General features: G+C 43.1%; 1 protein-coding gene across 1 annotated transcript; it reads right to left on the bottom strand.

Annotated features, from left to right (window-relative positions):
- Positions 1-37,914: 37,914 nt before the first annotated feature.
- On the bottom strand, positions 37,915-124,133 carry LOC144774085 (extracellular calcium-sensing receptor-like). Its single transcript, XM_078659112.1, has 6 exons — positions 124,068-124,133; positions 119,551-120,080; positions 117,198-117,324; positions 83,242-83,469; positions 44,485-44,608; positions 37,915-38,837 (listed from the first exon to the last, which is right to left on the bottom strand). The coding sequence occupies exons 1-6, from the start codon at positions 124,131-124,133 to the stop codon at positions 37,915-37,917; spliced, it is 1,998 nt and encodes a 665-aa protein (XP_078515238.1).
- Between the last annotated feature and the right edge of the window lie 20,046 nt (positions 124,134-144,179).

The raw sequence follows: 144,179 nt of genomic DNA, 5'->3' as shown, positions 1-144,179 counted from the left end.
TTGCCTGGCTTACTAAATATAGAGCTATGAAACAGAGCACAAATCACTGCATTGAGTTACTCTGCACTGGGAAGGTGGATGTGTTCCCACTCAATCAATCAATCAATAATCCCTTATTCGGTATTTACAAAATACCATAAAAGTGCATGTTTATACAGTTAAAAAACAGTTAAAATACAATTCATGAACATCATCTGCCCACAATAGAGTTAATTGGAAACAAATTCGTTCAGCACAACTCTCGTATGTTCCTTAGCCTTAGGGCAACCTTAATAAAATTCATAATACAAAACAACGTTCGAGGATCATTAGTCCCCTTTGTAAGAATAATAAAGCGACCTTGGCATGTCTAAACTTGGCCTGTTTTAAAATACCTACTAAAAAACTGTGCCTGGGTAATGCATAGAATGGACATAATAGTACAAAATGAAGGGTATCCTGCGGAGACCGATTGTCGCAGCCTCAGGAACCCTTCTTCTCAACAGTTAAAGTAAAACCTGGCGGATCAGCCAGTAGGTGATGTAAAAGGTTGAGCCTAAAACGGGTAATTAAAAATCTATCCTGCGCATTAAACATAAGAGCAAGGTAAGGTTCCATGCCCTCCCCTGTCCTTACCATACTATGAGCGCAGACTGTGGGTTTGCCTCCTTCCACTGCTACTCTACGTGAGGCTACCAGGTTCAGAAAAGTTCTCTTAACTCTGGATTTATCTTGAGGGATAATTTCCAGTGGATTTATAAAAAGGTCCTTACAGCCAATTTCCTCAAGAGTAGTCATCACATACTTTAACCTTGGGATACTCATTCCTTTGTCCCTATCGAGGCAATCACTGATGATTTGTCTACTCAGGTCTGCCTCCGTATTGGTCCAACTTTTTAGGCAAGCCATAAGGGGTCTGACCTTTACCAAATCCTCAATGTATACCCTAATCAGTTCCTCATGAATGATATGGACGGGTATGCTTTGTGGGGTTTTAAGCACCTTTCTCAGATATTTGTTCTCCTCCATCTGTAACTGGCGAACATTTGCAAAACCCCAAACTTCAGACCCGTAGACCACTTTTGAACAACATATTGAACTATACAGGTTCATTATTTGTTCCGGTGACCACCGGCCCAGCCTGCGCCCCTAGTTCATTATAGTACCGGTCGAGGCCACTAAGGTTGTACACCGCTCTTCAATTAAAGCTTTAAAATTTACAAGCCCATCAAATAGCAGACCGAGATAGGAAAAGGTCTGTACCTGCCCTATTTTGTGTGCGCCTATTTTGTAGGTAAACTTCTTGCAAGGTTTGGTTCCCACCAACATAACATAGGACTTCGTCAGGTTAGCCGAAAATAATCTAGGGTATCCATGAAGCTAACAAACCTGTCTATCAGGCACTGAAGTCCCTTCGGGGTGCAGGCTAAAAGTACTGCATCGTTTGCGTACAGCAGAACTGGAACAGGTTGTGTACCTACTCTTGGGGAATCCATTTTTAGTTTACCTAACGCCTGGTGTAGATTGTTGATGTATAAGGAGAACAAAAAAGGGGCCAGGAAACATCCCTGTCTGACCCCGCTAGTACAGGGAAAAGGTGCCGTGGAGCCCCCCTCCAGATTGAAACGCACTTTAGCGGAGGTATTCCAGTGCAGAGCTCTCTGTTCATTAGTGCCCACAGTTTCGCTCGGTTAACGTGGTCAAAACCTGCAGTAAGGTCCATGAACCCTAAATATACTGCTTTGATACTGGCTATAGTATATTTAGCCACCAGTAAATAAAGGTTCAGACACTGGTCCGTCGTCGACCTCCCTGCCGTAAACCCATACTGGGTATCAGTGATAATTTGGTGTTCATCGGCCCAGTCCATAAGGCGCGTTAGGACCACTCGGCCCAGGACTTTGGCTATCACATCAATCAGAGATATAGGTCGATAACACTGAGGGTTATCCCTGTTCCCTTTTTTAAAAATGGGAACTATGTTGCCGATGACCATGAACGCGGAAGGCTGGTTGCGACAGCTGCGTTTATCACCCGTGTAAGGATAGGGGCCCACAGCTCCACGTTACTTAAATAAAGGTCTGGTGGGATACCATCTGGTCCCGGCACTTTATTTCGTGTTAGGCCCTGAATACCCACTACGATTTCCTCCAACGTGAATTCTATCGAGGAAACCCACTGGCAACCCTTCCCGACATCCTGACTATTCTCCTCTGTATGGTTATACAAACCTTTAAAATTGTCGTACCATTGTGCTGGCAGGATAGTTGTACCGATTTCTGGGGTATTAGTGTCCTGGAAACACGGGTTATTTATTATTTTCCAGAACGCGGTCATGTCCCTTCTGTCTGCTGCATCCCTTAAATCTTCCCAGGCTTGTGATTGACGGGAGGTCTTTCTGCCTTTTAATCGCCTTTTTATATGCAGTTCTACACTGCGCAATTCTTAACTTATCCCGTGGAAGGGTTTTCAGGCAAATTTTTAAATCTTTCTGTGCCCGCGAGCAATCTTTATCAAACTATCTGGGGGTAATATTTGTCCTCCCATGCGTAGTGGTCTTTAATAGCCCATCTATTAGGTGCACCTTTGCCTCAAATGTCTTTACCACGGCAGGCCCCTCCACGGAGAGGTCTAGGCACTCCCCAATCGATTCTTTCCCTCTGTCCATTAGGCATTTATAAAAGGCGTCCCCATCGACTTAAGACCATCTGAGATGTCTACCCTGGTCCATTACCTTCTCGATACTGCCTGCCACCACCCCTCTCCTTTCTCTTCTGGGGGGCAGGTTTGTTATCTCAAGAACTAGTGGGTTGTGGTCACTGAATACACTCCACGCAATCTTGACCCCTCTTATCCAGTCCTTAAATAGTCTAGAGACCACGACATAATCTATGAAAGAGCTGCACCCTCTCCCCTTAAAGGTTGGGTTAACCCCTCCTTCCCTTCCAATAACGACCAAATCAATGGTTTGTTCAAGGGTGTGCCTTTTCAGGACCCTACCTAATTCAATCCCCTCAGTTGTATGCTCAAAATGCAGGCCATCCTCCAACGGGCAGCGGGACCAATCTCCATTGATAGGTGATAGGTTAGGGCACAAGTGGCAATTGAAATCACCCGCTATTACTACAAACGGGGCCACCGCCCCTTCCGCTTAGCTATCTCTGCACTTAATCTGTTGCCTAATTCACCTATTGTGAATCCATTCCCCTTAGCTGCTACGGCGTTATACAAATTAACCAGTATCACATTTAGCCCATTTGTGTGGAACCCAAGAGCCTGCATATTGTTTGTGGGCCAGTTTAAATTGGTCCGCACACCCTCCGTCTGCAAGTCCATGAATATAAATAGTCCTCCCATGGCTCTCCCCGAGGCTGATTGCTGTGCAGGCACAGAAAAGCACTTGTAACCCGCTAGGTGAAAGGGACTGCAATCTACCACCCAGGTTTCCTGCAAACAGATTACCTGGAACCCGGTGATATACTGCCTCTATTCCTGATTATCAAATGTAGCTGACAAACCAGCTATGTTCCACTAAACAAGTTTGAGCCACCCCTGAATTTGTCTCTTTATTGGATGAGGTGTGACTGGGATTTTTTCAGTTATCCTTTCACCATTTAAGTCATCATTAAACCTGGATAGGTTGTGTTGGCTCACTGGCGGCTGGGGAGGCAGATAAATCTGGTCCAACCCCAGTGCATCCTCTATCCCTGTTAGCCTGGCCAGGAAGCCCAGAAGAGTTTCCTAAAACATGAAAAGCTACAGTAGAATCAACAAGACTCCTAGCAGGGTATTCCAATGTTAGAACGACCCCCTCTAATGTTGGTAGATTCAAAATGTCACTCTGATGCCTCGTCTGAAGACCCCCTCCTAGATTATCCTCATAGCTAGTGGACACATTCAATGCGGAATGAGGAGGTAGGGATGCAGGCTGGGGAGTATTAAGGGAACATCCCTCTTTCTGTAGGAGGTTTCTGGAAAAATCTCTATTGCTCTTCAGTCAATCAAGCTCCTCTAGGGACATCAGGGGATCAAATCTATTCCTCAGACTCAGAGCATCCTGGTTTCCGGAAAAACACCTGGCATTGGGTGGCAGGGACCCATCCCATCATTGGGGCTATCGATTCTTCCTTGGTGTACGGGGCCTTGGGCGTGACTCAGAGTTCCCATCAGATAAAAATAACCCAAGGGCAAAGGTCTTATATTTCTTAATTGGTTAACAAACCCCCATCTTATTATGTGGTCAACTACTCTGCGGTCCCTAAAACTGACTACCACACAGTCACCAGTGATGTCCTTGTGCCTGTTCCCCAACCAACTCACCCTCCGGACAAACAGAATTTCCCCATGTTCATGCCCTGCAAGCGGCCTATTCATATTCAGCCAGTATGTAATTTTGTTTTTTAGTTCAACATAGGATTCTGTACGGTCTGGCTTCAGCTCTGGTACGCCGTGAGTATAACTACATATGGAGATGCCTCTGGGGGTAAATTTATACAGGGTAATTGGATGATGTTCGCCTTGGAGGGTGGCCCTCTTGGTTGGCACAGCGATGGAGGTTCTGGAATAGTCTGCTTATGGGTTAGGACTTGCAGGATAACTGTTGGCACGGCGGTGATTGCTTCATCTATACTCGGGGTGCTACTATTGGAGGCACTACTAGTGTATGAATATTGGAGGATTCGAGGCCGTGTTGGACCCATGGTGGCGGTTGTTTGCACATCTGGGTGTCTGCTAGCTTGTACTATGGGCAAGTTCGCGGAAGTAGTCTCGGGGACATTAGGGTTAACAACTTTGGGAGAAGGCAAAGTGCCGCCCAAACCGCCCCCCCTTATTTTCAATAGAGTTACCACTTTATCTAACCGGCTCACGATTAGTTTCATTTGCGTGTTAAATAGGTGCTCAAAATGGCTTGCAGATCAATGATTAGTTGGGACGCCTAACTAGGGAGTGCTTGCGATTGTGGCACATGCCCAGTGTTTTCCCCTGCTTCCACACTAGTTGCTTCAGTCAGGACAGGAATAATTTTGCCCTTCTTTTTCCTGGGTTTGCTAAGGCTGGCCCCCTTTTTCTTGGGGCTAGGTGCCTTACCCCCAGCTTTGGGTATCTCAAGATTACTATTATTCACCATCTGGGCACAAGGGATCTCAGTGGCTGGTGACGCTAGTAAATTATGTGGGGAGTTAACAGTAACATGGGTCTCGGGCTCTTGGGACAAGGAGGTGAGATCAATTTGCGGTGTTAGCGATAAGCGCCTTTCGGTGCACTTGATTTCACTAGAAACTGCACCAAGAGCTTTTCTCAGCATTCTATCAATTGTAGTGGGCTGTACAGATGTGGGGGGAGAATTCCCTTTTGTTTGATCGCAGAACGAGAGTTAGGTGGGGTATTATGACCCGATTTAGATGACCTTGTTTGCACGGAACTAGCCATTGTGTTGAAGATCTACAAGGTACGATAACTAAAAAACAAACACAACCAAAATACAACTCCAAACCACAATGACAGTCTGTGTGACGGATCACAATCACCCCAACTGGCCAATTTACCAAGCAGCCCGATTCCACCCCCCTATTTATACCTGGAACAAAAGTTTTGATGTAGTGGCCCAGTCCAGTCACTCATGGTCAAGGTCGCCACCTCTTCTCTAGTCGGCCACGAGTGCCAATCTCGCCATCAGTGTTGCAAAAGCTGTTCTCAGAGGGGGGGGCCAGCCCAGCCTCTTCCGGCCCATGACAGGCACAGACGGACCTGCCCTTGGACCGGGATTTGCCCGGCGTGCGCCCCGCGTGCGGGAGAGACTGGTTTCCTAAATCCTCCTTGTGGCGTAGTAGGCGGGGTTTCCGGTAGGCGCTGCGCTCCGCGGGTTCCTGGGGCAAGTAGTCCCGATGATCTCGAGCCCCTGCGGACAAAGTGAAGCATCTCCCGCGAAGCTGGAGGCGCGAACAGCCTTTAAAGAGCCTGGAGCTGGAAAGAGCTGGAGGGAAGGACTGTCGGTAGGCACTGCGCCCCGCTGGTTCCTGGGGCGTGTAGTCCCGGTGATCTCGAGCTCCATAAAGTGAAGCGTCTCCTTCAAAGCAGGAGGCGTGAACAGCCTTTAAAGTACCTGGAGCTGGAAAGAGCTGGAGGGAGGGACTGTCGGTAGACGCTGTGCCCCTCTGGTTCCTGGGGCGAGTAGTCCCCGTGATCTCGAGCCCCTGCTGACAAAGTGAAGCGTCTCCCATGGATTTCAGCTCATTCACAGATTTACCATCTCTGGTAGATTTAGTAATGCAGCAAAAACATACTCCTCACCCGGTGACGCATTAGGAGGAGAAATATCTTTATTTCTCCTAGTTTCTTCTTTTTTTTATATGTGCTGCATCCTGCAACACACTTAGAAAGAGTACTATGCCTCGCAGGCACAAAAAGAATCCTGCATGCAAATCAGGTGCCACACATTTGCAGAGGAAGGAATGAGGAGGAATAAATACATTTCTCCTTGTTGCGCCTCCCCAGGGAAGGCGTATCTTTTTGGCGCATTCCTAGGTTTACCAATGCTAATGAATGTGTGAATGCATCAAAATCCATGGGAGTTGCGTGGGAACACCCATGAAAAAAAAAAACATGGAACGCCTTCCCAGGGCACAGCGATTTGAGCTGAGTTACTTTACTTCAGATTTATGGAGCCACTGTGGGCCATGCAAAGTGAGTTTTCGCTGCTTCATAAATCTCACTTAAGGTTTATGTTGTACATGTACTACATTGCGTACTGCAAATAAAATGCAAACAGCCATAAATATGGTCCAAGGGTCTAGGGATGCCATGGCCACCAACAGGGTTGATGTTAACCCCTATGTTTGTTAGGTTGGTTCTTCCAAACAGCATGTTTTCCAACTTGGAATACATACCACTCATTCACAAAAGCAAGCCACATCCCTTGATTTTCCCAATTAAAATGCTTCCATTTCAAAATACAAAGGTAATGCAATTAATACTTTGAAATGTCTTTCCTGCCAGTGAACTTTATTTTGTTTTGTCACTATGGATCAACAGGTGTGCTGGGCACAGGCAAAGTAAATATCTGTGCAGGGGAGGGGTCTATCGTACGGGAAAAGAGTGCAGAAGGTGCAGTAGTTCCATAACAACTGCTGGCTTTGTGTGTTGGTTAGTGACATCCACTGCAGCAAAGAGAAAGGAATAGAAAACCTTGAGGTTAGGAGTTAAACAAGTATCATTAAAGTAATGACTTACAATATGAACGTGCTGGTGGCAGAAGAGTGAAGAATGCCCCTGAGGGTCTTAGAGGAAGCTTTATTTGTACATATCTGACACATCACCTACATTGAGTCAGACATGTATCATTAAAGTAATGGCACCCAAAGTGAAAGTGCCGAGGGCAGCAGCTGGGAGGCATCCTTTTGTGTGCAAACCTGTCAAATCACCCGCAATAAATCAAACAGGTTGTGTTGTCCTATCCAGCCGTGTAGCATGCAAATGATCATGCAACACATGGAGTTTTGTAATGCACTTCTTGATTCTTCAGAGTGCAACCATTAACTAATCTACGTGTTGCGTCACAAAATATATTACCCACACCAAGACACACCCAAATGATTACTTTATTCTTCAATGAGTCAAGACAAGAAAGGTCCTGCTACACATATTTGCAAAACACAACATATAAAGAACTAATATTACACATATACATCATAGTTTCTCAATGAGTTGTCTACGTGCTTGAACCAGTCTTCCAGACCTAGTCCTGTGAGGTTGATGAAGCGGAGGAGCAGTTTGTACTTAGGCATTGCGATGCAGAAGTTAGTATAGGAGGTGAGCTCTCCAGACTTTCAAGTGGTTAAGTCTCACTTCTGACATCTGGAGCTGATGAACATCGAGGTAGATATATAAAGTGTGACAAATATCTTGCGATGGACTTTCTGCGATATAGAGAGATCACCATATGTCCTTCGTTTGTCACAACCCTCAGGGGTTCAGCATCAAATGGAGCACCAGATTTCCATTTTTTGTTTTTGCTTGACCAGAACCGGGTCACCTTCCTTGAAAACCATGTCCCAAGCACATCAGCATTTATCAGCAGAGGCCTACATTCTGGACTTGTGCAAGGAATCTGTTGTACAGATCTCATCAACATCTGTTAATCTATGAGTGATCAATTGCGGCAATTTGGTTCCCATGGCTCTCCTAAACATCAAGGAGGCAGTGCTTTCACCTGTAGTGGAATAGTGAGTTGATCTGTAAGCATGAAGGGCTGAACATAAAACAGATTTGAGATCACTTCCTTTTAGAGCAGCTTGCTGAACTACTCTTTTTTAGGGTTCCCATGAAGCACTCGACAATGCCTTTGGCCAGAGGACAGAAAGGGATACTTTACTGATGTGTGAAAATTATGTTAATGAGAAACTCTTTAAACTCTCAGGTGTTGAAAGGTGGTGCATTGTCAGACTTACGAATGGAGGGGACACCCCACATTGCTGAAATGGTATTTAATATCCCAAGGACTTTGTTGTGTGTTGTTGGTGACAGGTCTTTCCCCAACTACCATTATCAACTGCATCATCTCCCACATATGTCTAGGGAGATCAGAAATAACCAATGGACGTGTTGTTTTAAGGAGACAAGCAGTTGCACAAATGACAGGCTTTCAATTCTCTTTCTACTTTTTCGTCAAGGCAATGAAACCACACTAGGTCTTGAAGAGCTATCTTTGTGGTGACAATGTCATGATGACCTTCATGGGCTAGTTCAGTGACTTGTTGTCACAGACTCTCTGGAATTACAATTCTAGAACTTGTAACATAATGCCTTATTGTGTGACAGAAAGTTCCTCATTAACGTTTTTGAACTATTGGTATTCAGAGTCATTGTAAGCAGTTTAGTGTGTTTCTTCTACGATTGCTGGGTAATAATGTCTCATTCGGTATTCACAGAAGTTAGGAGTCCTAACTTTAGGACTCCTAAATGCCTTCTGTGAAAAACGAAAGTCTTAAAGTTAGGCCTTTTTTCAGTTTAGGAGTAGTAAAGTTAGGACTCCTAACTTTAGGACACCTAAACTGAGGAAAAAAACACTAACTTTAAGATATTCGGTATTCACAGAAGGCATTTAGGAGTTCTAAAGTTATGACTCCTAACTTTACTGCTCCTAAACTGAGAAGGCATTCAGGAGTCCTAAAGTTAGGACTCCGAACTTCTGTAAAAACCGAAATGAGTAATGCCTTCTGTGACTACCAAAATGAATAAGTGCCTTCTGTGAATACCAAAATGCTAGTAAGTTTAGGATTTTGTCTTAAGTTAGTTCTGTGAATCAGGCCTGTAGAGAAGACACAGATCTTGATCTGTATGTGTAGCAGCAAGAATTTGCTCCACTGAAAGAACTGCAGGTATGCTTGACTTAACTATGAAGTTAACATAGACCTCAGCCGTTTTAGATATTGTACTGTGACACTGTACTGGCATGAGTGAAAAGTAGTCAGCAAGATTTTTATCTTTCCCTGGTCTATGCACAATAGTGTAATTATATTCTTGCAATTGGAACCCCCTCCTTTTGATACAAAGGGGAATCTTGGCTTTCAGATTCCCAAAAATAGTGAGTAAAGCTTGGTGGCCAGTGACAAGGGTGAACTGTTTCCGTATAGAAGCACATGGTAGTATTCACAAGTCCAAACCACAGCTAGACTTTCTTTCTCAGGTTGAGGAAAAGTATGTTCGGTCTGCAACAGACTCTGGCTCACATAAGCCAAAATGTGCCTACGAGCATTGTCGTGTCTACTGTGCTGGTCAAGGATTGCACCCAACCCCACTAGGCTGGCATCTATTAAAATCTAAGTATGATATATTGGCTCAAAATATTCAGTTTCAGTAGCGTTCTCAATTGCATGTTTGATTTCCTTAAAGCTTCTGTCACATTCCGGCTACCTCTTGAACACAGCATTCTCTTTTGCCAAGTCTCTTAATGAGGCACTGACTGTGCCAACATCACGAATATAGCTGGAACAATAACTGCTCATGCCAAGAAGTATCACTGCATGGTCACAGCTTGTAGTGGAGAATGAAAAGTCCATGTAATTTAGCCGGAACTGGAATCATTTCCTTTTCAGGGAAAATATGGCAAAAGGATTTACGTTTTTTTTGTGTAACTCACACGCTTCTGCTTTCAAAGTGAGACCGGCATCAGCCAGCAAGCAGCATACTTGTGTAAGGGCATTGTCATGTTCTTTGCGAATGGCCCCAAATACCAGTATATCTGAGTTAATTTATTGTTTGATTAATTAAAATCATTACAATTGTTTGAAACATTATAAATAGTCAATATCATAAAAAGACCATGAACTAAAATGCCGTACAGTGTAAATATGAAACTGAGTTCAGTATGAAAAAGATAAAAAAACAAATGTAGTTTTTCTTATCCAATAGCTCATCCCAGACATAGAGATATGGAAGAAAGAAACCTCTGGAAAGTGCAGTGTACCTAATGCTGAGCAGGTAGAATGGTATTACCTTATCCAAAGGATGAATGCAGATGGCAATCTGGTACCGCTAGCTTATGACCATTCATTCCTTACCAACAAAACATGTGGAAATCATTTGATGACAAATTGCACATAGGCTTAAGTGTATACTATTAGGAATTTCTTATCCGTCGCTTAGATGACGGAAACGTTTTACAGCTGGCCTTGTTTTAAATGTAAAGTGTCAAGTATAATGTTAGACTTGGCCTTTTCAGCAGGTTCTCCCCCGGACATTTTGCCTCTTGCCCTCCTGTTTTTAACCCTGTTTTTGCTACTTTTATGTCTCTATGCACTCTCTCACTTCTGTTCAATAAAGTGTAAGTGCTCCTTTTGTAAATTGTGTTATGGATTGGTGTTTCCATGATTGGCATATTTGATTTACTAGTAAGTCACTAGTTAAGTGCACTGAGTGTGCCACGGCCTGTCAACCAAATGCTGCTACTGTTTCCGCAGCACTGGATGTGCCACCCACCAAATCATCCCTGAAAAGGGGTCTCAGACCTGCCACTGCAATGTCTGCATGCAGTTTGTAACTGCCATGTCAACCTGGCAAATGCACCCACTTGCCAGGCCCCAATCTTCCCTTTTCTTACCTGTAAGTCACCCCTCTGGTAGGCCCAAAGTATCCCTGTGGGCAGGGTGCTGTGTATGTTAAAGGTAGAACATGTACTGGTGTGTGTGACATGTCCTGGTGGTGAATTACAGTGTATTTCATTTTTTACCACTGCAAGACTATTTGTCCCTTAGGATAGAATGGGAGTTTGCTTATAACATCTTATAGGCATATCTTCCCATTGGGATAAGATAGAGAAATGGAGTTTGGTATGCCTGGACTCAGAATGTCAAAATGCATCTTTTAGTAAAGATGATTTTTATGTTCTGTGCTTGAAAATGCCACTTTTAGAAATGTAGGTATTTTCTTGCTTAGTCATCCTGCATGCTTTTGCTGGATTGTGGATTGACTATCTGGTCTTGGAGTGATAGGGCCTGGGGATGTTCATTCACTGTATACACCCACTGGGGGTGGGAGGGTCGAGGTGTGTCCTGCCTTTTTCAGGGATGGGCTGAATAGACCTGGGCTGCATTTAGAGTAGTAGGAGGAAATTTCATTGCACTTGAATGGGCCTGATCCACGTTACGCAATGCTGTCTCCACCTCCTGCTGGGAAGCAGGCCAGAGAGGACAGACCTGGTTTGGACTGAGCCCAGAGTCTGTCGGCCTGAGAGAACAAATAAAAACTGAGTATAAATATTGGGGCCTAAAACCCAGAACTTTAGAACTCTTTTGGACCAAGAAGACTGCCGAGAAGAAGAGCTGGAGAAGCTGTGAGGAGGATTTACCACTTTGCTGAGTGCTTTGCTGTGTTGGCCTTCACTGGCTGCTTCTGTCTTGGGTAATGAAAGGACTGGACTGAACTTTCTGCAACTTCTTTGTGTGATTATCTCCAAGGGCTTGAGGTAGAGCTTGTCCCCTGTTCTAAAGTCTCAGGAACAGCAAAGACTGTGTGTTTTGCGCTGCAATAGAAGAATAAGCAACCTGATGCCGTCAACAATTCCGCTGCTGACTCTGCGTCCTGAAGGCACTGCAGAGGGCATACAGCACTTCGCAACACAGCCCTGGTCTCACCGAGTATGCCGGTCGACACAACACCACTTACCCGCCGCTTTTAACGCAACCTCTGTGTACCTCACTTCGCACTGCCTTACTGCATGTAGCCGCACTGGTACCCCCGAAGACAACGCTCCATGCCAACATCGATGCAACTGCTTGCACCATGGTTCAAAATCACCTCTCGTAAGTTACACAATTCACCATCCTCATCCCGCACCGCAGCGTTGGCCTATCGACACCGGCACCATCAACTCCATTTTGTCAGCTGACGACATTGCTTCAGCTACAAGAACGCTGCTGCTTGCACCTTCATCTGCTAGCACTGCATCACTTCACATCACAGCCCTGGTCTCACTGACACTAATCCAGCGAAAAGCCAGGATGAACCTTTCACAAATTACTCAGAATGGGCCCATATACATATTCAAGTTTCCTTACTGTTCCGCTGGGGGTCAAGTTTTATTTCCCTTTGATCTGAATTAGTCACTGTCTAACTAACCTTCACAGATCAACACTCTTCCTTTGGTCAATGGACCATTAGTCGAGTAGTTGATGGTGATATTAACAAATTCACAAATCTATCCTATAACTTAATAAATAAATAATCACAGACTCCAAGTAAGATTCAATACATTTTATCTAATAACTCATTCAAAATGAACGCTCATTTGTACAGATTCACAGTGCAATCTCTATCAACTTTCGTGGTAGAGAAAAATTAATTTATCAAATAACATTCAAATACACAAACACATTCATCAATCCTAATACATTAGGAGTGAGAGATGAAGAGACAAAATACACAGTAACTCATACTTTGCAAAGGATATGCAAATTCAAGACAGAAATTTAATTGCAGAGTGGTGAGATGGGGAAACCCAACCCCTGGCCAAAAGGATTGGTGGAGGTCACCCGATTAAGAGGCAGGAGATAAAGACTATAAGACTGGTGCAGGATAGGATTATACTTACTACACTTATCTAAAACCCGACGCACCACAGCCCATCCCTCTCTTACACTCTCTCCCTCCTCGATATTCTTCCGCCATTCTTCAATCTAATCAGGCTGTCTTTCAGTATTTAATCTTCTCGGTCTGTTCTTCTCCAGCAGCAGCTCTCACCCATACCTCACTCAGTATTGATGCCAACGACTTCTTAACTTTTAGTCACTCAAGTTATACTCTTTAATTCTGCATGTCCCACCCTCAAAAGTTGCAAGTATTGTGAATCATTGAACGTGATTGGGCACGGGCTGGGAAGTTGTCATCACCTCATGCTGTCATTCTTTATTTCTTATTTCTTATTTATTTTATTTTCTGCATTTATAAGGCGCACAGCTACCCACAAAGGGTTTCCCGGCGCCGAAACAGCGAGAACACAGGACACGACTAGAGAGAAAACAGATCTGAAGGCAGATTATTTATCAAACAGCCAGGTTTTCACACTTTTTCTAAAACTCCTATAGTTTTCTTCCTTGCGGATTGCTATGGGCAGTGTGTTCCACAGAGTAGGACCCAGAACTGAAAAGGATCTTCCGCCCATTCTGGCCCGTTTATACCTTGGTACCGCAAAGTTCGCTGATGTGACTGAGCGAAGATTGCGGTTGGGCAGGTAAGGCTTGGCAAGATCTTGAAGATACTTTGGAGCTGTACCGGCTTTGATTTTGAACAAATAGCTCAGGGCCTTAAAGCGGATCCGATTCTCGACCCTGAGCCAGTGAAGGTCCCTGAGATGTTTAGTGATCCTGGCATATCTCGGGATTCTGCAAAGCAGTCTGACCGCAGAATTTTGCACCAGTTGTAAACGTCTTATTACAGCTTTGTTTGCACCCAGGTACAAGATGTTACCGTAGTCAAGCAGAGATGTCACTAAGGCATTGACTACGGTCTTCTGGGTGGTCGATGGTAGCATCCAGACAATCTTGCGCAACCATCTGAGGATAGTAAAACATAAGCCTGCCACCTTATTAGCTTGTTGCACCATAGTTAAGCTGTCATCAAGTATGAACCCAAGATTTCTGACCTGAGTAGCTGGAGTCGGGAGCTTGCCTAGTGAGGTCGGCCAATGGGAGTCACTCCAGAGATCTTTACTGTTCCCCAAGAGGAGGATCTCTGTTTTTCCCCATTTAATTTAAGTTGGTTGGCCGACATCCAGCAGAAAACCTCATGTAGGCCTGTTTTAAGAGCAGAAGAATCAGACGAGTCAGATTTAGATAGTGAAAACAGAATCTGGGAGTCGTCTGCATAGGTCATTAAAACCAGATCGAAGTTCTCTACAAGGTTGGCCAGTGGGCGGAGGTACAAATTAAACAAAAGGGGACTCAGGATCGATCCCTGTGGTACACCATGGGGAGAAAAGAAGACATCCGAGCGGGCCTCAGAGGAGGTGATCTGGAAGGTCCGTAAGGATAGATATGATTTAATCCATTCTAACGCCTTGCCCTCGACACCACTCTCCCCCAGCCTGATGAGCAGTCTGGAGTGAGAGATAGTGTCGAAAGCCGCGCTTAAATCCAATAAGACCAAGGCCACCGTTTGGCCGTCATCTCTGAGCTCTCGGATTTTTTCCGTAATCCCAAGTAGGGCGGTTTCAGTGGAGTATCCACTCCTGAAACCGGACTGAGACGGGTGCAATAAATCATTATTTTCCACAAATGTGGAGAGAACTTCATGAATATGTCTCTCTAGTATTTTGGAAAAGGCCGGAAGCAACGATATTGGTCGATAATTGGCCAATATCGTAGGATCGGCGGCTGGCTTTTTCAGCAAAGGGCTAACAATGGCATGTTTCCACAGAGCAGGAACAGAGGCCTGTACCAGAGACGCATTAAGTGTCTCTATAATAGGTGACAGGGTGGAGTCCTCCAGTTGGCTAATGATGCCAATTGGAATAGGATCACGGGGAGAACCTGATTTTATAGATTTAAGCAAAATCTTCAGTTTATCCAATGTGATGGGAGGCCAGTATTCAAGGTGACAATTACCTTTAGAGGTGTGAGAAGTGTCTTCTTGATTGGAGGAAGTAATACTATTTTTATCAATGTTAGAGACAATCTTCTCAATCTTTCCAGTAAAGAAGGACGCCAAGTCCTGGCATTGCTGAGTACTAAGAGGAAGAGCATCCGCTCTTGAATTTTCTCCAGCCAGTTCCTTCACCGTATTAAAAAGAGTCTGGGATTTATTAATAGCTGTATTTATAGTCGTGGTAACATAGCATGCTTTGGCTTTCATGCATGCAGAGTGATAGCTATTTCTAGCCCTCCGGTAAATCTCTTTTTGGTGCCCTTCGTAGTTTTTTCGCCACTGTCTCTCCAGGTTTTTACAAGTAGATTTTTCTTTCTTCAAGGCCTCTGTGAACCAGGGGGCCGGGGGACGATGTACTTTCCCCTTGCAGCGGGATAGGGGTAGACAGGCATCCACTGCATCACTTAGCCAGATCTGTGTGGCCTCAGCTATGCTTTCCATGTCTCCATCCAGACATGGGAAATCTTTATTCAATGCACTGTTTAGATCGTCTAGATTTAAACTTTTCCAATTTCTCCTCAAAGATTCAGAAGGAGTAATAAGGGGACGTTTAGTGGATTGAAGAGAGATAGCAAAAAGCACAAGAAAATGATCTGACCAACAAATAGGGGTAGTGTTTAGCCATGCTAGTTCTTCCATATTGGAAATGATAGGGTCAAGCAGATGTCCTGCTTTATGTGTAGGGCCCTTGTTACGCACTGTCATATTCAGCGCCAAAAAGTCCTCAGTAAGATTTTTGCACGTCGTATTATTCTTATCCTCCAGATGGAGATTCAAGTCCCCAAGTATTGTAAAATTTTGAGCCTTTAAGTGGTGAGGTAAGATAAAGTATACCAAGTTATCAGACCATGAGGGGTTATTGACTGGTGGGCGATAAATAAGTAAGCCAGAGAAGGTGAAATTAGGGCTAAGGGTAATTTTAAAGGAAGCTGCTTCGCAATTAGGAATGTCTGCAGATTCGAAATTGCATACAAGATCTCTGCTATAAATAATGGCAATACCCCCTCCTATTTGGCCAACGCGATCTCTCCTTACAATAGCATAGTTCGGGGGGAGTGCCATAGCCACATCAGGACCTGCACTATCATGGAGCCAGGTCTCTGTGAGAAATATCGCACTGGGCTTCTCATCCATTAGGAGATGGAAGATATCTAACTTGTGTTGTGGTAATGAACGACAATTCACCACATAAAAAGTGAAATTATTAGAACACTCTTTCTGCCGAGGGATATGATAAGGGGGATCCTGTGAGATATCTGGATAAGGCTGGTAATTTGACAAGGAGAGAGAGCAATTAGGGCAGATTTGTGTTCCAGCATACAGTGGATTCAGAGTTGTACAATAGTCATGTCTGGCGGGGCGTAGCGCCCTGAGAGACTCACGTGTGAGCATCGTACCTGAATAATAGAACAGGCAGCGTTCTGAGCCCTAAGTCCCGGCCTGGCCCGGACGGGCACAGACGGGCTGACTCTGGCTGGACTCCGGCGAAGACGAGGCGCGTCCGCTTAACTCATTCTTTGTTTAGTAAACCCTCCCCATTTAATTTATTCAATTTGCAGGAAACTTCCCTTTCATACACATTCAAAAAACAAATTAGATACACATTTTTATATAATTTTATAGTTGAAGAGCGTTCCCAGACATCTGTCCTTGGTTCTTGGCAACCTATCAATGATCCGGTCACTTCAAAACTTCAGTGCACAGACTCAACTTGCGTTACATTTTAACCACCATCTTTTTTCTTTAGCTTAGCACATCAGGCTCAAACTCACTATTAATAAAGGAACCATAAAAAGATGTTATTTTCTCAAATATGTTATTATCACTGTTCACCACCCACTTCTACTCTATCCCATGTTATGTTCTTCTTTGTTAAGCAAAAATATTAGCAGTGACAGCTCCTTTCAAATTCTAGGCAGGCATATGCCAGGCACACGGTGCCCCAAGACCTACAGTTAGTGATTCCTTGCGCATGCATGAGAGTGTTCCTCTCTCATGGGTTAATCACATGGTTATTTGTGCAGTACTGGTTTGCACATGCGCAAGACGAGTTTCGGTTTCAAGCGGGATTTCAGTTATGTAGCAAATTATTCTTTGTTATTTAAGCAAGCATAAAGCCTTCCATCCATTTTTGGATGACTTGTGTATGTTAATTTTCTTTTATCTACCATTTCTATTTGTTAGTATCTATTAACAAAAGGTTGATCTGAGCAAGTTTCTTTTCCTCGAATCCTTGCTCCATCAATCCCAACTCTGATGGCATTTTCGAGCCATCATAAAATACCCATCCTCACCAATTGCCAATTATACCATTAAATCTTAGTGTCTACGTTTGATCTTACACATTCTTTATTTTTCTCTTTTGTACTTATTTTTTTCATTTTACCATACAGATTGTCTCTCATTTCTTCTAACCCTATCTCCTCCCATTTTCTCTTTCTTCCCATTCTTTTGTTCTTCATTTCAATCACTGACCTTGTTCTCATTTTTTCCTTACAACATTCATAGGTCATTACTATCATTAATATCACTCGTGCTATTAAAATCATAGGAATTAATATTTTCCCTAATTAACTACTTCCAAAAGTGGAAAACCAGTTACCTATTTTAAAAAGACTTGTACTAATTTTTTCCCATGCACCGTCAACCTCCAGTTGGGGCAAATCATTATGAATCTTCGTAATTTTATTGATATATCCCTTAATACCGCAATTTTGAACTTTCAACATACCACAGACTCCACCATCCTCTGCTAAAAGAATATCATAGATCTGATCGCAACTATTTCAGTATTGATCATTAAAAATCCTCCAGCAGTATCTCTTGATAAATGGTCAACTACAGTGGACAATAGACGTATCTTATGAGAATTTAATGTGACTCCAACTGATGGTATCAATGCACCAAATATAACACCTACTATGTCTGTAGAACTTGCTCTTCTATTTTTTGTTAGTCCTTTGCTTATATCACTCATTTAATTGTTCTTAGTAATGTGATATACCTTCGAAAATACAATTGCATATAACAACTGCCATACCATCGTGCAGGTAACCTATAATAGGCATTTTTACTGCACTCATAATAAATTCCCAGAAATATAGGATCAGTTCCTCCTTTTAGTTCCCCCCTTCACTATTAGGAAGGTATGTTCACATTCGCTAGTACCAATGAAAATACTGTTATATTCAGTTTTTAATCTATGAAGACAGAATTTTCCCAATTTTGACAAGTCCATTCCAGGGACATTGCAGCAAGAGTCTCCTCATTCTTATACTCCCCTTCTAAAGCAGCCCATGGAGGTATGTGGATTTTTTGCTGAACTGCTTTCTTTTGAAAATCCTGCCTTCTTTTTCCTACTAAATTTAAAAAATATTTTTCTTCATCATGCAAAAGGCATGTTAGATTATTATGTGCATATGTTATGTCTATGGGATTTGTTGTTTCCCATGAACTGGATTGATATTTCCCCTAATAGGAATTTCTGAAAATACTGAATCCATGTTGCTATAGTAATATTGCAACTTACCAGAAACATAAAACAAACTAGTTACAACACTACTAGACACGCCATAGGTTAATAGAAGGTGGTGATATGTCACACCCTCCGAGACAGAAGTAGGTAGTTTGATGCAAACATAACAATCACTCACATCCATTGTCTCTACATAATGATAAAGGAGTTTAGTGAATACATTTAATGAAGAATCACTATTTGATTTATCATAATACATGCTTTTATCCATTTGTGTTAATTCTATAGTAGTAGTTCTCTTAGTAACCACACTTACTCTCTCACTTACATTTGTGTTATTCTGATTATTAGTTATCATTAGAACAGGTATCACAAGTGTTAATAATAATCTCATCAAGATTAATATTGTAATACTACATAGACAACATTTAAGACATTGTTGGTTTAAGTAGATGTTGGATGTTCAGTGATGTTGGAAGTTCAGTTCTTTTACTTCTGCCATTTTTGTTTCTAAAGTTAATTCTAAATTTAGTTTCTTTCTAACATAAAATGTGTAAATCTTTTTGTGATCCCACACTTCAAAAGCTTTTTGCTTTAGTTAGCCTTTCTTTTAGGCTCCTTGTTTCAAAATCTTCTCAATAGAATCCACCTTTTATACAAAAAGGAAAAGTCTTTCTTTAAGATGGTCTCTATTCTCTTTCATCAGACCCTTCAAAAGTGTCACTTGTTGATTCTTCATTTAGATCAAGATTTTCAAAGTCCTCAAGGATGATGTATGTCCACTCTGGAGCCGTATACTTTCTACTTGGAACCTTCACTCTTTTCAACAACCTTAATGATCTTCTTGTTTGTTCTTGTTCAGCCTGACTTGATACCTCATCTACTTGCTCTAGTTCTTTCCCTTCTTTTCTTGTATGTATCTCAATCTTTTCACTCCACTTGGCCAGCGATCTTCCTTTCGAACAGCTATTTAAAGTGTCCTTTTGTTTTCTCTTTCCTTTTGGTTTTGTTCTGAATTCCCTACCTTGTCTTCTTCTGTTGTTTGTTTTGGTTCCTGACTTTCTACTCTTCTCTTTTCTTCTACTGACAGCATCTGATCTAAATTTTCTTCAGCCGATTTTTTCCCCGTTTTCTAACTGTACTGGTTTTTGAACTTTCAGCAATAAACTCCTTTTCTTCTTGTAACTGAATTTGATCTGAGTTTTGTGCAATAAGTTCTTCTTTTATTTCTGACTGGGCTGAATCTGGGATTTCTGCAACAGTTTCTTCTGGATTTTGCTTACCTTGTTCTGGTCTTACAAGTTCAAGCTCTCCTCTGGTCTTTACAGCATTCTCTTCAGACCCAGTAACTGGTGCCCACTCGACTTGACTGTACTTGGTTGTTCGTCATCAATGTGTTCTTCAGAGTCTGTTTCTCTCGTTTCTGCAACTTCACAACTCTCAGCTTCTGGTTCTTTTCTTTGTTCTACCAGTTGCTGCTCCGGTCGATCAAGTTGGCTTGGGACTCTTTGAGTATGACTGGCGTGGATCCAATTTGGAACCCCGGCACACTTCACTGTTGTTGTTGTGACCAATATGACTTGATGAGGTCCTTTCCACAGGGGTTCCAAGCATTACTTCATTGTATGCTTCTGTATCACGACCCAGTCTCCAGGACACAAATCATAAGCTTGATTTGGCTGTGCTGCGTTCTGATCTTCTCCAACCTGGTGAGACACAGAACCTACCAGATCAGCCAACCCTTTGCAATAGTCCAATATGAAATCATTAGTTATATTCATCAATTTGTTTCCAGGTATGAATGCATGTCTTATTGCTCTTCCCAAGAGGATTTCATACCGTTCCTATATTACTTATAATTGTAATTTTTTTCAAGGAGTTTTGCTTTGTAGCATTTTTGCAATAACACTTTGTCAATTGACGTGTATTTTGAGTATAAAGGATTTGTATCCGTGAAATGGTTTTTGCCTTGTATTAACTACGTAATTTTTTCTATGTACGTGGCCAAGCATTTCCGCGAAAAATACTTTGTGATTTGCCGTGTAAAGGAAATGTATTGCTGAAACCCGCTAGGTTGGTCGTTTGAGGTAGTACTTATAGGATTTATTTTAAAAATGCAGCATTGATTATTATGATTTCTGAGAAATGTTTTGCGGATTTTTATCGTTTTTGGTCTTGTTTTGACTATATAAAGTATTGGATACTTTTCTAAACTGGAGTGGTGTCCTTTTGTAGTGTTTTCACTGTATTGCTGTTGGCTATGTGCAAATGCTTTACTCACTGACTCTGAGATAAGCCTGACTGCTCCTGGCAAAATACCAAGGGAGTGAACAGGGGTTATTTTAGGAGTCGAACTCCATTACCCTGACTAGGAAGAAGGGTCCCTACTTGGACAAAGGTACCTACCTCTGTCAACTAGAGACTCCCATTTCAAATATATAATGAATTGCTGTGGACAGTAGATGACGTACTTTATTATTCCTCCATTGTTTTAGTCTGTTTAAACAGTGCTGAAAAAAAGTTCTTTTTGCTTATGTGGTGGCTAATAACCGCAACATTACCTGCAAACAGATCCGTAACCCAAGTGGCAAACATGGCTAAAGTGCAGTGTTGTGAAATATGGGTCTTGGTTAAGCTGAAAAAAAGTGCTTAAAATAGCCTGTAGACATTCGCCATGTAATTGGACTTTTCTTTGTTTCAGAATATAGCAGTCAGTCATGAGCCTTTGTGTGTAATTGACAAGTTGAGAGTCATTAGTTTGAGATTGGAGATACGCTCTTAGATCTTTGACAAATTTGCCACACCTTGAAAAAGTGCTTGCGTCTAATTTGGAAAAGCATATTGTGGAGCCCCCTGGTAAGAACAGGCCCCTTTCTTCTCGAAGATTGGTTTCAGCAAGGACCTTCTAGCAGCACCAAGAGAGGGACAGCAGCACAGGAGATGTAACCATGACTATTGCTTATAATTACATAATCTGCATTAGGCCTTAAAAAATCATAAAAATGTTACTAGACCTGTAGGTCTAGTGACTTAAATAATCTACTTGACTTATTTGCAATGCTCTTGACCCAGAAACTAAACTGGTTTCAAATGATTGATTATGGCCTAATATTTTTAATTCATTGAGTCGCCATTTTCTTCATTATTACATATGAGAGCAACTCCAAATGTGCGAGTTCAGCACGTCTGCTGTGTAAAAAAACTCTTTTGTTTGATTTAATAGACTAAACTTTTTTCCATATATAATACATATATAGCCACATATGGGATACACATGACCCCTGACTTGCCTCTTAGTTTATTAACAGCATTGTCATCATGGCGGGGCAGGAATGTTTCACAAATTATCTTTAATAACTATCACTTTTAATAAAAACATAACTAAAGCATTAAGTTGTAGTGCACTGTCATTTGTAAATTTTACATTGAAACAGCCACAAACCTTCCCTTTGACATGCGGCTTTACTGATAAATCTATATAGTGTACAAACAATAAGGTTTGGAAATGGAGTTTCTGCAAACATGTGTCATTTGCACATCACCAAGTAAAGTGTTCTGGTTTGTTTTGTTCCTCTTTAACTCTTTGTTTGCATCACACTTCTTAATTTAAAAAAAAATTGCTTTATAATATATTTTGAAATATTTGTAATATTAATTCACAGGCTGTTTATTTAAATGTTATGAGTTTTAAAAAAAGTAACTGACATCTTCAGACAGCACACATGACAACAACCTGTAACTCTACTAAGAGAAAGAGAAAAATAAACCTCACTTTCCAAGCAGCAATTAGTTAAAAGACAAACTGACATTTGACCCCTTTCTTGAACAGACAGTAAATGTGTCAAGATGAAAGCACGATTTAATTGCATCTTAAATGCTCATTCACTTTCTGAATGAACAGAATACCTGTTCCTTTCCATCCTAAGTTTACTCACCAGATGAGACAGGTACGTGCTAATAGTAGCTCAATCTAATAACATTTTACTTGCAATTGCGAGTAGGTCATTAGATTTTTTGAGACCTCAGCATTTCGCCCTTTTCTAGGTAGACCCACGCTGGATTGAAGTTTGCTATCAGATGACCAAGGAAGCGCATATACCAAATTTCTCTACACACTTGGTGATTGGTGGCTTCGGAGAGGTAAGGCCTGGGTCTCTCCATCATTGATGCCTTCACACACCTGAAAGATGAAATTACAAATGCCGCAGTGTTAGGCTCACCTGACTACACCAAGGGATTCTACTTGTTCCCTCACTGTGACAGTCAAGTTATGATCAGCAGTCCTCACCCAAAAATACCCCATGGGCCACAAGCCAATTGCCTACTTCAGTGGCATACTAGATTCTGTAATGTAAGGACACTGCCCGTTTGAACAAGCAGTAGCAGAAGCACACAGAAAGCTACAACAACTCTTACCACTCAAAGAGTTTCAGGTTATGAAGTCATACTATCCTTGCCCTCTCTGAAAGTAGTTAAGTGCCACACAGTCGACCCTGCCACGTTCTTTGCCCACCCCATTGCAACTACAGATGACGACCCTCATGATTGTGCCACATACTGTCCAGATGAGTCAGGAGCAGCAAAGGAGGACCCATTGCCAGACAGTGTTATGTACTTTGTTGATGGCTCCTCTACCATTGATCAAGAGACAGGGATCAGGTATACAGGAGCGGCAGTGGTTAAAGCACAACAAAATGACTCCTCTGGCTACCTAGACATTGTACAGCAATTAACATTACCTTCACACTATTCAGCACAAGCAGCAGAACTAGTGGCATTGATTGCCGCCATGAGAAATGGGGCAGAGAAACACTTCTCTGTTTATTCAGGCTCTGCATATGTCACGACAACAACACATTCCGGCATCTTGCGATGGAAAAGGCGTGGTTTTCTCAAATCAGATGGCACACCTGTTATGCACAGTTACTTGAAGAGCTAATAGAGGCACTGACACTGCCAGCTGAGGTAGCTGTAGTAAAAAATGTAGCACACACAAATGGCCAAGACTTTGTATCAAGAGGTAACACTCTGGCAGACTTGACAGCTAAAGCAGCCGCCAGGGGCACCCCACCTGCACCACCACCCCAACTTGCAGCACCACCAGAAGGCCAGCACACCCCATCCTGCTTGACCAACATGTCCCTACAACAGTACAACACGACAAAGAAAGTGCAGAGGAATAAAATTCTGATATAACGCTTCCATACGCTATTAATAATACACAGCCATATGATCACATTGTACAATTACACCTCAGAGAAATACAGGAAAGTGCATTACTACAAGAGAAAGAGTTATGGAAGAAGAGAGGACTACAACAAGACCCCTCAGATTCTACCTATAGACAAACAGTGACAGGAAAACCTGTCATGGTACATGGTTACGGAGGAAACGCAGAGCGCAGCTGAGCTGAGTGCAGCAAACGCCTGAAGGCTGCCGGAGTCGCGGAAAGCGGGAGGCGGGAAGCAAGTGAACCACAGTATATGTTCACTTGCTTGCTTAGCCCCCGCCACCCGCCCCACCCACTTGAACTGGTGCCTGCCGGCCGTGCTGCCTGTTGCGGGAGTCGCGGGGACCAGTGAAGCGCGGCCGGAGCCGCAGATCGCTATTCTGCCTTCTGCCCCGCTCTTCTGCCTATGTGCTGCTGGTTGGCCCAGCGGGGGTCACAGGGGCCAGCGGGAGTCACGGGGGCCAGTGAAGCGCAGCGGGAGCCGCGGATCGCTCTTCTGCCTTTTGCCCCACTCTTCTGCCTTTGTGCTGCCGGCTGGCCCAGCGGGAGCTTGAAGGGGCGCAGCAGGTCGTTTAGCCACCTGGTGTGTGGCCAACAGCCTGTCGGGAGTCCAGGGTGAGCGGCCGGAGCCGCAGTTTGTCCAGCGTTTATTGAACTGCCAATAGCCAGTGGTGAGCAGCGGGGGTCGCAGATCACCTGCCCGGCCACCAGGGGAGCGGTTCTCAGTAGTCACAGGCATTCACTAGCGACCTGGTGGTCAGGTGTGGGGGAGCCACATGAAAGAGCGGCTAGCAACGCAGCTAGTAACGCGGCAGGAGCCGCGCTTATTCGCGGCCGGTGAACTAGCGAGGCGGGAGCTACAAGAATTTGGTGGGCGCGGCAGGAGAAGCAGATCACCTGCCAAGCCAACAGAAGGTGTGAGTGCAGTTCCCAACGAGGCAGGAATCGTGAGGCGTGGCACCAATCGCGGCAGGAGCCGCAGAACATTTGCAGAAGTGGAGAGGCATTCGGGTACACAACAGGAGCATAGATTGCAGAGAACAGAGATGAGCGGTGGGAGAGAACAAGGGGAAGACTTGCGTGAGCTCGAGTAGGCTGGTAACAAACACACAGCCACTCACATCAACTGAAACTTCAGCATTCCGCCAGCATTTTCCCAAACAGTCCCTCAGTTCTCGAACCTCGCCAGAAAGTCATATCTTAACACACCAGCAACTTTACCAAGCCCACGTGCTCATAGCAGTTTGAAAAATTAACACAAGTGCTAACAAGCTACAAGCAAGTCCCAGCTGAATACAGTACAGTAGTTCAGGCAGCAAGAGTGATAGAAACCAGAGCTAGCAACAGTGTGGGCCAAGGGTCAATTAAGGACCAGTAGAGATAGTAGTAACAGCAACTGCCACAAAAGCGCCAATACAGAGGGAAGCACCGGATAGCGAGCGTAGTAGGTAATAATGGCAGAGGTAAATGAGGCCCGGGGACGCTGTAGAAGCAGTCCAACTAGGCAGGACACAGCTTGCAGCTCACCATTGTGCTGAGCTCTGGTTCACCCCAGGAGAAACGGGTAAAACATCTTAAACAGTCCAATACCGTAATAAGAAGGAATAAGGAGCATGAGATAGGGGAGAGTGCGTCAGGCGACCGTTGGCAAAAACAAAAGCAAAAATAAAAAACTCATAGAACAAGGGCCAATAGCAAGCCAAAACAGAAAGGCCTCTAAACGGAAATAACACCATTTAGTCCTGGTAATAACACAGGGATCCAGAAATTCTTCTTCTTAAAGGACCCTATGGCCACCATTTAAGCTCCATCCCTAGAGACAACCCGGTTGCTAATCCAAATTACACCTGACACAAGGGTTAATAAAGGATATGTCGACCCGGGAAGGACTGACCTACAGGAAAAGGGTGTATCTATTACCATTAAAACAAGTTCCCCCGCCACACAGCAACCACCAAACATTATTAATGTGCCAAAAGAAAATTCAGCTTCACAGAAATTGAGTATAAAATCTCCAGCAAAGAGGTTGGCAACTGTAATAGCTTGGGTACATCAGATCAGACAAGGTAATTGGCAAAGGAGAAAACGAGGACAACAAAAATGAGCACTTGGAAGGAAAAACAAACAATTTATCGGAACAGGTAGTATTAGTGGACGATGACTGGTTAAGCTCCTTTTCACTATCCAATGATGTCAATCTGTTACAAATATTGGAAAGCAATACTCAAATGCAGAATGAAGCTATTAAAGCAAACGCGCTGGCATCGGCCAATGGGAAGGAAGGACAAGGAGGTGCAGTAATGTTGGTATCTACCCCATCAAATCAGACCCATAGAATTAATCAATAGGCAAACATACAGGAGGAAGGAAGTTTTTCAACAAAAATAAATACATTAAACTTGTCATTGCCAATAACAATTTCTTCTGTAAGCGGGATTGATCATGGGTACAGGATATCAGGAAACTCCGGCGAAGTATTGCAGACCGCACCACGGAGTAATTCGCTGCTAAGCACATTGGAACAAGCAATTAGGGTACTGAATTTTCAATCTGACAAAATGGAAGTTCAGATAGACTTTATAAATGTAATCGCTGGACATATAGCAGGCTTAAACACCAAGATGGATTCAATTACCGCCCTTCTAACGCGCAGGGGAAACCTAGAATCACAAACCAGCAATCCTCAAATGCAGCCCAATTGTGGCTGTGGGAAAATCATAGACAAATTGGTAAATCTACCAGAAATACTAAGGGATATTTTAGGGGCAGTTCAATTAATAACAAAGCCCAAAGAAATAAGGGAAACTCAAAAGGACACAGAAGAAAAGGTACCACACAAAGACAAACAAACAATCAAAGGGACAGGTGTAAACTATAAGGGAGAAGCAGAACAAGTGGAAAGAGAGGATTTAGGACCAGAAACAAAGGAAATCACACAGAGCACCATTGACATCTGAAAAATCGCAAAACCTACAAAAAGACAAAGAAAACGAGCCAGAAAGGGTAGGGTTAAACATAACAATCAACCAAGGACAAAATCAGAAAACATCTTTTCACTTTTCACAAAGCAAAATATACAAAGGGAAGAAAACAAATCATTGAAGGAGGTCACATTGGAGGACTCAATAATGGGCCAAGAACAATCTACCCATATAACAGAGGGATTAAATACAAAGCAAATCCCATTGAGCCCACCGATCATCATTAATAACGAGAAAACAAATCATGTTTCACATACAACATCTAACCATCAGCAAACAGCAGAATCTGCGCCAACCATAGGAAGTGAAAAAAGGCAAGTCGAACAAAACCATTTTACTGAAAAGGGAGAAGGGGCAGAAAAAACATCGCAGGTCCATGCAAGAACTACACCCGGGGAGGATAGAGGCACCAGTTCAGATAACGGGGTACAAATATATTGTAGGCAAGAGAAGGGCATAATACAGGAAAACCCAGAAATCAGTGAAATATCACGAAATAATAGGGCGCACGATAAAACAGATAACATAAAACTAAGTAGCCAGAACTCAATAAAAGTTATAAGAAATAGGAAAGGTAGAACATGCAGGTTGCCCATTACCGACCAGCAAATCGAGCCAAAACGGCCATTGATATACATAGAAGACGAAACATTAGAGCAAAACTCAAAGGAAGGAAACATGCCGGACACACCACAGGACAAGGGCAGCAAAAAACTAAGGGGAAAAGAAACATATATTGATGATAAAATCCCTAATACCCGTAAGGTCCAGGTAGAAAAAGAGGAACATTTGGGTAATGTCAATAACTCAAGTGAGAACACATCAAAACTGACATTTGTGTCTAAATATTCCACAAAAGGAAGGCATGATACATTAAATTGAGGAAATCTGCTGAGGTTGTTTAAAGAAATTCCAGAGCTGGATATCTTTTAGCCGTAGAATTTCACCCTACTGATAACCAAGAGATTGAAGAAACCTGTACTACCTGGCCATCAAAGGAACTTGTGGATAGGATACACGAAACAAGATCAACATTCAAATTCTGGGGGATTGCACTGAGGCACCACAAACGCCCAAGATACCCACACCCTTTCCTAACGAATAATATGAAGCAAAAAATGGAATATTCATCAGGGTAAAATCACAAAACATGCCTATGCAGCGCTCGTTCTACCACGCCACCGAGGCTACCCAAAACAAAAGAGTTCAAGTCAATAGGGAGTCAATCAAGCTTTGAACGACCTACAGGTGACAGCATGGATCGGTCCTGGGTGCCAAATGTACTAAGCAACACGCGTACCTAACGAACAGTCATGAGTAAAGTTGAATCACAAAAGATGGGGGCAGCAAGCTGGGTCAAACAGGCAGGATTTAATAGAAGGCCTTAGGGAGGAAAGCCAGGACATGATAAAGATCTGCTCATGGAATGTCCACAGATTTAATAATATGGGGCATGACCATGAAACTCTGTCTTTCTATGAACGACAAGATATAATACTTTTCCAAGCAACGTGGAATATGAAGCCAGAATCAATAGGGGGCTATATCGAACATCATATCCTAGCAGAAAAATTCTCAAGATTTGGTCATCCGAGAGGAGGCTTAACAACATACTTATCACAAAAATATGGTTGGCATACAGAAGAACTAAATGCTGGTGTAAACTGGTTGCAGGTAATAAAACTTACTGGAAAGCTTCATGCTAATAAATCCGATTGGCAATTAATTCTAGTCAACGTATATATTCACCCGGAAAAAAAGAATCAGAAGGAAAAATTCATAATACTAATGAATTTAATCAATGCTTTGCAAAAATCACATGAACTCTGTCTGTTGATCATTTCAGGTGATTTTAACAGTAACCTTATAAAGAAACAGAATAAAAGAAAGAGGCATGAGGACTGGGGATGCCAATTAATAACGAGAAAGTTAGATAGCCAAGGTTTGTCAATTCTGAATGGCAACACAATAGGGGATTCACCAGCGGCCATCACACACTCAAGCGGAAAAAATAGATCTATAATAGATTTTACCATCTCCAGCAGTAACCTGGTTCCAATAATTGTCTCATTTAAAGTCTGCCCACGCATAGAGAGTGACCACTTCCCGCAAATCACAACCATCAACATAGCCCTTAACCAAGCCGAAAAAATGTATACACTGGTACAACAAACAGAGAAGTTTAACCTGTGGAAGTTAAAATGGCAAGGAGGGAATATGACGACCATAATGGACACACTTAAGGAACATATTAGTCAAAAAGGGCCCCCGACAGAGGATAATAGCCTAAAAAGTTGGGAAGATCTGTGCCTTGTCATCATACAAAAATTTCCAGCAATAAAAGGAAGCAAAAAAAGAATAGACACCAGGAAGGAGCCATGGTTTAACCCCTACCTAGAAGAAAAGAGAAGGATAGCAAGAGAGGTGCAACTCCAAGCTGCGGTGGCAAAAATGGGTAAGAAGACAGATAAGGGCAAACTAAAGGAATTATGGAACAATTACAGGAAGATGCTGAGGGAAGCAAAAACATCATATAAAGAAAAAATCTGGACAAAACTACTGTGGGCAAGTAAATTGCCAAATAGCAGGGAATTCTGGGGTATCATAAATAAACTGACAAAGGGTTTAAATCTACATCAAGAAGCAGGCATCGGTGAAAAAATGTGGACACAGCACTTACAAAACAGATACAGCAGTACAAAGCACTATAAGTGCAATATTGCAACAGTTGCCTTAGAAGCACTGCAAGAGCAAAGACATGAGGTCACCAGAAAGACCCAGCCAGAACACAAAAATTCAGAACAAACCGCAAGTTGCAAGGAATCAATGATCTGGTCGATATTAGGCAATTAAGAGGAATAATAAAAAGATTAAAAACTGAGGGGGCGGCAGGACCGAACGGGCTCCCCAATGCACTATTCAAACATGCTCCGGATTTCTGGTCTGACTATCTCTATTTTTTTAATCAGATCTACAGACAGAATGATGTTCCCAAACCTTGGAAAGGGAACATCATACATCCAATATTTAAACAGGGAGATTACAATAACCCTGAAAACTACAGATTAATATCATTGATCGATGTGGAGGCCGAATTATATGCATCATGTCTCAAACGGGCTTTTGACCAGGGATGGGCACCTTAACAAACTTGGCAACTTTGGCACTTTTAACTAAAAATCGGCAAAAAAGAAAACACGGTTGTTTGCATGTTTTGTAGACTTGAAGGCCGCATTCGACAGAGTAAGCTGAAATCGTCTGTGAGAGAAACTGAGAGCCTGGGGGCTGCTGAGTAAATTACTGGACGCAATAATAGCCCTATACAGTGAGACCAGGGCAAGAGTGAAATTAGGCAATGAACAAAGCACCACCGCCAGCATTTACACACAGGAAGGCATGAAACAAGGCTGCGTCCTGGCCCGTGCCCTTTTAATTTATTTATGGCAGACATCATTATCACCTTCGCTGCGGCGGCTATTCCGCCGCAGCGCTAGGAGGGCAGGGGCCGTGCGCCCATGCTGGTGACGGAACCACTCCGTCACCAGCCTCGGTTGAGCTGTGCTCATGACGGAGCGGTTCCGTCATGGCCCCACCCGCTCAATAGAATGCGCCGCGCAGGCGCTTCGGGCGGGCCATGACGGAACCGCTCCGCCATCAGTACAGCACCACCGCGGCTGATGACGGAGTGGTTCCGTCATCTGCACGGAAAAGGTTAAGCACATGCAAGCCGCCGATTGCCATCCACCAAACCTTTCCAAAGAGCCAATACCCTTCCTACTGTATGCAGACGACATAGTGGTGCTGAGTCAAAACCCTATTGGGTTATAAAGAGCAATCAATAACTTAGTAAAATACATGGACCAAGAAATGTTGGAACTAAATAAAGAGAAAACAAACATTGTACGTCTAGTGGATCCCAGAAAAACCCAGTTTAAATGGTTGGTAAAAGGTACAATAGTAGAAGAACAAGCATCCTACAAATATCTAGGTTTAAAATTGGGGCGAGGTCCTACAAACAAGGACCACAAAATGTACCTAAAAGCAAAAACGCAATCATTAATTTTTGCATATAGAGTACTGTATATAAATTGGGCTGCCCGAACTATGTTTATCTTTTAAAAGTGATGGCAGCACAAATTCTCCCCACATTGTCATATGCTTTAGTTGTCTGGTGCGGTAAAGAGGTAGAACTATTAAATGAACTCCAGACGAAGGTATATAAAGCTGTATTCAACCTACCAAAGTCAGCCTCCCCATCTCAGGTTCGGCTGATATTCGGCCTTCAGAATCAAAAGTTCCCGAAGCATGAGCGGCTTAGTGAAGTTATGCCACAAATTTTGTACATCTGAGCCGGGGTCATTGAACAGTCTATGCTGGAAAGAAATTAAAACCCAGACATCCCAAATTCATGGGGAACCCGTCTGAGAAAATCATTGGTAGAACTGGATATACAAACGATATGGGACAGCATGGTAGATCGGGCAGTATTTGGTAAAACGGTAAATAACATCGCTAAAGAGGAAGTCCTTCGTAGAAGATAAAATAACAACATCAAAACGCCAGCATGGGTGGACAGTGATCGATTCTTACGTGCCAACAAAGCCACAGGCTTGCTTAGTAACCCATTTCAGCGCTGAGCTAATAAAGAACTTAATTGATTACCGGATGGGTATGCATGATTTGAAAGACCTACAGCCGCCCTGGAAAAACAACCAACACGCAGCACACTGTCGCCTATGCGGTTTTCGTAATGAAACGCTAACTCATCTGCTGTGCGTTTGCCCAGCTATTAAGGATCTAAGGAACCGGCTCTTAAAGCCCATTTTTAACGAATTAAACATTCGCACATGCAGGCAAGCGCTGATATGTTGGTTGGAAGAATCCTCCATAATCTTGGCTTGACGGGGTGTAAAATATCTGGTAAAAGTAAAGAAACTTTTAAGGCAAGCCGATTTAGAAGAAGACAAAAAAGCATGAATAAGGTCGACATGGGCTTCATCTCAGCACTGGCAATAAGCGGACTCAACAGATAAAAGTAGTTGAGCAAATTTTATTGTAAAGTGTAGCATCTTTTATAGGCACATTTGAGCTGACAGAACCAGGTTATTTCATCTTTGAACAAAGCAGTTACCCGAGCACCTGGAAAAACATTAACTTGAAATTCTGTTTAAATCATTAGTAACATCTTATGTGCAGTATTAATGTGGTTTGGATTTTAAAGAAAAATGTGCAGTTTTATTTGTTGAAATATTTTATATTGCTAATCGTAACGGTTTCTAGTGACTTGACTTGACTGTCATGGCACAGCCCTGATTACAAGTAGCGCTAGACCAGTTACACCTTCCCACACATGTTTCCCAAGATAATATGTCCACCACCCTACAGATTAACTGCTTTATCCCCAATGCCCACACACTAATACAGCTTTTTGTTCATATATGCCTCATTTGCCATTTGTACTCACCAAACCACACTATGAAAACAGTTACCTCTACAATACAAAACCAGAAGGCCCTTTTAAAGAACTCTACATTGACTATGTGGACATGATTGATCGCTGCCAAAATTATCGATACCTCATTGTAGTAGTATGCCTATTCTCACGATGGATTGAAGCTGGACCATGTGTCCACTGCAATGCCAAAGCAGCAGCTAATTTCCTACTCCGTGAGGTCCTTTCTCGCAGGGGTTTGCCAGACGCGATCTGTTCTGACAACGGCAGACATTTTTCAAACACCATTTTTGCCCTTCTCCCAACAATGTTAGGGATTAAACGTAAATTGACATCAGCATATCACCCACAAAGTAATGGCATTTGTGAACGCCTTAAGGGTCTGCTCAAAGGTAAAATAAGCAAGATAAGTGCAACAAGTGGATAGAAATGGCTCTATTTCCTACCTATCACCCAACTTGCACTCAGAAACTCACCCTGCCTGATCACCACCTAACACCCCACCAGCTTGTCACTGTTCGATCAATAAATGTATCAGTCCCCTCAACAAGACCCAAACTAGATAGTGAAAGTTCTTCTGAAATTGTGAAAGCTGAAACGTTAGAATATTTATGTGCACTAACACACGCTGCGCAGTTCCTCTCTACCCAGATATCAAAGAGGAAGGACAAGGCCACAATTGCTCCTGAACTTTCAACTATCTGTCCCGGAACACAAATCTTTATCTGAAAAGCTGTTAGAAAGTGGAAAGACCCCAAATTTGAAGGACTTTCACAGTCCTAGACTCTTCACCCACAGCTGTTAGCATTGATGAGAAGAAAGCATAAGGATCAACCGGCGCTAAAGAGCTAAATGATGAACAAGGGGAAGGCATCTTGTTTCCATTGACCATGCAATAAGAAGACGGTGATCGCTTGGTCACATATGGTTTCAGTTGTAACAGAAGCACCCCTGCGCAGAAATTTCCTATTTGAAGTTATGTACATACATATTAATATTTTACATTATTGTCGGTATGATTCGGTATTTAAGAATCGGTAATCTGGGATTACCTACATCGGGCCCTTAGTCACGAGTGTAAACAGTGATGAAAATCAACTGAGGATAACTTTCCTCCATCACATAAAACCTCTATCCAGTCACCCTACTCTAATATGAATACCCCGAGAGGTGCTTTTTCATGAATATGTACCAGTCACTGTTATTACCAAGCTCCGTTTACCCTATAAACCTGTTTGCGCTTCCCGAAGCTCAAAAGTGCTTACTAATGTAAAATTCCCTTGCCACACTTGCTAGTTAAATCTTTACCAGAGTGATGTTCCACTTTCTCAATTATTTGAAATTTGAATTGCGCTACGCTATGCCTAGTCTCTACCCTGTGTCTGGCTAAACTGCTTGTTTTATTCTGCATTCTTATCGAGCTTTTATGCTCTGACATTCGGATTTTGACTTTCCTCTTGGTTTTGCCTATATACAAAAGTCCACAGGGACATTTAATACAATATATAATATTGAAAGAATTGCAATCAGAATTATGGAAGAGTTTAATTGTTTCTTCTGTATAAGGATGTTGTAACGTATTTCCAGAGATAACATTATTACAGTGTACACAGTTGGTACATTTTCTGGTGCCACGAAATTCCTGAATGTTAGACGATCTTGTGTTCATCGTTAATAATTCTTACAGATTTTTCGCTCTTTGATATGCCTGTAGAGGTTTGTGTTGGAAAATTCCATTGAAATCTGGTTCTAGTTGTAAAAGTTCCCAATGGCGGTTAATTATTGCTTTAATTTTGTTGATGAAAGTGGTAAATTGTAAAAAGTAAACATTGCAAGAGCTTCAGCTAATGTGCATAATGGTCAAGTTGAATCAACTTGGAATACAGTGTTTGTAAATAGGCATGTCCAGGCAACATGTCTCCCATTGTTGCACGCTTCAAAGAACAAGTTTCAAAAAGGGTTTAAGTTGTTTTAAAAAAAGAATTTGGTAAACATAGGTGTGCTTCACTTATTAAATAGTGTTTAACTATAAATACACCAGACACAAGGTTATCTCTGACACCACTGACCTTGAGGAGGTAATACAGGAAATGTACAGAAGATGAGTCCCTAACATGGACCTTAAAGCACCTCATCTTAGGAAGCGTGGATACATCACAGTAACATCACCATCAGCAGTATGCATTGTAACAATTCCCCATGGCAACCCACGCCCATGTCAGAATAGAACTGTGCTGCGCCTATGGGCACACGTTTATTTAAATGATCAATGCAATAATCCCGGCGTCGTGGTGTGCAAAGCAGCATATACTCATATTATGAAGATGGTATTGACTGGGAGGTTGAGGAAGAGTGTGAACAGATATGGTTACAGGAATGTAGAAGGTACACCTCGGGTGGGGAGAAAATGTCCAAACCTAAAAAAGCATTCCAACTAAAGTCACCTCTTCTCTGTTTTTTAGGAAATGGCATGGTACATGTGGGCCGCAACTCTGGATGCAACAGCACAATTTTTAATTCGGACATGCAGTATGGCACCTCCACTGGGCTTGCGGAGAATGCCTCTATCTCCAACTGCCTCCTGAATGGAATGGACTATGCACCCTGGTGACCATGCACAAAGTTCACCTGGTCGTTCCAGCAACCAATATCTCTCACATCCATTTGCAACCAATAACAGTCTCTGTCACCTTGCTCCACCGACACCGACGGACTGTTCAATACTTCACCAATGACACCTTTGATGCCATTCCCCGAGAATTCCACCTTTTTCAAATACCCAACTCTTCTTTGGAAGCGTCATCCTAATGTTCCAAATAAAAGCAAATGCACGTTGGCTCGAGATGACCGCTAAGAAGTCATGCGGGCCCTCAACAGTACCAGGGATGGCCTAAATGCTATCAACAAAGAACTGCGCCCCCTGAAGCTTATGGTTCTAGAGCATCGGTATGTGCTGGGCATGCTAACTGCGAATGAAGGTGGACTATGTAGAAAGATCGGAAAATCCTGGAGCACGTTCATACTGGCGAACGATGCACTGAATGGTTCGCTCACAAAGGCAATTGAGGACTTGGACAATTTAGGGAAGACAATGTTTGAGGAAGGAGGTGCCAGGGCAGACATAGCAAAGGACCGGTTCGATTTTAGCTGGATGCCTTTGCGTATAAAGATTTAGTACTTAAGTAGTAGGGATGAATTACGCAAGCACAGGAATATACTGGAAGACCATACATGAGGACAATGGACCAGAGAAGGGAGATAAACTAGCACTGTTAGAGATAGTTGAGCTCAAAACGACTAGCTCACACTTATTACAGACCCCTGCTGACACCCACTACCAAGTAGCTGCCGCTTCCCCACTTCCCCCACGTAAACACCTAGTAGGGTGATCTTAGCGTAGATCCCTATGAATCTCTAGCTGACATGCCCGAAGGAGAATATGTCAAATTAAGATCACTGCTAGATAAGCAGGACAAACAGTGTCCCTACATTAATGACATGCCCTGGATGCCCCAACAGGACGAAGGGCCAGCCAAATACTCTGTAAAAGTTTTGTTAAAAAATGAACAAGAGAAGGGAAATGAAGCAGGGTTCTGTTTTACCTTATAAATGCCTTAGGTCAATTCTGCCCCACACCTAAATCATGAGACCCTCACATGGCCCCACCAGCCTGCAAATAGGAATCTGTTAAATTGACCATACTGTTTTCAATTATTTTCTAAACACAGTAGGCCCTATTCCTCTCTGATAGAATCACAACACATCTCCTCTGCAAAGGACACCAGCCCCAGCTCCGTCTTCTTGGTAAACAAACTTACAGAGCCCCCACTCCTTCGTTGTTCCCGGAGTGCGGTTCTCTTCTCACGAACACTGACCACAAAAGCCGGGAACATCTTGAGCTAAGAGGAACACATGGGGCAATGTGTTGGGGGGGGCAGGTGCAATCTTTCAATTTCTTCAATATTATTGTATTTTTGCTAGCTTCAAGTATCTAAAGACGAGCACCATGGGTGAGAAAATGACCTATATCCTTTTGTAATCTTCCGCTTTCTTATAAAAATTCTGTGAGGTGACGCACATCATTTTTGATAAATGTGCACATTTAAACACCTGTCATAAGCTGGACTTGTGGTCAAACAGTTCCTCATTAAAGTGGTATAAAAAGGCTGCCCACAGTCCACTCGACGGACCACCTTTCACCGTGAAACTACTTGAGTCAGGTGCTGTGATCCCCGGTTAACCGTTGTTCTAATTTTAAAAATTCTTGTTCAAGGTTGCACATTATTCATTGTATTTTGAAACGTATTTCTATCTTTGCATTATTATGATTTTAAGCCTTATTGCAATTGTATGGTTTTACTCACTATTTTAAAATGTGTATTTAACACCTGGTCTTTGCTAAAACCAAGTAGCTTTATAATTAAGTGTCTCTTGACATTATTGTTTTGAATTGTGTCTTCAAATACATTGTAAAGAATCCTGATTCAGTTCCTGCCTCTCACACATGTATTTCCTTATTTTAGATAGAGCACCCCTGCTCAGATTAAGCTGGTATAAAAACCACCCTTTAACAAAAGGAGACTATTACCCCAAACTGAACATCCCTAGTGACTAAGGTCAGTTTGGCATTCACAAGCCCCTGTAAATAAATGGGGGCTTATAAGCCAATACAGAAAGGGACTGGCTCAGGTGTACACAAATGGTATGTATGTTTTATGCATTCAAAGAACTACCACAAGCACACAGACATGACATGATATACTTTTAATTAAAACAACAATAGGTATAAACATTGTGGGAGTTTGCACTGAGCTTATTTGTAAGCCTGGATGTGAGCAAAGCACAGTCATGACATTTACTCGTTAATTAATGAGGGAAGGAGATGTATGTGGAGTTTGGGTGAGATAGTATGCTCTCAATCTAGTAAACTAGAACAATATGGTTAGGTGAGGTCACATCAGGGTGGAAGGTTAAATCAGATGCTGTTTTGACTTGTTAATCAAGGATTCCTGCTAGTATTTGAGAGTGTGGTCAAGCTGAGGTTGGGCGCTTTATGTCAGAGACTGCAAGGTCTCCATCATAAAAAAGTGCTGCATAACTTCATCTTATTATACCCATTGTAGGCTAGCGGAGGGCATAAGTATGTTAAAAACTGCTATGTATGAAAGCGGGAGAACAAAGACACTGCAAAAAATCTTCTTTACAATCTTCACACAGGCAGGTGGAAGGTACAAGGACCATATTGCATTTCATGTAACCACATAGATATAATTTTCCTTTTGGAGGATTAGCTATATTGTGGACTAAGAGCAGAGGGTTATCAAGCCATCAACTTTCCATTGTGTATCAGAGAAGTCCTTTGAGTGAGAAAAAAGAAGGTGCTAAACAGACCATAGGGTGATCAGTGCAAGGTAAACAATTGTACAAATAGTCCCAAAAAATGATTGTCACCTCATTGAATTTACTGACCACATGTCACATTTTGTAAACTCCACCCATTCATTTAGTTTGGCAGACACAAATTCTACTTAACTTTGTAAAACTGACACAAGGGTGATCTGGTCCCACACTAACTCCTTACCTACACCCGCTATTCAGTATGGCGTGACCTCTTGCTTTCCTGTAGTTGTTAGTTAATAAACATTTATGTTCATTAACATTATTTTTTATTATCAGTGTGGTGTGTCTTTCCTACCAGATGTTGCCTGGAATTACTCTCAGGCCTCACTAGAATGATATAACACTTTGGAAAGAATATACAGCCGAGCAGTCCAGCACTGGAGCAAAGGATGGCAAACACCTCCACGGCCACCATGTACTTCCCCCGTGTGCTCAGGTATGCTGGTATGAAGGAGATCCACACACTGACAAACACCAGCATACTGAAGGTGATCAGCTTTGCTTCGTTGAAGATTCCAGGCAGATTCCTTGACAGAAAGGCCACTATAAAGCTGACTGTGGCCAGGAGTCCCATGTATCCCAGCATGCAGTAGAAGAAGAAGACGGTGTCTCCTTCATTACACTCAAAGATTATCTTCTCATTGTAAGACTTCATGTTCAGTTCTGGAAATGGAGGAGACTTCACTAACCAAGCAGTGCAGATTACAGTCTGGACCAGGGAACATAAGAACACAATGCAGATTGGGATCTTTGACCCCATCCACTTTCTTGCACAGCTGCATGGATTAGTTGCCTTGAAGGCAAGAACAACAAGAACAGTCTTAGCAAGAATACAGGAAACACTGATGGAAAAAATAATGCCAAACATAATTTGTCGCAGCATGCAAGTGAGTGTCCCGGGACAGCCAATAAAGAGGAAGGTACAGAGGAAGCACAATATGAGTGCGAGGAGGAGCAGATAACTTAGGCCTTGGTTGTTGGCTTTCACAACAGGAGTATTTCTGTACTTGATAAAGATTCCCAAGACAGAAGCAGTGAAGAAGGTCAGGAGGATGGCAGAGGAGGTGAGAGTTTGTCCCAGCGGTTCATCATAACGTAAATACTCAATCACTTTGTGGACACATTGATCACACCTTTCATTGGGCCACTGGGTCTCAGGACATTTTAAGCATGTGAGTAGGTCTGAAAAAAAAGGAAGATTCTTGGATAAGTTAAGGGTAATGTTTTATAATGATTTAGTTGTTGTAGATCTTAGATCTAGATACTCATAAGAATATATTGTCTAGGAGTTTCTTGTTCTTGAACATTTCAAATGGCAGCAGTTTCATTTGGTGATTATTTTCAAAAGTTCCATGGGCAATTTTTTAGCATATGTTTAGCAATTTACGATTATAAAAATATTAATTGATACACAATTGCATTACACCTTTGCCTTCAGGCTCACTTTTATGGCTCAAATAGAACTGAATATTTTGACTAACTTCATTACTCTGAAAACCCTTTTTCCCACACCAATGCCTATTTTAGGAGGTAGCACATGACCTAGCTGGAGCCAATCAAAGCAAGCAAAACAAATAAACCCTCCATCCCTCCTGAATGCCCCTCCTACTATTATGGCAATAAAGAGGACCGAAGCCCACCACGGTATAGGGAATCGAATCAATCAAACAGGATTTATAGAGCACGGCTAATCACCCATGAGGGTATCCAAGCACTGTGTCTGGGCTAGTTTTGTTCAGGTACCGGGCGGGTCAAAAGTATTGGTATGAGAAAAAAGGTTTTCAAAGTCATTAAAACTGCTGGTAAGTAATTGGATCATTACCTCTTCAACCCATTTTCTCTGTGAGGATATATCAAAGCTATTAACCACAACCTTTCTCAAAGACATATCCATGAACTTCAACATATGCAAACAAAAGACTTTAATGCACATATCAGGAGTTACAAATGCTGAGGGCATAGCAGCCACTAATGTTCTGGAACCAAATTCAATAGAATTTGCTACATCCAACCATTAATGTGAGAAACAAAAGTAGATGCTGTAGCCCAAGAGGACGCTTTGCATATGCCAATAATAGAGGCTCCACAAGTTTCATTTCAAGAAGCAGCCCTGAGTAGACCTGCCCTGAACAATACAAGGTAAAGCTGTGTCATGTGAAGCAAAGCAATGGTAATAAGTGTTTTAATCCTTCTTCTCAAAATAGGTATAAAGGCCTTTTGTCAAAAAAACACCAAAAATAACAAAAGAATTTTACAGCTTTCTATATTCCTGTGATCTTGACAAATATATTTTCACAACCTTTAAAACATCCAGTGTGTAAAGAAATGAGATCACCACCTTAAAGTATCGAAGGAAGTAAGAATCCTCATAATGACCATGGACTCCAAGCTGTCGATGAATGCGCAAGTGGACAAACTAGCAAGATCAAGAATTGTCTCTATAAAAATGCTGCAATTAATTTTCCCTCATTTGGGATTTCCACACAAGGTCCAAGCTACTATCAACCTTGTTCTGTCTAAACTCAATTATGCCAATAGCCTCTGCCATGGATCACCTTTAACGACCATGAAAAAACTGCAACCGATTCAGAACTCGGCTGCCAGAATACTCTGCATCTCAAACCACGAGACCACGGTGCACAGACATAATATCGACTACAAAATATTGTTTGGACATAATATCGACTCCAAAATATCGTTTGGAGAAAATATCGACAGGACAGAATATCGACAGCCAAAATATCGTTTTTAAGGTAAGTGAAGTAATATCGTTTTTAAGGTAAGTGAAGTAATATCATTTTTATTTTTAGGGTTCAGGGTCAGTTTTGGGTTTTTGGGTAAAGGGGTCTTTTTAGGGTTCAGGGTCAGTTTTGGGTTTTTGGGTAAAGGGGTATTTTTAGGGTTCAGGGTCAGTTTTCAGTTTTTGGGTAAAGGGGTATTTTTAGGGTTCAGGGTCAGTTTTCAGTTTTTGGGTAAAGGGGTATTTTTAGGGTTCAGGGTCAGTTTTCAGTTTTTGGGTAAAGGGGTATTTTTAGGGTTCAGGGTCAGTTTTCAGTTTTTGGGTAAAGGGGTATTTTTAGGGTTCAGGGTCAGTTTTCAGTTTTTGGGTATTATTTTATTATATTTTATTACTATATATATATGTTTAATAAATATGAAATAAAAAAATATTTATTTAACTTTCATCAATTATTTAATTATTATAAGTTAATTTAAGTAATTTTAAGTATATTTTAGTAATTAATTATTAATATTAATTTAATTTAACACTGTTTTTAGTAAATACGATATTTTTTACAACTATATTTTTGTAAACGATATGTTGTACTCGATATTTTTGTACTTACCAGTTTGTACATACAAACTCGATATTTTTGCTGTAGATATTTTTTCCTCGATATTTTGGGTAGTCGATATTTTGGTAGTCGATATTCTTTCAGGGATCCCGAGACCACATCTCACCTGCCTTAAAAGCCCTGCATTGGTTACCGGTTGAAGAAGATCTACGTTCAAGCTACTTGTATCACCCACAAAGCAATACATGGAATGGGACTGCTCTTCATCAAGAATAAAAACACCAAACACATTCACCAAAGGAACCTACGCCCCAAAGAGGCATCTCACCTCAAAATCCCAAGATATAAGACAAAAAACACTGGTGGCTCATCCTTCTCTGTTCAATCCGCCAAACTACGGAACTATTTACCCCCAACATAAGATCCATTGACAACCACCTTATCTTCAGAAAACTATTCAAGAATTGGCTCTTCACCACATATGCACCATACACAAACCGAAATTTACAGCATATTCCTCTGTATATAAGCATTTATTTTCACGATAGATATGTACCTATCTTTGTGTATTACTTTGTATAAACATGTAGAATAATTATGTTGTTGAAAATAAATGAATAAATAAATAAATACATAAAAATCATCATTGGTCTACATATTCTTACTTCCATTGTGCATCTATGTACCTTCCATGTACTTGTATCTGTGTGTCTGTTACTTTTCTCCTGAAAAAGCATGTCCAATGCACTACCCTATTTCTCATCCTGCACCTCTATCAATATCTTTAATCAACATATACTTACCTCCTTTGTGCATCTATATACTTTCATTGTACTTATGAATCTATATATTTATTACGTTCTTCTAATTTAGCATTTAAAACGGACTACCCTATTTCTGAGCCTATACTTCTCTCAATATATCCTCTAGCCCAACCTTCTGACTCATCTCAAACTTCTTTCTACTACTATTTCCAATGCACTACCCTGTCTCTCACCCTATACATCTATCAATATATCCTCTACATCCACTCTCTCATTTATCCCAAGCAGCATACCACTACTATGATCCCCAAAAAAAACCTTCCTAGACTCTCTCCTACTCGACCCCTCCTTGCATCATTTGACACCGCTTTTACTATACCGATCTTCCAAAACGAACCTTTCTAAACTCTTACCTCTGACTCTTCCCTTCAAAAACCCATTTTTACTCATCCAAAAGCCTGCTCCTACTGCTAGGACCTCAAAAAGAAAAAAGAACAAAATCTTTCACTCTTCTGTCCCTCTACTATCCTTTTCAATCAAAATAACAGACTAACAGACTAACATGTTCACTTCTCAAATTCCATATTCCACTATACTAATTCACCACTAATCCTTTATGGGTTCCAGAGTAGAGTGCTACTTGCCAATAAAGTGTTTCAACACACCATCAGGGTAACCAGCGCTATATAAATGCAAACCTTTTTCCCTTTTCTACCCCTACCCAACCCTTCTCAATCCAAATAATTGACTAACATACCCACTACTCAAATTACTTTCATGTTTCGCCATACTAATTCAACAGTAATCCTTATGGGTTCCAGAGTAGCGTGCTACTCGCCAATAAAGCGCTTCAAATCCCAATCAAGGGGTAGCAAGTGCTATATAAATACAAACCTCTTTCCCTCTTCTATCCCGCAACCTACCCTTCTCTATCCAAATAACTGAATAACATATCTACCACTCAAATTACTTCATATTTCACTATACTCATTTTCCACACTAATCCTTTATGGGTTCCAGAGTAGCGTCCTACTCGCCAGAAAAGCGCTTCAATACCCATCAGGGGTAACAGGTGCTACATGAATGCAAACCTTTCTTCCCTTTTATCCCTCCACTGTCCTTCTCACTTCAAATAACTGACTAATATCCACCCCTCAAATAACATTCATATTTCACCATACTAATTCAGCACTAAACCTTTATGGGTTTCGGGAGTAGCGTGCTTCAACACCCCATCAGGGGTAACAAGCGCTATATAAATACAAACCTTTTTTTCTCCTCTTCTATGCTTCTGCTGTCCTTCCGAATCCAAATAACTGACTAACCTATCCACCAGTTAAAATGTATTTATGTTTCACTTTACTAACTCAACACTAATCCTCTATGGGTCTCGGAGTAGCGTGCTACTTGCTAAAAACGCGCTCCAACACCCCATCAGGGGTAGTAAGCACTATATAAATTACAATACACTTTTTCCCCAGGAGCAGTAGGTGCTGGAAAAAAGAAGGTGTAAGAAAACCCTATTCATGCAACAACCACAATCCTTGTCAGGGAGAACCACAAAAGTCACTAAATTAACTTGTGCTTAACGCTCTGGTAGCATGGCACAAAATATTTCAGGCTTAATCTAGCGGCACTGTGTTGAACATTTATGCAGCAACAAACACTAATAGGGTGAAAAACCAACACAAAAAAAAGAAGAAAAATTCGGCTTCAGCGCCATCTTCTGGCCCTTTTTTATACATCTGCCAGAAAAACAACTCTCAACCAAGTTACACAAAGTTAAAGGTGATAAAGCCACCTTCTGGCCCCCTACTCACACATATGCCCCAAAAACATTTCTCAAAGAAGCTACATGAAGTCAAATGTGATAGAAAGAATTTATCTTGTCTTAACTGGACTGTTGTTCAGCACACCTTTGTATTCATCAGATCAAGATCAACACCTCTCCTACCCCTTTTCCCATACATTCAAACCTGCCTAATGGTACTCTTCTCACCCCAGGACGGTCCGCACTGCCATTTTGAAGATCAATTTTTCTGTCCTCAGAACACTGATGACTATAGAACTCTCTGGACCATCACCTGTGATTTTAATCTAATTCATTTTTGGGTGTTTTCCTGGCTCTGACAGTATGCTATCTCTGACCTCTGCTTGGGCCCTGCGGACGATCCTTCCCGATGAGAGCGCTTTCAATTGAGCCCGCCGCATGGTTTTTACCCACCCTACCTGGCCTCAATGCAGCCCTCAGCACATCACTGAACCCATGACCGCGACTGGGCTCTGCTGACAACGACCCGTCCTACAGAGGTCACCTACCAACTGTGCCAGAGGGCTCTGCTTTCTCCTGAGCCCCTCAACACCCCTCCACAAGGCAGCCTTCATCGAGTGGGAAGTCTTTGCACAACCTATCAGCTCTACCAAAAACCATTAAAAAACACCTTGATTGTTCCCTTCATATGTGAGATGGGGAGATGCTGAAGCAGAGGATGGGAAGCCCCAGTACAGGATGTAAGGACAAAAATACAAAATCATCACATGCACCGAGCACTCTTGAGTTTGCCGCACTCCCATCTTACTGCTCTTTAGTGGGTAAACGTCCATGTTAAATGTGAAAATGCCCTTACAGCTTTATCCCGTTCACCAATCTGCTTCAAATGTGGCAGGCCTAAAGGGATTGTTATGGACGGATAATGTATTTTACATGTGTGCATTCTGCTTGAAACTGAATGTTATATACATGAAGAAATTCACTTTAGCAGCCCTGACCTGTGCCGCTGCTGATCTCTCCCTGGGAGCAGGGGACACAGTCGAAGCAGCACACGGGCTCCCCCTCTTTGGCAGCCCTTCTGTACCCAGGAGGGCAACTCTCACTGAAGACAGAGCGCGGGACCTGAGGGAGGAGCAAAAATAAACTATAAATATAGGACAGAGTGCAGGACCTGAGGGAGGAGCAAAAAGAAACTATTAATGAAAGACAGAGTGCAAATCCTGAGGGAGGAGCAAAAAGAAACTATTAATGAAAGACAGAGTGCAAATCCTGAGGGAGGAGCAAAAAGAAACTTAACGCAAGACAGAGTGCAGAACCTGTGGGAGGAGCAGCAAGAAACTATTAATGCAAAACAGAGTGCAGGGCCTGTGGGAGGAGCAAAAAGAAACTATTAATATAAGACAGAGTGCAGAACCTGCAGGAGGAGCAAAAAGAAACTATTAATGCAAAACAGAGTGCAGGACCTGAGGGGGGAGCAAAAAGAAACTATTAATACCAGACAGGGTGCAGGACCTGAGGGAGGAGTAAAAAGAAACTATTAATACCAGACAGAGTGCAGGACCTGAGGGAGGAGTAAAAAGAAACTATTAATGCAAGACAGAGTGCAGGACCTGAGGGAGGAGCAAAAAAAACTATTAATGCAAGGCAGAGTGCAGGACCTGAGGGAGGAGCAAAAAAAAACTATTAATGCAAGGCAGAGTGCAGGACCTGAAGGGGGAGTAAAAAGAAACTATTAATGCAAGGCAGAGTGCAGGACCTGAAGGGGGAGTAAAAAGACACTATTAATATAAGACAGAGTGCAGGACCTGAGGGAGGAGTAAAAAGAAACTATTAATACCAGACAGGGTGCAGGACCTGAGGGAGGAGTAAAAAGAAACTATTAATACCAGACAGAGGGGAGGGCCTGAGGGAGGAGTAAAAAGAAACTATTAATGCAAGGCAGAGTACAGGACCTGAGGGAGGAGCAAAAAAAAACTATTAATACCAGACAGGGTGCAGGACCTGAGGGAGGAGTAAAAAGAAACTATTAATACCAGACAGAGGGGAGGACCTGAGGGAGGAGTAAAAAGAAACTATTAATGCAAGGCAGAGTACAGGACCTGAGGGAGGAGCAAAAAAAAAACTATTAATGCAAGGCAGAGTGCAGGACCTGAGGGAGGAGCAAAAAAAAACTATTGATGCAAGGCAGAGTGCAGGACCTGAAGGAGGAGCAAAAAGAAACTATTAATGCAAGGCAGAGTGCAGGACCTGAAGGGGGAGTAAAAAGAAACTATTAATGCAAGGCAGAGTGCAGGACCTGAGGGAGGAGTAAAAAGAAACTATTAATGCAAGGCAGAGTGCAGGACCTGAAGGGGGAGTAAAAAGAAACTATTAATGCAAGGCAGAGTGCAGGACCAGAAGGGGGAGTAAAAAGAAACTATTAATGCAAGGCAGAGTGCAGGACCTGAGGGAGGAGCAAAAAGAAACTATTAATGCAAGGCAGAGTGCAGGACCTGAAGGGGGAGTAAAAAGAAACTATTAATGCAAGGCAGAGTGCAGGACCTGAGGGAGGAGTAAAAAGAAACTATTAATGCAAGGCAGAGTGCAGGACCTGAAGGGGGAGTAAAAAGAAACTATTAATGCAAGGCAGAGTGCAGGACCTGAGGGAGGAGCAAAAAAAAACTATTAATGCAAGGCAGAGTGCAGGACCTGAGGGAGGAGCAAAAAGAAACTATTAATGCAAGGCAGAGTGCAGGACCTGAAGGAGGAGCAAAAAGAAACTATTAATGCAAGGCAGAGTGCAGGACCTGAGGGAGGAGTAAAAAGAAACTATTAATGCAAGGCAGAGTGCAGGACCTGAGGGAGGAGTAAAAAGAAACTATTATTACCAGACAGATTGCAGGCAGGATCTGAGGGAGGAGTAAAAAGAAACTATTATTGCACGGCATAGTGCAGGCCCTGAGGGAGGAGTAAAAAGAAACTATTAATGCAAGACAGAGTGCAGAACCTATGAGAGCAGCAAGCAACAGCACTTGTAGCAGCGAACTGATTATATCTGTGGAATGTTCTCGAAATGGCAGCCAAAGAAATAGAGGGGAAATTGAGGGTGGCAGAGTGGCTGTTCAAAAATGGCAACAACGGGAGAAAGAGAGACAAAAAGGAGTCATTTTAAAACTCAAGCAACAAATTGGAATACCTTTATAAGTCTGATATGTTGAGGTGGGCAAGAGTCCAAGAGGGGCTGCAAATAATTATTACCCCCATGTAAAAAAAACCTCTTCCCGACTTTATCAAGGAAGGGGCAGAATTCAATGCTGTTCGAAAAGCATGACCCATTTATTAATTAAATGTGCTTCTATTGATAGCACATACATTAGGAACAAATAAAAGAGGACACAGGCCAGGTGTACCAAACTGCTGAAAAAGACAGTGCTAAAATTACCAAGAAATTGAAAGAAACAATGATGAAACATGAGGACGTTATAACAGCAAGAAATGCTCAAAAGTTTCATAGAGACAGGATGAACTATGAAAATAGAATAATGTATACCTTCTCTAAGAAATATGATAACATCAGGAGAGAAAGGTTATAAGTAACCAATAAAATAAGGCAAGAATTGACAATGAGTGATATTAGCTCTGGCACTGGTTCCGAATCGGACCGGGAAGGACCCACAGATCATTCAAGAATACGACAGTGCAAGATGAATTGCAATTTTTATGGTTGGGTTGGTACACCAATCACCAGACGCAACAGCAGCAAAACAGAGGCAGAGGAACCAGAGGAAGGGCGGCAAGGGGAAAAGACAAAGGAAATACAGCAGGTGTGGTTACACTGAGCCACAGCAAGAAGTAATGGACATTAACACTGTAATCCATCTTAGCCAAGAAGTACTCACTTTAGAAGACCAACACATTTTGGGGCTAGGTTTATCATACTGTCCAGATACTATACTCAACTATGAACAAAGCAGAGTGGTTCTTTACAAATTTGTACGTAAACTAAAATTGCGGAAATTCTTTAAACAGCAAGTAAAAAGCAGGGCATTGATTACAGATATCCAGCTAGACAGTAACCTGGCAGCATTAGATATTGAGCTTATGAGAAACTTGAGGGAGTTGGAAACTGAAGGGACTAGTTAAGAGAGATCCTTCACCAATACGCAACTGCTGACAGAGCAGCGATTAGTGAGTAATTTGAGGGCTGTCTCCTTTCAAACCCAAGTCAAAATGTAACCCTAACACACCACTTGACAATATCAATGCGTTTAATGAGAGTATGGTATATGAACTTGGGAACATGAAGAGAAGAGAATTACAAGAGAAGAGAAGGATTTCTCCATGGAAGGCTAAATACAATAGAGTAATAGCGAAGTGGTCAAACAATAACAAATGTATCATTCGTAATTCCAACAAAGTGGGTAATATAGTTATTTGGCCCATTGATGGGGGGATGGAGCTTGCTTGAGACAAAGATGGACGCTTCACGTCCAAAGTTCAAGAAGCGAGGAAACACTTTGTTCCTATGAAGAAACAATTGCGTGAACAAGGCCTGGAATATGCTATGCTATACCCAGCTAAGCTGAATATCAACAGAAATGGACAATCGCATATCTTCACAGATCCTAGAACACTGCAGAAGGTACTGAAAGACTGGGCAAAGGAACGAAGAAAATCCCCGTAACGGGAAATACTGGATGGGGCATCAGGTGGCGGATTGGAGAAACAAGACTGAGAGATGTTACGAAACAGGATCTCTGATTAGACACTAAGGGGCTAAAAGTGCTGTTCCCTGTGGTGAAGCGCTGGCTGCTAGGAGGGAGTTATTTGAGACCAGCGTCGATTCCAGCGGAGGAAGGGAAGATAGCTGTTGGCTGGAGGAGGCAAATTGAGTGTCAAGTACTGTGTTTACATTTCGTTTTTTTTTCTGGTGCGGAGCAACCTGCACCCACATGTGGTGACACTGTGCTGGGGGAATTTGGTTGGGAGGTTGGAGGAGGGGGGGCAGGCCTGGGGATTGGACTTTTTCGCAACCTAGTTGGGGGTGGTCCGCTGTGGGTGGGATGGGCGGGAGGGGAAGGGAGGGAAGTTCTGAGGTTAATGTTACGAGGTGCCGGCCATTGCGCTTTTGATATCAGATTCTACACCGTTGACTACTGTGGGAAAGACAATGACAGACACTGTCGAATATGCAAGGGGTGCCTGATGGTCCTGAGGTAGACAATAAGGAGGGAGATCTGAGAGCTCTGACGTGGAATGTGCGAGGGTTTAATGACTTCTGAAAGCTTCGCAAGGTTTTGAATTATTTAACGAGGCACCATATAGACCTGGCTTTAATACAAGAGACGCATTTGCCCGCGAACAGTCTTAGGTTGCAATCAAGGGGCCTGAAGGGACAGACTAATGCGGCAGGCTTCACGAACCATGCGCACGGAGTGCTAACATGGGTAAACCCGAAATCTGATTACACATTGAGAATGTTATTTGCAGACCCGGGGGGCAGATATGTCATATTGCAGTTTGGTGGCAGAGGGATGGAAATACTAGTGGTGAATGTATATGGACCTAACTATGACAGCCCCGAGATTTATAAAAAGCTGACTGATATAACCAGGGAATATCCCAGTCTCAATGTCCTGAGGGGGGGGGACTTTAACATGACCAGGTGCCCAGAAGTGGGCCGATCGAGCGGCCCAGACAGGAGACAATCAAAGGCAGCTAGGGAACTTGACAGGATACTAATTAGCAAAGACCTTGCAGATGTATGGCGCAGATTATACCCAGAGCTAGGAGAATACACGCATTATTCAGCCTTTCATAATATACACAAACGTATATAGATTATTGGCTAGCCTCAACAAGACTTCTCTCACCGGTACGCAAATGTCAGGTGTTACCCAGTACACTCTCAGACCACTCACCTATTCTGTTGATGTTTACAACACCACAGAAAGTACTTTGAAGCTAATATAGGGTCTGTGGATAGCTTCCAGACTGTGTGGGAGGCGTTCAAAGTTTACATTAGGGGGGTGGCAATGACTAAACACTCAGGGGTTCTACATTCGATTCGTCAAAGATTGTCGCATCTGGAGCGGCAAATGGCAGTGTGTGAAGACCGCCAGTTAACGGGTGACACTGATGCTGCCCGGGAGGAACTGAAAGAACTACTGGCGGAATATCAGGCAGAGGCAGATGCGGAGGTTAAGCATTTGGGCAAATATTCTACAGCTAGAGTGTATGGGGAAAAGGATAGACCGGGAGCGGTACTGGCCAATATGGTAAAACAACAGTGGCATAAAATAGCGCTTACGGCCATCAAGTCGGGGGAGGGTGCCTTACTTACAGCTGAAGAGGAAATAGCACAGAGATTTAGAGGATACTATTCGGATTTATGTGCATCACGGGCGACAGGGAGCGAGGAGGGTATATTAGACTATTTGGAACATATAAAACTTTCATTCTTATCGGACATATCGAGAGAATTTGTAATGCACCCAATAGAGCATGATAGATACGGGAGGCTCTGGGAGGGATGAAGGCAGGTAGTGCATCAGGGGCAGATGGGCTCACTGTTGGTTTTTATAAGATATTTTCGGACCTGCTGCTACCACACCTTTCGGCCCTGTTTGCAGCTATGAGCGACACGGGTAAAATGCCGAAAACCATGAGAGAAGCGATAATAGTGGCCATCCCTAAGCTGGAGAAACTTCCAGAGGAATGTAGCTCCTATAGACCATTGTCGCTACTAAATGTGGACACAAAAATATACGCACAAATCCTTGCAACTAGATTGGCTTTGCTGGCCCCGGAGTTGGTGGCTCCGGAACAAGCGTGGTTTGTGACAGGCAGGAATATTACCTACAATTTGAGAACGTTTTTTGGTGCCCTTCAACACACACGTCCGGAACGGAAGGCAATAGCAGTGTTTTTAGACATGGAAAAGGCCTTTGATTCCGTGCAGTGGCCTTTTTTAAGAGCGGTGCTCACGAGACTCGGGCTTGGCCAAGTGTTACTCCAGAGGATTGCAGTGCTTTATTGAGACCCGATCGCCCACATTAGACTCGGGAACCACGTCACGGAACCGATACAGATAAAAAGGGGCACCCGCCAGCGTTGTCCCTTGTCGCCCACTCTCTATGCACTAGTTGTGGAACCACTGGCGTGTGCGATGCAAGAATATCACAGTCACCGGGGACTACATTTCCCTACTTATCAACTAGTCATGACAACATATGCGGTTGACACTCTACTATATGTTAGGGAACCAGAAAACAATCTGGCGCCGCTTCTGCGGGAAGTGGTGCGGTTTGGTGTCCTCTCTGGGCTGACAGTGAATTGGAATAAATCAATAGCGTTCCCCATTACCGCTGCTACAGAGCAGTTTGATATGGAATACCCACTGAGGTGGACCAATGAAGCCGTACGTTATCTAGGGATACAGCTGCACACTGACCCGGAGGTGGTACTTCGTGAGAACTATGGAACAGCCATGTGTCGTCTGGAAGACAATGTGGATACGTGGATAGGACTCCCCCTCTCCCTACTGGGTAGGATATCCATAATAAAGATGGTGGTCCTGCCTAGACTGCTGTATTTATTCACTAACATACCAATGGTCTTACCAAAGTTCTTCTTTGCTCGACTTAAGTCACTGATGATAAAACTAGCATGGGCTGGAAAGCAAGCAAGGGTCCAGTGGAAAATACTGGTACTACCATACCAACTGGAAGGTCTGGGGGCCCCAGATTTTGAATTATACTATCGTGTAGCGCAAGGGGCACACGTGCATAGCTGGATACATGATAGAGGAAATGCGCCATTTATAAAGCTAGAGAGACTTTTTGCAGCTTCAAGGCCACTACCAACCATAATATTTGAGCCAGCGGACCGACGCATGGGCCTGCTTGATGCACCAAACTTGCAGAGACATGCCTGGCAGGTTTTACTGCAGTACCACGCTGGGGCGATATTGTACTCCCTGTTGATGCCTATTGAATGGGCGGCCTGGTTGCCCCATGTAGGGACAAAGTTGTGATTATAGCTCTGAATGCTCTAGGCATAAACACGATGGGAGACATGTTTATTGGGGGGACTATTAAAACAGTAGCTGATGTGACAACACAGGAGGTAACGCCCACTGGTCTGCAGCGCTTTTAATATCACCGAGTAAGAGAGGCATGGCGGGAGCAATTGGGTGACGAATTACAGGAACCCTCAGAACTCTTAGAACTCACTCACGTGATTAAGACAGACACCCCGAGATAAATGGTCTCCACTATATATAAGATAGCCATAACTAAAAGGATGACTGGGTACAACAAAGCACGCCTAGCCTGGCAACGTGACTTAGAAATAGCTATTGATGATGACATGTGGCACTACTGCTGCATCAACATGAGGTGCATCTCCCTGAACGGTAGACACAGATTAGTGCATTTTAAGTTAGTAAACAGAGTATATCACACTCCGGAAAGACTGCATTGGTTTGGTCTGTGAGAAAATGCGGCATGTGACAGATGTGGAGCGCAAGGCACAGGGTTTTTACATCTAGCATGGGAATGCCCGGGGGTTCTACAATATTGGAGTACAGTGTTTCAAGAAATAAGCCAGATACTAGAGGCAGAGATCACCCCGAATCTGGGGCTTGCATTGTTAGGGTACTCAGGACACCCCCGCGCTGCACGGCCACCAGCTGTAGCGTCTGCGGTCCTCCCCCGCTGCTGTCCTCAGCCTCGCTGAGCCCGCCCCGACGACCCCGCCCCCCGCCGTTGTAACGCGATTGTGCCTGCCTCTGTGTGTTTTGTTTTATTCTGTTTTTTACATCCTACTGTACTGTCCCCAGATTGTTGTTTAAACTGCCTGTTTCCCTATTGCTGCTCTGTGCCGTTTTCCTCACTGTCCCTGTGCCCCCCGCCCCGCTCCCCGCTTCCCGCCGCCTGCGTGCAGCCACGCCCCTTTTCGATCCCATCTCCCAGCTGCTCCTCCCTCCCTCACACTTCGCCATAAATGGTGACCGTGCGTACGCACAGCGTTGACGCGCAGCGGGCACGCCGATTGTGCGCCGAAGGCGCGCCAAAGGTAAGCCCGTCTGCACCCGTCCGTGCCTGGACCGTGCCCAGCGCCAGGACCCCTGGCCCCCACCGGCGGAAGACGACCCGTCGGACCTATGACGCCACCGAACTCATCGCACTAGACACCGGCGTGATCCCTGGATGCTACCGAGCCACTCCGAGCGCACCCACGGACCCTTCAGCTGCCACTCCTGCAAGTTCTCCTGCATCCGGACCTGCACCGCACCCGCACCCACCAAGCCGAGATCCAGCAGCAACCACCTGAAGTGCATCCTGCTCAACACCCGCTCCGTCCACAGACACGCCGTCGAGCTTTGGAACCTCCTCGACACAACATCACCAGACGTCGCCTTCCTCACGGAAATATGGATGAACGCCTCCTCAGCGCCCGACATCGCCATCGCCATTCCAGACGGCTACAAGATCATCCGGAGGGACCGCGGAAACCAGACCGGAGGAGGCATCGCCATCATCCACAGGAACACCATCCGCATCACAAGCAACTCCGACGACACCATCACAACCGCCGAACACCTGCACTTCCAGATCCACACCGACCCCAAGACCACCCTCAGAGGCACCCTCATCTACAGACCCCCGGGACCACGCACACAATTCAGCGAAGACATCGCCGACTTCATCCGCCCACACGCTCTCCCCTCCGCTGACTTTATGTGATATATCAAGGACCCCATGGTATGGATAAAGTTCCTGGGTCAGGGAAATGAGTTCAATGCGAAGGTATCAACCCAGGCCAAATTACAAGACAAACACTGGCTAATTAAAGACAAAAAATGATGCAAAAAATTATTATGAACTATAACACAGAAAAATATACTGTTGTAAAAAGTTTTTTTTTATTATATTGATAAAAATTGATTAAACACATACATCAAGTATACAAGATAAATTGATACAATAAAAAGATTTTTGTTAATGATAAAAATGAAACATTTCTTTTAAAAAAGGCTCGAGGGAGTTCTATATGTTATTGGCGTGGCTGTAGTCTGTCAACGCGTTTCGACACGTCGTAGTGTCTTCCTCAGGACAATATTTTTTGCAGCCAAATTTTCATTATATATAGGATGAACTCAAAATCACTTAGATAGCTGTAATTTCTGCGATATCAGGTTAAAAAACAGTCGATATTCATCAAGCCTGGAGTGGCTTCTTATATGCCATTCAGTCTTCACAATAACCACGAAGAATGAGGCACCTCAAAAGACTCTTTGTTTCGGTATGTGAAATCTTTTTTTGAAGATTTCACTGCTCACTTCTCATTCTTCGTTTCAGAGATATATAACCACTTTTTTCTTTTAAAACCAAAGTTCGCAACGAATGATGTTTTAGCTTAGAGGTCGTATAAAATGCTGATACTGGAGGAAACGCTCAGGACGTCATGATTAGTCTGGATGTTACCCCTTACACCTTTTGGAATTACGCTATAGATATACAAATGATGATTTTCTATTGTTGATTTTATAATGTGAGACTACAGCAGGTTAGCTGAGTCTATCTTTTGGCGTATGGCTGGCAGGGGACACTCTTTATAAGCTTCAAGATGTGAAGACATTAAGATGCGAAGACGTTCCCAAAGCGAGGGTTTGAGAAATCTCTAAGGATTCTCCTGCTCTAGTACTTCTGGCGTCTGCTGGCTGGTTCGAAAAGCAAAGGGCTCCCCTCCGCTGACTACATCCTCCTCGGGGACCTCAACTTCCACCTGGAGAACAACAACGACCGCAACACCACCACCCTGCTGGACAACATCGCCACCCTCGGTCTCAAGCAGCTGGTGACCACACCCACCCACTACGCCGGACACACACTCGACCCCGTCTTCTCCTCCAGCAAGGACATCTCCTTCAACCACGCCACCGGACTCCACTGGACGGACCACAGCTGCGTCCACTTAAGCTACAAAAAGAACACGATACACCACCACCAGCAACAGGTTGCACGCAGAAGATGGAACAAGATCACAGCCGACCATTTCGCCACCTCCCTGAGCCAGGACCCCCCCGCAAGCTCAGCAAACCCCAGCCAGGCCACCAACAACCTCACGAAGTGGATCAGCAACTGCGCAGACGACCTCGCCCCACTGAGGACCCCGCCCAGCAGACACAGCAGCAAGAAAGCACCCTGGTTCACCGCCGAACTCAAGAGCTCGAAGAGGATCTGCCGAGCCCTCGAGAGAGCCTGGCGCAGAGACCCAACACCAGACAACATGACCACCCTCAAGCTCGCCACTCGAAAACACCACCAACTGATCCACACCACCAAGAAAACCACCTTCAAGGAATGACTGGACAACAACGCCCACAACAGTAAGGAACTCTTCAACATCGTCAAAGAGCTCTCCAACCTCAGCGCCGGAAACAACGACATCACCCCATCACAAGACCTCTGCAACTCCCTCGCCTCCTACTTCCACAACAAGATCGTGGACATACACAACAGCTTCAGCACAGAGCCGACGCACCCCACGACGGCACCTGCACCTCCCACCACCACCCTCCGCGCCTGGACCCCGATCAACACCGAGGAAACCCTACGCACGATGAACTCCATCCACTCCGGATCTCCAACCGACCCCTGCCCTCACCACGTCTTCAACAAGGCCGACTCCATCATCGCACCCCACCTGCGGGACATCATCAACTCCTCCTTCGACACCGCCACCTTCCCGGAGAGCTGGAAGCATGCCGAACTCAGCGCTCTACTAAAGAAACCATCAGCGGACCCCACCGAACTCAAAAACTACCGCCCCATCTCGCTCCTCCCGTTTCCGGCCAAAGTCATCAAGAAGACCGTCAACAAGCAGCTGGCCGCCTTCCTCGAGACAAATGGATCCCTCGACCACTCGCAATCCGGCTTCCGGGCCAACCACAGCACCGAGACCGCCCTCATCGCTGCCACTGATGACATACGAGTCCTGCTCGACAACGGGGAAACAGCGGCCCTCATCCTCCTGGACCTTTCCGCGGCTTTCAACACTGTCTGCCACCACACCCTAGAGCAGCGCCTCAGCAACGTCGGAATCCAAGAGAAGGCACTAGATTGGATCATCTCCTTCCTCGCCGGTAGGACCCAGAGAGTCCGCCTCCCCCCGTTCAGATCAGAAGCCACCGAAGTCATCTGCGGCGTTCCTCAAGGCTCCTCGCTCAGCCCCACCCTCTTCAATGTCTACATGAGCCCCCTTGCGGCCATCGCACGCCAACACAACCTCAACATCATCACTTACGCCGATGACACCCATCTGATCCTCTCCCTCACCAACGACCCCGCCACCGCCAGAGCCAGCCTACAAGAGGGGATGAAAGACGTAGCCGAGTGGAAGAAGAACAGCCGCCTGAAACTGAACTCAGACAAGACGGAAGTCCTCATCCTGGGACCTTCGCCCTCCACCTGGGATGACTCCTGGTGGCCCCCCACCCTGGGCAGCGCACCCAAACCAACAGACCACGCACGCAACCTGGGCTTCATCCTGGACTCCTCCCTCTCCATGACCAGACAAGTCAACGCCGTCTCCTCGTCATGCTTCAACATCCTGCGCATGCTACGTAAGATCTTCCGGTGGATCCCCACCGAGACCAGGAAGACGGTCACCCAGGCCCTCGTCACCAGCCGACTGGACTACGGCAACTCCCTCTACGCCGGAACCACTGCCAGACTCCAGAAGAGACTCCAGCGAATCCAGAACGCCTCAGCAAGACTCATCCTGGACATCCCCTGACACAGCCACATCTCCGGACACCTGAGAGACCTGCACTGGCTCCCAGTCAACAAGAGAATCATGTTCCGACTCCTCACCCACGCTCACAAAGCCCTACACAACCAAGGCCCAAGATACCTCAACAGCCGCCTCAACTTCTACACTCCAACACGCCAGCTTCGATCCACCAACCACGCCCTCGCCGCCGTCCCCCGCATCCGAAGAGCCACCACAGGAGGAAGATTCTTCTCCTACCTCGCAGCCAAGATGTGGAAATCCCTCCCGACCCACCTCCGCCTGACCCAAGACCACCTCGCCTTCAGGAAGCAGCTCAAGACCTGGCTGTTCGAACAGTAGCGGACCCCCCCCCCCCCAAGCGCCTTGAGACTCTCCGGGTGAGTAGCGCGCTATATAAATGCTGTGATTGATTGATTGAAAGTCACTGCCTGAAGACTAAACGGCAAATAGTAGATATGGGAATGCTTATGGCAAAAAGGAGGTTAGCTGCGTGCTGGATGAGAGGCCCCCTCCCCAAGATTGAGCATGGGATAGAGACTTGGCTTATTGCTGCACACAGTCGGAGAATTAGAGTGAGCTGCTACCGCCCAAAAGCAGGCCCAAGAACTTTTGGGGATTACACCTGGAATACAAGAGACGGCAGGGCACGACTGCGGCAGAAAATGAGCCTGGTAGAGCAGAGGGTTCCCCCCTCAGGTTAGATGAAAATGGGGCTGCTGGTAATTAGGGTGTCTGAAATAGAGTGGATTTTTTTTTGGGCTCGTGCTCCACATCTGGGACTACCCAATTATTACATGGCCTGCGGAGTGCCACTGGGCTTGTATGAAGACAAAATAGCACAAGTTTACAGTAAAGATGAAAGCAGGTCTGGCATCTCTAGTTGTTAGTTGTTTATAAACAGGATAAATGTGATTGAAATACCTTAGATTCACGCCGCCCGGCCTTCGGGATATGGGCAGAAAGGCTATGTGTGGCTCCTTGAATTGTATGTCTCTTTACATGGCTGTGTAAGACAAGATACGCTTTCTTTTGTATGCACTGTTGAAGTCACAATAAAAATGTTTTTAAAAAAAAAGTTATTTGGCCCATTGATATATACATGGAAGAAGCCCAAGAGCAACTTAAAGAAGCCTCATGTTATCTGAAATTAGCTATGTCTGAAAATGATAATCTGAAAACGTAATTTTATCATTATTTGGAAAAGTGGCAGGATGGAAGTCTAATTAGTTTGGAGGAATATAGCTTCTTGAAAACTAAATATCCAAGAATTCCCATCTTGTACCTTCAACCAAAAGTACACAAGAACATGGAGATTCCCCCAAAGAGGCCAATTATCCCCGCAATAGGCAGCCTGTTTGAAAATGTCTCAAGATATGTTGACTACTTTTTACAACCAATAGTCAAAAACTTACCCTCTTATATTAAGGACACTACTGATTTCCTAAAAAGAATATTTGATGTACACTGGGAAGTGGATTATTTAATGGTTTGCCTAGATGTAAACCTATTATACACGAGTATTTGGCATGAGGATGGCTTAAAGCGGTGCAATATTTTCTTTACTTTAGTCCCATTCAGTATCTTTGAGTACAATGAAATGTTGTCGATCATGATTTCTTAGTGTTTGAACAGTAATGTCTTCCTGTTTAACAATATTCTATACAGACAGTGATGCAAATTTGCATATGGGCTGAAATGGAAGATTGGTCCCCAAATATTGTAAAGTGGTTAAGGTACATTGATGATTTGTTTTTGTTATGGGAAGGAGACATGGCATCAGTTGAAAGATGTGTGCCCACTATTAACAATAATGACCTTAATTTTTCATTTACTAGTTGTATCAGCAACACTAGCATTGACTTTTGGATACTAGACTAGAAGTAATTGATTCATACCTAACATTATCAGTGTACAGGAAACTAACCACAGCAAACACCACCTTACATGCGAGTAGTGCACATCCAATGCCCTTGAGGAACAGTATACACTATGGGTAGATGCTTAGAGCCAAGAAAATGTGTAGCTTATATCAAACGTATGCAGAAGCAGAGAGTGAGCTTTGCATGAGGTTAAGAGAGAGGGGCTACAATGATAGAACATTAGAAGGGGCAAATATGAAAGTATCCAACTATAATAGAACAGAGTTACTATTTCAAATTGAACCACCTTCCATTCAACAAGACATTGAGTGAAGATTTAGCACCACATAACCACCTACAGTAGACAACACAAAAAGCTAAGACAAGTGTTGAATAAACATTGCTACCTGATTAAGCTTGGCACTTTAATAGGTGCAGATGTTAATCCAATACCTAATATAACTTATCGGAAGTCACATTCCATGAGCAATATGCTTGTCAAAACAGAGATTACCACTAGTCATACTTAGCTAAAAACCGACTAATTGTTTTAACAGTGTACTAAATGCAAGACTTGCGAGAATCATAAAAACATAACAGAATGTAGGACAGACCTGGGAGAACAGATAGCAATTAATAAACCCCTTAACTGTAAATCTGACTTTGTGGTTTACCCGTTGAACTGTCCGCGCACTAAGAAATATATTGGTAGTACTAAACTACAGGCTCACAAACGTTTCTTGTAGCTTCTACGGGCAGTACGGCACACAGATGTTACTTATCCAATGGCAAGACATGTTAAGGACAGTCATGACAGTAGCCCCAGTGCTTTGACATTTAGTATTTTATATCAAGTACAGAAAGCTGCACGAGTTGGTGACAGAGAAACAGAGAAAAAGCATTGAGAACTTGAGTGTAGGAACATTTTAAGGATGGGTACTAAGGAGCCAACTTGAATGTGGATGAGGTGATGTACACGTTCCTATGTATAATGATGGCATTTCTTTAGCTCTTCTATACCTCCTTCTTTCCTCTGTTTTACTGTATATTGCAATTTTTATGCATTGTTTTTCATATTTTGCAGCCTTTAATTGACTAATAGTATTTACAATTTTTTTGTTTTTACAGATCGTCCTTGGAAGACACTTGTATAGAAATGCAGAAGAGCTAAGAAAATCTGTTTATTTTTCATAGTGTTTTTTTGAGCTGAATGGGGCTGAATTTCTGATTGAAATTTTGTTTGAAACTTTGGGTGGTTTTCTTTGCCTTATATAGGTTGTCTTCCCTTCATCAAAATATGACACTAGTGGAAAAAATGTGTTTTTCCACAGGCAACGACTGCCCAATGGGGCTTAATGATTGTTGTAATGATGATATCAGCAATTTCCTTAAAGAAAGACATTTGGTTCCCAATATGGCATATATTTTGTGATTTATCACATTGTTTAATTTTGATGTAAACTTCTCATTAATCTTATAATTTTGATGTGTGATGGAATAGGACATTTGTTGTATTAAGAGATTGCCTTTTGTTGATAAATAATGGAAATTGCCTAAGCTGTAATCAGTTGTTTATATGTTACAAGATGGCCACCACGTATTGTGTAACCTGTCATGGAGCTATCAGTCCACTTTCTATGTTTATGCACTCCATGCTCTTAATGATTATAGACGTATCAGTTGGGCATCGTGAACAAGGCTCAGTGGGAGCTGAAACGCATAGATGCTTTTGTCTGCAAATGGAGTATTGAAAATAAAATATCTTGAAACTGCACTACGTAGAGTGATGTCTCTGTTGTGAGAAATACGGACAACCTACTAAATATATATATATTCGTACAAAACCATTGAAATTCCTCAGTTATAATTAGTTGTACTAACTATAACTTGCACGCCCGCAATCCACTGCTGATGCTTGCACATATCACATCATTCATGACATGGTCAGTGACATCACTGATGACATCTCAAATGACATCACTGATGACATCACTGATAACATCATCCAGTGAATGTGGTTTGGTTCGATATTCAAATAAGTATTATATATATAGGATTCTGTATTGAAGTCTGAGTGGATGTATAAATATGTAGATGGCGAATTTAGTAGCACTGTGATTGACTGTGTAAGTGCCTAATGTGTCTCTCTAAATATATGGGATAGTGATTAAACTGTGTGAATATCTGTATCACTCTGTCTCTTGTTGTGTAAGAAACTGCATAAGTTGGTTACTACCTATGTGAAACTCTATATTAGTTTTTAATTTTTAAGTGAGTATTTGTATGGGAGAGTGATGTGTATGTGGTTGGGTGGGAGTTGTGTGACTGTCCAAAGAAGTGTAAATAGTTGATTTACTAGGTATATGATGTTAGGACTGCATGTGGAAAAAGTTGTTTGGGTGAGTGAATCTATTTCTGGGTGTGTTGATGAGTAAATATATTTCTCAATGATACATGTCTAACAACGTTGAAATATAAAAGGCACTGTATGTGATAGTTGGTGTATATAAATAAGTATATATACGAATCAGTGGTGTTCTGAATAACTGTATGGAAAACTGTATACTTATAATACTGATTTTATAACACACAAGGGGGCCCATTAGGATGACGGGCGTACTTTGTCCGCCCACCATCCCTTTATAACCAGAGACCACCGGCCATAAGGGCGGGGGTCCCGTGCCTGCAATTAGGATGCGCCTGCCACAGTGGCTGTGCACTTCCATGCACAACATTGCAGGCAACGCACAGTGCCTGCCATGTTGTGCATGGAACTGCTGAGGGGTACCATAGGTACCCCCATGTGCACCCCCCACCCCCCGGAGTCCCTGGGGGCCCGCAACGGGCCTGAAAGCAGACTCTGCATGCCTTTCCATGGCGGCAATGCCGCCACGGAAAGGCATTGTAAAATGGCCATACTAATATGGCTGGCAGTGTCTGGTAGACACTGCCACCATATAGAACCCTTTTTCGCCCGGTCGCAAGGCGACCGGGGCGGAAAAGCGTCGGACGGTCTTTTTGTCCGCCGAGGACCCCCCAGCCATAATAATATGGCAGGGGGATCATTCTGGCACGGATGGTGGGCGGATCGCCACCACCAGGCAGACGGTGGCTACCGCCGGCCTGGTGGGGGCGATTCGCCCACCATCCTAATGGACTCCTAAGTATGAGTTACCTTCGATAGCAATAAATAAAGTTATGTTTCTATACGTGTGTAGCTGAGTAAATGTAAGTATGATCAATTATTTGCATAAGTGAGTAAGATGACTGCATAAGTGAGTAGGATATGTGCTGCTGTGTAATGTTGATATAGGTGAATAAGTATATTTAATATTGTTCTATTAATCTTTGTCATTATGTATGAGTGAATGTATAGGTAACTGTTTAGATGTGTGTGTGTAGATGTACAAATCACTGAGTGGGTTTTTAGAAACTTGTGTTGGTGTGTCAATGGTTTCAAAAATGGTAGTTTATATTTTATAGTGAGTGATGAAAAGTTATACTAGTGTATGATGAGGTGTATCTGATTGTAACATGGATGATGTCATCAGTGGTCATCAGTGATGTCATCAGTGATGTCACTGACCATGTCATGAATGATGTAATATGTGACATCAACAGCAGTGGATTGCGGGCGTGCAAGTTATAGTTAGTACAACTAACTATAACGGAGGAATTTCAATGGTTTTGTACAAGTGAAATGTCTAGCTAACTATAACACCCCTAAAACCTATGTTTTTTCAGTGAATTTACAAGGTTTTTTAAATGCTAATCCCTAACTATAACATGTCTGAAACCTATGTTATTTCAGTGAATTTCAAAGGTTTTTTCAATGATAATTTTTAAATGTATTTATTGTTATATTTTTTTTCATATTGTTTTACTGCTTTTTATGATCTATTTATTTTAGATATCTTATTTTTTAAATTACATTACACATATTTAATAAAAATATTTTTTCTAAATTAAAAATATATTTATATATATTTTTATTATTTTATGTTCTTTTAAATATATTTATATTATTTTCTTTATTGTTTTTTTTCTTCAAATTTCTATTAGAGTTGCGCACCCCAAGCGCACCTTTCTCGATCACTGCCTGGAACCTAGCCGCCATTTTAGGATTGTTGTGTAGGATCCGAATAGGGTGTGCGACGGGTACGAATTTTCCTACGTGATTGCTATGCGACTGGTACGCGACTTGTACATATTACCCTACGTGGCGGTCGTGCAGTTCCGAGTGATGTCATATGCGTGTTGGACGCGGTCGGTGCGCGACTCCCGTGAAATGTTTTAATGTCCAAAAACATATATATATATATATTTAATATAAATAATAAGGCAAGGCATTGTCTGAGCTAATCATAAAAATAATATTCTTTTACTTTTAATAAAGTTACATTACTTTTAAATGCAATTTTGCGAAGTAATGCTGGGTGCAAACTGCGTGTGCGCACCCTACGCGGACCTCATGTGACCAGAAAAAAAGAGATTTGATTGATTCATAACACTTCCTATTCAAAGTACTGAAGGACCCAACCCATTTCAATCACTCTTCTTAGACCTTCCTTGGGAGAAGACATCTGCTAAGAAGAACTTCTGTTTTTTGGGGATTGCAGACCTGGTTGTGGTGAATCTTTCGAAAATGGCTTCACATCAACCATCTTCAGATTCTGAGCACTCAAATGAAGAGGGGTTTGTTCCAGAACCACCACCTCCCAAGAAATACGAGTCCATTTTATAGCGATTTTTTTACATGCCCAGAGGGACTGAAAAAAGTAAATGCCACAAAGGTAACCTGCAAAATTTGCAAGGCAGTTCTATCTAGAGGAGACCGCAACAAGAAATATTCCTGTGGAACTGCCAGTGTGTTTAAACACCTGCAAAGTTTGCATTCTGTGAATCTTGCAAAAGAGGAATGTAAAAGACTGCAACAGAATGTACCACCAGCACCGCAAGTTGCAAGCACTTCTGGCGCGTCCACATCAACATCCATTTTGGACATACGGCCCCAGTTTGCTAATGCCAAAATCCATTGCATAAAATGCAATTGGTTGCTTTGCTATGGGGAGCATCTGTTGATTTGGTTTGCCGGGCTCTAGAAAACCATCACTGTTAGATTTTTTTTTTGCCCTAAATTTTATTGCTTTGTTCGTCCTGTTGATCTTTAGTTTCATTTTTTTATAACACAATAATGAAAAAATCGTTCAAAAAATATATAGAACTCCAAAAAAAAGTTATTTTCAGAACTAACTAGAGCTAAACTTGTATGCTAGTGTGTGAAAGTTTAGATGAATGTATGTGTAGTGCATAATTGATTGTTGTGTTTGGTGAATGTATTAGTGCAGAACTATAAGGAAATGCTACAGTACGACACTGTAAACTATTTAGGTACAGCGTGCTGTGGTACTTCCGAAGCACAGGGATGCAACATATGTACATAAATATGTTGCAAGTCTGTGCTTCCCTCTGCCCTACTGCTTAAACAGAAGCCATGTCGTGACACAGGCACCCTTGCGCCATGGTGTAAGGATATCTGTGTTGTTTGCAGTTTGTTTTTGTGCAAAAAGACACACCTTCCTGCACAAAAATAATCTGTGAAGGCATTTTTCTCCTTCAATGTATGCTGTGCATTGTAGCATATATTGAAAGAGAAAAAATGGGGAGAGATGAAAACAATTGATGTGCCTTGCTACACCAATTGGAGGATGGTGCAACATTCACACACATGTCCAGATTTATGATTTCTGATAAATCTGGAGATCTTTCTTCTTCTATGAGTGCTCTGTGCAAACACGCACATCAACAGCCATAGAACGCCCTTTCAATGCAAAGTGGTATGTATTATGAGGTTGTATTTACATGGAGAAGAAAAGGTGCACAGACTGCCTTTTCCTCTCTTTGTAAATATGAAAGACTGTCTTGCGCTATAACTGTGATGTGCATGCATAATATATAAAGAAATTAATTTGTACTAGGGTTAATGGCTAGGCCAATCCTTAACAATTTGAGTAATAAGTAGAGTAATTTCAATACTGCAAACAGAGAACAAGATACATTTATAAGTACATAAGTTTTGGCAAACTAGGACACGTTTATAGATTAGTGAAGGGAATGGATGGGGCCAGATGTGACATGTGCAAACACACTCTGTGATGTGTTTTAAGTTAAGGAATTTTGTCTCTTTTAATCCTGAAATACCCGGGGCCCTACTAGCCCACCATATCTCTCTATTGAATACCATACAGGTGTTTTGCAGAGAGGTGTTCTGAAGCTATGTCCTATTTTATACCTGTCTGCAATGCAATTCTCTGCCACTTTCTAAACATATGTGCTGGGTTAGTTGGCCCCCATTGACACTCAGTAGTCATGTTAACTTTATCCAGTAATTTAAAACACCCACTGAGCATCTTTCCACATATATCTACTCCATCCATCTACCCTTTTTTCACCTGTGTGCAAACAGAGGCCAGTGTGCATTTTAATACTTAGTGAAACTTACCTTCACAGTAATAGACATAAAAAATGCTACACATTTTATTCAGTTGTTTTTTATAATCTAAATTGCAGTAAATTGCATATTTTTGAATTAGGATCTGTGAAAGAAAAGAAAAGTTTTAACAGGACAGCATAATTTTAACATTTTACAAACTATTTTGTTTGCCTTTTTTGCTGTTCTCATAATATATTGAATTTCACTAGAAACAGTGATTTCAATCGTACTCATCACATAACAGCGGGCAGAAAAAAAAACAATCAATACGATTGCTTAAAAAAAATAGGTATCCAATCTCAATAAAATATCATATAATACAAATCACACATATATAAAATTCTTACTCCTAAGAACATTTTATAACTTCAATTTATAAATACTGTAAATGTTACTATACGCTGAGACAATGTGCAAGAAAAAGTCCATAATTCAAAGAAACACCTTTCCTCAAGGCCAAATGGTATTATTGAAATCCTTTTTTTTAAATTTAGCAATAGTAATTGTAATAATACATATTAATAAATTCTTCAGAGGCCGAAATATGTTCCTAAAACTTTGGCTTTAAAAATATTAGGTAGGAATTTGGTAATTCGTAAGGCAAAAGTTGTTTAAAAACCAACAGAGCATCCTTACAAAGTGTCCAGCCTTTTTCACATTTTAGATAGGCAGTGTAATGTCCAGATGTTCTGGAAGGACCGTCATGGAAAATTATTGCTACTGCTACAGAAGTCCTTCCTGATATTGATAGTTGACATGCTACAAAATGTTTTATTAAAGTGCCCAATTTTCTTCCATCAGCAGTACAACGTTGCATCATTAAAATTATATATTGTCCATATCTTTGTATAAATATTGTTGATAACATTTCTGATTTGCATTGGCTACACTCCATGTTCTGATTTGCTGCTTTAACTAGTTTATTGAAAGACACTGATTTACAGTCTGGTAATGTCAAATATATATATCTTTCAGTGTCTATGTTAGTGCTACATGTAGACATACAATTTTCACAATGATGTTCCCATTTGTTGCAAAGGCCAAAAAGATTTTCAATTTCAATGCCTTTATTTTCCAATATGGTAAGCATATACATTACAAATTCCTGAGCATCTTGTTGGATATTCTGTGTAAATTGTGTAGACCCAGAATATACATCCAAAAGATTACGAATATTACAAACACTTTGTATTTTACTTTTATCTGTCCTCAATTTTTCATAAACGCAATGCAACAATGAACAAATCTTCAAGAAAAAAAAAAGACATTGACCACTATATTAGCATAGCAGTTGACACCTGAACTATTTTTAAACTGATAACCAACAATCTCTTCAACAGGGTCCTTTTTCTTTTTGCTTGCAATAACATTATCTTGTTTTTTTCCCCTTCTCTAAACCTTCACTACAGATGTTCTCATACCTTCTTTTTCAACCTATCACACGCTTTTCAAATACAGGATATTGACCTAAATTGGGAGCATACAGTCTTCTTAACCTATTATACTCTTTTACACAGTTTGCATCTGCAGTAACCTTTGTATCATCAAAATCAATCAAAAACAAACCAGATAAAATTCTGACTCTGAACAAAGCAACATATTCCATACCCTCTTTAAACACGGTACTTCCAATATTCACCAAAGCACTGTCTACACCTAAACCTTGAGATTTATGAATAGTCATATGCCAGAGAAAGTGGAAACTGTTTTCTACGGACATATAAATCTTTAACAAGCAAAAAATGTACTGAACAATGACCAACTTGTTTCACTTCTTCAATCTGATCAAATTTAATTTCTAAAAATTCAATACCATCTTTATTCGGATAATTAACAAAATCCACAACTTTGCCCATTGCTCCATTAACTAAACCTGTTTTCTACATCCAAATTACGCCTTAAAATTACCCGACAGTTTTTGCATGCATATATAGTCTTTTCTAAACCAGCAGTATTAGATATCGATTTTTCTAAAAAATCCAATTTTGTCTTTAATTTTTCTGTCAAAATATTAGTGATTCCTTCATGCTCTATTTTATCAATAGCTTCTATTTTTATTATTTCTTAATTTTCCAGTTTAAAAAGTTGTTCTTTGAATATAGAACACTCACGCAGTGTTGGCATTAAGTAGATTACAGATTTTTTTTCTGCAATTTTCATATATATTTTCTCAGGAACTATATTTTCATTTGGAAACAAATTGGAAAGTAACCGACTGCGCAAAGCTTCTTTGCCATGTGTCAGTACTCCAATTCTTATATCTTGAAGAATAGTTCCATAATCAACATAATTTGCCTGTCACATATTTGTAATGAGTTTTTTGCATTCAAAATATGACCAAATGTTAACGTTTCCAACACTACCCAGAGACTTTCTAGTGTCTTCATGCGCATGTGTTTTAAATACTGGTTATTGGTTTCACCAAACATCCTTTGGAACCAATCACTCCATATTTCCCATCATTGACGTTCTCTGTCGTATTACGTTTAGAAGTGTAGTTTTGCAGCACTTCATACAGACATGTGTTCTCAAGATGATGACTTCTGTTTGGGTAATATGTATCCAACATATTTGTCTTCATAATATCTGTACTTTCTGGATCTTTTTCTGCTAAATATTACATTTCTTGAACAGATTTCAGTACCCGATATCGCATTGCAGCAAGACCTAGACTCACCCAAATTATTCTTCTAGATTTGGAGTATAGACTTGCAGATGATAACCGATCTGAGCATTCATATGCTCCAATTTGTCGATGGGATAACATTTTCAAACTGAAATTGTACAATTTTTTACTTAGACTCTTCTCGTGAGAAATCTCTTTCCACATTTCTTTCAATTCCGTCTTTTCTGATTTTGTAATGTAGAACGTTACATATCGAGCAACAGCAATGGAATTGTCCGCAACGTACTGAATATCCATGTTAGCATTCCACATGGACAGAATAACCGGATTGTAGTCATTTATGTATTTTGACTCTTTGCTTCTTCTTAAATTGTAGGTATTTTTTACAGACTTTCTTGTGATGGTATGTCGCATAGCTGACATTAAACTGTTCACTCTTCCTTTGGATATTACAAGACGTGGAAAACCAAAACGACATTTGGTATAAAACTTTTCCTTAGACTTGTACTTTTGTCAATAGTATTTTCCACAACGAAGGCTTTGGAATCGTAAGACTTGTTGTCTTAAGTTGTTTTCTTCTGTGCTTTTGGGTACAGTACATGTGGCATATTCTTCAATAAAAGACAAAACAGTGTCATCTGAATCTGTTCCGAATTTGGGGGCATCCTTGATCCATAATAGCATATGTATATGAGGAGCACCTCTTGCTTGATACTCCTTTCTCCAAAAGAAATCCACAACTTCTCCAAGAGGAGGATTTTTTTTATTGCAGATAAAAGAAATCATAGCTTCAAATCTATGATTAAAATACCTGCGTACATTAACAGGATCCAAAGAGCACAATTCTCCAGGTGTCTTGTATTCAATATTTTTTATATTGGAATTTGCCTCTTGAAGAAATTCAAGTAAATCATCCCAAGCGTACTCAGCACAGCTTAGGGTCTGGGATTACAAATGATCATCCCTCTGGTGCACTTTATCCATAAAATCCTTTGCAGAAATATTTTGCAGATGTACTCCTGTTTTCAATATGTGATTGACTGTATATGAAAGTCCAGACAAGTCACTTTCAAACGAAAGATAAAATATATAAGGGATACATTGTTGAAATCTTGGATCTTCTGCATATATTCTTGTTGTCTGATATTCAGATGCAGATATCTGCACAGGTCGTTCATCCTATCGTCCCTGTTTTCCTGTTGGAAACAACTGGGGAAAACAACGTGCTTCCAAACTCTCTTCCCATACACTCATGGGACTTCCCTTTGCCTTTTTCCATTTGGAATAACTCAATAGTGTTCCCCATCACTTCTTTTGAATGAAGTGGATGTACACTATAATGTTCATAGATTTCTTCACTTCTTGACATGTCCACTTTTTCAATTTCTCCACTTTACGTTTCAGTATCTTTTGCTAGAAGTATTTCTCCCATATAAACATTTTTATAGTACTTATTGTTTTTTATCAAATACAAAGTTGCCTTCTGCACTTTCCTAACATCCACTAACTCCTGCCAGATTTTCTTACTCTTAGTAGGAACGCCATTAACTAGAATAATCAGAGGTTCATTTTCTACACTCTCTACACCAATAGTTTCAATATTTTTCTTTAAATCTAACGGTAAATATACAACTCTTTCTTTTAATCCTCTTTGTGAATCTGAAGGAGGCAATTTACTTGTTTTAGGCTCCATACGAACAATAGCCTGAAACGGATGCAAACATTGAATGAGAAGAGACTCATAGGTATTTAAATCTATTAGGTCTGGAGGAATAGCAACTAACTCTAGATTATTATGCACAGCTCTAGCGGGCATTTTATTCTCATCTAATTTAACAATATTTACAAATACGCTGATCAGAACCCATATCAAAATAATTCTCTACCAACAAATAAGTAGCAAATTTCTTCCACTGATCATTATTTTCTCTCTCACTTTTTAAATACAGATCAACATTCCTAGTCTGATTTTTATAGTGAGTTCGCCGACAACAAATACAAGAAAAATTTGGCCTTTCACCTGAAATCACCTTAAACTTTGTAATTTGATCGTCAAAATCTTTTGCAATAGTAGGTTCCACATTCTCTTCAACATTTTCTTCTATTAATGTATCAGTTTCTGCACTCTCTTGTTGAGGACCAAAGTAACAAAACTCAATATCATCTCAAACCTTCTTCACATCTGATACTGATCCACGCAAAAGAGCACTGTTCAACTCATTTAACTTTAGTGCTGGACTTTTGCATAATACAATCTTCTGACTAACTTCCGCATTTGAGTATGATGTACTGCTAACATCCTGAAATGGTGAAAAACACTTTGACATACTTTTCTAGAAAGACAAGCCACGGAATGACCTTGCAAACCAGTATTTTTTTCACTCTGCAAGGGTCTAGTCCTTGCAATATCTTAATCTTTTGTTTAACACTTTTTTTAGTATTTGCTTGTAAGAAATTGCATAAAAGATCAATAGATTCTTGTCGTACACTACAAATACTACTGCTAGCCCAAGTGTACACTGGGGCTTTAGGACGTCTACCTAGAACTTCATCAGCTATCACTTCTTCTGCATTTCTGGGAACTATTTTTTCTTTGTCAATTGGCCAAGCATTTCGAACCTCATAAGCTCGACCATTGGTGTCAACTGCATACAACAAATCATTGGTCTGAAAATAACTCTCTTCATTAAGGAAAGCCTCTGAACTTGAACTGTGTTTCCATTTCCCCAGAAAAAATCACAAAACTTAGTTCTGTAAATTAATATTTTTCTCTTACTTTTGGCCTTCGTTAAATGCATTGGTTTATCTAGTGATCAAGTTCTGTTTAAAACTTAAATAGTTTCCTTTTTACTTCAAAAGCCTTTTCAACAACCAATTCAATATGCTTCTTCCTTTTATAAAATAGTGCTCTCTTTTTATATTTCATCATATCTTTCATTAAATTATCTACTACTCTATTATCAAATAATTTTGTGCGTATTTCTTTATACTGATTTTGTCTGCTTTTACCAAACGTTGTATGTTTTGACTGTACATTTGCCTTTTTTCCTTTCTCTGCCTAGAAAGATTTTTAATTATTATGTTGGTCATCCAATACTTGTAGAGTTTTCTTCAAGTAACTGTCCTTTAGCTCTCTTTTTCTCTTTCTACATTTTTCAGGCATGATAACTTCATTTGTATAATGATAAACAATATCTGTAAAAAAATAAACATAAATAAATGTATATTTATAACTTTATAAATTATACTTTTTTATTACTATAGAAACACATTCTACATAGATATTGAGAAATTGTAAACCTTAAATACAAGTGTGAAGGTGGTTAGACCACTACATGCATACTGCCTAGGAGTTTGAAGCATTCCATGCCCTAAAACCTGGCTCACTACATGAGTACATGCATACTGACTGCATGATTACAATACTATAACGAGAGACACTGGGTACATTTATAATTGGTTGAGTTTAACTTTTGTGAATGGATAAGTACATGGTACTGAAAGAGTCACTATGGGATTGGAAAAGCAGTCACAGGGTGTTTGCTGGAGTGTATGGATACTGACTGGGGAATTGTAGGTCTGAAACACAAGTGTGAAGATGATTAGACCACTACATGCAAAATGCATAGGAGCGTGAAGCACTCTGTGCCCTAAAGCCTGGCTCACTCCATGAGTACATGCATACAGATTGAATGATAACAGTACTATAAGTAGAGACACTGGGTGAATTTATATTTGGTTGAGTTTTACTTTTGTGAATGGATAAGTACATGGTACTGAAAGAGTCACTATGGGATTGCAAGAGCAGTCACTGGGTGTTTGTTGGAGTGTATATATATTGACTGGGAATTGTAGGCCTGAAACACAAGTGTGAGGGTGGTTAGACCACTACATGCATAGTGCATAGGAGTTTGAAGCACTCTGTGCCAAAAATCCTCGCTCACTCTCAGAGTACATGCATTCAGATTGAATGATAACAGTACTATATGGAGAGACACTGGGTGAATATATTTGGTTCAGTTTTACTTTTGTGAATCGAGAAGTACATGGTACTGAAAGAGTCACAATGGGATTGGAAACACAGTCACAGGGTGTTTGCTGGAGTGTATGGATACTGATTGGGGAATTGTAGGCATGAAACACAAGTGTGAAGATGGTTAGACCACTACATGCATAGTGCATAGGAGTTTGAAGCACTCTGTGCCCTAAAGCCTGGCTCACTCCATGAGTACATGCATACTGACTGAATGATATCAGTATTATAAGTAGAGACACTGGGTGAATTTATATATTTGGTTGAGTTTTGTGAATGGATAAGTACAAGGTACTGAAAGAGTCACTATGGGATTGGAAAAACAGTCACAGATTGTTTTCTGGAGTGTATGGACACTGCCTGGGGAATTGTAGGCCTGGAACACAAGTGTGAAGATGATTAGACCACTACATGCATAGTGCATAGGAGTTTGAAGCACTCTGTGCCCTAAAGCCTGCCTCATTCCATGAGTACATGCATACTTACTGAATATTAACGGTACTATAAGTAGGGACACTTTGGTGAATTTATATTTTGTTGAGTTTTACTTTTGTGAATGGATAAGTACAAGGTACTAAAAGAGTCACTATGGGATTGGAAAAACAGTCACAGAGTGTTTGCTGGAGTGTATGGATACTGCCTGGGGAATTGTAGGCCTGAAACACAAGTGTAAAGATGGTTAGACCACTAGATGCATAGTGCATAGGAGTTTGAAGCACTCTATGCCCTGGAGTCTGGCTCACTCCATGAGTACATGCATACTGACTGAATGATAACAGTACTATAAGGAGAGACAGTGGGTGAATTCATAATTGGATGACTTTTACTTTAGAGAATGGATTACTAGATGGTACTGAAAGAGTCACTATGGGATTGCAAGAGTAGTCACTGGGTGTTTGCTGGAGTGTATGGATACTGACTGGGGAATTGTAGGCCTGAAAAACAAGTGTGAGGGTGGTTAGACCACTACATGCATAGTGCATAGGAGTTTGAAGCACTCTGTGCCATACATCCTGGCTCACTCCATGAGTACATGCATACTGACTGAATGATAACAGTACTATAAGGAGAGACACTGGGTGAATATATTTGGTTCAGTTTTACCTTTGTGAATCGAGAAGTACATGGTACTGAAAGAGTCACAATGGGATTGGAAACACAGTCACAGGGTGTTTGCTGGAGTGTATGGATACTGACTGGGGAATTGTTGGCCTGAAACACAAGTGTGAAGGTGGTTAGACGACTACATGCATAGTGCATAGGAGTTTGAAGCACTCTGTGCCCTAAATCCTGGCTCACTCCATGAGTACATGCATACTGACTGAATGATAACAGTACTATAAGGAGAGACACTGGGTGAATTTATATTTGGTCCAGATTTACTTTTGTGAATGGATAAGTACATGGTACTGAAAGAGTCACTCTGGGATTGCAAGAGCAATCACAGGGTGTTTGCTGGAGTGTATAGATACTGACTGGGAATTGTAGGCCTGAAACACAAGTGTGAAGGTGGTTAGACGACTACATGCATAGTGCATAGGAGTTTGAAGCACTCTGTGCCCTAAAGCCTGCCTCGCTGCATGAGTACATGCATACTGATTCAATGATTATAATACTATAAGGAGAGACACTGGGTGAATTTATAATTCGATGAATTTTACTTTACAGAATGGATTACTAGATGGTACTGAAAGAGTCACTATGGTATTGCAAGAGCAGTCATAGGGTGTTTGTTGGAGAGTATGGATACTGACTGAATTGTAGGCCTGAAAGACAGGTGTGAATGTGGTTAGACCACTACATGCATATTGCATAGGAGTTTGAAGCACTCTGTGCCCTAAAGTCTGGCTCACTCCATGAATACATGCATACTGACTAAATAATAACAGTACTATAGGGAGAAACACTGGGTGAATTTATATTTGGTTGAGTTTTACTTTTATGAATGGATAAGTACATGGTACTGAATGAGTCACTATGGGATTGCAAGAGCAATCACAGGGGGTTTGCTGGAATGTATGGATACTGACTGGGGAATTGTAGGCCTGAAACACAAGTGTGAAGATGATTAGACCACTACATGCATAGTGCATAGGAGTTTGAAGCACTGGTGAATTTATATTTGCTTAAATTTTACTTTTGTAAATGGATTACTACATGGTAATGAAAGAGTCACAATGGGTTTGCAAGAGCAGTAACATGATGTTTGCTGGAGTGTATGTATAGTGACTATAGAATTGTGGACCTGAAACACAAGTGTGAAGGTGCTTAGAGTTAACTGGTTTGTAATTCTACCAAAACGTGAGAACAAGATCGATTTTCACCACTTATGTGAGTGCAAACATATGAAATACCCAAATGCTTCTCTCAAAATAGTTCCTAAATGCACATAGACTCACAGTGTGATTCTAGACAAGCAACACTACCCCTTGCATTATACCAAAACACATTTACTACTCTGGAAGGGATAAGGTGACTATACACATTCCACATATTTCATATCTGCATTTTAGTGTAGAATCCTAACTCATTTTATAAATACATAAGCAAAGAATGGATTCTAATTCTACCAAAATGTGAGAACAGGATAGGTTTTTAGGCAGTTATGTGTATGCAGGCACATGAAATACCCACATTTTTCTCATAATAGTTCCTAAATACACACAGACTCACAGTATGATTCTAGACAAGCAACACTATCCCTTGCATTTTACCAAAACACATTTACTGCTCTGGAAGGGGTAAGGTAACTGTACACATTCCACATATTTTAGTTCTGCATTTTAGTGTGGAAGCCTGACGCATTTCACAAACAGATAAGCAATTACTAGTATCAAATTCTACCAAAACGTGAGAACAGGATAGATTTTTCAGCAGTTATGTGTGTGCAAACACATGAAATACCAAAATGCTTCTCTCACATTAGTTCCTAAATGCACAAAGACTCACAGTGTGATTCTAGACAAACAACACTATCCCTTGCATTTTACCAAAACATATTTAATACCTGAAAGGGGTAAGGTGACTGCACACATTCCACATATTTTAGCACTGCATTTTAGTATGGAAGCCTGACTTATTTTGCAAAAACATAAACAATGACTGGTTTCTAATTCTACAAAAACTTGAGAACAGGATGGATTTTAAACCACTAATGTCCCTGCAAACACATGAACTACCCACATTCTTCTGTCACAATGATTTCTAAATGCACACAGACTCACAATGTAATTCTAGACAACAAAAACAACTCCCTAATCTTTCACAGGAGAAACACATTACTCCTATTAAAAACAAAATGCAGCACATACATCCCCTCACAAATTAATAACTCACCTTTCAAATTGTTTTGTAGATTAAGAAATGTATCAGTCACACACCAGATGTTCTTATACAGAATCTCTGTATTATACTGCTTTCAGGAAAACCAAAGAATGACAAACTTTCCCTCTCATTCTGCACACATATACATGTAAATATCAAATCACATTGCGTCCCACATTAATTCAAAAGCAAGCCCACATTTCTATTGGTTACACATTTCAATCCTTTCCAATTGACATAAGTTTCAACCTTTCCCCCAATCTGCCTTCTGCCTGTTACCATGGTAACAGTTCATGGAACACTCAACTCTGCACACAGGTCACAAGTTCAGCAGACAATGGGCCATATGTAGGTAAATTGCATTTACCGAATCGTAAATACCGAATTTTACCGATTCGGTATTTACAATTCGGTAAATGCAATGTAGGTAATTATTCTTCAACAATTACCGAATCAGTAAAAATCGGTAATTACAGATTCAGTAATTACAGAATCGATATTTGCCATTGATTCCTATGGGCCTTGAAGCCCATAGGATTCAATAGCAAATACCGAATCGGTAATTACCGATTCGGTAAAATTACCGATTTTACATGGGGGACAGGGTGTCACTTTGACACCCTGTTGCACCCCTGTTTCTGGCTTGTATGCCATGTGACACACAGACATGCCCTTAGGGCATGTCTGTGTGCCACATGGCACAGGTGTACATGCACAGATGTGCATGTACACAGGAATTCGTTATTTACCATGCCATAATATTTCATGGTAAATAACGAATTCCTAAAGGCCTGTGGCACTGTTTCCAGTGCCACCTACATCCCATATTACCGATTCTGTACATTTACCGATTCAGTAATTTACAGATTCGGTAAATTTACCGATTCGGTAAATATACAGAATCGGTAATATTTTGGCCACCTACATCTGAAAATCAAAATACCGGTCGGTAACGGCCGAAATCGGCCGTTACCGACCGGTATTTGGCCACCTACATATGGCCCAATATTGCTAATCAAAACAGCAAGTGTGCTTGACTTTTCAATATATCAGCTTATCCTATGTAATGTTACTTTCAAACAGTTTTTGTTAACCAATGAGAAACATGCTTTTGAAAAACAGAAAAACAGAAACATGCACCCTAATTTTCAGTCTAGATTGTTCTCAAACAACCAATCCTTTCTCTTCTTTTTTCAAAACTGCATCTTATTCACCATCTTAGTTTTCAAACTGCCATTTCATTTACAGAGACCATCTGAGTGCATCCAGACCTCCTTTCAAGATGCTTTGAGTGTAGATTGTGGGACACAGCTATATTTCCTGGAGCCAAATGTATGCAGAAAATAGAGGCATGGACAAAGAACTAGCTTTGCCAAATGTAGACGTTACATGGATTGGACAGAGAGGGTTAAAGTGGCATCAATTGATGCCATTGGTTAAATCCTTTTTACATCTCCAACACCTTGACCGTATAATTGTGCAATGTGGTGGCAATGACCTAGGCACTTTGACTAGGGTAGGTCTGGAAATGCTTATGAAGGACACCTTTGGAGAACTGATGTCACTTTTCCCCCAAACTGCCTTTGCCTATTCTAACATATGCCAAAGGCAGAAATGGAACTGGTCCAATCAATTTTGTCCACAGATTGAGAAAGGCCATGTCTGAACTGGGGTGTTGTAGAGTGCAAAAAAACGATGGATTTAGGTCCAGATCTATGTACCTGGGTGAATGTATGACATTGTTCTGCATTCGGTCCATCAACTGTTGTTTTTTCATTTTGTGCACCCAACAGTATTGTTTGTAAATATTAAGTAATGGAGCTTTATCTAGTATGAAAATAGTAGTTATTGTTTTATTGGCAGGTTCGTGGGATGTGTAGTGTAAAGAGGTCATAATCAGTTTCAATGATACAAAAATGACGTGACATATGTTTAAAAGATTACATGGTTTTAGGAATAAGCTCTTACTCTGCGAGTCCTTGGGCCTGCATTTGTAGCTAATACTGAAAATATACCACAGCTCTCACTCTACGAGATATCCCCTTCATACTCCCTCTCCCCACATTACTGTCCCACACCTATCTCTTTACAAGTGGACGGTCCGCAACTCTCCGCAACTCTCCCTATAATAGTAGGCCCGCAGCTGTTTCTCTGTGAGCCGGCCCTCAGCTCTCCCTGTTCAAACCAACGGGCTGCAGCTTTCCCTCTATGAGCCAGCCAGTTGGCTCATAGCTCTTCCTCTAGGTGCTAGTCCACCGGCTCGATAGTGTCCCTCTGTGAATCACTGGTCGGCTCGCAGCTCTTCGTCTGCGAACCGTTGGGCCCACAGTTGTACCTTTGCAAGACATCACTGAAAATATACCGCAGCTGTCTCTCTATGAGATATTCCCTTCACGTTCCTTCTCTCCACATTACTGTCCCACATGTATGCCTTTGCAAGCCAACGACCCTCATCTTTCCCTATAGCAGTAGGCCCATAGGTGTTCCTGTGCGAGCCGGCCCGGTGCTCTTCGAGCCGACGGGCCGCAGCTGTTCCTGTACAAGTCAGTTAGGACCTCTTGCTCTATGACTCAGCCCACCGGCCCACAGCTCCTTCTCTTCAAACCATTGTTCGGCTCGCAGGTCTTTCTCTGCGAGCCAACCTCCAGTTGTATCTCTGCAAGGTAACACTGAAAATATATAGCGCATCTCTCTATCTGCGAGATACCTTTTCACGATCCCTTTCTCTACATCACGGTCTTGCAGCTTTCTGTTTGGAAGCTGACGGCACGCACCTCTCTCTAGACCAGTTCGCCCACAGTTTTCTTTTCATATTTTAAGAGTAAACACTGGTCCATGGACCACTGTCTGCTCTTAAAAAAAATGTTGACAAAAAATCACAAAGGGAAAGGGGTCCCTTGGGGACCCCTTTCCATTAACGAATGGGGTACCACGTACTTGAAGTAGGGGGTAAAAAGCAAATGTTTTGTAAACGCATTATAATCGCAAACCATTCACACATACCATTGAGATTCAGTATTAGGAAGGGACTCCCTAAGCACACACCTTCCTAATAACGAATCACAAACCCAATTTGCTATTGGGTAATAGGTTACTGAATCACAAGTAGAGCTTTTTACATGTAAAAAAGCCTTTTTGCATTGGGCACTTTGCAACCATAAAAAGCCTTTGTACTTAATAATAATAATTTGTATTAGTAAAGTGCAAATATATCTCCCCTCAAGGGATTCAAAATGCTGGGGGTGGTCGCGGAGATTAAGTGAGCTATTTCTCTGAGTCACATGATCAATCAATCAATAATAATATTTGTATAGTGCGCTACTCACCCGGAAGGGTCTCAAGGCGCTTGGGGGATGGGGTCCGCTACTGCTCGAACAGCCAGGTCTTGAGTTGTCTCCTGAAGGCGAGGTGGTCCTGGGTCAGCCGAAGGTGGATGGGGAGGGAGTTCCATGTCGGCGTTGACTTGTCTGGTCATCGAGAGGGAGGAGTCAAGGATGAAACCCAGGTTGCGTGCGTGGTCTGTTGGCTTGGGAGCGGTGCCCAGGGCAGGGGGCCACCAGGAGTCGTCCCAGGCGGAGGGTGATGGTCCCAGGATGAGGACTTCCGTCTTGTCTGAGTTCAGTTTCAGGCGGCTGTTCTTCATCCACTCGGCGACGTCTTTCATCCCTTCGTGTAGGCTGGTTCTGGCGGTGTCGGGGTCTCTGGTGAGGGAGAGGATCAGCTGGGTGTCGTTGGCGTAGGAGATGATGTTGAGGTTGTGTTGACGTGCGATGGCAGCAAGAGGTCTCATGTAGACGTTGAAGAGGGTGGGGCTAAGTGAAGATCCTTGCGGGACGCCGCAGATGACTTCGGTGGCCTCGGATCGAAATGGGGGGAGGCGGACTCTCTGTGTTCTTCCGGCGAGGAACGAGATGATCCACTCCAGTGCCTTATCTTGGATGCCGGTGTTGCTGAAGCGTTGGACTAGGGTGCGGTGGCAGACAGTGTCGAACGCTGCAGAGAGGTTCAGGAGGATGAGTGCCTCTGTTTCCCCGTTGTCGAGCAGGGCTCGGATGTCGTCGGTGGCTGCGATGAGGGCGGTCTCGGTGCTGTGGTTGGCTCTGAAACCGGACTGCGAGGGGTCGAGGGATCCGTTCGTCTCGAGGAAGGCGGCAAGCTGTCTGTTGACGATCTTCTCAATGACTTCGGCAGGAAAAGGGAGGAGCGAGATGGGGCAGAAGTTCTTGAGGTCAGTGGGGTCCGCTGTTGGTTTCTTCAGTAGGGCGCTGAGCTCGGCATGCTTCCACCTCTCGGGGAAGGTGGCGGTGTTGAAGGAGGTGTTGATGACGTCCCGGAGTTGGGGTGCGATGGTGGAGTCGGCCTTGTTGAAGACGTGATGGGGGCAGGGGTCGGTTGGAGATCCGGAGTGGATGGTGTTCATCGTGCAGGCTGTGTCTTCGGTGGTCACCGTGGTACAGGTGCGAAGGGTGGCGGTGGGGTGCGTTGGTTCGACGGTTGGGTGCGTGGATGGTGCGCCGAAACTGTTGTGGATGTCGGCAATCTTGCGGTGGAAGAACGAGGCGAGGGAGTCGCAGAGATCTTGTGAAGGAGTGATGTCGTTGTTGCCGGTGCTGGGGTTGGAGAACTCCTTGACGATGCTGAAGAGTTCCTTGCTGTCGAGGGCGTTGTTGTCCAGTCGCTCCTTCAGTGATTTCTTCTTGGTGGTGCGGATGAGCTGGTGGTGCTTGCGGGTGGCGTGTTTGAGGGCGGTCATGTTGTCCGTGGTCTGATCGAGGCGCCAGGTTTTCTCAAGGGTGCGGCAGGTCTTCTTGGAGTCCTTGAGTTTGTCGGTGAACCAGGGGACCTTCTTGCTTCTGGGTCTGCTGGGAGGGTTCTTTAGTGGTGCAAGGTCGTTGGCGCAGGCGTTGTGCTGGCCGGTGGGTTCTGGCTGAGGGAGGTGGTGAGCTGGTCAGCGGTGATCTTGCTCCAGCTCCTGTGAGGAACCTGTTGCGGGTGGTGGTGGTTTGTGGTTTTTCTGAAGCTGAAGTGGACGCAGCTGTGGTCGGTCCAGTGGAGTCCAGTGGAGTGGCTGAAGGTGATGTGCTTGCTGGATGAGAAGACAGGATCAAGCGTGTGGCCGGCATAGTGGGTGGGGGTGTTGACCAGTTGCTTGATGCTGAGCTGAGCTGCCGCTGGGTATCTAACCGCAGGCCTGCGCTCCAGATCCAGCCACTATGGCCGTTGCACCACACCTCTTGCACCTTAGTTAGATGCACAGCCAATTCCCTGCGCATAAACGTTGTGCATGAGAAGCACTTGTACAGTGCTCGATTGCTCGATCAGTCCACCTAAATATACAGTGGTGAGTCAAGATCACACAGTGTTTTAGTAGTATCGCACAGTGTTGGTCTGGTATCACAAAACATAGACGCAATATGACACAGTGCTTGTCAATATACAGCAATGACCCGACTTCATGTACCACTCTACCAATGCATATAGTCCCACAGTTTTGCAGCCACACAATTCTGGCCTATAACACTGTGCAGGCCGAACGTTGCACTCAGTGATGACCAACGTGCACAGTTCTTAATCTGCCACATTCATTCTGAGGACCCTTTGGCATGGTCCAGTGTGGTCCATACATACAAGCGCAACACTTCAATATGGGCAATGTATTTAATAGAAAATGAGGATGAACCCCTTCAAATGAGGATGACTTAAAAACTGTGGTGCTGAAGCAGGGTGAAGTCAAGGACAGCACAGATATTGATTGCTATGCTATGCAGTGCTGTGTGAGTGCGTGTGTTGAAGTTGCTGTGCAGAAGGTGTCCCTTCAACCTCCTTCCATGATTGTATAGATAGGTGAAGGAGCAATGACCCCACACATTCCAGACACCATTTCTTGGAGGAGATTTATTGGTAATACCTAACAGTTATGCTACATGTATTTGTAAAACATACTAACATCCGTTTGGGTAAGAGTTAGAGACATAAATCTAAAGGATTTTATTTTCCTGTTAGCTTTCATCTAAATGAAGGTAAAAGCATGGGAGAAAGTTAAAATGTAAATTTAAGTCAAAAGAATTTTGCCTACAGTTGTGAAAAACAGTGGTTCACTGAGGCCAATAGGAGTATTGTAGAGAAAACACTGTAACTCCAATATATTTGAGGACACAGTATATTATAGGCAAGTATTGAGCAGGACACTTTTTAGCATTGTGATGCAAATAATGTATTCATTGCAAAACATCAATTCATAAAAAATAAAAATAAAGCTTTTTTAAGTAACAATCACAACATCCAGTGCACACAGATAAGTGAAAAAACGTGCTGTGGCGAGTGAAAAACATTACAACATGCATAAATTCAAACAACAAGAAACTAAACTCCTTTAGACATATTTTGTTATATAATAAAATAAGGAGTTAGGTTGTTCTATGGTCGACGGTGTTTCAATCGCATATAATTCAGATCATCAGGACAGGTGTGTAAGCATATAATATTTAGTGCATGGTTGGAGCAGCTTTGGGGTAGAATTGAAAAAACATTGAGTTAGTTCAATTTGCAGTGCCCAGCAGGGCCAGCAATCATATAACAATGTTAATACCATAGTGTACCTTAAAATGTTTAATTAAATATTACTTTGCAATGAAAACATGAATTGCATCACAATACTAAAAGGTGTCCTGCTCTTTTGGAAATGGCCCTTTTTGCAGGGTTATCCCCAAACATTTTGCTTCTTCCTCCTATTTTTTTTTCTGACCTGTTCTTGTTGGCTATCAGATTCTGGGCACTTTACAACTGCTGATCAGCGCTAAGGTGCATATGCTCTGTGTGTAAATTGTGATTAGTTATCCATGATTGGCATATTTGTTTTACCAGTAGGTCCCTAGTAAAGTGCACTGAGTGTGCCAGGGCTGGTAAATCATAGGGTACTAGTGGGCTTGCAGCACTGATTATGCCACCCACATGAGTAGCCCTGAAACAAGGTCTCAGGCCTGCCCCTGCAGTTGACTGCTATGTCGACTTGGCAAGGGCACCCACTTGCCAGGCCTTACTTTTCTCTTTTATAACACATAGGACACCCCTATAGTAGGCCCAAGGTACCCCCCTGGGCAGGGCGCAGTGTATGTGAAAGGTAGGACATGTACTGGTGTGTGTAACGTCCTGATAGTGAAATACTGCCAATTTTGTTTTTCACTATTCAGACTATCTTGCCCATAGGACAGAATGGGGAAAACTTTGTAACATTTTACAAGCATATCTTCCAATAGGAATAAGATAGAATATTGGAGTCTGGTATCCCTGAACTCAGAATGTAATAATGATTGGACAGGGCATAGCCAAAACCCACAACACTAAAACAAGATCTGTGCTCCAACATTACACAGTGATGGCCCAAATCACAACAGTGGCTCAGGATGACACAGAGTTGTGTTGTGAAGACACATTACTGGCCACATAACACCCACTGTGGGTCAAAGTCACATAGCACTGAACCCATATGACACACTGCTCTGCAAAAAGCAACTAGATGCTGGCCCAAGATCGTATCATTCTGGATCAGCATCCCACAGGTCCTAGCTGAAATCATGTACTTGTGGATCAAAATAGCTGTCAAGATCATGCATCACTGATTAAAGGTCACAAATACCCAGATCAAGACAACATAATTCTGGCATATTATTGCCTGTTGCATTGGTGCAAGGTCACACATGCACTGGCTGGAAGACAAATGGTTTACTACATAGCCTATCATGAATAAGTTCAACCTGGTCAATTACTAGATTGACAATTGTGCAACCAAGGAACCCCACCGAATACCCCATGTTAATCATCTCAATTTGCACCACTAGAAGGAGGAAGTGATGGCAACCATTGTGACCACTGTACAGGTCATAGAAAATAAACAACTGCCACTCCCTATCCTGCCACTGCGATTTGAAAGTGAGTGCTCAGGCGAGGGACTCAGTTGCAAAGGATGGCCAGGTTTCGCCTTGGATTTGACTCATGCCTGGCAGGTAAATCGCTGAGCAGTGTTGGAGGTTCTTTGCCAAACATTTTTCATTAACCCCTGGACTGATTCTGGTTTACTCCTATAATATCAACACAGAAGAATATAGATAAGATAATAGATCTGAGTGATTGAGGTCTACCAAAGTCCAAGCAAGAGTCAAATGACTTGTTCTGCTGGGTGCTTTATTGGCCCTCAACATTCTGGAAATGTACATTTAAATTGACAAGTGGTGACTAGAAAGTTGCTTTTGTCAATGGTGTCAGAAAGAGGAGATGCACTGTCTGGTGTGTTTGTGGAGAGGAGATGACCCTCTACCATTAACAAGGAGAAAGATACAATTAACAGAAGCCTGGTAATGATTATCTTGAGAAAGCCACCAATCCAATGAATTGGGCGAGGATGTTGACAATTTAGGAATATAGATTAAGTGACAGAATATATTGTATTTCTTAGACTGCCACCATATATATTAATAATGTAGCATCTGTATCCCACCAGCATGGCTGTCATTCTATTTTATTGCTGCTTGAAAGCTGATGTGCTTAGTGGCCCAACTCAGATCTGACACTGGCTGTACATTGGGGGCAGATCTCTGGTGTGTGCTTACCTGACATATGCCCTGCATACTACTCACGCCTTACCTGAGTATGCCTGACACCCCATAGGATGGCACCAGCATTGATACTGATATCTCTGTCGTTTGGTGCAGATGAGTCTAACGTGCCCACTTTTACCACCCGGAATTCCTCATCTTGAGCTATCTGCACATTTAGGATATTGTAGGTGGCAGGGGCATCTCCATTTTCATCGAAGAATATTTCTTCCCCGGTGCGAGTCTTAAAGTAAATGTGTTTCAGGTAGTGAAGGATCTGGAAGAGAACAAGATAATAATTGACACAGCTTGATGCGTATAATAACTTACAAGCAAATTAAATGAGAGCAAAATGGGCACTGGCTCCTCAACAGGGATCCTTTTAATCATATGTGTATCTTCCCTTCCATATTTCATTCTGCTTCTACTGTGTCAGTTGGGACTTTTTTAGCCAGTGTTTAATTTATAATACGCGTGAGTGTGTGTGCCCAAAATATTTCTTAGGAACGTCCACCACTTTCGCTGGCCACTTCTGTTACTGCACCACCCATTAAACTGTGGGCACCTTCCACTATCTTCAGCCACTAGCACCAGACCCTTGTGAACCCTCAAAATGGTGGGATAAAATACCTTCCGCGAATAGGATCATGTAAGTAAATCAATCTAGCACCCCTGTTTAGACATAAAACTGAAATGTTCAAAAGGGGCATTAATGAAATATTCCCAGGCGTATGTGATGTGGCAGGCAAGCTTTTCCCCTCCCTGGGGATTGTGCACCTATCTATATGGTATTTGTACAGCACAAACCTAGCCAATAGGCAGGGTGGCACTGTACATTGTTAAAGGCAACAATACATTTAACAACTGACTACTGATGCAGTTGGAGTTTGAGAAGGGAAGTCTACTTTTCCTGTGTTGTGATGTGGTGTTCCTTAAAGAACTGTGTCATCAGCTATTTTCGAAACTGGAACAGGGCTTGGGGCAGAGATGATGGGTATGAGATATTGTCTCAGATACTGAATATATAGAAGAAAGAGGTATTTCCTTTTTCATTTTTCTTATTTTTTGGACTTCTCCATTTCCAGTCTGATTGTGTCCTGGATGCTGATCTACCAAGAGCTCTCAGATATGGTGGCTTACCAGATAAATAGGCTTTGAAGCTACTGCAGTTGGTTTTGTAAAGAGTTTGGGTGGCAGGAAGAACAGAAGGGTTTCTTTAGGGTTTAGAAAAATGTGCTGGAGTTCTTAGGGGTTGAGCCGTGGGGCAGGGTTTTCCCACCATCCAGATGCAATAGTCCAAGAGCTTGAACAGTAGATCTTAAGTCCTTTCTATGAACACTTTCACTTTCTTTAGCAGAAAGAACAGGCATCACTTCATTTTGTTTATCTTGATGATGTGCTACTTGAAGGTGAGGTTGGTATCCAGGGTGAATGCAAGTGACCTTGGTAGTTGTGGTTGGATCCAATCCCGGTTCATGTTGCTTACCTAGCTTTGGAGTGAATATTGCTTGTTGTTCTTGGTAATTGGAAGAAACTTGCTGTTGTTATGATTAAGCTTCAGGGTGATGCTGTACATTTGTAGAAGAGGTTCAGGCAGTGTTTAAGACATTAGATCTCTGGAGTGCATGAGCCTTTCATGAACTGTAGTGTGACATTGGCCTATTGTGAATTGATCTGCTGTTATTGGTAGGTAGGGTTCAAAACGCAAATTTAGTGTGACTGATCCATCTACACCAGCCCTTTTTACAGTACTGCACAAAACAGTAATGGCTCAAAGGGCAGATTTAACTGTTCCAACTGTATTTCTTTTTGACTGTGGTAACTTGTTGGATTTTTAATCTTTGTCCCTCTTCATTTAATTTTTTTCCCGAAAGACTGTGAGCCTCAGTCTGACACAATTATCTCCAGTAAAAACTATGGGGCAGATTTACAAGAAAGTGACGCAGATGTACAGATCAGTCACTTTCTCTGCACCACACTGAAAAACCCTTGCGCCACCATGGATGCACCATATTTACAATGCGGCACACCATGGCGCAAGGAGTGACAGGATCTGTTGGGGCTAAAGTCACGTATTGCTGGAGTTATGTCCCAAGCAAGCCGCAACACCAGCACTGCATTTTGTGGCCTATTGCCACTACACTGCATCACTCCTTACGCCTGCTTTAAGCAGGCGTAAGGTTTTGATGCAGTGGCGTCCTAGAAGTGATGCAGTCAAATCTTGTAGATTTCACTGCATCACTGTTACGAGGCCTTCCTACGTGGGAACACCCACCCTGCTTACATTATACCTGACGCAGGTATAATGTGACGCAGGTCTTTACAACCTGACGCATCTCCCTAGATGCATCACATTGTAAACTGGCCAAATTTTTTACGCCACAGCTGCGTCACATAAAAGAATAGTGACACAACAGCTGCGCAAAAGTGTCGCAAGAGGCTTGTAATCTGCCCCTATGTGAACAAAAAATGCAAACCAAAACTGCTACAGGAAGTTTTGCAGCAGTACAGTTTCTTAAGGGAAATGAGATGACCTGACTTTGTAAAAGTATCCAGCACTACTACCAACACTGTGTTTACATTTCAATCAGATCAATCACAAGTTTTGTAAAGCACGACTACTCACCTGAAACGGTCTCAAAGTGCTGGTGGGGAGGTGCGTGGCTCCGGGATTTTACGGTGCTTCGTTGAAGAGCCAGATCGTGAGCCCCTTCAAGATCTTGGTAAGTGAAGGTGTGGGTCGACGTTGGAGAGGGAGTGTGTTCCATGTCTTTGCCCCAAGGAAGGAGAAGGAGCATCCTCCTGTTATTGTCTTCTTGGTGTGGGGTTCTGTTGCAAAAGGGAGCTGGACTGAGCGGGGAGATCTTTGGGGTGAGTGGAACGCGAGGCGGTGGTTCATGTAGGCTGGTCCGGTGTTGAGGTTGGTGATTTAACAGTAACGTTTATAGAAATAATGTTCTAAACTGGACTTGGAGTAGGCGGAGGTTTGAGAAATCCGCCATATGTTGATGCAAGGTATTTGTTTGAGTATAGACTGCACACTTCATGAGAAATTCCTTTAAAAAACAATTCTGGCGAAGCAGGCAATACTATTGGTGGAAAGGTTCCCTTATTGCCCCTATTTATAAAGGCGGTGAGAAATCTGCTCCCAATAACTACCATCTAGTTGCTTTAATTGGTAAAAAAGCTAAATACTATGCGGGCACCGTACTTGAGGATCTTCAGCTATGGGCAGCAGAAGAAGGAATTATACCTCTCAACCAAACCGGCTTTGCTAAAAACACAGTAACTTTAACAAATATCTTAACATTGTCATTACTCATGGACAAGGCAACAACAACAAAACAGTCACTCTATCTGTGTTTCGTAGACTTTAAGGCTGCCTTTGAGAACGTCGTGAGAGCCAAACTTTGGGAAAAGCTGACAAACTGAAAGATCCCGCAGGTACTGCTAGGCGCACTAATATCCCCTAACACCGACACCTGGGTGCAGGTCAGGAAGCCCCTTGGTCGCAGTGCGCTTTATCAAGAACTTTCTTCATTTCATTTATCAAGAACTTTCTTCATTTCAGGTCAAACTGGGTGATGGCACATGCCTGTCAAGGCGAATTTCAACAACCAAGGTGCCTGAACAGGGCTGAGTGCTCGTGCCAACTCTGTTTAACATTTATATGGCCCACCTGGCACAGACCTTAGACCGTTGCAATGCACATGCTCCAAGGTTAGGAGGGAAGGCTCTAAACAGAATCCTGTACGCTGATGATGTAGTCCTAATTAGGAACACACATGTGGGTATGCAACATCTTTTAAACGCTCTTCAAAAATACTCCAATGCCAATTTTCTGCAAGTAAATCTGAAAAAACGAAATCAATGTCCATTAAAAGGAGAGGGGAAAACCCCACCACTGGCACTTAGGGAACAACCAATTACAGAATACAACAAATTACAAATATGTAGAGGTAATATTTGACACTAGAGGCCAGTTTGCAAATAAGCTAGAGTCAATTAAAAGGAAAGGAGCTGCCCTCGAGACAAGCTGAGGCAAATAAAAACCCAGCTCACGGGCCCGAGGCTTTCTCCACTACTTCAGATTGCGCAAGCCAAACTCCTGCTCACGATCACATACGGCAGTGAAGCATTAAAAGAGAGAGATGCTCACACCCTGGACAGCACCTTGATCAGGGCCTACAGTATCATGTTTAATATCCCCGCTTACTCATCCGCCGCCCAGATTCAGCTAGAATTTGGCCTTGTCAAACTACAGTTAGCAAGGCAGGTGGAATACATAACTTGTTGGCACAAGATCAAGAATGCCACCATAAACAGTCTAAGCCATCTACTGTGGCAGGAGCTACAACAGGGAACAGCAAAAGTGATACCCCTTCCCCGAGTTCTGGGTTTAATTGCACCCCTGAATACAACACTTCATGTGAGGTATCACTCCTCAATCAATCAGTCAATCAATCAGGGAATTTAAAGCATGCTACTCACCCATGAGGGTCTTAAGGCGTAGGGAGGGGGTGCATATCCGAGTCTCCTGAAAAGCCAGGTCTTGAGGCTGTTCCTGAAGGTGTGCAGAGTAAGGGAGCATCGGACGTTGACCGGGAGCTAATTCCAGGCTTTGGCTACAATGTTGGAGAAGGCTCTGGTTCTGTGGATGTGCAGGGTTTTCACTAGGGCAAGGTCGGCAGAGCGGAGGTTTCTTTTGGGTACGTGGAAGGAGACTCTTTCATTGAGGTATTTGGGTCTCACTTTTTATACATATACATGTCACTATACCTTGCGTTGAATGTTTAAAGCCTGAGGTGTTGGCAATTCTCCTACTATCAATACTGACCCACTAGAAACTGTGGGCTGATATATTAAGGGGTTTTACCCATTCTCTGTGGGTAAATGTGATGACACATATTAGGAAAGATTCTTATGAAACCAGCCATTTTACCTATGAGTGAAAGAATCACACGCAGCCAAAATATCAAATGATTTTGATATATCCTGATGCTCAACAGTTTATAAATTAATTAAACGAGACCTAAAACATGCTTCTAAACCCTGCATCTTTAGACCGAAGACCACAAAAACTGAAACAAACAAACGGAAGAAGAAACAATATTTTAGTGGCATCAAAACTCAAGCAGAATAATGTTAGCCAGTCTTTCTTACTGCTAGCTTGTATAACAGTTACATTGTATTGGCCCCTTCAGGAAGAAAAAAAAAGACTATTTTACTCTTTTTCCTTTCTTTGAATGGCATTTAGTTTGTGGTTGTGCGGGTGTTTTTTTAGTGTTTATATGTTTTCACTGGTGAGGGTTATTTCTCTTTCAGTGGGGTTTTATCAGTTATTATAGGTTTAAACCTAAAACCCCACAGCCTACCAATGTGACATTGCAACCATCCACATACTATTCTGGAACCATCGACAAACAACACTTCAGCCATCCACATACAGCGCTGCACTAGGCCTGGACGTGAAATTCTGATCCACTTGCAGAGTTTGTAGAGTTATTTCCACTCCACACTCTGCGTAAGGAGGTAAGATATGAAAAAACTCCCCTCTGCATAGCAGAACAGGGTTTTGTCCTCTCTCACGCTCACCAACGTTAAGCTGGCGGGCGCAAGTGAGGAAAGTATTACTCCAGACTACTTCCCAGCGAGATTTTTCATGGGGGCAGTCGAGGTTGGTCACTGCCACTTGTGTTGAGAAAGATTCCGTATGGTTGAAAATGCTGCTGCTTAAGTAGAATATCTACTTGAGTGGCCTATAGAAGCAGCACCCTCTTGTGCTGTGCAAGGTGACTTCAGCACTTCTTTAACAGCGCAGGACAAAAACCTTGTGCTACAAATCAGCGTGAACGGCACAACATAACACATTCTGCCGCTTGGGGAACTCAATACAACACAGGAACCATCCAACACCGCCCAGGCCTGCCCTGCACCCACACACATACAACAATAAACCCATCCACATAAACCACTGCAACTCTTCACACTCAACACTTCAGCCATACACATACAATTAATTCTGCAACCACACACATACAACTCTGCAACCAATCACACACAGCACTGCAACCACCCACACACAATGCTGCAACCATCCAAATGGAACACTTCAGGCATCCACATACAGAACTGCAACAGTCCACATATACCACAGCAACCATCCACATGCAAAACTGTAACCATCCACATACAACACAGTAATAATCCACATACAACAGTGCAACCATCCACATGTAATATTGCAACCATCTGCATACAACACTGCAGCCATACACATACAACACTTTAATGACCCGCATACAACACTGTAACAATCCACTTACAACACTGTAGCCAAGCACATACAGCACTGCAACCACTCACATACAGCATTGTAGCACACACACACACCACTGCAGTCATCTACACACTTGGGAAACCACACACACAACACTGCAGCCATACACAACACTGCAACCACACACACAACAGTGCAATCACACATGCACAACACTGCAGCCATACAAACACAACAGTGCAGCCATACACACACAGCAGTGCAGCCATACCCACACACAGAGTTTGAGTTTGAGTTTAAATCACTTCTAAAGCGCACGTACACCTGACCGTTTCATGGCGCTGTGGTTCACTGAGCCTCAATTAGCAGGGGGGACAGAAAGAAAATCATTGGGGGAAGGCCAGTGAAAAAAGAAAGGTTTTTAAAGTTTTTTGAAACAGAGAATATTGGTTAAGAGACCTGAGGTGAAGCGGAAGTGAATTCCAGAAGCTGGGGGCAATTGTGGAGAATTTGGAACCTCCCCATTTTTTCCGGCGAAACCGGGGGACAATCAACAGGTGTTGGGAGGATGATCTCAATTCCCTTGCAGGGGTATAGACTTTTATCTCAGAAGAGATAAAGGCGGGGGCGGATCCTGACTGAACCTGAAAGGTAATGCAACCCATTTTGAGCAATGAGCGTTCACGAATAGGGAGCCAGTGGAGGGATTTTAGAAGCGGGGTGACGTGATGTGACTTGGTCAACTTATAGACTAGGCGAGCGGCCTGGTTCTGCACCAGCTGAAGCCGTCGAACATTGTAAGCTGGCATACCACAGTATAAAGCGTTGCCGTAATCTAGTCTAGAGACGACCATAGCCAATACGATAAGTTTTAAGGCAGGGAAAGAGAAAAAGCAGGATACCTTGCGGATGGTGCGGAGGGAAAGGAAAGAAGAGGACACCACAGAACTCACCTGGGAGTGCAAAGTGAGTTGATCGTTAATCTTGAAACCGAGTGCTTTGACGGAAGGAGAGGGGGAAGAGGGGGAACCTAAGGAAGGGGGCCCAAAGAGAGACGACCTGGGACTGGCACAACCACCTGTCAAAACCAATTCGGTTTTATCCGGGTTTAGTTTCAGGTGGTTGTGGCTCATCCAGTCCTGGATGGAGATCATAGTAGTTTGAAAATTAGATATAGAATCAGGGGATGGAGAAAGAGTGAAGATGAGCTGGAGGTCATCCGCATAATTAAATACGGAGACCTCCATTTGTTGAAGGGCAAAGATGAGAGGGGCAATGTAGAGATTGAACAGTAGTGGGGAAAGGGAGGAACCCTGGAGGACCCCGCATGGCACCTTACAGGGCTCAGCCGAGAAGTCGCCTAGCCGCACTGCTTGGGTGCGGTCCCTTAGGAAGGAGGACAGCCAGACCAGGGCTACCCCGCCGACCCCGGCCGCCCCGACACGGGAGAGTAAGATGGAATGGTCCACCGTGTCGAAGGCGGCGGACAGGTCGAGGAGGACCGGGGCCTGGGGAAGGTTGGTGTCCATACCTTCTCTAAGGTTGTCAAGGACGGATAGTGCCACAGACTCGGTGGAATGAGCGGGGCGGAATCCGGCCTGACGAGGGGCCAAAACCTGGTTTTCTTCCACAAAAATGGTAAGGGCTCTGGTCACATGTCGTTCCAGTACTTTCCCTAAAAAGGGGAGTAAGGAGATGGGTTGGAAGTTGACTGGAGCAGCGGGGTCAGCACCAGGTTTTTTTAGAATGGGAAGAATAATGGCTGTTTTTAAAGTTGGAGGAACAACGCCCTGAGATAAGGAGCAGTTAAGAAAGGAGAGTGGAGGTAACCAACAAGTTGTGAAAATGAGCCTGAGGATGTGAGCAGGGCAAGGGTCTAGAGGAGAACCTGATTTGACCAAGGAAAGAAGGGAAAGGAGAGATTCTTTCGTTAAGGGGGGGAATGAGTCAAAGCGGGCCTTTACAGGAGGGCTAGGGGGACTGTAGAAGGAAAAAGAAGGGGGAGGAATATTGGCTTTGATTTTATCGATTTTATCCAAAAAATAAGAATTCAAGGAGTCACAAAGAGACTGTGACGAAGGGGGTTTGAGAGTGGTTCTGTCAGCATAGGCGAGATTGTGGACTATAGAAAAGATTTCTTTAGGCTTGTTCTCGGCGGCTAAGATTTTGGAAGAGAAATATTCTGTTTTGGTAGTTAAAATGTTTTTTTTGTATTGCGACAGGAGGGAGGTGTACTGGGCTTTAAGGTTGGAGCAGTAGTGACGTCTCCAGGCTCGTTCGGCATGGCAAACTGAGAGTTTCAGCGTCTTAAGTTCCTCACTGAACCAGCGATTGGAGTCATTAGGCCGTTTAGAGGAAACTCGTCGGAAAGGTGCGATCGAGTCGCAGCCTGACTGGAGCCATGAATTAATAGCATCCGCTTGGATTGTGAGCGGTAATCCAAGTAGATCTGGGCAGAGGGGAAGGAGTGTGGAGGCCACTAAGGATGCATCAATGCGGCCCCAACCGCGTGCCCAGATATTTTTGGGAAGTGGGGGCTTGGTGGTTAGGTCAAGAGGTAAAGAGAAATAAATCAAAAAGTGATCAGACCAGGAACAGGGAGAGGTAGAGAGGGACACTATAGGACAGTTAAGAGACCAGATCTGGTCGAGGGTGTGACCCTGATTGTGAGTAGGGGAGTGAACATAGGAATTAAAATTGAGAGAACGAAGGATATCTGAAAATTCTTTGGAATTAGAGCATTCTGCTGGGTCAGAGGGCCAAAAGTTAAAATCACCTAGCACCATGATGGAGGAGTTGTTAACCGCTAGGGTGGCCACCAGCTCTTGGAACCCAGGAAGGAAGGCTTGGGAAAGTTGGGGGGGACGGTACATGAGTAGGCAGGTGAGAGGAACTTTGAGGGAAAGAGAACGGACTACTAGAAAATCCGAAGTACCAATAGGGGGGAAAGTGAGAGGCTGAAAGAGGATGCAGTGCTGACACAGCACTGCATCCTCATGCATACATTACAGCCATTCACATAAAACAGTGCAACCATACACACACAACTGTGCAACCATATATACACAATAAATGCACTTATACACATGCAGCCATACACATACAACATTGCAAATGTACACAAACACTGCACCCATCCATATACAACACTGCACCCATACACATATGTTAGAAATTGGGTTGGTGGTTGACTGGGGTGCAAGCCCTTGTCAAATAGCGACCACAATCCTAGTCAAGGTAAGGCACATGAAAATCCTAAATGAACCTGTGGTCACCCTCTGGTTGCTTACCACAGAGTAGTCAGGCTTAACTTGCCAACTGCAATTAAGTGCAGGCCGGCTACAGGGATCCAGTTAGGCCTTTTGAACCAAAGTTCTTTAAACCCTCGTTGTGGAGCGTTGATCCTAATCAAAAATGCATTGCACGGCCGAGGCGATGCTTCAGTTCCAGTTTTCTGTGAGGCTGCAGTGCTAGGTTCTGTTTTGTCAATTTTTGAGCAACCCATTGATGGGGCTTGCGATATGAAGGCCTGTGTCGGGGATGCGTTCTGCAGCTGAGGTGATGTGTCGGTTCCAATGAGATCTAAGGCTGTGATGCAGAGCTGTAGCATCCTCATTGAGGCTGCCGGTAATGAGGGATCGAAGGAGCTTGCACCAGGGAAAACGTTGCACAGTGGCGTATCAAAAGGGTATGTGTGGTTCCCAAGATTAGAGTTGTAGCGGTAATGCAAGTCTGTTGTGCAGGTTCCAACCGATGCAGTAGAAGTAATGCACCAGTTTGGTTCATCACAGAAGCGGACATGCATTGGTTCTGTTCTTACAGCAGATGCGTCAATTACATTGGAGCAAACATAGATCTACTTCCAAGGGTTCAGGACTTAGGTCGTACCACTTGGCAGGGCAGAATCACAGATGGCAGAGTCCAGGTACAGGGTGGTTGGAAGCCTTTTAAGTCCCTGAGACCAGATCAGGAGGCCAGTCAGCTAGCCCTTGGAGTCACTCTCAGTTCAAGTGATGAAGGTCCAGTCTTCTCACCAAGGCAGGGGAACATCAGTCAGTAGGGCAACTCAGTAAGGCAGGATTTGAGCAAAGCAGCAGTCCAACAGAGTGGCAGTCCTTCAGCAGCACACCAGTCATTCTTCCTGGCAGGTATTTACAGGTCTAGAAGTGTAATGAAGTGGTGGCGTCAGATGTCCAGTACTTATACCAAGTTGGAGCTTTTATGTGAGGAGACTTCAAAGACAGGCCTTTGAAGTACACATAGGTCATGCCCTTCCTGCCCTGGTTCAATACTTACTACAGGGGGTTACTCAGACCTTTGTGTCGTGACACCGCACAGCCTATTCAGGTATAAGTGAGGCTGTGCCCAGCTTATCCCTCCCATCCTCCCAGGTTGGCCCATCAAGTCAGACATAAATTCCCATTGTGGTACGCTGTCTAGGGGGAATACACAAAGCACAACTATCACCCACCCCAGGCAAGTGATAAGAGACAGGCAGCAGGCACCAAATAGTTAAAATAAGAAAATTGCCAACTTTCTTAAAGTGACATATTTGGAATTGCAATTTAAAATCTGACTTTTTCCTAAGTTTTTATTTTACATTATTACATTATGATTCAAGAGACACCAAACTCAAAAGGTTTATCTCTTCCACATTGTAATTTACACGTATGAGATGAGAGGTAATCCCAATGTTATCCTATGTGAGTAAATAGGCCTTGCTGTAGTGAACAAAGACTTTGGGAGCTTTTCACTCCCAGGACAATTAAAACTTAAAAGTACAAGAGCTACCCTTTGAAGACATTGTACCTGAACACTGGGTTGGCAAGGGCCTATCTTTGGGGTGACATATACATAAAAAGGGAAGATGTATGGCTGCAGAGTTGTATGCAGATGGTTGCAATGTTACATGTGGATGGTTGCACTGTTGTATGTGGATGGTTACTGTGTTGTATGTGGATGGTTACAGTTTTGCAATGGCTGACCTGAGACATGGTTAAAGGGCTACATAGGTGGGAGGCACAATCAGTGCTGCAGGACCTCAAGTAGTATTTATTTTACAGGCCCTGGGCACATGCAGTGCACTTTACTAGGGACTTATAAGTACATTAAATATGTCAATTAGAGATATGCCAAAAATGCCATGTTTAGGGGAGGGAGCAAAATCACTTTAGCAATGGGTGGCCGTGGTAAAGTACAGAGAGTCCTAATACCAGCAAAACCTTGGTCAGAAAAATGGAGGAGGCAGTCAAAAGGTTGGAGAGAAGACCACACTCAGGCTGTAAGGTCTAACAACATACAGCACTGCAACTATAGACATACAACACTACAGCCATACACATACAACATGGTAACCATGCAAATACAGCACTGCAACCATCCACATAGATGCAGTAACACTGCAGTCACACACATACTACACTGCAAGCATACACATACAACACTGCAATCAAACACAAACAACATTGCAGCCATACACATACACTGCAACCATCCACATACAACACTACACCCATCTACATACAACACTGCAACCATACACATTCAACACTGCACCCATCTACATACACCACTGCAACGATTCACATACAACACTGTAATCATCCACATACAGCTCTGCAACCATCCACGTACATCACTGCACCCATCTACATACAAAACTGCAACCATTCACATACAACACAGCAATCAGACAAGCACAACACTGCAACCATATGTAGGAAAGCGGGTTTCTGTTGCAGTAATACCCACACTTTTTGCCAGACTACTGATGCACTTTTTCTTGGTGTGCCCAGGGTCCCTGCCAATCAGGTTCCCAGAACCTGTGTTCTTTCCCCAAAACTAACCCAAATGGCATATATGGCCACAGGTCAGCCCCTGGTAAATGTTACCACAGGTACCCAGGGCACTGTGACCAGGGAAGACCTCTAAGGGCTGAAGCACTTATTATGCTACCCTTAGAGGCCCTGTACCTTTACACACAGACACACTGCCTTTGCAGGCTGCGTGTTTTGGTGCAGAACAAAGTAAAGAGTCGGCATAGGTAGCCAACATTCTGCATTCAAAAAGGGGTCATTTGTCTAAATCCATGAAGGTTTCTTTATAGAAACTAACAGTTAAATATTGGAAAAAATGTAAATTAGTTGAAAAAAACTGCCTTTTGTGTCAATGTTTTCACCTGTAACTTCTTATAATTATGACAGCTCTTTGAAAGCAATATACCGTTACATTTGCTGGCCCTTCTTGGTTGTGGGGATATATAGGACTTGTAGGTTCACCAAGAACCCGACGAACCCAGAGCCAAAAACTGCGCAGCAACTTGCAAAGGAATTTTATTATGTACCAGGTTTAGAGCAATTATTCTTCGAAAATGTATACATGGAAAAATCGGTATGAAAGACTCCTATGTATTTCTGAGATGGGTACAAATTTTAGAGTTAGAAACAGTACATACTTGCACATTTTCAAAATTGGGAATACTCATACTAGCATGAGAATTATTGGTCATTTTTCAAAATGACAGCTTTTTTACACAATGTCTTTCATTTGGAAGGGAGAAATGCATGAAAACTCAATAGGTAATAACAGTTGATTTACAAATCTGAATTACCCTAAGTCTCCCGATAAAAATGGTACCTCACTTGTGTGGGTCAGCCTTGTGCCCGCGACAGGTAACGGCGCAAAACACAACGTGGTCACACCTCAATTTTCGCAGTGAAAAATTACCCTTTTTTGGCAGATGGCTGGCACCTAGGGAAACCTAGCAAACCTATACATTTTTTAAAACTAGACACCCAGGCGAATACAGGATGGGGTGACTTGACTGCCTCCCTCCAGGTTCTGTTACCCAGAATCCCTTGCATACCTCACAAATTGACAAAAAAAACACATTTTCCTCACATTTCTGTGGTGGAAAGTTCTGGAATCTGCATGGATCAACAGATTTCCACCCACCTCGCGTTCCCCAAAGTCTTACTGAGAAAAATGGTACCTCACTTGTGTGGGTCGGCCTAGTGCCTGCGACAGGAAACGGCGCAAAACGCAATGTGGTTGCACCTCAATTTCGCAGTGAAAAATGACCCTTTTTTGGCAAAGTGCCTAGCTGTACTTTTTTAACCCTAGCTCTGCCGGCACCTAGGCAAACCTAGAAAACCTATACATTTTTGAGAACTGGACACCCAGGGGAATCCAGGATGGGGTGACTTGTCTGCCTCACACCAGGTTATATTACCCAGAATCCCTTGCAAACCTAAAGAATTGACAAAAAAAACACATTTTCCTCACATTTCTGTGGTGGAAAGTTCTGGAATCTGCGTGGATCAACAAATTTCCACCGACCCGGCGTTCCCCAAAGTCTGCAGAAAAAAATGGTACCTCACTTGTGTGGGTCGGCCTAGTGCCTGCGACAGGAAACAGCATAAAACGCAACGTGTCGAACCTCAATTTCGCAGTGAAAAATGACCCTTTTTTGGCAAAATGTCTAGCTGTAGTTTTTGAACACTAGCTCTGCCGGCACCTAGGGAAACCTAGCAAACCTATACATTTCTTAAAACTAGACAACCAGGGGAATCCAGGATTGGGTGACTTGACTGCCTCCCACCAGGTTTTGTTACCCAGAATCCTTTCCAAACCTAAAAAATGTACAATAAAACACATTTTCCTCACATTTCTGTGGTGGAAAGTTCTGGAATCTGCGTGGATCAACAAACTTCTACCCACCCCGTGTTCCTCAAAGTCTGCAGAGAAAAATGGTACCTTACTTGTGTGGGTCGGCCTAGTGCCTGTGACAGGAAACGGCACAAAACGCAATGTGGTGGCACCTAAATTTCGCAGTGAAAAATTACCCTTTTTTGGAAAAGTTCCTAGCTGTAGTTTTTGAACACTAACTCTGCCGGCACCTAGCAAACATATACATTTCTGAAAACTAGACACCCAGGGAAATCCGGGATTGGGTGACTTGACTGCCTCCCACCAGGTTCTGTTACCCAGAATCCCTTGCAAACCTAAACAGTTGACAAGAAAAACACATTTTCCTCATATTTCTGTGGTGGAAAGTTCTGGAATCTGCATGGATACACAAATTTCCACCCACCCCGTGTTCCCCAAAGTCTTCTGAGAAAAATGGTACCTCACTCGTGTGGGTCGGCCTAGTGCCTGCGACAGGAAACGGTGCAAAACACAACATGGTCGCACCTCAATTTCGCATTGAAAAATGACCCTTTTTTGGCAAAGTGGCTAGCTCTAGTTTTTGAACCCTAGCTCTGCCGGGAACAATGGGAAACCTAGCAAACCTATACATTTTTAAAAAGTAGACACCCAAGGGAATCCAGGATGGGGTGACTTGACTTCCTCCCACCAGGTTTTGTTACCCAGAATCCCTTGCAAACCTAAAGAATTGACAAAAAAAGTTCTGGAATCTGCATGGATCCACAAATTTCCTCCCACCCAGCGTTCCCCCAGGTCTCCTGATAAAAATAGCACCTCATTTGCATGAGTGGGTCAAAGAACCGCAACAGGCAAGGGCCCAAAATCTATTGAGGCGACATCAAAATTACCTATCACAAACCAACCTGGTTTTGCAAGGGGGTTCCTATGAGTTTTTGGACCGGAGCTCGGCGGCCATCTAGGGAAACCTACCTAACCCCCACATTTCTGGAAACTAGGCACCTGGGGGAGTCCAGCGAGGTTTGGCTTGTGTGGGTCCGCCATCATTCTCCTACCCAGAATCCACTGCAAACCTCAAATTTTGCTAAACCTCAAATTTTGCTAAACAATTCACTTTTTTCTCACATTTCTGAGTGGTAAAGTTCTAGAATCTGCGTGGCTCCTCAAATTTCCTCCCACCCAGCGTTCTGCAGGGTCTCCGGATAAAAATGGTACCTCACTTGCGTGGGTAGGCATAGTGGCTGCAACAGGAAAAAGGCCCAAATCGTACTGTGGAGACTTCAAAATTACCTGTAGCAAAACTACCTGGTTTTGGGGGGGGCACCTGACATTTTTGACCCGTGCTCGGCGGCCATCTTGGTAAAGTACCAAACCCAAACATTTTTTAAAACTAGACACCCGAGGGAGTCCACTGAGGTGTGGCTTGCATGGATCCCCCAATATTATCCTACTTAGAATGCCATGCAAACCTCAAATTTAGCTGAAAAAACCCACATTTTCCACATATTTGTGTGTGGAATCACCGTGTCGGCACAAATGTCCAACCCCACAGCGTTCCCCTTAGTGTCCCGAGTAAAATGATACCTCACTTCTGTAGGTGTCCAAAGCAGAACTGGCTAAAAATGTATTTTAAAAAAAATGTAGCGCTTAGAATTCACGGTGCTATACTCTAAATCCCTATGTTTTGGGCTCTTCTTAGTCACAGGCCTTTGGCTCACCCACACAAGTGAGGTATCATTTTACTCGGGAGAACAAGGGGAATGCTGGTAGGTAGGACATTTGTGCCGGCATGGTTATCCCACGCAAAAATGTATGGAAAAAATGTTTTTTTACCTAAATTTGAGATTTGCAGGAAATTCTGGGTAGGAAAACGTTGGGGGACCCACGCATGCCATACCTCCCTGGACTCACCCGGGTGTCTAGTTTTCAGAAAAGTTTGGGTTTGGTAGTTTCCCAAGATGGACCGTCGAGCCCGGGGACAAAAACCCAGGTGACCCCCCTTGCAAAAGCAGGAGGTACTGACATAGGCGGGAACTTGGGCCTCCCGCACAAGTGAGGCACCATTTTTATCGGGAGACCTGGGGGAACGCTGGGTGGTAGGACATTTGTGTGAGCCCAATGATGCCACGCTTTTCCATACAAACATGTGTGAAAAATCTAATTTTTTCAATTAAAATTGAGGTTTGCAGAGGATTCTGGGTAAGGAAACGTTGGAGGATCCACGCACGCTATACCTCTTTGGAAGCCTTCGGGTGTCTACTTTTCAGAAATGTGTGGGTTTGGTAGGTTTCCCTAGATGGCCGTCGACAACGGAGCCAAAAACCCAGTTGACCTCCGCTGCAAAACCAAAATGTTTTGTATTAATTATATGTTCAGTTCTACAGTGTGAGATTTTTGGGACAATATTGCAAGGAAATTGTGACAGACATTTTCAAGTTTGCAAAACATTGTGGATAAAAAAAACTTGGAATTCACAAGAGAGACATCACCATATACTCCCATGGTTTAACAATAATATCTACATTTAGTAAGTAATAGCTGTAATGTACACCTTAACAGAGACACTCAGAAGTCAAACATTCCAGCACAGCTATCTATTCCTCAAACACACACACACACTGGTTGGATTTGGCACGAGGGCGAGTGATGGTTCAGTACATACAATTTTATTAACAAGAGATTTCACACAAATGAAATGCTCTGTCAATAATTAAATGCATAAAAACCGAACTTGTGAGCTGTAAAGCCACAACAAGGCACCAACCGTTTTACAGGCCATTCACGCACCTTTCATACCTGATACACACAAGACCATTCACACCATCCAGGAGCAAAAACAACACATTACAACATTCACAAAAAGGGACAAGGTAGACCCAGCTTCAGAAAGAGAAAAAAGACAAATATTACTGCACAGCCATCTAATCCTCAAGCACACACACATACTGGTTGAATTTGGCACGAGGGTGAGTGATCATTCAGTATATACAATTGTATTAGCAAGTCATTTCACAAAAATGAAATGCACAGTTAATAATTGAAAGAATGAGAAACTGAATCATTGACTCACAGCTCGTGAGCTGTAAAGCCACGTCAAGCCACCAACCTCTTTACAGGCCATTCATACACCTTTCATACATGTGACACATACAAAACATTCACACCACCAGCCGCGGGCCCATCACATTACAACACTCACACCAGCAGACAGCGCCTTCAAGGGCCCATCACTTTCACACGCCCACATTCCAGACACAGCAACTACACAAAGTGATGGACTGCGTGGAGTGGCGCTCAGCTAGCAGTGTGTGTAGTAACCAATAGAAAGTAACTACTCACACACCACCAGCCGAGTGCCAGTCCACCCACACCATCATCCAAGCACCAGGCCATGCACCTCGTCAGCCTAGCGCCACTCCACGTACGCCGCCAGCCGAGCGCCACTCCACGCATACCGCAAGCCAAGCGCCACTCCAAGCACACCGCAAGCCAAGCGCCACTCCACGCACACCGCCAGCCAAGCGCCACTCCATGCACACCGCCAGCCAGCGCCACTCCACGCACACCGCCAAGCACCACTCCACGCACACCGCCAGCCACGCGCCACTCCACGCACGCCGCCAGCCAAGCGCCACTGCACGCACACTGCCATCCAAGCGCCAGCCTACACACACCACCATCACATTTTGAATTTTTTTTACAAAACAAACAAATTGCAAATAGATACAAATCTAGTAACAAAAAATCTGAAACTAAATACATTGCACTAATGCCAACCTGAAAACAGAATACAAATTTAAAAAAATACAGACCAGGCAGTGCATTTTACCACTCATGGATACTCCTAAAAATTATTTTGTGTGTGGTAAGCTCTATAACAAGCAGGCACACACAGCCCAGGGTTAGAAGGACACCCAGGGCAGAAAAGACGAGTCTCCTTCCGCAAACCTCTTCGCCAACAGACTCTACATCACCTAGTGGGAAAGTCTTTTGTAGATGTGGGAGGAATGTAATCAGGAAAGTGGCGATCTTTCAATCGAGCCACATCCTCCACCACCCCAAATGTAGGAACACTTACTTGTTCCACAAAAACAAGCCTAGATATCACAGAGTGCTGAAACTGAAGAAATGTCAACCTGGACGCTGGAGTACACTCATTGAACACAATAAAAGCATTAAAAGTTGCTAAGTTGAAAAAATGGATGGCCAACTTCCTATACCAAACATAAGCCTTCCGAATAGCAGTGTAAGGTTCCAACCTCTGCTCTACTCTGTCAACACCACCCATGTGCCTATTGTAGTCCAGAATACACACAGGTTTGTGAACATCAGCAACCTGACCCCAAACAGGCACATGTGAAGTACTCTCATCATGGATGGTAGGTAGTCAGCATGTACACATCCCTCCTGTCCACAAATTTCACAGCTAGTATTTCTTCACTACGCAAGAAACTGCACTGACCCCTCTGAAGTTTTTTGCAAACAAGCTTTTTCGGTAAACCTTTGCGGTTAGTGCGGATTGTGCCACATGCAAAAGTGTCCACTTTAAGCAATTCCTTAAACAAATGCACAGCAGTGTAGAAGTTATCAAGATACAAATGGTGGCCTCTGTTGAACAGTCTTCTAGCAAGATCCCACACAATTTTCTCTGAAACTCCAAAAATGGACCGACAACCAGGGGGGTCATAGTGGCATCTCCACCAGTGTACATATGAAAATTAAAAACATACCCTGTCTTACTATCAGACAACATATACAGTTTAATTCCATAGCGTGCCCTCTTGCTAGGGATGTACTACCTAAAAACCAAACGACCCTTTTACACACCCAAAGACTCATCATTAGATATTTCTTTCCCTGGAATGTAAATCTCTGAAAATCGATCAACAAAGTGATCAAGAACAGGCCAAATCTTCAAAAGACGGTCACAGTCAGGGTGACTGCGTGGCAACGCCAAAGTATTATCCACAAAATGCAACATGCGTAGCAAAAGTAAATACCGATCATGAGCCATAACAGCTGGAAATATGGCTGTTGCCATCAAGGGACTGGAAGACCAATATGAAGCCAGGTTTGGCTTCCTTTCCAAACCCATCAATAAAGTCAAACCCAAAAACTTCTTCAGCTCTTCCAGATTTGTGGGAGTCCACCGGGTAGCTCTAGAGTGGGGCCTAAGTTTGTCACTGTTGACCCTCAAAAACTGATCAGCATACAAATTAGTCTGTTCAATATTCTAACCCAAAGGTGCCACTCCCCAGCACATCGAAAATGCCAGAGGGGCCACTCCCAAGCACATCCTACTTAATTTCTAAACATTTGACCACCCCGGGGGGCAGCCAAAGGCTTACAAAATGCCCCATAAATGGCAAGGGTCGCTCCCCAAGACTAAATATTTATATAGGCATTGCCCTAAAATGGCCCCCATGGGAGTGACCTTTGCCCAAGGGGCCACTCCCAAAAACAATGCCCGATTTTGCCTACATTAAAAATAAATAAATAATGTTGTGCTCCCTCCTGGGTGGCCAACAAAATAAAAAAAGATGCCCCCAAACCAACAAACTTTGCGAGTATACAAAAAAAATAAAAAATCCCTGGTGTCTAGTGTGCATTCCTGCTGCGCGATCGCACGATCGTGCAGCAGGAATGCTCTAAAGAGGCATTGAGGGAAAAGAAAAACCCCTTTCCTTTCCCCCGATGTCTCTTTAGTTTAAATCCCCCAGCCCCCAAACTTACCTGTTTCTCCTCCAACGCGCAGGAAGCAAATGGCTTCCCTGCGCGTCGGAGGAGAAAGGGACTCTCCAATGATGTCAGCGTGCCTCGCGCGCTGACGTCATTGATGATGCGGGCGGGGGGCGGAGAGAGGCAGGGGAAGACAAGAGGCAGGGGAAGGTCTTCCCCTGCCTTCCCCATACAAACGAAGTAGATCGGGCACGCACGGGGGGAGCGCCAGCGCTCCCCCCGTGGGTGGGGCTCATGACGAGCTGAGCTCGTCATGAGCTCCCGATAACAGTATGCCATGACGAGCTCAGCTCGTCATGAGCATACAGGGGGTTAAAAATCATGCGAATAACCAACACATAATTACTTACCTGCTTACAGGAAATGTCCCAGTGCTGAATCTAGGTATCCAGCACTGCGTTAGAAAAGTAACGTAAAAAGTAACTTACCTGAAATTTACTGAAAGAGACAATTCATTCCAATGTACTGTATTTGCTAAATGTTGCAACCTGCTGCATCCCCTGTAAATCAAGGTATAAGTTCTATTGCATTTTCAAACTGTTCTATATTCAGCAACTTATTACTGAAAAGTATTTAACGCTTACCTGTGCCAGGCTTGCTTGGTTCTAAAAATAAACAACAGTTTATTTTTTATACAAAAAGAATTGGCCTAGAGTTCAGTTCTTGAGTGTGTAAATTCATTTGCTGACTGACTGTGTACATTAAATGCTTAACACTGTCTCTGATACTGCCTTACTGCTCGACCACTCTACCACAAATTGAGAGTAAGGGTCTATCTAACTTTAACCTCAGCCTACCTCTGGAGTCACCTGGACTCTATACACACTATACCTCATTTTGGTGTAGTATATATAGAGCCAGTTTCCTACACCATACACATATAACACTGCAACAATAAGCATACAACACTTCAACTATGCACACACGGCACGGCACGGCACTATGCACACACGGCCCCTCGCGGCGGGATGCCTGGCTTTCACCTTGTGAATACCCTGCCGGGGTATCTCACAGGGGAATACCAGGACGGGTTCCCTAAGCAAGCGCCTTGAGACCCCTGGGTGATTAGTGCGCTATATAAATCGAAATACAAATACATACATACAAATACACACAACACTGCAACTATACACTAAATAAACCTCATGCCAGCTCCACATACACACGACAGCAGCAAAGTCAAATAGCTTACTGAACATTGCTAGTCTTACAACACCTCTTACCCTGCCATCAGCCTACAGTTCAAACCCCTTCCAGCCAGGTATTACTCAAACAAACCACAAGAATTAGCACACATTCAGCTAATGAAATTGCACCAAATAACAGCTCTCATCAAGATTTGCAATGTATAAACGTATACCCACAGCAGATGGATACCCACTCAAGAGAAAATTCCTTCAGTTTATACAGCCATATACACACTACATTACACAAATCAGCAGATGGTTCCCATCACTAAACATTACACTTTGAACACAACTCGCTTCTGACCCAAGCACAATCATATTTATCCATTGTCACTCCGATCAGCAAGAAATCACAGAACCACACAAAGTATCTAAACTCTGACGGCAAAAAGAGACCATTTAATGATAAAACGTGTTATATAAATGGCAAGACATGATGCAATATTAATAGATAGGTTGGAATTTGCAACCCTCTGCAGTTGGCTGGGAATGCTAGGAAGGTAGCCTGCAAGGGACATCTGTTCATCAACCATTACAAATTAGAAACATTTTTTAGCAGCAGTCTGTGTCCTGTAAAATGGTAAGATTTGCTTTAAAATGTAACATTTTCTATTTGGTAACACACATCTCAAAGTGGAATTGGCACCATAGAGGCATATGTTCCTTTGTGATAGTGTTGCAATGGAGAGTGGAATGTACCCTGCATGGTAGATGGATGCCTGCACTGAGTTACCTAATGGTAAGTCAATCTGGTACCTATACTTTTCTTTTGCCCCTAAATCATGTGTTCTCTCTCAGGCCTAGGCTTGAAATTGACACTGAGACCCAGATCCTGATTAAGGGGGAGTGCCAACAGCTTATCCTCTTGGTACCAGGACACACCTGTCTCTGTGCCTAAGAGACGCACAGCACACGGTGGTGACGGCATATTGTTTAAATCATCAGAATGGAGACAGACCATTATCCTGATCCCATAACTGAGTGTGATGTCTACTGGCACACTCATCCAAAGTTCTGCTCATGTGGCATGCATAGGCCCTGCACTGACATCTGTGTGCATGTGTTGAGTATATGTTGCATTATGTTGCCTGTTAGCAGGACTTCATGCTGATTGTAAGTGTATATATTCTATAAGCCAAGAGATATATTTTAGATTGTCATTGATTTTGGGGGGCGTAGTGGGCAAAAGAACAATGGATTTAACCCAGATCTTTTGAGTGGGGGAGAATGTTTGCATTGTCAGCATTCCATCCATCATGTGTTTGCTGCAACACTTTTCGCGCTAAGTGGGATGGGTATGCCTAGTTGTGGGTCCCTTGCTCACTGTGCCACTGAATTCAAGCTAACCTGGCTGAAGAAGGGTGACATACCTTGAAACCGGTCCCAGGATGCTTGTTTCCGGTCCAAGGAGGACCTGGCCTGACAGTTCGGTCTGGACTGTTCCCATGTTGCACAGGGTCAAGACTGATTTGCATATGGGAGGTTCCAAATTAGGGTGGCAAAGTGGGCAAAATAATGATGGATTTAACCCAGATGTTTTGACTGGGGAGAATGTTTGCATTGTCAGCTTTCTTTCCATCTTTTGTTTGCTGTAACACTTTTCGCCCTAAGTGGGATGGGTGTGCCCAGATGTGGGCCCCTTGCTCACCAGGCCAGACCAGGCCAGGATTCACCTGGCCTGGCTGAAGAAGGGTGACATACCCTGAAACCGGTCCCAGGATCTTTTTTCTGGTCCAGGGAGGACCTGGCCTGGCAGTTCAGTCTGGACTGTTCCCATGGGGCACAGGGTCAAGACTGATTTGCATATTCCTGTGTCCAAACTGGGGTGGCGTAGTGGGCAAAAGAACGAAGGATTTAACCCAGATCTTTTGATTGGGGGAGAATGTTTGCATTGTCAGCATTCTGTCCATCATTTGTTTGCTGTAACATTGATATTGAAATGACACGTAGAAGATTGCATGACACAAAAGTCCAATCAGGGACATTTGATTACATCAAGTTAAAGCTGAATTCCGCATTTCTGGTAGAAGGTCCATTGGACCCAGAATTGTCTAAGGATTCCCCCTCTCCGAGGCTTGGATTGGGTACAAAGTCAACCCCCACCCTTGTATCAACTTGCAAATCCCCCACTGTTCTTCATCTTCTATGTCATCGAAGGAGTTGGGCACTTCCATGGTGGATTGACTAGAAAGTGCGGGCCTCACCGGACCCACCAGGGAAGGGGAGCACCCCAGTACCAATGAGAGATCACAGCTGGAAACTGATCTATCATGGCTGGGTCTAACATGCACTGATCTGCTCCTGGTGCCTGTGAATTCCAACCAGAAAGATCTACCCAAAAACCCTAATACAATCAAAATGTTGTTTCGGAACGTGCAAGGTGTGCGATAAAAGCTTGTCGACCGAACTGGGGAGACTTTTGCAGACAAGTTTGATATATGCCTTCTCCAAGAACCTTGGAGCTTCGATCCTGTCAATAGGTTGGGCTCCGTTCACTACTTTATTCCCACACGTCACTGTGGGAAGGGCCGTCTCTCCGGTGGCCTTTTGTTTGGGCATGAGCATCTCTTAATGCAAAACTTTTGCCTCTCATGACATGTGAGGCATACCCTTGCAGGGAAGGATTCTCGTACATTTCACCTATACAACGTACACAACTGTGAGGTTAGAGGGGGTGGTGAGACGTTATCGCTACAACAGCTTGTTGTGCACAGGGATCACTTTGACGCTCTTGTGCCATATTATCAAGAAAGGGCAGTACATTATCGACACTTTTATAGGCACGAAACTTCCGCTAAAGCGGCGATAATGGGCTTGATAATATGCCCTTGTGAATTCCCATAGAAGCCCAGGTTAACACCAGAACCTGGGCTTCTATGGGAATTCACAAGGGCATATTATCAAGCCCATTATCGCCGCTTTAGCGGGATTTTCCTGCCGATAAAAGCGGAGATAATGTATCGCCCTTTCTTGATAATATGGTCCTTGGTTCGCTAATCATTGCAGGTGATTTTAACACCATTGATGAGCCTTTTTATAGCAATAGCTGCTCACCTTCTGATGCAGAAGGAGAGAATTGGGGTATTCCCTCTCTTAAAATTACACCTACAAAGCAATGGGCAGGTGCAGATTACCAGTTACTGCCCTTTGTGCTTTCCTATAGTCTGAGGGTGAGTAACGGCCATACGCCATCCACCCTACAAGTAACCCACCCATTTAATCAACCGCACTATTCCAATAGGATCAACTGTATCTTGATTGCCCTTCCACTCTGAAACAATGTATTTGACATGAAGGGTCTTACCAGGAATGATTGTGACCATAATGTTGTCCATTGTTCATTAACTATGCGGAGAACATTCCATTATCACTTGCCTCAGATCTGATCCCTTCTAATAATGAGCATAGGGTAAAATGGGCCAGAATAGCTTTACAGCCAGAGTTTAGGACCAACATGAACAGGACCCTGTTGAATGCCACCACTCATCTAGACAGTCTTACGTCTTTGCAAGAAATAAATTCAGCAGTCTCATCGCCACATAAAAAGTTGTACAACACTCTGGGTAAATGTATCCAATGACACCACAGTGCACAGCCATAGGGTCACTAAACCTTCTCCTGCCTAGTTCTGCAAAGACTGTAGCTGAACAAAAGTCAAGCAATGCAAATTCCTGGAGAGCGGCAATATCAAACTTATCAGAGCTAGAAGGAAACAATACAAATGAGCTCAGAAAAAGCACACCACTACTGGGACATGCATATCTAGGTAGATATCTATGAGACAGCTATCTCCAAGGATACTAAGAAGTTTTGGTGTTTGGTGGCCAACGTGCCCCAAATCACCTAGCAGAGTCTTTCCACCCTGAGATGTGGCACAAACGTTTCTCTGACTTTTATGGCTCCACACCTATGAAGGCAGTGGAAGCCTGACCCCCCCCCCAAATCTTGTGACACAGGTCCCCACATTCCCATTAATGACTGATATAATTGGCACTGTGTGGGCAATTGAGGCCATAGTTGCAGGCAAAGGTGCTGGGCCCGTTATTGTCCAGGGGGGCGTGAGGTTATTCTTGCCTATACATATAATAATGATCTAACACCATATAATTCGTTTTGCAGACATCCAGCCCAGCTAAAAAGCAGCCAAAATTGTCCCAGTTCAGAAAACGGGCTGAAGGGATTCCCCTTTGAACTACATAAAAAAGTCTCATTGATATAGTTTTAAAGGTCTTTTGTTGGCAGACTTAGAACAAATTGGATCTTTGGATGGAGGAACACCAATCCCTGTTATACCTGCAAGTGGAGTTTAGGAGGCAGGTAGGCACATTTGACCAGGTCTTTAGGTTATTGACCATCTACTGGAAGACAGTCGTCCTCCCGAAGGCACATTTATACCTAGTGATTGTGGACCTTAAGTCTACCTTTGACCTGGTCCATCACTGCAAATTATGGGAGGCCTTGAATAAAAATGATATCCTCCAGAGCTGCTGGATATCGTTGTATGACTGCACCCTGATACCTATACCCAAGTTCGATAGGGCAAAAGGGGCGAACTGACACAACAGATAGATGTGTCCTCGACCCAACATTATTCTCTTTATACCTCAATGGAGTGGTTGACTACTTGGAGGATAGGGAGAGCAACGCCCCCTAGGGTGGTGGGTCAGAGGATCCCTCTGCTTCTTTTTGTAGATGACACCCTCTTGGTGTCTAAATCCCTGGCTGGTTTGCAAATTCTGGTGGATAGATTTGCGGAATTCTGTGCCAACAGAGGGTTGCAAAATTCATGAACGTCAACCCCATAGATAATTTAGAGGCATGATTATGCTTGAAGCAAAGCCCTTACCTTAAATGAAGTGCCTGAGCTTGACTATCTGGGAACTAAATTAACCAGGAACATAGCATGGTATCCCAGGTCAAATAAAGTAGCTTGAACCAAACCCACCAAAGCTTCTGCAAACTTAAGCTGGGGCCTATTAGCAAGAAATAGTGATATTTATCGCTAAACGTGGTTAGCGACTTTGTTTTATCGCTGGCTATCGCTGGATATTTTAGCGGAGAAAACATGCTATTAGCAACGTTTTTCTCCATTGTGCTAAAATATCCAGCGATAGCGGCGAACTGCGAGAATATTGCTGGAAATCCAGCGATATTCTCGCATTAACGCCAATGGGGGCTTAATCTGATAATCCACCCCCCATTGACTATACAGGTAAGTCAACTTTTTAGCAGGCATTTGTGTATAGTAATAATCGTGCTTAGCGCGATTCATTTTATCGGTTCGCCTGCCTTGTTAATAGGCGATAGCTGTGTTAGCGACTGTTTTCAGTCTCTAACAGTTTGGGTACCCCCACTTTGCATGTCATTAGCGATAAATATCGCTGACTTGAAAAGCGGGCCCCAAACCTGTAGCTATCGCCTAAAAGCTGTTGCTAAATGCTGTTAGTGACAGCTTGCTAATAGGGCGTTAAAAATATCGCCGCTTTAGCGGGAAAAATTCCCGCTAAAGCGGCGATATTGCCCTTGCTAATATGCCCCTACAAGTCCTCAAAAGTTAGAAGTGTTTCACAAGCCTCAAAAGTATACAGGACCAAGGCAGAGGGTAGTACTCTTTACGGGCAGAATTATTGTACTTCATAAGTTTACCTCAATGGGGTCAGCTGAAAATAACTTCCTAAGAGCCTTGGTAGCCTCCTAGATGTACACTTCTCTTACCGCTATGCGGGGACATGGGCATTAGGCCAATGGGCCATGGAGCTCAGCTGAGACCATTAATATACTGATGTAGGATAAAGTACATCCCAGCCCTAGAAGACTACTATAACACCTTCAAAGAAATAGTGGCATTAGATAAATCTTGTAAAATCAAGTGGGTAGAATATGTAAAGGACTACTTGACCCAACTGGCCTTGGTGAGTTTTGGCCTGATAATGCCTGAGCGACACAATTATCCAGGGACAAAATTAAGGAAGCGTTCTTGGGGCTAATGTAGGGTTTGAATGCAAGGAATGGGAATCAAGGCACCCTAACCAGTGATTTCCTTGACTTCAAACCGCACATTGAGTTTGAACCATTCCTAGACTACATGCTGTCACCAGTTGCCAGACAATTCTACCTTAGATTATGGCATGGCACACTAACACTTTTGTCTTTCTGCTCCAAATGGAAATCCAAATCTGAATTGCATACTGTCTGCCCAGCGTGCCTGCAAGCAGAAGAAATCCTACCACACTTTTTCTTCTTCTGCTACGGATATGTACAGCCGAGATAAAGCTAGATGATCCCGATCTGTAGACAGCTTGGGTGTAGGCAGTACTCTGTAGAACTTAGGCTCCTAAGCATAGAGACTTCTATAGAACTGGTTGTCTATGCAGTTACTAAGTACCACCATTTTCTTGGCGCATTAGAGTCAAAGTGCTGATTTAACTTGATTGGCCATTGCAGGCCGCTTTTTGAGGTATTCCCTTTTGAGGAGGTACATGTGCAATTCATGGTTCACCACACCACATTATTTACATTTGTACTGATTGCTTATTTGTACTATATTGTACACCCATGCAAAGCCAAGTTAATTTCTATATTTAGGGTATGTGCTACCCATTATTGATGTGCACCTTCAACATCAATATTTGCTTGCTTTTGGCCTGTAGGCCTTTTGAGATTAGGTGTATTTAGGAAGCTGGGCCTTTATGTGATTTATTGATAACTCGATATACTGTGTAAGGACTCCAGTGGCTCTCGTATAAGCGATCAGGGTCTGGCTATGCAATCCCAAAGCGCTCTTTTAGGGGGTAGTGTGGTCGAGCAGCCTTAGGCTTAACACAGAGGAGTGCAAGGCATTCAGAAATTACACACACTAGTCAATAAATGATAACACAACTCAAGACGGAGAGCCACACCAATCATAAGAAATAACGAATATGTTTATATATATATATATATATTTTTTAGGCACTAAAATCAGTATGATCAGGCACGTTTTTCAATTATAGTTGATCAGGTGCAGAATAAAGTTGTTTAAACAGCGTCAAGTATTACCGTGATGTTCAATGTAGACTACACAGCAGTAATCTGCTTCACTGTCAAACTGTTTTAATATTGCAGGCAATGGGAGACGGCCAGGACCGTTGTGTGGAGTATGCAGCAGTAACCTGCATCACAGTCAAACAGTTTTTACATTGCAGGCAAATGGGAGATGGGCAGGACCGTCAATCAAAAGGCCATCGCGGTTAGGGTTAAAGTACATTGGATTTTGCAACACTTATGCCAAATAGCACTTGGAGTTAGCTTTGATCTCTATTATCTACCATTGCAGAGCAGAGGTCAATCTGTCAGTGGAGTGGCTGTCGTGCCAAGATGGTTTCAGCCACACAGTCAACGCCATCAAGCAGGATATGGCGTTGTGGGGTCATTTCTGGGGTCAGTCGCAGGTGCTGTGGATTGATCTCATGCTGGAGGGAAGACTGAAAGGGGCGGTGACCGAACTGGCTACCAACAAACTTTGGTTGCAGCAAAGGATGAATAAATTGACCTCGCAAGCTGAAAGTTATCAGGAAGGCAGTAGGGGCTCGGAAATTTGGTGTGAGACAGCTACCACTCTTGGAGGGGCTCTAACCACTTAGCTGACGGTCCACCACCTCGAAGGTCCCAGCGGTGAGCACTTTGAATGTCGTTTCAACCTGCAGCATACAGGGGATTGGTTCCACCAATACAAGGGAGTTGCCGGTTCTTGGTGAAAGGCAGGCAGACCTCCTGGGTTCTTGGAGAACAGCTGCAGGACAAGATGACTTTGGTGCAGGGATTGGAGTCAGAAGGCAGGTTCGCAGGTTTGGCACCAGGTCAGTCACATGCCCTCTTCTCCTTGCTGTTTGTGCCCCTTCGGAGTCCTTTGTCTTCTTAGCTTGGCAGAATCTATGGTTTTGGTCCGAGGGGGTGCCACCTAAATACTGAATTTAGGGGCTTTAGTGGGAGTGTCAGGTAGTAACCAATGGGCTACTTACCTTCAGGGTGACTACACCCTCATATGACCATTTCAGTTAGGAAGTGGGCATAACCCTGACCTTGGTTGGTTAATTCTCTCCAAGACAAGATTCACAAAAGAGTGGTCCACATCACCTGCCCCACCTTAGGGGTAACGTGGGCATACCGGTTAATCTAACAAATGTTTCCAGAACAGAGGGGGGTTGGATCCTCTTCTGTGAGAGAAACCAGAGTTGCATAACAAAGGTGGATAGGCTGCTTTGAAGCTCCCCTGCCTTGGAAGGAAAATCTGCAGGTTATCCTGTGGGAGGGGGTGGAAACACCCCATGCGAGAGCTGGCCTGGTTTCTGGCATCCTGAGTGCAAAGGCCCCCACCCTTGGGGTTCAGGAATACGTCTCTTGTGTCCAGCTGGCTAAAACCAGTCAGTCAGTACACCAGAAGCTGGTATATTTTCAGGAGGCATCTCTAAGGTACCCTCTGTGTGTATGTATTTATAAATCCCACACATTGAACTCAGTGTTTGTTCATCAATGCAAGATGTTTGATACCAAACATCCCTATTTTCACTGAAGCTATCACGTAGCAGAGGGACTCATATTTACAAGTATCCAGCTCATTTTAAAATGGCTTCCCTGTTCCCTTGCACTGGCCATAATTGAACTGCCCAATACAGGGGCCTATATGCTCATGCAGTTAGGCCCTCCAATATAGTATAGTGCACCCTGTCTTAGGACTCTAATGCCTGCAGTAGGGGTGACTTACCTACACTGCAAGCAGTGTCTTCAGGCATTGGACCGAGGTGGTGTTCTACGCCGTATTTTCACTTTTATCTTCACCATGACACACATTCTGCAATTGCAGTGTGCATGAGCTTGGTGCGGGGTCTCTAAGGATGGCACAATTCAGGCTGCTCGCTATCCAGGGACCCTCTTCATTACCTCTGGCCCTGGGTATCAGGGGTTCTATTTATTTATTAAGGACTTACAGGGGTAATAAACATATTGCCAATTGGGGAAACAATTGTACAGTTTTTGGGAAAGAGATCTGGCACTGTCGTCCTGGTTAGCCAGAAACCAGTGCACTTCCAGTTGAAATCACATCCACTACCTTAGCAAAAAGTGGGGGGACTGTGTCAAAAAGGGCACTTCCCTAGAGTGTTCCACACTGGTTCTGACACACTGCCATGGTAACCAATATGAGAGCTGATACACCCATTATACGATTGAGACTCTTATACATCATTTGTACTATGCTTATGGGTTTTATAACTCCTTTTATCATATCATAGCATGGGTATTTATGATTTCTGGAATGTTCTTTTCACACTGTGACTGGATATCAAAATGTATTTGTGTCTTGTCTGTGCCGTTTTGTTTAATGTACTTTTATGGTTTTCAAAAACTGAATAAATAATTATGATGACATGACACGGGATGGAGGTGTTGATCCAGTCTCCCCGGACAGTGGAAGTGTATTGCTTGTAATCCCAAGCTGGAGGATGGAGACAGGGATGCAGGCACTGAAGAGAGCAGGATGGAGACAGGGATGCTCCTAGTAATTAAATGTGACTTCTTTAGCAAGGGGTTGCTGATAAGTTCTTCTTGAGCACTTCCATTTGGATATTGGTGGTAGAATTGGGGTGAGCCAGTAGATGGGGTTTTATGATGGTACAACACATGCTTCAAAAACCTATGCGTGAACAATGTGGTCTCAACCACGACCATGTATTTACCACGCATGCATTAACCATCACATGCCTTTACCACACAATTTTGTGGAAAAGACATGATTGGTAAAGGGACATGTGTGGCTAAGATCGCACCCCTGCCCACAGCCCTGAAAACTGTCCCTTTTCCCCTACCTCGCCCTTAGCCTTAAATATTTACCCCAGACCCTAAAATCTACCCTGACCCCAGCCCTTCCACCCTGAGCCCTAAAAACTGTCACCCACTCCTGTAAAATCCCCCAGCCCAGCCCCCCACCCTAAGGCCTAAAACTGCCACCAGCCCTGAAAACTGTCCTTATCCCGTCCCCACATTGAGCCCTAAAAACTGTGCCCATGCCCTAAAAACTACTCTCACCCAAGACCTATGTCCTGAGCCTTACAAATGGGCCCCTACACCTGTAAACTACTCTGACCCAGCCCCCTCCTGCCCTGAGGCATAAAACATCCCCCAGTACGGAAAACGTTCCCTTCCCTCTGCCCTGCTCTGAGACCTAAAAGCTATTCCAATGCCTGCCCCTCTGCCTTGAGTCCTTAAAAATTGACCCCTTCCCCTGAAAACTACCCTGGCCCCCCTGAGCCCTAAAACCCCAAACAACTCTGACTCCCCCTGAGCCCTAAAAACTACCCCTACTTACCTGAACACATCCTCTCCCAATCCTTCCTCTTGCTGCCCCTCCATTCCAGTATCTAGACCCTGCACTGCCTTACCCTTGCACATGCCTGGTTAAGGCATATGCGTGGTTAAAGCAAGAGGAGTTCGGCTTGTGGAATAAATGTACTTGTGGCTCAGCCCACGTTGTTAAGGCTGTTTCCCAGTAGATGGGGTTGTTAGTGGGAGAAAGGCTTCTATGCAGGGACTGGCATGTTTTCATCAGATGCAGAGCTTTACACTTATTGTGCTTCTGTTGGCATTTCCTGCTTGGCACCATCATTATCATGACCTTCTGTAAGAGTCATTACCTTACACACTGCAGAAAGAAGATGTTATGAAAGAATCTAACCCAATCCAGTTTCTGAACCGTAGATAGTGGAGCCATGCCACCTATGTGGAAACTTTTTAAAAGTGAGTCATAAATCATCCCACTTATTTCCAGTTCTGAACTGATTCACTCTGCAAAGCACACAAAAGATCTGCTGCGAACCTATACTGGTGTCTGTGGAACAGCCAGTCTACCAGAGGTGAAGGGATGTTGCATGAGATGTGATGGAGCAGGCTGTCTGTGATCCTGAGACCTTGGAGAGTGCCTGCCTGCTGAGAAGGAAGAAAGAGAAATGATGGTCCTGTACGTGCTACCTGTGGAGGAGATGTCCAGCTGCCAAGTACAGAATTGGAGCAGCCCATAAAAGCCACCTTGCCTAAGGGAGTGTGCCAGAGATAACCTGTGTGAACCCGATGTTCACCATTCAGGGGAGTCACATTATATCCCTCGACTGCCGCAGTGGAATCCGAAGGACCTATAGTGAAAATACCTTCACCGTAACTGAAGACTACATCACAGTGCCAAGACTGGAGGATATAGAATCCACAGCACAAGTGCTGTAGCTGTGTGCCCATCATGAGCCGCTGTCAGCCAAGGCAGAGAGAAGGAGGAGGTACTGCAGAGACTGCAGAGATGAGCCTCAGTGACCATAAGCATGTCTGCTCACCCCATGCAGAAGCACCAACTGCACACACATGAGTGAGTATCAAACATTTGTGAATCATTTGTGATAAATGTATTTATACGACACGTATATACTTTTATGGTTTTCTCCTAATTGAAATCAAATAAAGTAAATTCTGATTCTGAGTATCGATTCGGGAAGCAGTGGGGGCAGGTTAAGTAAGGTATTATATTGGAACTTAACCACGAAATGGTCGGACCAACACAAAGGCAGTGCAGGCGGACAGTTAATGTCAGACAGGTTAGAAAAAATAGGGTCCAAAAAGTGACCAGCTATATGAGTGGGGCCATCATTGCAAAGAGGTAGATTCAATGCAGATAAATCAGCAATGAGCGCCCTACTTGCTGGACAATCCGTGCTTTCCAAATGAAGATTTGTCTCCTAAAACGGTAAAATTGGCTAATTTAAGTAGCTAAGGAGCCAACAAGTGTGACAGCAGGGGCACCCAAGACCCAGCTGGTCCTGGGGGTCGATAAATCAAGGCCCCAGATAGAGTGAGTTGGGGTGAGAGCATAAGTTTAAAAAGGGCAGCTTCACACTCCTGCAGTGGGAAGTCCTCAAATTTACATGAGTAGCTCTTTTTATAAATAATCGTAATCCCTGCACCCTTCCTGAGAGTTCTATCTCTCCTTATTATAGTGTAATTATCGAGGAGGGCGCATGCCACATCCGGACCTTCCCGAATTATCAGAAATTGGGGAAAATTGGACATAGTAAAATTCAACCAGTTATTGTTAAATAATGCCCCTTCTTATAACTCCATATCTCTAGCTTCATTGAATAGTATTTATAATTGTATTGCCTCCGTTTCTAATGTGTGCCTTCCATCCACGGCAAAAAAATGTAATAACCACCGGCCTCCTGCCCCTTGGTTTACGGAGCAGCTAAAGACTGAAAAAAGCAAGTGTAAAGCTATGGAAAGAAGTTGGAGAAGGAATTACGCCCCCGAGGCCAAAAATATCTATAAAGCCACATTAAAAAAATATCATGCTTTATGTAAAAAGGCACGAGCTGACTATGTCTCCTCGTCTATCCTGGTGGCAAAAAATTGTCCTCGTACCCTATTCTCCATGGTCAAGAAGTTGGCAGGTTCAGGGACTCAACCCAGTCCGCCTGTTCTTGTTGAACCACAATGTGACTCTCTTGCCAACGTCTTTATAAATAAAGTTGAACAAATCCATCAGACATTAGGTGGAATTTGTGTGTCAAACCCGGCTCTGCCTGACATTGCTTGGGTACATACCGTGGTAGAAGTCTCTCTGCTAAAATTGGAGCAGTGGGTTCTCTTGGACACTGTCTCCTTGTTTAAAATTTTAGCAAGCATTAAATCGGGTTCTCCGTGTGATCTGCTTCCAGCCACAGTGCTTCTACAGATGGAACAACCCGCTCTAAGAGTAGTGATGAAGCTATTAAACGCTTCTCTTAGGGAGGCACAGATGCCAACCGCCTGGAAACTTGCAATGGTTTTGCCATTGTTAAAAAAGCCAAACGCAGATCCTGCCATGCGGTCTAACTTTAGGCCCATTTCCCTGCTCCCGACTTTTTCCAAGGTCTTGGAGAAACATGTGAATGGCCAGCTATCTATGTTTGTGGAATCGTCTCAATTTCTGCACACCTCACAATCAGGATTCAGAGCAGTGTTTTCTACAGAGACCACATTGCTAGGCGTCACTGAGATGCTACGTCAGTGTTTGGACGATGGGGATACAGTGGCACTTATATTATTAGAACTAAGTGCCGCCTTTGATACGGTTTCTCACACCGTATTAATAAAATCTTCCAAGGCATTGGTCATCTCTAGATCGACGCTTGGCTGGTTGTTCTCCTTTTTATCAGAGCGAACATTCCAGGTGTTTTCCACTAGGGCCACTTCAAAGTCCCACACATCCCTGTATGGAGTGCCACAGGGCTCAATTTTGAGCCCATTTTTTTTCAACATTTATGTGCAACCCTTAGCAGTGATTGCTGAAGTGGCAGGGCTCGCATTATTTTCATGCACCGATGATACTCAAATCATCTTTTCTTTATCGGCTGATAGGAAACAGGGCCCTTCTACTCTGCAATTAGGCTTGCGCAATATTGCATCATGGATGCAACTTAATTTGCTCAAGCTCAACGGAGAAAAGACGGAAGTGCTTATCTTTGGGAAAAATTCTGAACATTGGGGCCCTCAACATTGGCCAGCTGAAATGGGACCTTTACCTACGCCTTCTTCTCAGGTCCGCAATCTAGGCTTTATTATTGACAACAAATTGTCAATGAAACAACCGGCAGAACAAATTGCAGCTACCGGTTTTACCATCTTAAAATGGTTAAAAAAAATTATTTGGATGATTCCTGTTGATACCCAAAAGACAGTAGTCCAGGCACTTGTAACGTCTCGCCTGGATTACCGTAACATTCTCTTTTTGGGGTCTAACAGAGATGTATTGCGTAAGCTTCAGGTGGTGCAAAATTCTGCAGCCAGATTGCTACGTACACTTCCCAGAATGTCGAACACGGAAAATGCCCTGAGAGAACTGCATTGGCTTAAGGTAGAACATCGTATAAAATTTAAAGCCCTATGCTATGTGTTCAGAATTAAGATCGGTTCTGCTCCTAAATACTTACAAGATATGGTACGCTCTTACCGTCCCTTACACCTGCTTCGCTCCTCTTCAGAAGAGCTCTTTGAAATTGAAAGGATCAAATTGACGAGAATGGGAGGTCGCTCCTTCTCTCTACTTGGGCCTACTTTGTGGAATTCCTTACCTGCTGTGATGCGGAGGGAGAAGCTGTTCCCCAACTTTCGGAAGCAATTAAAAACATGTTTTCTTAATCAACACTGCTAATTCAGATGTTTTCAAGTTTCTGTTATGGCTTGCGCTGGGAAACCCTTGTTGGGTAGCTATGCGCATTACAAAATAAATTAACATAACATATCAATGATCAGTTAACAGCAACTCTTGAGAACATTGACTGAACTTTCCAAACACAACTGTTTAGTGGGACTTTTTTTAATACCTCAAACTTCACAACAGAACTGGCTACTCAAGAGTAGGGGCTAACCTGTGGTACACAGACTGCAGGGAAGCTACTCCATTCTAGCAATAGTGAGCCAGCTCTAATCCTATGTCAAAGCCCTTCCACTACCTGTGTAGTAACTCCTATATTTTCCATAGTGATCATCTCAGTAGTTCAACCCCCTTCTTTATGAAAAATGTTATGATTTGGAGGTGATTCAAGTACTTCTCATTTCATAACAACAAAAGCTGTGCTGGACATTCTGATATTGCATCTACCGTGTGATTGTTGAGTTCTGAATCTCTACCCCCATACTAACTCTGAGAAGACGGCGACTGCTACTCTGCGAGTCAAATGCCATAGGGTATACTTGGCCAGTTTTATAATATCACAGGGCAAGGTCAGTGGTAAGTGACTCCAACTACCGCAGATAGGGTCAGTGACACCTGTATGACTTATGGACCCTCATGAACATGTTCAAATTCAACCTAACCTGTCAACCAGTAACTGATCAATGGTTTATGACCTCAATTGAGGTCACAACCCACTGAAACAATTTATTAGGAATCAAAGTTAGGAGAGATGACCTGCATATTAATTAGCAATGAGCCTCAAAAGGTATTTTCAAAGTCAGAAAGGCTTTTCCAACTTGCATTCTTGAATTTGTGGTTACAAAGCATGCAGTGAAAATTACCACAACAAATATTTCCAGCTTGTTGTGCATGTGCAATGCTGATATAGACAGGTACACAATACATTACTGCTCAAACTCACACAAGTAAACAAGATCGTGTTACCTGCCAGGGTTGTATATCATTATTGTCAGCACAAGAACCATTCAGGAATGGGCCGTGACCTGGCAAGCAGCTCATTATATGGTGCAGTGCATGCGCAAAAGCATACACTGCGGTGTAAGCTTGGTAAGTGTAGCACAGATCATTCAGTTCAAATAAGGTCTGAACTGTATTTTTATCCAGTGCCTCGTCCACTGAAAAAAGTGTCAGATTGTTTTCCTGTCCTTCAGCAGATACATGTGTGCTCATATTGACCTCTGGAAATAGCAATGGAAAGCTTTCTCCCAAAAGAGTTTTATAAATATATCGTTAGGATACCTCGATGGTACTAAGTTGTGCAAAAACTCTTCAAAATTCAACATCTGACCTGTGTAAGGTGCAATGCCCAGAGATCCGTTCAGTATTTTCCAAGCCTGGTTGTCCAGGACTTCAGATGCTATTTGAAAGGAGGCAGAGAAAATCCAGACTTTGCTGCTCACATTCAGTGAGTAAAGAGTTTGCAGTAGCGCCTTGGCATGCATCTCTGAGCTGTGGACAATGACCACCTTCACTGTGTGTCCCTTGATCATTTCAGCCAGTCTGATGATTCTCTCCTTGGAGAACTGAAGGTTGACCTGCTCCATGAATGCTACACAACCTCCCCCGTCTTCAATGCTTTTCCTTATTGCCTGTCCCCCTTGTAATCCCAACTCATCATTGGACACGACCATCCCCACCCAAGTACAATGGAAGTGCCCAACCAGTCGTGCCAGGGCCATGTTTTGGAATGTAGAGGGAGGCACCATTCGTAGGAAGGATGGGAACTGGAGCTTGTCGCTGAGTGAAGAGAGAACTGAAGAATGGCTGATCTGTCAGAAAGATACAGTGTTAGAAAAGAAGATTGAAAGTGGGGCATGTCACTGATGATATAATGAAACACCCTGGCTAGATTAGTGAAACTCATGGGTACAGGGCAGTCCAGGTGATAAATATTGACCAGTTATTTCTGGACCCCTGGAGCTAGTACTTGTAAAGCCATTCCTCCAAATGGCCAATCCTTGACACAACACATATATGTAGCAACAACACAGAGATACACAAGATACTGTTGATGCTCAAACTCAACTAACATTCATGAGGTTGAAGTACAGGGCTAGGAGAATACTCAGTGTAAAATATTGAGCTAGGAACGTCAAAGAAACACATACAAACTAGGCTTCTCCAGTTCACATTTTTTAGATGTATTCAAATATCTAAGTTATCATTCCCAGAAGTAAATCCTAGTTAAGGTACTAGCATAAGTCAAATCATAATATTAGGCCCAAACCCAAATAGCCATTTTGTAACTTGCACTGCCTAGCTTGACAGCATAGAAACGAAGACAAAGGCGAGAACCTACCTCCTCCCTGAATACCAATTCTTTAATTGTATTGTTTTTTAATTGCAATATTTTATAGCGCTTTCTACCCCTGACAAGGCGTTTAAGCCTTTTTTCGTGGAGTAACACGCTACTTCGGAACCCATAAAGGATTAGTTGTTAACTAGTATACTGAAATATGAATGTTTTTTAAGTGGTGGATATGTTAGTCAGTTATTTGGATTGTGAAGGTTAGTGGATAGAAGAAAGAGGGAAACATGTATTTATATAGCGCTTTCTATCTCTGATAAAGTGTTGAAGTGCTTTTTCGGTGAGCAGCAGGCTATTCCGGACCCTATAAAAAATGAGTGGTGAATTACTATAGTGAAATATGAAATTAATGTGAGTGGGGGGCATGCTACTCTGTTGTTTGAATTGAAAAGAATAGTGGAGGTGTAGAGGATGAAAGGATTTAGACTTTTATTTTGAAGCTCATAGCAGTAGGAGGAGGCTTGGAATGAGTAACAGGGTGCATAAAGAAGCAAGAGAGATGCAGAAAAAAGCAAGAGAAGTGCAGAAAGAAGCAAGAGAGATGCAGAAAGAGGGAAGACGAATGCAGAGACAACATGGGTGCACAAAGTAGCAGGAGTGGTACAGAAAGTGGTAAAAGAAGTACAGAAAGATGCAACAGGGGGACAGAAAGAGGCAAGAGAGGTGCAGAAAGAGGGAGGAAGATTACAAAATGAGGCAAGATGGGAACAGAAAGAAGCAAGAGAGGTACATAAAGACGCAAGAGAAGTGCAAAAGAAGCAACAGGTTGCTGAAAGGGGCTAGAGGGGTGCTGAAAGAGGCACAAGAAGTACAGAAAGACGTAACAAAGGTACAGAAGGAGGCAAAAGAAAGTACAAAATGAGGCAAGAGAGTTGCAGAAACAGGAAAAGGGGTGAAGAAAGATAGAAACGGGGTGCTGAAAGAGGCAAGAGAGATGCATAAATTTGCAACCAAGGTGCAGAAAGAAGCAAGAGCAGTGCAGAATGAACCAACAGAGGTGCAGAAAGAGGCAAGAAAGATGCAGAACGAGGCAATAGAAGTGCATAAAGAGGAGAAAGAAGTGCAGAAAAATGAAGCGAAAGAGGTTCACAAAGAGGCACGAGGGGTACAGAAAGAGGCAAGAGATGTGCAGGAAAAGAAAGAAGGGTGTGGAAGAAAGCAACATAAGTGCAGAATGAGGCAAGTGGGGTGCAGAAAGAGGCAAGAGAACTGCAGAAAGAGGCAAGAGAATTGCAGAAACAGGCAAAAGGGCTAAAGAAAGAGTGAACAGCTATGTAGACAGAGGCAAGTGAGGTGCAGAAAGAAGGAAGAGGGTACATAAAGAGGCCAGAGTGATGCAAACATGTGCAACAGGTGCAAAAGAACCAAATACAGTGCACAACGAGAAAAAAGGAAAGAGGCAAGAGAAGAGCAGAAAGAAGCAACAGAGGTGCTTAAGAAGGCAATAGAAGTGCAGAAGACGCAAGCAAAGTGCAGAAAGAAGCAACAGAGGTGCCGAAAGAGGCAAGAGAGTTGCAGAAAAAGGAAGAAGGGTGAGGAAAGAAGCAAGAGAAGAGCAGAAGGAAGCGAAAGAGATGCTTAAGGAGGGAAGAGGGGTGCAGAAGAAGCAAAAGAGGAACACAAGAGGCAAGAGGGGCACAGAAAGAGGCAATAGATGTGCAGAAAAAGGAAGAAGGGTGAGGAAGGAAGAAATAGAAGTGCAGAAGGAGGCACGTGTGGTCAGAAGGAGACAAGAAAACCTCAGAAAGAAGCACAAGAGTTTCAGAAACAGACAAAAGGGCTGCAGAAAAAGTGAACAGGAACAGCTATGCAGACAGAGACTAGAGGGGTGCCGAAAGAGGCAAGAGAAGTTCAGAAAGAAGCAACAAAGGTGCAGAAGGAGACAAAAGGACTCCATAAAAAGGCAAGAGAGTTGCAGAAACAGGCAAAAGGGGTGCAAAAAGAGGGAAGAGGGGTGCTTAAAGAGGCATGAGGGATGAATACATTTGCAACAGAGGTTCTAGGCCCCAATGACCTTTCTCTCCTACTTCCAATGCTATCTGCAAGTCCATCTTGAAGCACTGGCCCACCGTGAATGCTGGTAATCTCACAGTAGAACAACCACTTTTCACATTCAGAAAAAAACAGAAACCTAAAGGACCATCTGGTACAGGCAGCAGTACCATCTGTAAGACCTGCCTCGACCCCTCTTTTAAATTGAATTCCTTTTCTAACTGTAACACCTGTAATGTTATTTACTTATTTGTATGCCTGTGTCAAAAAATTGACAAAGGTCAGACCACAAAGACGTGAAACTAAGGATTGGACAGCACAGGAGTAGAGTATGATGCAGAACCCCAAATGCCCCGCTTGTTGAACACTTCATTGAAATGGCGCATAATGAGGATGACATCAAATGGACATTGATAAAAGTCATCAAACAACCATTCAGAGGAGGCGACATTTCTAAAATTGTCAACAAAGAAGAACTAAGAATGATCATCCTTACCAATAGCATCAGAAGTAGCCTCAACAGGAATGAGGACTGCACTAACCTAATTTAAAAGGACACTCCTGTCAAGCTGCTTAGTATCATTCTGCTCACTTTTGTCTATTCTTTTGCTTACTGTAATGTTATCAATTTTGCCTCACGTTATGTGTTATTACCATATTCACTGTGCATGCCGGGATCCATACATTGGTAAACAATCGTCTCACATCTATCATTACCTTCCAATGTTCCTTCCCAAATGTGTACCTTCAATTTCATTATTTCCCTTGGTTACATAATGGCCATCGGCACTGTCTGCAAATAACTACAATTTCCATTTTGCCTGCTCATTTTCTCGGGGCTAGATGTAATCGTCTCGCATCCACCTAAGGTTTTTGACAATTTTGTACCTTTGTTCTTCATCAGGCATGATTTAATTGTTGAACATTTTTTTTTAATTCCTATCGACATTCTATTCTCTCTCTTCAGTCTATTTTCTATTTCCATTCCTGTAAAGATGAGCTTTATACATGGAAGAGCAGACACCTTAGTAGGTGGTAGCAAGGTTATTTATTAATTAATATGCACACACACAGAGCGCCGAGCGTGTTCACCTCACACAGCTCCGGCATCTGAATGATCGCGCTCGGGAAGCGCGATCCCAAAATGGCCGCCGTTCACTCTACGTCATCACGTAGCGTGAACGACTAGAGTGGCAACTCTACATATCTCCCCCTTTTTGTCCAAACAAGCAACACAGTCTGTGGGAGGTTTAGAGCCCATCGCCCATTTCATAGTCCCGGAATCTGGAGGGTCTCACCACCAAACGCCCACCTCTGGTGCACCTTACCGGAGTAGATGTAGCTTCCTTCTCTCCCTGGCTTATGGACTCCGCCTCCTTATCTTTGTGGCCCAACACTCTCCCCTTGTCCACTGGCTCTTCCTCTACTCGTCTTGAAATGTTCGCACGTGGGGTACCTCCGCCTTCTGGTTCCGATCCTCATTCTGTGCTGTCCCCTTCTCTTTCCTGTTTGTCTGTATCATGTCCCGATGTGCCGTGGTCCATCACTTCGGGTTCTCGTGCCTCCGGGGCCCATTGCACTATTTTGTTACATCGAGCCATGCGATCCTGGGACCACACATTCCCATCACTCAACCTAGCTGCTCGGCCAAGGACTTCTCTAACTTGGAGCGGCCTGCTGTATTTACTGTCCCCTTTTCATTGAAGTGTGGCCAGTTTGACTCTCACCCAATCTCCTTCTTCCAACTGTGTGTCCTTTACATTCCTCCTCTTATTGTAGTGCTCAGAATATATTCTCTGGGCCCTTTTGAGGTTTGCTTGTAGTACCGCAGGAGACCACTTACTGGTCACCGTCTAGTCTTTCCACGCCATATTGTCCTTTGTGAATGGATCTCTTCCTCTAAGGATCTGGAAGGGACTGTACCCCGTTCCTGTGGGGGTGATGCGATATGCCCATATCATATGGTGCACTTCCTTCTCCCAGTCCTTCCCCATCATGATGGCTGCTTGGATGGAGCCCATCAGGACTCTGTTGAACCGTTCTACTTGTCCATTCCCAGCCGGATGGTATATGGACATGTGTTTGGAGCAGACTCCATTCCTTTCCATGAACTTTAGCCACTTGTGAATTGCGGGCCGTTGTCACTTAATATACAATTGGGGATGCCTTCCCTGAGGAAGATGGTGGTAAGGAACTTTAGTATGGTATCCGTGTCCATCTCTTCATTGACATGTACCTCTGGCCACTTCGAGTATTGGTCCACTAGGACACATAGGTATTTCGGGGACCCTTGATCGTCCAGGATGGGTCCCAAAATGTCAATGGAGAGTTCTTCCCATGGATTTCTCGGTGTGTCGAATTTTCCTATGGATGGCCTCAATGATGTCATGGTCTTATCGGCTTGTTGGCATTGGTTACACTCCCTTACATGTCGTTCCTTTTGCGTGTCCATGCCTGGCCACCAGTAACCTTGTTTGGTTCTCAGTTTGGTCTTCCCGATTCCTAAGTGGCCTTCGTGTAGCATGGCTAACAGTCTGGGGACGAGTCCTTCTGGGGGTACCACTTTGGCCCCTCGGTACATAAAGATTCCCTTGTCGCCAAGTGAGAGCTCCTCTCTCACTTCAAAGTATTTTCTCATGTCCCCGCTCAGATGTTTTTTTTCCGGCCATCCTCCTGTGATGTACCCCTTCACCTCTTGGAGGCTCTTATCCGCCAGATATGCTTCCTTCCATTCTTGGTTGCTGATTACCTTCTCTGGGTTCTCCATCAACGCCACCATTTCATCCTCTTCTTCCTTTTCTTCCTCCGCTATTTCCATTGCTGCTACCCTGCTCAAATAGTCAGCGACTTTGTTCCTGCTGCCCGGGATGTACTCAACATCATATCGATACTCCAGCAATTTTAGAGTCATTTTCGCTATTCTCGGGGTGGCACTCGCGTGCCCACTGGATGTGAGGACTCGCACCAAAGGCTTGTGGTCTGTTCTTAGCCGGAATCTTGTACCCCACAGGAACTGGCGAAATCTTCCCAAAGCCCAAACCACTGCCAGCATCTCCTTTTCAATAACACTGAACTTCGTCTCAGTGTCTGTCAGGGCCCTGGACGCCAAACTGAGGGTCTCCATCACTCCTCCATCTCTGTCTTGCATAAGGACCGCGCCGAGTCCTTTGTCACTGGCGTCTGTTGTTACCACTGTCCGCCCCTGTGGGTCATACCCTCTGAGGGGTATGGCTAGAGTCACATCCTTCTTGACGCCTTCAAATTCTCTCTGAGTTTCTTCTGACCATGCAAACGCCGTCTTTTCTCTTGTCAACATCCGCATGTGGTGGGTTTTGGATGCGAAATGCTGTATGAATTTGCTATAATACTCGGCCATGCCTAGGAAAGACCTGACTTCCTCTTTGCTAGCAGGCGGCAGAGCGTCACAAATTGCTTTAACATTCTCCCTCTTTGGAGTGACCCCTCGTTCTCCAATTTCGTGCCCTAGGTAGGTGACGGATGCCATGCCTAAGTGGCATTTTTCCCACTCAGCTGTCAGCCCTTTTTCTTCAAGCACTCTAAGTACCTTGGTCAATTTGGCATCGTGGTCCCGTTGATCGCTTCCCATGACCAAAATGTCGTCTTGGAAGTATTGGACCCCTTCCACGTCCTTGAAGAGATGGTGCATCAGCTTTTGGAAGACCGCTGCTGCCGATGCTAGCCCAAATGGCATTCTGCAGAATTGGTAGCATCCGAAAGGGGTGATGAACGATGTCAACCTCCTGCTCTCCGGGTGTAATGCTATCTGGTGGTACGCCGACGTCAAGTCGATGGTGGAGTACCATTTCTTTCCCTCTGTCTTCGCCAGCATTTCCTCGATGCGGGGCAGCGGAAACTTCTCTACTACGATGTTTTTGTTTAGCTCGCGTAGGTCCACGCATAGCCGGACCTTGCCGTTTGGTTTCATCACCACCACCAGGGGGGCCAGCCACTCCGCACATGTGATGGGTTCAATAATGCCATTTCTTTCCAAGTCGCTCAGCTCTTGTTGCACCGCCTCCCTCACGGCTATCGGTACATTCCTCACTTTATGCGACACTGGTGTGGCATCTGTCTTGAGGAGGATTTTGTGTGAAAACTTCTCCAATGTTCCCACTCTACCACCGAATACTTTGGGAAAGTCTCTTTTCCATTTCTCCATGTCTGGCCACTGTTCTGGTTCCGTCAGTAGTACCTGCACTGCTCCGCCAGGGTCCAGCTTGATGCCTAAATTTCCCTGGTCCATCCAGCCTAGTACCAATGGACCTTTCTCCGTCACGTACAGTTTGCAGTCAGCGCTGCATCCCCTGAACTCAAATGTTAAGGGCCGGTACCCTGCTATGGGGATGCGGTTTCCCAGGTATGTGACCGGTCTGATGTCCGGTGGTTCTAGATGTGGGCCTAGGCGGGGCATGAATTTCTCTGTCCACACTGCCCTTTGTACCAAGGTATACGGTGAGCCTGAGTCCGCTACGATACTTATCATCACGCCACCTATCAACATGTCCAGCACGGGTTTGTTCGATCTCCTAGCGCCCACACTCAAAACTTGGTCCTCGATGCACAGTATTTCATCTTCTTCCGCGTGGTCTCTTCCTTCCCCGTCTTCCTGGTCCATGTCAACAAATTTCTTCCGACAAACCTTTTCATAATGTCCCATCACTACACAGAACATGCACTTAGCCCGGAAGGCCGGGCACCTTTTGTCATTCGCCTCGTGGTTCCAGCTGCCGCATCGGTAGCATGATGACTTACTCCCTTTTGCCTGCCTCCCTGGCGGTCCTGGCTTCCCTTGCCACTTGTTGGGTCCTTTGTAGCTGGAGCTCGTGTACCTGCTCCCGCCTTTCGGATCTTCGTCCTCTATTCTGTTGACCATGGGCTTTGCCGCCATTTCCTTTTTCGCCGCATACGCACATCTGTGTGCCAATTCTGCCTTCTTCACCATTGCAATCGCCTCTTTCAACGTGGTGTCCCCGCACGACCATAGTTTATCCTGTACCGATTTCATTGTAGTATGCATCACTATTTGATCCTTGATGAAGTCATCATGGAGTCCGCCAAACTGGCACGTGGATGCCAACTTCTTCAGTGCCGCTACATAATCATCGATAGACTCGCCCTGCTCTTGCTTCCGCTGTTGGAAATTGTATCGGTCTATGGACACGCAGACCGCCGGTCGGTAATGTTCATCGAGTTCTTCTAGGGCGTGTGCGTACACATCATCGTCACTCGATTGCCTCTGCTTGGGTACTAGATTCTTGAATACTCTGATCCCCTCCGGGCACAAGTTATGTAGTAAAATTCTCCTTTTTCTGACGCTCGTGAAAGGTTCTTCATTCTCATCCTCCAGGACCTCAATGTAATTGGTGATGCATTCTTTCCAATCCTCCCACTTCATTAGGGGCTCTCCTGGTTTTGGTAGGAATGGAACTGGCGCAGTCGCCGAGGATGATTGAGCGCACATGGTTTCCCGCCTTTTTGGCGCAACCCTCTGGGTTCTGGGGCTGCCCGGCGCGCTGTTCTCTTCGTCTCCGCCCGGTCGGGGCTGGGTCTCTTCCTTTTCACCACTGTCTGTGGCCCCTGGATCCACCAGCACTGCTGTCTGGCCGGGTGATCTAGCAGGATGTGACGCCTGAGACACCTAGCTGTCCGTCAGGCACTTGGTCCGTCGCAGTAGTGCCCCTTGCGCCCCTGTCCGACTTCCAGTATGTGATCTCACCGGATAAACCGCTTCTGCCGCGCTCTGTGTTCTCCCTGCATGTCCCCCTTCTTGTGCAGTGACACAGCCTGCTCATCTGCCTCTCTGACCTGTAGGAGTACTGTGGGGAGATGCCCAGGGGTCAAGTATTTCTTCACTGTGGGTCCTCGTCGTGTTCCAGTTTACCTTGTCGCCATTGTAAAGATGAGCTTTATACATGGAAGAGCAGACGCCTTAGTAGGTAGTAGCAAGGTTATTTATTAAATAATATGCACACACACAGAGCGCCGAGCGTGTTCACCTCACACAGCTCCGGTACCCGAATGATCGCGCTCGGGAAGCGCGATCCCAAAATAGCCGCCGTTCACGCTACTTCATCACGTAGCGTGAACGACTAGAGCGGCAACTCTACAATACCCTCACCCGAGATGGCGCCTCATGACGCAATTTGCACTTCCAGGTTCACATACCCATTTAATCCCAGGAAGCTCACGCTCGAACAGTCACACGGCATGCTCCTGTGAGGATCTCTGCGGTAAACTGGTAAGCATTGGTGTGTTTTTAAACCCCCTTGATCTATCATTGGTTTTGTTGTTTGCAGTATTTTTAGTTGGTGGCTTTTTTCCTTATTAGTTTTAGTTTTCTCCCCAGTGTATCGTCATACCGCAGGAGATCGATTGCCCCTTAATTTAACAAGATGTTTCCATTGAGACATATTACATGTACAAGGTTGTGGTTCTATTGAGAACTTGCAATTATTGACTTAAGGTGAGCTCCCACACGTAGTTATTCACGATCTACACCTTTTCCACCTAGCCTAAGCATTGAGCGCCTAAACGCTTGTATTTAACTCTCTTCTTAGTGCCTTGACATGCTGTCACATTGAGTGAGACGCAGCACAGAGTGACACATGCTGGTAGTAATTGCCGAAACCGTCATTGGTTTTAAGGTGAGCTACGCTCCGGCCTTCACTTCAATTGTCCTAAGAGAATAGTGGTCCACTTAATTTTGACTGTTCTTCCCCCCCAGATTAATTTTTAATGCCTTGATCTATCAGCCATGGACTCCCCCCAGGAATAATATTCCTTAACCCTCAGGAGGTTTGTGTTTATTTCACATTAATTGTTTTTTCATGCATGATTGCAATCCGTAAGCACTTCAATTCTTTTACCGCAACAGACCACGCATTGCCCTTTACGGGATAGGCTCTTGCCAGATCTGTAACTAGATGTATGCTTCCAGGTATTTTCTAGCTCAAGTGCTATAGAACATCAGTCCATCACTACTTGCCATGGCCAGCATGCATCCGACCACCATCCACACTCCACATAATAACGGCTCTGTTATAAGGTAGAAGCACTCAATTGCAAGGTTTACACCTGCCCCCTGACACTGTTGATACCGCACACATGTTAATGAGCATGGCATGGATGTATTCGTTGCTACCAGGCCACCATAATGCTGTCTTCTTTACTTCCCCTTTTTTCCCCCAATACCTTTTCTCTTCCTTTTCCACAGGCAATTTCCTATATCAGGCATGCAATATTCATTTTACTGATGATGATCCTAATACTGCTTAATAGGATCGAAACGTCATTGACCCTCATGTAACAGCTTGCACGCTAATCCATTGTGAAAAAAGTGCATTGTCTGTTCACTCTAAGCTCGACTTGATCTATAGCCTACAAGCAATATTTGCCTTGCCTGAAATGTCCTTGTGTGTTGTATATAATTGTTAATGTGTTCTCTATAGCATACAGTACTGTTTCCCACTTGAATGTTGTTTTTTATCCAAGTTATTGGTTCTATTATATTATTAAATTGTTTGTCCATCTGGACATCCACAACATAGCATTGATTCCAATCTATATACATCTCATTGTTTTGATCACATGTTTAAGGACCAATCTGCATAGTTATAGCACATGAGGTGAAATTGATTGTGCAGTGCCGGTAATTACTTCGCGTAGTTGTTGAAAAGCATGTGCAGGATGATAGAGCCTTTAGGTGCCCCTGCTTTTGTGAAGTACGGTTTTGGATGAGAAAGGGGGGTATAGATGACATTACTTCTGTTGCGAAGGTAGGATGTGATCCATTCTAGAGCAGTTTCTATGCCGACTTCGTAGAGCCTTTTTATCAGAGTGTCGTGGTTAACCATGTCAAAGACAGCCGAGAGGTCCAAGAGAAGTACCACAGCAACCCTGTTGGGGTCAACTGTTTTCTTCAGGTCATCCCAGATTGCAACGAGGACAGATTCTCTGCCTCTTCTTAGACGGAATCCTGTTTGGAAGTCTGAAAATATGTGTAGGAGAGTAGGATCTTCTTACTATGGTTACCTCCACTTTTTGCTGGTGTTTCACTGTTTTTCGACTTTAGCCTGGCTGGTGCCCTGCTAATCAGGACCCCAGCCTAGCTGCTTCCTCTTTAAAATGATTGCATGTACTTGAGGTACACTGCAGTTTGGTTACTGGGGTACCCTTGTGAGTACCTAGTATATAGTACCTTAGGTACTAAGGGCATAGGTACACCAGAGGCCTACCAGAGGCTGCAGCTTGTATTATGCCACCCCTGGGAAACATTCCAAAATGACACCACAGGTCTGCTACTGCAGCCTGGGTACGGTGGTGCATGGACCCCTTACTATGATATAGGTTATCTATATCTACCTTAAATCACTGCACATAGAAACCTATAAGTCACCCCTATGGCAGGCCGTATCAATCCTGAAGGCAGAGTGCTTGGTTTTGTGTGAGAGGGTGCCCATGCATGAGCAGGACCCCTCTGCAGCTTTCGGAGCTTATTCTCTGAGGCTGTTCTGTGATGCAGCAACACCATATACTCTTAAGTGCATTGTAACCTGGCAGTAAATGCCAACTTTGGAATGGCGGTATAGAAACATGTCGTGTTTGGTGTCAAACACTTTGGAATCCTACCTCCCTGCCAGTCCTGGTGGTGGGGGTAGATTTCCACCCTTCTAGAGGGAGAGACATGTACACACTGGTCTGACCAGTAATAGTTTAAACAAGCACAAGATTCACACAATTGATGCTGCAGCCACAGACAAGCATCTGACCTCCTGCTTCTAGATGAAACTCCAGAAGGGGAGGCCTGGACAATAGGTTTCCTGTCACAGGGAGGTGTAACCACCTCCTAGACAGGCTTTAGTGTATTGGGGCTGGGTGGGTGCATTCTGAGAGTGCTTTGATGTCTGCACTGGGGGCACATTTGATTTCCCTGTGCATGGTCCATTTCAAACCGGTTGCAGGGGCGCTCAGCGCCTGCTCTGGTTCAAAACTGGACAAAGGAAATGAGTGTAACCACCCCTCTTCCCAAACCCTCCCATAGGTGGTTCTCCAGAGTATGTCCAACCCCTTTTCTTTGTATAAGTAAGGGACCCCTGGCAATAGGACTTTAGATTACACCTGGACAAAACTCTGAAACAGAATCCTGGAACTTTGACGCTCTACTAACTATTAGAGGATGGAAGAATCTGCCTCGGGGTCAAGGAGTGTCTCCCCTGTTCAAACAGGCACCAACAAAGCATTTGCCGGTCTACATCTTCGATGCTCCTGCCGGACTCCGAAGTACCTGCAGCCCAGGAAGAGGATTTCCAGACTTCTCTAAGGCTGACCTGAGTCCCCAGCAAAGCTGAGACCCGTAGCCCTCATGAGTGACATGGAACCAGAATCCTGGACACGTGCACATTTGCTAAGTGCATTGACTTCCCGATCCTTCCTGAAGTTGTGATTTGGGTTACTTGTAGCCCAAGCCCGAGCATCATCTGCACCAAAGATTGTGGGCCTACACTCCACAAGTGTTCCATGAGTCAGCTTATTGCATTTCCGCTTGAGGCTCCTTCACTATCCCTGGTCCGTTGACTGGGGGGTCCCCTTGAAGGAAATTCTACTTTTCCTTGGTCTTTCTCTGGTTGCTCCAGATGTGCCCTGACTCCCTACCAAGTGGGGAGTCCTTTCTGGTCTGCACCGAAGCCTATCTCTGCTTTCTGCATGGGTTGCTGTTGCCAAGGCTTGTTGCGTTGAATCCGGGCACCAACACCGCAGCACTCGACATCCTTCTTGGAACTGCTTGAATCCAGCTCGTGGTCATTGTCGACGTCTATGGGACCTCTTGGCTGAAGAGTCAAGCTTCACCTCCTTCACCTGAAATCACCCGACATCGGTGGGCATTCGACTTTCATGCCCCTGGTCACTGGCAAGTGACCCAGACTCTGTCCCCTCGTCTTTCAGGTTCTTCACATCTCGATCCAGGCTTGGATCTATCCGGACACTTTCCTCTTGGACGCCAACAGCACTTTGCAGCAGATCGCCAATGAAAACAACTACGAAGCCCAACACAAAAAGACACCTATGCACCGGGCTACCCTGGGTGAGGCAACTCGAGTACTCCGATGCTCCCGTGGGTGTTGACTCTAGAGGGTTGCTCCAAGTCCTCCTCCAAGTATCCTTTATCTTTAAATTTCCACCTGCCACTTTCCCCATAGAAGTTAATGGTGATTTGCAGCTGTGTTTAGACACTGCACGCGTCCCCCGTGGGTCCCCTGTGTCACTACCTTGGTTGGTCCTGGTGGCCCCACTGGTTCTACAGGCTCCAGGCCTTGTCTCTATGCAAGCATGGTTCTTATACCACTCTATTGATATATGGTGTGGTACGCCCCTAGGGCTTAACTTGTACAGTACTAATTTACTGTGTGCTATTAAGTTTTCCTTATGTACTTTTGCCTCTAGCCTCATAAAGAGTCTAGAGGGATGTGTTTAGAATAAATACATTTTTTTGATGTATATACCTGGTGTGGTTCTCCTTTCATTTGGTCATTCACGAGATTATAGACTGGTAAAACTAGCTGCTTTCCATTCCTTCAAGACTTAGCCTGAAGGCTGCTCTCCACAGCTACCTCTAGGATAGCTTTCTATTAAGGTTATCTTTAACCTACCATCATTAAGGGTCATTTGGACTGGTGCAAGGGGCCCACTAGAATAGTGGACAGCATTTGCCAAGCCAACTTCTCACAATATGGCACTATCTTCAATGAATTGTGACATCTGGGCTAATGCTGCTCTTTTTATCAGTTTTCTCAGGAAAGGTCCATTTGTAATGTAAGTTTGTTCTTCAGTAAATGGGAATATGTATGACTTTTTGAGTTCTTCTGGAAATGTTCCGGTAGTTAAGAAATTGTTGATGATTCTTCTCACAGGTGTGGCAGCACAGGTTGTTAGAAGAATTGTCTTGAAGGGTTGCGATGGACATGGGTCAAAAGGGCTGCTGGCAGGCCTGCCTGCTTTTACCAGGTCCATAAATTCATTTTGTGAAATGTGTTGGAAGGAACGGAGAGACTGGATCAGAGTATTCTTGGATTGTTGTTTAGGATAAGGATCATTGCTTGTGCTTTTTCTTTGTTTTTAAGATGAGTCCAACATGTCTGCTTAGGTCGTATAATGATTTGCCAGTTTGTCTGTGAAGTCTTGAGTAACAGGATGAGCTCCTTCTAGGCAAATTTGTTTTAAGAAATTCCTTGAGAATTGTATAGAATTCTTTATTTGCACATTTAGCATTATGAATTCTGTCTCAATAGTACCTTTTTGTAGCTTTTTGATAGCTGACTTGTATAATCTGGTAATTTTCCGTAGACAAATTTTGTCTTGATTGGTGCTTGTTTTGAGCCAGGCACATTGCAGCTTTCTACTTTGTTTATTATCTTCTTTATCTCTGTATTTCTCCAAGGTGCTTATTTTCTTTTGTTCTGTTGTGTTGATTTTAGTGGTATTAGGATATCAAAAGCTTCTTGTAGCCACTCATATAGTTTTTGAACAAGATATGTACTGGATGTTAGTTGTGCTGCTAAGTGTTCCAAACTTAGTGTTGTTTTATGTTGGAAAGCAAGCAAATTGTTATCTGACCATGTAACAGGAGCCATTGTTTGAAAGGTAACTATTTCTGTATTTGCAAAAATGAAATCTTTGATGTGCCCAGGGATTGTGTGGGTTTTTGGACAGTATGATGCAGGTTCAGTGCGTTTAGGCCGGCAATGGTCGTGTTCAGGCGGAGCATATTGGATTTGTCAAACCAATTGTTGAGGTCACCCAGAATATATAGGTTGGAGTGTAGTGTTATGAGGTTTAAGACTGTGTCTAGAAGAATATCTGGGAATGTTGGATTGCCAGGCGTAGTCTGTAGAGGTGCACAAAATTACAGGAGGAAGACAGTGTAGGATGGCACCTGGTGGAAAGGGCATACTTCTGGTAAAAAAGGTCATTTTAGGCAATAAAGAACACAACTTCGTGGCATTACATTACCTGGAGAGGTGAACAGTTACTTGAATAGTAAACCAATCAATCTGTTAATTTTTAAGCCACTCCAAACAACACCTGCTTGTAAATTAATTTAATTGGACAGAAACCTGAGGAATGCAACTTCATACAGTAGACATTTCTGGAAAGTCATAACAATGATTGTAGCAATGGAGGTTTAGCTAAATAATCTTCTAAGTGTTTCAAATACAGCACTATGGCGAAGGAAGCTGGAGAAAAAGATACTTTGCGCAAGCAGAGACAGACAGTAGATGAAGCTTAATTTTGAGGAATTTCTTATATGAATAATCAAAGCACCAAACACAGCAAGCACCAAACACATCTAATACATATTTACCTTTGTAGGAAATCTGCATTGTCTATGTGGTCACCCCATATGATTCACCTTATGTTTTTGCTGGCTTTGGAACTCTGTGCGCTTTACCTCTTCTCTGCTGGATAACTGGGCTAGCAAAACTATGTGGGAGCCAGGCTAGTTTTCCCAGAACAGAATCTGCCAGAATAGATATGTCTTGGTCAGAACGTATTCTACTCTTTGGTCCTGGTTTCTCTAGAATATATGGGATGTACTGGCCCACAGGAGAATCATTGTCATTTCTCAACTGCCCATTGACTGCGTCCTTAGTATTAAATCTCTACCAGTGGGGGCGGTCATCCATGATGCCCCAAAAACACTGATTTCTATAGGTACAGCTCCCAAAGCAAGTATGGAGGTCCAAATTGAGGGCGGGGGTGGGGGGGGGGCATTCACTGTTGAGGACAAGTGAGTGAGGAGTTCACCTGCTCTGAGAGAAGATCACCCAAAACTGACTCGCCCGGATATGCTACCTGCACTCTCACAAAGATAGAGGACAGACGACCTACACCAGGCAGATCCCTACATGACAAAGACATAGTGTGTTACTTTTCAGGGGGGCTGTGCTTCCCCATGAAAGTCATGGACTGGAAGGTACCTGATCACTTTCAGGGTACAGAGCCTGAAATGAAAGACCAGTCTTAGATTTTGACCCCTGAGATGACAGTATAGAGATTAAAAAGAGGGAGTCTGTCACCTGAGAGGGCAGCCCCCCACTCAGAGGAATGTAAGAGGGCAGAGAGACATCAGAAGCAAGTGGTGGACTCTTTGCCATCCTCACAACTGGAAGCGTGGCCTGCCCAAGGTCCCAGACTGGAGCCTCCTCCTGGCAATGGATGGCCAATGGCCTGGCATCTGACACTGATAACTATCAATGACCTCTGTTGTTTGATAGCATTTTGGACATAGTTTGCCCTAGGTTGGAGGCTGAAGTCTGACCTAGGGTGCAAAATGGACCACATAACCTTGCTGGCTTAATGTCTCTAAATCATCCATAACAATAAAGCAAAGGATTTCACATAACTCAATAAGGCTTTCTTAGTTTAACTATCGAAATATATCAACAGATCATTAAAATTGCTTGTCCTCTAGCCTTTATATGATATTTTATAAAAGCAGGTTATAAAAAGGACTTTCGTTGGGCCAAGAACCACAACCAATCCACTAGGATGTGGATTAAATCTTCCTTCATATTGATACCACACTTACAGACTCTTCCTCCAACTAGCATATCCTCTTCCTGACATTAGGACGTGATTTAACCCACATCTAAACCTTAGGAGGCTTCTTCGCATCTTGTTCTTTGGGAGTCTCTCTAGGTAGGGAAAGGTCTTGCTTCCCATTCACTAGTTAATCAAGTGGGAGACAGAATATTTATTCCCTACATATAGAGGATACTCTTACCTAGAAACCTGCTTTGTTATTCTTTTCAACTCCTCCTTACTTACCCCTATTGCATATACACCATCTGCTAATTCTATTTTCAGTTCCCTGCAACAGGTTTGAATCCTCCCTCTTAATCCCTAGGCCCAAGTTAGCTCACTTTGTAATATCTTTCTTTTGCATAACAGGGAGATTTTGGGGACTTCTGCACTTTCTATTCTCATTCAAAATGTTATAGTCTCTGCCAGTGCTAAATATGTCCACCCCGTCAGGCCCGTTTCCATCTGAACTGCATTCACTATAATGGAGGGGGGGAGAGAAAGTGGATTTTTCAGGCTCCTTCCTTTTTCAAGATCCCAACTCTGTTTGCCCCCTAAGCTTATTACCTCAGCACCATACCAAAACTGTGGTTGTATCATGGCCTGATAGGACCTACTGGATCCACAAGATCACCAAGCTGTAGCAAAGAGGAAACATATCAAGCTGCACCATGCCGCACCAGTTTTATGCAACAGAAAGAAGTCTTGATGTATTAATGTAATCAATGTTATCCTACACACCGGATTAAAGTTTTGTGCAAGTGAGAGGAAGAGTTTTGAGCCCTCAAAGCAACATCAGTAGACAAGCAACAATGTGGGGGGATGGGGTGAGGAAAAAACGGGGGAGACAAGACGTGATGATGGGAGAACCCGCCAACGCTAAAAAAAAGTACTGAAGATCGAACAGTGGAAGGACACTAATAAAGTAATAATCAGTACTTGGTAAATGCTCCACAGATCAACCCAACAGAGGACGATAAAGTGAAATTTAGAGACCCTGCCCAATAAGAAGCAAGGAAATGAGAGTCACGTTGAAGCCACACATTACTAAGTATTGGGCGACTCTAATCCCTTTTTAATTTTTTTTTGCTTACAAGAGAGCTTGCAGTGACAGCCATTCACTGCCTCAGGCGAGAACTAAAAGGTAATTTAAGTAGAATAGAGACAGTAGGCCCCAAGTAGATGGTATTTAATCCACTTTTTTTAATGGACAATACAACCTTTATCACAAACAGGTCTTGGGATGAATGCTCGAGCCTTGAGTTTTATACTTTGCCTGAAACGAAACCAGTGCAGGGCACCGAGAAGAAGTAGGGGATAACAGCAGCACTAGACAAAAAAAATAAGAGTACATGAAGTGTCAAGTTTCAAGTTTATTTATTTTTTGTTTGATTAATTAAAATCTTACAAAAATGATTAAAAACAACATCAAATGTAAAAGTTATAAAACAATTTATCATATATGATTTTTATTAAAAAAATTGAATATCTAAAATACATTATAAACACAATCCATTAGCTATTCAAATTCTATTCCTCCAATTCTTTTCCGACGGCACTCAAAAATTTTACAAATGCAGAATTCATTAATACATCTTCACAATTTAGACATGCTATCAAAGCTTGCCTACATGTCCTCACTCCACGATTATTAAATAGTCTCTTAAGAGTGGTTTTCCTTTCGTTTTCAAATTCTGGACAAAGACACAATAAATGCATAATGTTCTCTTGTCCAGATTTACATAGCCTGCATAGAGTATTCTCATCTGTTTTCTTCCATGGGGGTAAGAGGCATAATCCTGTCAGACCACCAAATCGGGCTTTGTTTTTCTGTAACCATGATGTTTCAAGATATTCTTGGACCTTTTTTTCGTGAATCCATTTACAGTTCGCCACGCATGCTTTCTTTTTAGAAGTATATCTTTATCTTTTATCAGGGAAAGATGATTAGTAAGTTTATTAATTGTTTTTTTTAAGCTTCCCTGGGTTATTTTGCTGTCCTAAATCGGTGTTGCGCCAAATTCTTCTATCGCTGTATTTAAATAGGACCAAACATATGGTTTCCTATTATCTTTTACTTCTTGCCATAACAGCTGAGACATTTGGTTTTCTTGATCATTTTTTATTCTATTCCGCACTTTGTGTACTTGCCCCTTCCTTGCAAATAGCTGGTTATTTAACCCAAATTCCAGCCTCACTTGCACTTGTGAGGCGTTATTCGGCAGGGAGAATAAGATTTTGTACGTTTTGCAACCGCATTATTAATGATCCCTGCATCTTTCCTATTTATTGCCTCGCTACTGTATGTCAAAGTAGGTAATAGTTTCGCCGCCATTACCTTTAGAATGGGACGATAAGAAAAGTTACTTATAGCTTTCTGTATGGTGCTGAATGACGCAACCAAGGTGTTTGCTTTTTTTGTGATATCCTTTTTTTGAAGAAGGAAATTTCCATTATCATTAAATATAACACCAAGATATTTGTAGGATATAACTTGTTATAATTTAGTATCATCCAGCAACCATTTGTATTTATATTTAAGTTGTGTGTTTTTTGTGACAACAGTTACTCTGGTCTTTGCTTTATTTATTACCATATCGTTTTTATTTGCATATGTTGAGATACGATCGATTAACTGTTGCAACCCAACTTTAGTTTGACTTAAAAGTATGACATCGTCAGCATACAATATGTTGGATATTTGTTTGTCTGCTAACCTTGGTGGATGAGCATTAACTTCTTTCAGAGTGGTAGAGAGATCTGCTAAGAATAAATTAAAAAGCAGGGGGGCCAGGACGCACCTTTGTTTTAATCCGCTAGTCGTAGGTATTTCTTTTGTTATCATCCGACCATCACCAATTCTCACCCTGATCCAAGTATCAGTGTGCAAGAGTTTAATCATTTTCAGTAATGAGTCTGGAATTCCTTGCTTTTTACGTTTTTTTAACAAACGTCTATTCACGCAATCGAAAGCCGATTTAAAATCCATAAAACAAAAGTATAAGGGCTGTTTTGCTAAAATTGCCTTGTCCATTACTACTGACAGTATTAATATGTTTGTGGAGGTTCCAAGTCCTTTGATAAAGCCAGTTTGATTTGGGGATAGTACCTGCTTTTCCTTTACTCAATCTGTTAGACTTGCTAAGAAAATCCCAGCAAACAGTTTTGCATCACTATCTTGAAGGGTAATTAAACGAAAGTTCTCCGGCAATTGCAAGTTTCCTTTCTTATAAATAGGCGATAATAGTGACCCTCCCAAAGATATTGGAATCAACCCATTCTGTACTACTTCTTTAAAGACCTCAGTTAGGTGTGTGGACCAAAAGTCTGGATCTTCTTTGTAGAGTGCAGACGGGATACCATTTGGGGCTGGTGCCCCATCTTCTTGTTTCTTTATTAGCTTGGTAACTTGTGATTTAGTTATATAGATTTCATATTCACATTCTAATTCTGATTTAACGATATTTTTCTGTTTGTTACCCTAAATATTAGCTGTAGTCTGTGTGTTTAAGTGTTTTATAAGAAATTAAAACCATTCATCTTCGGTTTGTTAGTTTGTTTTTTTCACTCCAAATTAGTTTCCTCAAGTTATAATTAGTATTTTTTAAATTTACCTGTATATCTTCATTATTTGAAAACTTGGTTAGCTGTTTCCTAACTCTGTTATGGGTCAGTCTGATTTTTCTAACTGTTTACAGGAGGTTGATGTTAGTTTCCCTTGTTTCAATTTCGGTCACATGTTTTTTATGTACGCAAGAAGTGATTTCATTAGATTTCACTATTTTCTGTGTAAAGTTTTCCCATTGCTCAATTACAGTCATCATGGTTTTATCTTTAAAACACTATTTAATTAGCACTAGTGCTTTTTCCTTTATATTATCCGCATTGTTTGATTTCCATATAAGTTTTCTATAATTGATGGCACATGTCTGACCTTGCGTTGTCAAATACTTTTGGTGTTTCAAACAGGAACGTTTTATATTCATTATTTGTTGGCTGTGGTTGCTATCAGGCACTTCCTTAGATGGTAGGAAATCACTTTATTGAAGGTATATAATGATACCATTGTATAATCGATTCGTGATTTAGAATTATGTGAGTGAAATGTCCAAGCTGGTGGTATGTCCATTGCAAATCTACAATTTAATATTCTTAATCCCAATGCTTCCATATCCATCAAAAAATGTATCCCCATTAAATTTTGTTTAGTATTTGTTCTAGGACCCATTGTTTGTTCAGGCAATGCCCATTGCTGGTTTTGGGACTGTATAAAGTCATCCCATAAAGTGGGTACTAGTAGGTTGATTTTAAAATCACCTGTTACGATATAATCTGCAAAAGGTTCTTCCAATATTTGCACCAGTAGAAAACTAGTAAGAGCAGCACACCTGTCCTTCCTTGAGCTCTGTTTTGGTGGAACATATATATTAATTAAAATGATGTTTTTTGCTTTCTTTCCCTCACTAGATGAATATCGCAACTTTACTGCAAGGAGATTAGAATTATTCGTAGCTAACTGCTCATGATCAACTTTCAGATCAATCAATAAGAATATTGCTTACCCTCCACGGGGACGACAGAATTTGTTGTTTTTGATTGCAGGTTCAAAATATTCTTTGTATCCTTGTAACATAAATGGATCCATTGCCCGTGTTTCCTGCTATAATATAATGTGACAGGAATTTGACAGTGTTTCTATTTGGGCATCTTTTAGCTTTTTACATATCCCATGTATGTTCCATGAGCACATCCTTATTATTAAACTGTTCATATTATATTTTTCTACTTTTACTTGTGATGTGTTCTGTCAATGTTATTCGTTGCCATGTAATGCTGTCAATATCCATTTTTCATTTATTCCATTTGTTTTTTATATATTTGCTTTATTAAAAGACCTTTCATCACCGCAACTGGTTTTTCCAAAGGGGTTTTTAATATAGAAAAGACTAAATCGTCTTTTTCTGATTTTGCCCTTTTTGTTGGGCTTTCTTCTTTTTAAAAAGGTGTTGGGTAAACCTTTGCGGTTGGTTGACTGATTAATATACCCCAATTATGAAATATTCCTTGCTTCTGCATGATTTGATCCGCTATAGAAGCAGTGGCCACAGTTAACAACGTTACTGGATATCTGCCTTCAGGGTTTGGTAAAACACCTACACATTCAATATCTTCGGTTGTCACTTTTTCTAATGATGTTATTGATTTCAACAGCCGAAGGATACTTCCTCTATTCAAAATATCATGGTTGCCAGGTGAGTCATATAATGGTGTAAAAATAATTTGAGCGGTCTTTTTTGGCAACCATGCTTCTCTTTTTTTATCCTCACTGCTTCGGTGTTCCTTGTATGTAATTTGTTTATGACCACTTCTTACCATCACTAGGTTGTCCCATGTTTTATACCTCGTGTCCTCTACCATTTATTTTACTATCATTGAATTGTTATTCGTTTTATCCATCCACGATTTTTGCGTAGCTAGATAGTCTTTTTGTTGAGTCATATTCCAACCTAGTTTTGGTGCGTTAGTTTGGCCTCTAAGAATTGTCTTCTGGACCAGTGGATCAATACAGCTTTGTTCCTAATTTTGGTTACAAAGCAGAGTTTTAGGTTCAAGGGTATTTAAGGGCCTCATGACTTGGGTCATGTTTTTAATCGAATCGCTTTGTATGACACAAGAAGTCTCCTCTTTTATTACACATCCATTTCCATTAAGCTGATATTGTTTTTCTTTTGCTTCCCTTACCTCAAATTCTGATGTACAAGACAATCGGTTGGTATTATGCGACAAGGTGCTTCCCAGACTTTGTAAATATATCATAACATTTTTCATTTTCATCCAATACTTTTGCAGATTGGCTCAGAGACACATTACTATCTAGTTTTCCTATTGATATTTTAATTAATTTTACTCCTTCTTTTATTATGTTAGTAGATGTATCCAGTTTAATGTGTATCTTCTATTTGTTCATTTATTTGTCCTTATAGTTATTTAGTTTGCTGCCTGTTAACATGGTACCACTCCCAATCTGCACCAACTATTTCTGTATTTACTTTCAAGCTGTTAGTTGGCTTAATCGGGGTCTATAAACGTTTTGTTTCTACTTCTGATTGCATTGGCATGAGTGTGTCTGTTAGATCTCTCATAAAATCATATTTCTGTGCTATTTTTGTCGATTTTTCAAACATCCTAGCTATTGGTGAGATTAAAGTTTGATTTGCACCGTTTATCTGTGCTTTAGTTATTTTTATCACTTTTGGCGCTTGAATTTTTCGGGCACGTCTTTTCGGGGTGATCAATGTTCTTTCTTTCTCTGAGAGCATTTCCAGTTTCTGCCTTGTTTACTCATATTTGAAAGTAGTTATGTCTTAATATGTTGTTCAGCCAATGTATACGTTTACTCTTAAGCGTCACAATATAAATGATAATATAAATATTAAGTAAAGCCTAGCAGGAATAACACTGGATTAATCGCAGAGTGACACTTTGATTAAACCTTGAGTTAGTGTAAGAGATTGGGTAATGGACGACTCAGCACCTCCAACCTTATCCAAATTCAAAACTCCACTAATACTTTCTTCAGTTTGAAGTGCAGTATAAGCAGTGGGTTAATAAAATCCTTGTTTGCATGGTTTTACCTGCACAGCTTTACCATCCTTAAGCCGTTGTGGCTAACCCCCACAACCCCTGAGTCAGTAAAAAATTGTAATACGGCAATGGCAAATATCAAATAGCTAACAACAAACGCTGTTTACTTGCTATTAGTTGCCAGCATCCTTAAGGATCTTCAATCAATCAATCAGTGCATTTATAGAGTGCACTACTCACCCGCGAGGGTTTCAAGGCGCTGAGGGTGGAGGGGTGGATGTGTGGGGGTGCTGCTACTGCTCGGACAGCCAGGTCTTGAGGTGTCTCCTGAAGGTGAGAAGGTCTTGGGTCTTTAAGCTTTCCACCACATTTCAATAAAGGTGTTTGTGCGACTCGGGGTCTCCTGTAATGACCCCAAATAAATCCCTCTCATGGCACCACAACACCAGCAAACCACAGCCACACTTTACCGCAGTTGGCCGTTTTTGCTGTTTTTACTATGAGTCCAGATTTGGGACCCACAGTGAAGTAGGTGGCGGAGGGGAAGGGGGATTGTGGTTCTTTGCCTCTATTCCGCTCGTTCAAAGCAACTTCAAGGCCCCTTAGCCTCTTTGCCTCTTTGCCCACTTGGCCCTCCAACACTGAGTAAGGGCAAATATGGCAGGAGAAAGGCAGTCTGTCCTATCAGGATATGCAGTACGAAGGACGTGGGGCATCTAGAAGGCCCATAGGAATGAATAGGAAGACATTCTCAATTTGCGATTCCAAATTAGAGAATTGCAAATTGAGAATGCAATTTCAAGGTTGCAATGGTGTCAATAGGAACACCCTGTTGCACCCCCTGAAATAAGCATGTGTGCACGTTGAAAAATGCAAAAAAGTGAATTTTCCAAAGAAATCGCAAATTACCACCAACCTGAAGTTGGTGGTAATTTGCGATTCCTTAAGACAAAATTGCACAACTTGGGTGCTTCCTATATTGCATTTAAGGAATCGCAATTTGGGATTGCTTACATGCATTCGGTGTTTGTGTCTCTCCCGCTGCTACAGCCACTCACTTCCCTTCTCGCTCGCTTGCTCAGCAATCGGCAATACTCACTGTCATCCAGGCTTTAGAGCACTCAGAAATGCAAGAGTACATGAAGTGTAGAATTTCTGATGTAGTCAGCCACGCAAGTGACTCTCATGCTCTAAACCAGTGGTTCTTTACTTGGGGTCTGTGACACGTACTCAGGGGTTTGCGATTTTTTTTTAAAAACAAATATTGGCAGATTAATTTAGGGATAAATATATTTAAAAAGCAACTTTTAAAATGTAATATTTTGAAATGCTCTGTAAATGTGAAGGAATTTGAAACTGAAGGTTAAAATTAAATCAGTATCCT

This window comes from Lissotriton helveticus, chromosome 8 (assembly GCF_964261635.1).
Source record: "Lissotriton helveticus chromosome 8, aLisHel1.1, whole genome shotgun sequence".
In the NCBI taxonomy this organism is placed as follows: Eukaryota; Metazoa; Chordata; class Amphibia; order Caudata; family Salamandridae; genus Lissotriton; species Lissotriton helveticus.
This window is presented reverse-complemented; position numbering and strand designations above follow the sequence as displayed.

Excerpts from the sequence above, each read along its gene's own strand:
- LOC144774085 (XM_078659112.1), bottom strand. The coding sequence starts at position 124,133 with ATGATACAGACAAACAGGAAAGAGAAGGGGACAGCACAGAATGAGGAT. Across the intron at positions 83,470-117,197 it reads TGGAAGATTTTATTAATACG|ATCCTTCACTACCTGAAACA; the intron begins GTGTGAGAAACC and ends GTTCTCTTCCAG. Across the intron at positions 44,609-83,241 it reads GGGGTGTCAGGCATACTCAG|GTCCCGCGCTCTGTCTTCAG; the intron begins GTAAGGCGTGAG and ends CTCCTCCCTCAG.